Here is a 121896-nt window from a genome sequence, read left to right as displayed (position 1 = left end):
AAGTGCACTCATGAACCAATCCTGATTTCAAGGGACTTGCTATTTGGGGAGCAGCATGGCCCATTTTGAAAACTCATATACTATTATGAAATTCACATGTAAGTTTAAAATCTATCATTTGGTGAATAACAATGCAATGCATGGGAAGCAGAGAGAATCACTTTTGGAAATTGGTCACTGACAAGTGAACACAGGTGAAAAATTAGTCAACTTCTTTTGACATTTAATGTTTTTATTTTCCATTTATTATAAAAATTGAATTCTTAATTTACACAAAAGGTACTTTAAAAACAGTAAAGCTTACCAAAAACTACTGAATCTCAGGCAAAGGGATTTACCACCAAAAAACAGATTTACATGGTAAACCTGAGGGCCAAGAACATGAAAGTCACAACAGAATCTTATGTTTTCTAAGCATTAGTTACCAGAAGCAAAAGATTATGTACATGGTTCAAAATAGGTGACAAAATAACAGATTCTAGCCTGTACTGTGAAATTAACAAAAGAAAATGTCTCTACTTCAAATTGGCCCATTATTTCACTGAGAGTAAAACTTGGAAGCGTTTAAAAATATTTAAACAAATATTAGGGTTTATATACAACACATATATGCACAAACACATCTATTCTGACTCTATGCCCCTTTGTATTTTTAAAATTACACCATCTCTGTTAGAGATAATATATAACATGCAGAAGGCATTCATATTGTTTTTTCTCAGCAGTAGTGTATTATACAAGTCAAATGCAAAACTTAAATATGAATTAAGTTCACCTGGAAGCCATCTCGTATCAGTGCTTTCGCTCATATCATCTATGTTAATGCTTTAGTGTTGTGAAATTGTTTCATATAAAAATAAAAAAGTTGAAGAGAATGTAGTCCTTGACAGAAGGTACTTATAATAGATAGTTTCCAGTGGATGCAGAAGTGATGGACCAGAAACAGGAAGAACCCAATTAAATAAGACTGCAGTAATTTCACTGCTTCAGCTTTCATATCCAGCAGAAGAAACAGTTATATCCAGGGCACTTTGCAACAGTTACTATTTTATATCATTTCATGTATATGTCTTCATAACACAAACCAGGATGCAAAATAATTCCTCCCCATCCGCCTTTTCTTGTTTCCAGAAAGAAATAAACAGAGATTCTGATGCAATGTACAGTTATTGAAAACAAAATGGATTTACTTAAATTTGCATGCTTTTGGTAAGGATGAGGAATCACTGTTCCATTCAAAATACCATCGGGATGGGGATGGGTAAAATAGAACTACTCAATTACAGGGTCTGGCGTCACACCCACCCACCCCCTGCCATCCAAGCTCAAGTTTCACTGCACTTTCTCTAGCACAAGTATATTCTGTTACTATACGTTTGCTGATCAAATTTAAGGACATGGGTGAATGGAGAGGAAAAGCAAAACATTTATGTGAGTAGGGTGATACTGAGAGAATGGAAAGATGGAAAGAACACTTTATCAAAAACATATAAGGAAATAAAACTATAAATCCACAGAATAATTGTTTGATTATTTTAATAGTTTCTGAACCCATCAATATTATATAGTATTTTAATTAAATATACAAAATTTGCATCATGAGACACCTGATGAACAGAAACACACATTTTCAGTCTCACACAATGTTATGAAAATAAGTAACTGAAGCTCACGAGAGCACATAAGTCAGAGCTATGTCCCAGCGCTGAGATCTGAGCACCTCTGGATACCCTGTTTAACACAATCGTTGGTTAAGTGACAGTGAAATATGGTGACATCCAAGGAAGGAAGTTAAAATTGAGAATGGAGACACCATATGTATGCACACCTAGATCTACCTGACATAGGTTAGGGAAGGAACACTACACCTTATCGGAAATGCTCAAAACCAGTCAGGTCCTCAGGCTGAGATCGAGCACTCAGATTTCTTTTAAACATTATAACTAAAAGAACAGAACTACTAAGAGAACAGAAGTAATGAACATAAAAGGACATCTCAACATTCGCCTACAACTGCAACTTTGGAAAAAATAGAAAACATCAAAAACTAGTAACATTTTGCTTATAGGGGGGTGTGTGTGCGCGCGCATGTAAATCAAATGAACCAATGCCATTGCTAACACAAGCTATCACCTTTGTTTCAAATAACATCCACAATTATTTTTTGGAAAATGAACTACATATTCTTGAAAATCAAATGCCAACTAGTCTCAGAATTGTAACTAAACAAGCTTCATTTTCTTCATTTCAAGCTCCCCAAATGAATATGAACCTTTGCAAAATGAAGAACCGCTCCAACAATACAGGTGGCATCAATACCACATTGTGCATGTCAGGTGGTGGTCTCTGAGTTGACTGTTATCAGTGCAACACCATTTCAAGTGCTACCTAAACACTGATGTGTCAGATCAAAATAAAAAATGAAATCTAGAAATTATGGCATCAAGAACAATTCCTTGCAACAGGAAATATATTTATATATATATCCTAGGGGTAGGAAAGCAGTTTGCAATGTTCATGGTGGATCCTGATCGTGAGCTGTTTTCAGAACTCTAGCGAGGTGATAAGGAATATTTAGTCAATCATTTTGACACGTTGATGGAACCAGTGACTAGCCATGGAGAAGTTCTTGTTTGGGGAGGGGATGGTCACAACCCTGAAATTTGCCTTGAAAACTTTATGGAAGTTTTCTTTATGGAAAACTTTATTGAAGAGGGTTGGATATCTCGTACAAAATTATGGCTAATTATGTGGCCAAGACCACTTATACACCTCTTCACATATTGTATTCATGTTTCCAGAAGGAGTGCACGTGAGAGTTCTAGTGGGAAATGTTAAAATGACGACTCACATGAAAAAGCACAACTCCAAATCCCTGCAGATAGTCAGAATCTGTTTTCTCAAGTCTTAGAAGAAAGTTTCATTAAGTATACCTGGGTCCCTGAGAACTTGAAAGTTCTGACTAAAGGCAAGTTTGGGTAAGAATTACATTTTTACACTGTTCCGTCTCATTCAGAACCAACAATAATGTGTTAGGCAGTTTTTGGTATTTTATATATTTGTAGCTAATACAATTCAAATTCCATTTGAAATCAACAATTCTTTTCTCTGAGTTTCAGTGCAAGGGTGTGAGGAAAATACATTTACTATAATTTGAAGACTCAATTTTGTCTTTCTGGAGTGACAAAGCAAGAAAAGACATAGCACACATCACAATTCCATGTTTACAGTACTCTTTATCCATAGTGTTTTCCAGTTTTGCCTACGTGCAGTTAATAGATCACTTCATAGTTACAGCCAAAATGAGATGGCATCATCATGCCTAGACCCATTAGAGAAAAACACATTAAAAATGTACATTTCCCCAAAATGAGTCAATTTTATTCATTCTACAATATGCATGATAATAAAAGGCCAAACACAAAGCTCTTTATAAAAACAGAGCAAAATGTATTCCAGCAAAGTTAGACAATGGCATGAGATGAATTTCAGTTAGATGGATCTATTTCTTTGTGAGCTTTGAGAACTCATCTTAAGCACTGGATGGAGGCTGAGTGTTTTACATTATCATCACATCTAACTAGATCATGCAGATGGAGCAAAAAAGGTATTTTGCTTGAACTCTTAGTGAATTTCTACAAAGTGTTTCAAAATCAATTTTAAAGATTCAAATCTGTACCTCTCCCCTCGATCACAGTTTTTGAATGAAGAATTGTACCCGTACAATAGCACAGCAACCAGGGAAGAGAGAGGTAAATAACTTGGCCATCCTCTTCTAAGGAAACCCCCCAAATATTTAAGGGCATGAAACACAAGGCTTTTGTTATCTAAAAGTAATTAGTGGCAGAGTCTGAGACATTTTGGAGAAATGCACATAGAGAATCATCAACAACCCAAACTAAGTAAATTCTTAAAGAAGTATGTCCTCTGTGCCTTATAAAAATTCTCACAGATTTTTGAATCCAAGGTTATATATTAGAAAATAGTCATATGTTTTACATTTAATACAAAATAGCAAATAAAAAGACTTTGATGAGACTCAAGAAGATATTTTAGAGAATTCATTAATTTTCAGGAAGCCCCGAGGAAGACATGTCCTATGTGTCCTGCTCCGTCTATGCAAAGGTCAAAGGCAGGCACTTTCTCAGGGTTCATCATAGTTGTTAAGAGAAAACCAGATTAAGGAAGACTTGCACAAAATAGGAAAGGAAGTAAAAATTCAGCCAAGAAGGAATTCTGCCAAGCACAATGCACCCTGACTAAAAATATCTAAGAACATAAATCAAAGACAGTGCTGAGTATACATCAAGGAAATTTACATGATGAGTTTATGGTCGGGATGATAAATATCAAAACAGGAAGTCAGTTAAATCAAGTGTGCAAATAAGTATTGGGGGCTGGGGGAGGGAGAGGAAAAAGTATATAATCTTTAAAGTAAAAAAAAAAACTTGCAAAGTACAAATTCAGTAATTTCACATCCCTCATTACACTCTTGAAGTGTAAGTCTTACATCTCAATTCATTAAAGATCAGCTATGCACAAAACTTTAGTTCACTGTTAACACTTGTCACCTGTTTAATTTAGGGTTAGCTATGAGTTGCTTTAACAAGACATTTGGTTATAGTCAGAATTAATTATTATCCATTTTTCATCTTTATAACTTGGGAAATCTTAATTCTCAATTAATGCCCTGGGGTATACATTTAAAAATTATTTTCTCTTTCAGTCAACATTTATCTAAGCATGTCTGCAAACGCTCTGTTACAGGGAGAGGAAGAGTATTAAGTAAATTCTCTTCGACAACCAGGCAGCTCCGTTTTAGGGACTGACAGCCTTCAAGTTCAGGAGGAAGTGTTTCCAGGTAATTACCAATGAGCTCCAGATGAGTGAGGTTTGACAACTCACCCACGTGAGGGGATAAACTCGTCAGGCTATTTTTCCCCAAAAGTAAACACTGCAGCTTTTTGCACTGAAACAGCCCTTCTGGAAGCATCTCAATCTGGAAAGGGAAAAAACAAAGCCTGTAAAATAGGTTGGTGATGATCTGTGCTAATAACACATTTTCTATGTGGTAAGAATACGTTTTCCCAACAACGTTTCTGAAGGCTTACAGGGATACATATAACCATGATCACAGATTCGCAGTAGGTTGAAAAGATAAAGGAAAAAATAAGAATAACTTGACCAGAAGTGAGGATTGAGGCTCCCAGGAACTTTTACATCATTGTTATCTATATAGAGAGGGCAACAAATTGGACTCTAAACATCCTAACCAGCAATCAAAGAAAACCTAACCAGTTACATGCTCATTGTTCCTAAGATAAAAAACAAAGCAGTAACTCTGGAGTCATAATTATTCTTGAGTCCTAGTTCAGAAATAAATTGCTCTCAAGAGTCCTCATAGACTTCACTGTGTAATGTAATTAGCAACATCCTCAAAAACATCCTGGGAACAGAAACTGGCTATTTCTTAGTGTCTTGCCGTATTCTGTTAAAACAATAAGTTGATTGAAGCAGAAACAGGAAGAGGTGCTGACACACATGGGCACACATCATTGTCCTCATGTGCACCCCCATAACTATGAGCCCTTCTCCCTGTTCTCTGGCAGTTGCATTTAAATCCTATCACACAAAGAAATAATTTCCAAAATGACAAGAAGCTCTTAAGAGGTTAATTCCTAGAGCTGCCCAACCGCTCTGCTCCCCTGTCTGGTGGGCGGGGTGCATGTGAATGTCTAAGGGAGCCAAGGTGCAGGCATGATGTGGAGCTTATTGAGTGAGGAAAGCCTTGCAGAGAAATCCAAGCATGCTCAATGCCCTCAACTCTCATCACCACTGAGGAGTGAGCTTGACCAGGCAGAGCTGGCCTGCACACCTGCCCTCTACTATACAGGTCAGGGATGGGGGAGCTATTCAACTATGAAACAACGCAGGCTCCTTGGTTCAGGAAGTATCTCTGAAAGAAACAGGAATGAAAGAGGTGTGCTGTGAATGGGCCTGCTCTGTTGGGCTGACATTACAGCCCCACTGAACCAGCTCTCTGCTAGTTTCCAGAACTCTCCGAACTCCAACTCTCCAAACATTTTCTGTGCATTCAATTATAGGAGGAATATAGGAAACTGAACCAAGGGTCAGGAAAAAGACAAAACCTGCAAGCTGACATAGATCTGAGGCATCCAGAAGGGGGGGCGGGAGGGAGAGGGGTCAAAACAAGGGAGGGAAGAGCACAAGGAACTGTGGTGATGGATCATGGGTGCCGTGGTGGTGGGAGGACTGTACTGGGGGGAGAAATCAAAATAATTTCAGAATGTGTCAAACTGACTCAAAATGCATAAAAATAAGCAATGATGTAAGAAAATAAAAAACAAAAACATTCTCTATACAAACAGATATATAGTCAATGGCATCCCAAAATGCTCATTATGTTGGAAACTCCCTCTCCTCATCATCCACACATACATTCAGTACTGGAGAGACCTGAAAGTAAATCTAATAATCACAGTGGCTAAGGCTGACATTCAATATATTTTTGGTGCACCAAAATACTAGGTATAAGCAAAGAGAAAAATGTTCTGTTTATTTCATCCCTTTCTCAAGAATGCAGATGTCAAAACAAAGATTTGTGCATTTCAATACAGAAAGACAGTAGAGAAATGAGAAGAACGTAACCTCTTCTAAAGAGTCATCTGCGGCTCAGAAGCAGAGCAGGTGACTTAAAAGTGGAAGAAACAATCGGTGCAGAGCAAGGCGCTCAGGGTGAGCCGGCTGCTAGCAGGAACCAGCAAATCCGCTGCAAAGACGGAAGGCTTGGCACATGTGTGGTCAGTCAGCTTGTGCAGAGAGCTTTCTGATGGGCCAGGCTCTGAGCTAGGACTTAAGAGAAAGTGCCGAGCAAGCAGATGGGACTCAGCACCTCAGTCTGACGGGGATGCTTGACCTTGGCACTGTGACATTTTGGGTGGGATAATTCTTTCTTTGGGTAACAGTTGTGTGAATTATAGGATGTTCAGCATCCTACATCTCCCCACTAGATGCTAGTGCCATCCTTAGCACTGACAACCAAAATGTCTCCCTACAAATAACTCCTAGCGGGGCAAAATCACCCCCAATTAAGAAGCACGGATCTTACGGAAGAGAGGAATATCAAACAATGACTAACTAGTCTGCAGAGAGTGTTATGACAAGAGTGCCCTAAGCAGAGCTGCCACAGGGGACCCCACATCCTCCCTCTTCAGTCAACTTCCGGTGCCCAACAGGTCTGGCTCAGCAGGACTGACCGCCAACAGGGTGCACATCCAGAAGCCACTGCCCTCATGCTCCTGTCTGGTCATATTCTCAGCAGCTTTCTTTAAAATCTCTGAATTTATGTTATTAGAGATTTCTCAGCACTCAGTGCTGAGAAGGATTGCACTTGGCAATAGGAACAACCCTCTGGGATCAGACCTGAGGACAGAGAGTTTAGGCCCCCTCCACTGTGGGTCTGCTGTGGAAAGTGGGTCCAGGGCCGGGTGAGAGGCACCACGTCCAGGGCTTCAAGTGTCCATCTCAGCGTCCACCCTCAGCTAAGACAAGAGACTGTAATCCACTCGCTCAGATTCAATTTTGCTAAAGAAGGCTGTTGGAGATTTGAGACTTTCTTTCAACTCAGCAATTTTGTCCTGAAAAAGCTATCTACACATTTAAAAATAGTTCGTCTCGAAGCTTGACAGAACACCACACACATTTTGCCTGGACCAGTACTTTCTATAAAAATGTTCAGATTGCATTTATTTATACTGAATTCACTGATCAGGTTCTTTCTTAGATTGTACAATACATAGGCCAGAAAGGAAAAAGGTGAACTTTAGTTAACTATTGATTTCTCCTCAAAGGTCAAAAGAAATGTTTACAGACTATCAGGAAAGCGATAAACTTTAGAAGGGGCTTATGGAATAAATTAAAAGCACATGCATAACTAATACCTTAGAAAGTAATAGAAAATACAATAATATATATATTAAAAAAACCTAATTGATGCCCACTGCCCCTAACCATAATGTGAGGTTTTCTTTTCTTTTAGGGGGTGGGAGGTAGAGGGCGGCACTATAACATGCTGTCTCAACTTCAAAAAGTCATGGCCAGGAACCAAACTGAATATTTCCATTTCTCACAGGTGCAGCTAGCAGTGAGCAGCTTGCCCCTAAAACACACCAAGCTATAGCCACAAAAGGGATCGTAAGAAGGAATTTCTATATCACTTATCTCTGGCTAGAAGTCTTTGAGTTCAACAAATGTACTAAGTACACAAATGTCAAAGTAAGTACAAATTAGAGTGATTTTTATCATTTGACTGGAGTTATTAAGTCCTCCTATTAGCTTGTGATTTCCCCATTACATTCCATACAATCTATGCTCCAATCCCAGTTTGACACTGGGCTAGGTACGATGGAAGGTGCTCTCCCACCACACCCCCCATGAATCATCTGGATTGATGCTCGTCTGAAAGAGCACTGGGAAAGGGGTCACCATCCAGGTAGCATCAGACCTCAGACAAATACTCAATCTCATTTTTATTATCACTAAAATGAGAGCAATAGAGTAGTAGCAGAAGTTCACAAAGTTTTTCTCTAAAGCACTGGGACAATAAATAGGTTAGACTTTGTGGGTTAAGACGCAAAACTGAAAATATCATGTAGGTATTTACATACAGAGAGAAAAATGTCCTCAATGGATGAGGTTCAAAATAGAAGACCAACCAATGAGTACGATATTTTTTCATACAGGCACACTAGTAAGAACAATGGAATATATTCAAGGATGCTGAAATTTGAATTTCATATCATTTTCATGTGTCAAAAAATATTATTCTTCTTTCAATTTTTTCCCCAGCCACTTGAAAACTAAAAAACATTCTTAGCTCAGGCTGTGGGTAGACTTGGCTGCCAGGCTGTAGTCAGCTGACTGTGCACTAGATGGTCATACTGTTCCTTTTAGATATATGAGACTTTGTCTCTTGTTTTATGAGTCTTTTCTCTTACCCTTGGTTTTCATAATTCTAAATAGCCCTTTCAAGCTCCAGTGTCACCACAGCCACTATCCAATGAATCAAACATGAACTTGACTGGCAGATTTCAAGGCATTCTCCATTCTGCCCCATCTTGCTGAATGTTCGCATCTCTTATTTGGTCTGCGCATGCCTGTTGCAACCCTTTGTACTTGACCTCTATCTTTTTCCATTTCCCCAATCCAGTATTCTCAGGGTATGTTCCATGTAACACTCTGCACAAGGGTTACAATGAAAAAGAGAACCTTGCTCGAGTACCTTTGGTAAATGTTGCATACCGTATGTCTCTCTTGGTGATATGTTTATATATTAAAAGCCTCTGAGAAATCCTGCAGCAAACATGATTTAAAAATGTTGAATGCTTTTTGTGATAACACCTATTACTCTGCAGTAGGAAAACTCTGGAGTGCCTTGGCAATAAATAAATGTCCTTTGGGGGACTCACCAGCATCTTCAGTGCCTAGAGAACTCCCTAACTTACCTTGGGGCACTAGGAGGGCAGCAGAGCCCTTCCCACTAGAGGAACTGAGAACAGCACGCTCGTGAGTCCCCAGCTCACTCAGAGCTAGAGTGTGGGCATTCATAAGCTCTGTCAACTAGGGGCTCAGAGCTGGATTTTAATGGGTGCCAGACCCAGACACAAAGAAGCAGAAACCATGAAGAACTTATTCTGGGGGATATCAAGGGCTGCAAGAGCAGAAGTGAGTTTTTAATTGGCAGGGTCACCAAGTCCCAGGTATCTTTACCATTTTGATTTTGTGCCATGATTTGGGCTGTGGTCCTTATAGCTTTTTATTTGTGCTTAATTGTTTCTGAAGCGTGATTCTGTAGCCTTTGCAACAGGAGATATACTATATCCTTTCAATCGACGCCTTTTATACTTAAACCCAGAGTTAGTACTTCTTGCCTTCATCTACAAATCAGATACACTGCCCAAATCTTAGAAGGGTCTTTAAAACCTCTTCCCTCAAGAATCTTTGCCAATCTCCATTTCATATGGACAAATCAATTAAAATTTCTGAGTATATGCATGTATAAATGCATGTGCACCCAATTTGATATTTTATTTTCTAATTTTCACAAGTAATTTGGTCTACTTCCTAGAATTCATAAGATTCTCAAAGTGAGAAGAAACCTTGAAATTAGCTAAACCCCTATATGAAACAGGAGTCCCAGATTCCCATTAACTAGATATCTATTGAAGCTGACAATTTATGTCTATATATTGTTTCAATAGCAAGAAAATAAATTCTCATTTCTCAGTTCACATTGAGTCTTTGGACAGCTTTTTTTTTGAAAGACAAGAAATATTCTCCTTCCTCTCCAAGCTTGAATATGTATAGTTATTCCCAATAAGTCCTTCAAATATTTAAAGACCAACATGCTGGAATAAAGGCTCTTCCTTCCCTCCCAATATGTCTCATCATTGGCTAAACTGTCCATCATAGAGGAACTTTCCATCTGTCTAGTCACTGTCTTCTGAATGAGTTCCAGTTTCTCCATGACCTGGTTAAATCTTTTCATAGTTCTGAGGAGAACAGTTTGTCCATTCAGAAGCATTATGTTCAGCTCAGTGATTGCTGGTAAGCAGACCTCTGAGGCAACCCAGCTGGCCAGAAAGTACCTTCCACATAAGACTTTCCATGCATTGTCAAGTTGCCTCCCTTACTAAAGATGTGTCTTCACCTAGTCTCTCTTCCAGACGGTCAAGAGGTCAGCAAATGATGTAAGAAGTACCAATGACCTTAAGATTTTATTCCACTGAAGTGGGGAAAAATATTAACATGACCATACACTAAAATAATTCATGATCAGCTAACAATTTAGTCAGATACAACTTTCAAAAATTCATGTATTAGTTAGCTTTTACTATAACTTAGTAGAACAAATGTCTTTTAAAATAATTATTTGTACTTTATATATAATATAGATTTAACAGTGCAAATGTAATGAAAATATGAATATTAACTGGCTGCATAATTGTCACTAATGAAAAACCTTTAGTGTGGTCACCAGACTAGCAGCATCAGCTTCACCTGGGACTTTTTTTTCCACCTAGACCTTTTTGAAACAGCAACCTCTGGGGTCCTTCATCAGACCTAATCAATCAGAAACCTGGGTGTGAGGCCCAGCAGTCTTTTTTAACTAGTCCTGGTACGCATTGCTAACCTAGGTCAATCCTCCAGGGTTTTAAAACCTAGGACTTCTTTATGATCTGAAGATTTATGATCTTCTTTATGATCTTTATGATCAATCAGATCATAACTTCTTTATGATCTGAAGATTTCTCATTCATGTCAGCATGGATGCTCTCCTCTTCCATGTGAGTGAAGTTTCAGAGTTTTAAAAATCAGCATGAATTTTGCTCTCCTTCCCCAACTTCACTGGTTCTTCTCTAACAACTCACAGTTCTCGAAAAATAACGTCTAGTGATTAATGTGTTTGTTAGCCAACACCATGCTCATCGCTATATTTAGCATGAAATATGAATTACAAAAAAATCTAGGAGTGAATACATTTTGGGGTGTGGTAGAAGAAAACAGTTCCCACTTTCAAATAGAGGAAGATCAGTTTCATCTTTTGGCAGACCTGATTCCTGACAGGCTGTTTTATTCTTCCCATGTGGACATTCCCACCACTCTCTTGTGCCTTCGTCTAGCATGAAAATTTTCTTTTTCTCCTTCCTTCACATTGTAACCTAGGAACCTACTCATTTATTTTGTTTTTCCTTGTTTCAGTGAAGTTAAGTTTTCCTTAACTTGGCCTTACTGTTGCAAATTATGGTTCACTTTTTAAGCATGGATGCTGGCAAAAGCTTCTCAGAAGCCCTACTGTTGCATTATAGAACCAGGCCTTTCATTTTGAATTGCCTTTTTAGAGATGCATGTACATTTCAAGTCTTTCTTACTACATCACAAAAAGTTTATGAATAATTCATGATCCCAGCATTTTTAACAGAAAGTTCTCCCGTGACAAATTTGGAAAGCTGCAAAGTTTTATGAAACTTTTTAAGTATGTAAGACCTTTCTAAAATGGAAAATAAGCTCCGTCATAACTAATCACTTTAAATACTTTAACTGTGAAGTTTATGTAAAAAATGGGGAAAGGGACTAAAGAGAATATTGTTGAGCAACTGCCACAAACCAGGAACTGCACCAAATACTTATGTATTTTTTCATAAAATCTCCATGACAACTTGTAACTTAGATCAAAAACTGATGCCTAGTGTTGGTGATTTGTCCAGGGTCCCGTGTCTAATAAGTGGTAGTCAGGTAGGCTCAAGGGGTGCTTACTTAGCGTGACTTAGAGGCCATTTTCTTTATATACATTACATACTTGCAGCATTAAACGTTCAAAGACTGGCTGAATAGAGGGAGGAACAGATTTACTTACATTGTTGTTGGTCACAGCAAAGTACTGCAAATTACTCAGATACTGGATTTCTTCTGGAATGAAGGTCAGGTGGTTATAGCTTAGATCCAAATAATATAGTTTGGTGCATAGGAAAAGCTGCAGGGGCAGATTCTCAAGATTATTATGGTCCAAAGACAGCTGCTCTAGATTAGATAAAGCCCCGATCTGGGCAGGAATATAAGCGATGTTATTGTGCCACAACTTCAAGCAGGAAAGATTCTGGAGATGCTGAAAGCTAATGATTTCTTCCACAGTTTTAAGGTTGTTTTCCTTTAGATCTAACTCATGCAAATTGTTCAAGCTGAAGATGGAGTGTGGAATGCGTTCTAGGTCACAGCTGATTAGCTCTAGGCTTTTCAGATTGACCATCTTTTTCAAGTTGTTCAATACAACCAGTTTGCTTCCCTCGTTATCGAGGGACAGCTTCTGCAGGGACGGCAGGAGGTCTGTGATGACCTGTGGGATCCGGGAGAGGCTGCTCTTCAAGTAAAGGGTCCTCAGGTTTTTTAAGTCCTGAAATCCCTCTGGCTGCATGGTACTCAGCTGCTCGGGCAGAACACAACCCGAAAGATAAAGTTCCTTAAGATTCTTCAGGTGAAAGACCCAGCGTGGGATCTTCCCCATTTCAGTAAATTTCAGACGGAGGATTTTCAAATTCTCCTCTAGAAAGGCCAGCGCGGGATGGTCTATCACCAATGACGAATGGTACACATGAAGCTCCTTGAGGTTGATGAGCTGGGAGACGGATGAGGGCAGCTTGACCTCAGGGATAAGCTCCAGGCTCAGCACTTCAATTTCAGTCAGCTCAAAGACATTGTCTGGAAGACCATTTAGCATAAAAAGATGCAGTTCTACCTTGTCCTGGGAATTCTTCACAAGCTTACTTTTCAGTTTCTCCACCGTCCACTCGTTATTGAGGTTGATCTGTTTCAGTTTGTTCTCGCTGACCTCCGACAGGAATATGGAGAAGCGTTTGGAGTAGAGGGGGTCGTACTGGTCAGCCAGGTGGAGGATGAAGGCAAAGTCGTTCTTGACATCGGGGATATCACTGTAGTTGCTTTTTTCTCTCAATGCCTCAAAGGAATATTGCTTCAGAGAACTCCTCAGCATCCACCACAAACTGTAGGAGGAGGTGAGACCATAAAGTATAACTAAAATGACATAAAACGAAGCCAGGACTTTAAATATTTCTGCCAAGGAGTAGACACATTGGTAGCGCTTGTATCCTGTAAAAGCTTGCACATCCACAGAACAGTCAATTTCAAGAGTGATGTAGGTTAAAAAGTACGGAACGTAAGTTATGATCAGGAGAAACAGAATGACCTTGGCGATTATCTGCTTCAGATAGACCCTGTAAATGATGTCCTTCTGCTCCACGTGCTGACGGAACCTTTTCACCTTCTCGAAGATGGCCTTGGCCTGCTCACCCTCCTTCTTGTCCAAGACACTGGAAGTCGGGCTTTCTATGCTCCCAGATTCCAAGCCAGGCTGTGGGTAGGTCAGCGACTGCTTGTTGGAATCGACATCTGCGGAACACCCCGAGGACGAAAGCAAAACCTTGGCCTTGGAGAGGGTCAGGGGCCTCACGGACTGCTCGGCCACAGTCTCTGACAGGGCGCGGGTGGTCCACGGCGAATCGAAGCACTTGTGGAGGATGGTCACGAAATGCTCGAGCCTAGAACTGGTACTGGGGTAGTGAAGCCAAAAGTTGCTGCAGGCCGCAAAGATGAGTGTGTGCAAGAGCACCAGGTAGGGGAAAAACTTTGCGAACCAGTGAAGCTGTTTCTCATAGCAGACGGCGTCGATGTAGGAGTATTGCTGGCGGTGAAGGTCGTTCTGTATTCGGAGGGGGAGGGGAAGCGGCGTCCCTGAATCCGAGGACGCGTTGGTGCTGGCTTTCAGGATGTCCCAAGGCACGGCACAGTGATTGTCAAACTCCACCTTGCACGGAAGACAGCACAGAACTCTGCTCTGCGTCAGCTGCAGGGCCCCAGCCAGCACGGCCACCAGCAGCATGATTAGGGTGAGGTAATACCAGAAGACGTCCCACCACGGCTTTAGGATGTGATAAGATGACTGCGCATCTGCTAAACACTTGAGCTCTGTGAGTGTAATCATGACTTTCCTTGGAGGAGTACAGAAACTGGAAGAGGAAAATAAAAGAAAAAGCACTGAAGCAAGGATCCAAACGAAGCACTGACTTTATACCTCTACTCCAGTAGGATTCAGCTCAGGAGCAAGGTGGGGAAGGCAGGGGTGATCAAGGGGTACAAAAAGTCTTCTGATTACATTTGAAACTTTAGGCCATCCACACTAGGCACCAGGAAGTCCCTCAGATGAGAGACTATTTGGTGAGACTGTTCCTCCTGGATCTTGACTGCATGCTAAGCTATTAAAAAGCAGAAGCCAGATTTTCTTCAATCAACATCAGGAAAACTTATTCTTTGCTACTAATATTTGACAGTCACAGTTTAGACCTTCCAAAGGGTCCCAGTAAGCTCTAGTCCACATTTAGCCACCAGGCATGGAGCATGTTTTATAATCTAAGAGTTGTGTGTCAGCCACTGTAGGGACCCTCTTTTAAGCAAGCACTGCTTTATAAAATTATTCCTTAGGATTAGCAGGATCTACCAATTCTGTGTTCAAATCCAACTGAGTTGGAAGTTCATGTCCAACTTAGCATACCTAAAAGTTAACAAATAACAGTAAAGGCTTAAAAAGGGTGAGGGGAAAAATAGTTTGAACATTCTACTGTGCGGCAGAATAGACTTTGATGCTTTGATAGCAAGATACTAATAAGATAAATGATTAAAGACATAACCACTAGCCTAGGTTTGCCTTCAGAGAGCAAGGTGGATTCTGCATTGTCATATTAAAAGTATTCAGACAATGCTCTTTTACCAGATGGTTTAGGTAATGTTCAGTCTTTCATAAATCATTTTAAAAATTTGCCAGTTACCAAAATCCAGACCACCTATGAGATGCCCAAGAGTAAGGCAGATAAAAGAAAACATTTAGATTTAATAATATATCTGGTTAGAAAAACAATAAAATCACAGTAGTATGGCCACCTTTAGCTGGTGGTTCAGCTCCAACCAATATCCAAGGACTTCACTCTCAAACTCTCTTGGGTTTGAATTATATCATATCCCTGGATCTCAGTTTCTCTCTCTAGATACCTTACTGGTAGCACCCCCAAGAGAGCCTTTTTTGCTCTCACCAGTCCTCTTTCTAGAAACTGGTAGTCTACCTTGAACCCTAGAATCCCATTACAGAGGCGCTGCGATCTGTTAATAAGAATCTTCTCTTTTGCTGGCCAGTGTCAACATATTTGTGACCACCTGGTCCTGAACCCTAAACCTTCATGTCCTCCCATTTGTTAGGCCCTCCCAGGACCCTTGGTTTTAACTGCTGAACTGGAGTGTTACTTTCTGTCTCCATCCTCTCTGGGCATCATACCATCTTCTATGGGTTCAACTTCCTCTTAGGACCTGCAACTTGATTATATAACTCTCCAGGGCTTCCCTCCTTGACTCTGGTTTAGTGGGTCTATTTCTAACTCTCAACTCCTCCCATTCTGCCTCACCCCAGTGCAGTTAACCATAATTGTGTGTCAAGACCAGACTAAAACCAAAACAAGAGGATTTTGAGACAAAAAGAAAGTACTGGACTTGGACTCCAAATTACCGTAAACGTGACTGAAGGGGGAATGGCAGAAAACTGCCGCATGAACATGTGAAAAATACCAAGGGATTTGACTGGATGTAGATGTACACTTAAAACTAATCATGTGGTAGCTATTGTGCTAAATTTAGCTCTGCACTATATTCATGCTAAATATATTATGCTAAATATACCTTTGTGCTATATTTATGATAAATAAATTATGCTCAATATAACTATGACTATAATCTGTGCCCATCGTAGCAGATGACCCCAGCTAAATGACAACAGTTCCTTGCCTGCCTGATGAGCTCACCCCCAGAACCCAAAGCTCAGTCAGGCTAAAGACAAGTGGGCAACAAAATAATCAGGAGCTCCCTGTCTACAAACTGTTTGGTATGGAGGAATGTAGTAATTGATGCTATGTGGCTGGGATAAAAGATGATAGGGGAGCCTGATAACTTATGTTTACATTTTTGTATGACTACTTATTGGATGAAAGAGTAAGTGGATTTGTTTCAGAGGCCAGATGAGATGGGTGATCATGTTAGAAAGATCTAGTTTGACTCAATTTGAGGTAGAACACCCACGGAACTGATCAGTCTGAGAAATAACTCAACCCCTTCTCCTTGACAGAGTCTATGAATAAGATGACCATTCTTTAGGGATATTATAAAGGATTTTCTTGTGATAGATAAAGAGACTGAACCAGATTACTCTAATACTTGGCCAACGCAATGGTCTTGCGGTAAATTCATTTAAGATATGCACATAGAATTGCAGGAAAATGCAAATACAAACAGCTCTAATGATGATGAGGGCATTTGACAAAAAGTGACTATTTACTTAACAAAGAATACAAGCTAGGATTGTCCAAGGTAATGTACTTTCAATATTTTTACTTACTATAATAAAAAAAAATGAACCCAGTAAGTTGACTGTGCTTCAATCAGGAGGCCTACACCTTTTGAAATTTCTTAGACACACCATCTCTGTGTTTGTCTTCATTCTGTGAGAAAGCATAGATATCTTGAAATAATTGCAGTCAAACAAACAAATCAACAAACAAAATTAGAGATACTGTCTTTAGAGAGCTTCTCTGCCTTAAGACATGATAGGGCAAATAGATTTTCATAGGTCAGTTTACTTTTTTACATAAGGAGATATTGTGACAAATATCTTCACCCATATATTTCTCCATACTCAGCCCTGAATTCCCTTAAATTACATGAAAGTATTTACTGAAATTTATACATATTTTAAAATACTGTATCTATAACACTTCGATTAACACTCAGCCTTTTCCAGTCTACATATGTTAATTTCTCTCATTCAGTACTGACACGTTGTTGGTCTTATTTGCATTTATCAGATGGCCTGTTTGCGTATAATGTCTGCATCCTAATTTATTTATTTAATATTTATTTTATTTATGCATTTAAGAACTGGGGTCTAGACCAGAGGTGTGGGGGGTAAGAGGATTCACCAGAGACAGAGTGGGGAGCAGAAATATACTGCTAAGGGGTGCAGGAGAGATCTGCTTTGCCATGTGGGTTAACTCCCTGGCCAGGGATTGTACTCAGGCCACAGAGGTGACAGATTGAGACTTAATCCCTGTGCCACCAGCAAGGTCCCTGCATTCTAATTTAAAACTATATATCAATCCAAATAAGACAGTGCTCTTAAAATTTAGCTAACTGATTTCTTTGGAGATAGTCACAAGTTCATATTTTTAAGACAGAGCTCAAAAATATGGCTAAAATTCTTTGAAATGATGTTATTATTAGATGTAGATACTCCTTTACATTCATTTTCTTACTTTGTGGGTTGATAAAAGACATTCTTAGCACCTACTTCAGTCATTCAATAGTTTAAATTACACATACATTAATCAGTTTGAAATGTAAAAATATTCTAAGCCATACAATTTTTTTAAAAAAAGAGTATGAAAATTGTATTTTTATGGCCTCTATAATTTCTGGAAAGTTGCCGGGCAGGTTTATAGATTTGCCCTGAAGATACAATCCTTTATTGGTTTATTCAGTATTCAAAATCAAGCTCAGAGAATTGACCGCAAATATTTGCATTTAAGTATTTAAGATATTTTTAGCAATATTCTTGTGACCTTGTCATTCCCCAAAATAAAAAAAGTTGGGCGTGTCTAAAATTTACTTGGGATTTTCCAACCCTAGTGCAAAGCCTGTTTTGTAATTACGATGCAATATCAGATTATTCTGCAGGCCAGAAAGCATAGTTAGTGTGTTAACAACATAGCTATATACTAATTCACATTTACATAGCATCCCTGGAGTATGAGTGTCTCATTTACAATTCATGTTTAAAAGGTTTACAACATATGACACACAATTGCCTTTATGTGCAGCAAGCATGATAAAGACATTTGATGTGGGCCTCCCCTGGTGGTGCAGCGGTTGAGCGCTGGGCTGCGAGGCTGCCCGCAGCCTCTGCAGCGGCGGTTCATTCCCTGGCTACCGGGGAGGGTCCCACAAAAAAAAAAAAAAAAAAAGACATTTGATGTGTGAAAGAGTTTACATATACTTCCATTGCATTGCATCTGAAATGTGCCAGGAAAGAATTTATTGCATAATTCCAGAATGTTGCTCAGACATCATGATGCTTCTTGTACAATGCAGTTTCTTTTAAATATTGCAAATACATTTTCAACTTTAAACACAGAATTTTTATCAAAGGAGAGAATCATGATCCTCCAACTAAATAGTAATATTTTAAAATAATTATGAGAAACTACTATAACTAATCTGCAGGAAAACCACAACTGACTACAGATTATTTTTTCTAATTGAAAATTATTTGTAAAGAACTTTTCCTTTGTGTCTTTTTAAGGTAGAAACTTCTCCTCTATTCACCCGATTTCAGTTTCCTTCAATGTGTTCCTTAGCAATAAAAGAGCAAATAAAAAATCTATTATGATGAAAAATCTAGTATCAGCTTTCCTACTTTCAAAACACTTGCATTATATTAATTTGTTTCATATTTACAAGCTATTACTTATTCCAGTTTCCTTATTCATATTTTATAATTATGGGAAATAAGGCAAGCTCAATGAAGTTACCTGGTCTCAAGATGATATTACCAGCAAGAAAAATAATTATAACTGGAACCTATATCCTCATACCCAAATCTCTACCCTGTCTATACTGTCTCAATCAATCCAATTAACTATGCCAGTCACAGTTCTTTGAAAAAGCTGAATATTTAACTTTCTTCTCCAGCTGCAATGGAGTAACTGTTTGTGTCCCAAGACATATGTTGAAACTTAGCTTGCAATGTGATTGTATTAGGAGGTGAGATGTTTGGGAGGTAATTAGGTCATGAGGGTGAAGCCCTTATGAATGTGATTTAGTGCTCTCATAAAATGGACCCCCTGGAGCTCTCTTGTCTGTTCTGTTATGCAAGGACAACCTGGGAAGATGGTTGTCCAGGACTAGGAAGAGAACTCTTCAGACACTGAACATGCCCTAATCTTGGACTTCCTGGTCCTAAGAACTTTACTAAATAATTATTATTTGTTAAGTCACCCAGTCTGAGGCAGTTTGTTAGATCAGCGTTAAAGGACTAAAACCTCAAGTTACCCCAACATCTGCATTATAACTGCTTTCTATTATAATCTTTCGAAAAACAAGGCTGCAAACGTACACTTCTCAGCAATATGTCTAGCGGCATATTATATAATCTTCTTTCTAAACTAAACATTTTTCTACTGAACATTTCCCACTGAACTAACTATGCATAGCATCTGGATTTAATGGTGTATGAAAAGTCTCAAGCATCCTTATATATTACATGATGCAAATTTTTCTAATTGAAATATTTAACTGGAGAGCTAGAGCTAGGCTGTCCTTTGTCAATATAGAATTTAATATTATTTGTGCATCTAGGAAATTTTTTCCAGACCATGTTTTAGCAAATAATGAGGATTCAATCCAAATCAGATCTCTATTTCTAATATACAAGTGCATTAAACAGCTCAAAGAAAATTTTAAGCATAAAGGATTTTATGGTCCTAATCCCATTTTTTTCGCTTTTAAATCTCATTTAAAATATCATATAAACTTTTCAAAGCTCATGCATTCATTTGATAATCTCATTCCACGGTCCCAAAGATTGGGACAACAATGCTCAAGTTAGGCATCTTTACTTCCCATTAATCCTTTAAAGTTTACTTTGAAAGCATTTCCAAAATACCCAGTAAAAAAATAAACAAATGACGATCAGATGGTATTTGGAATCATTTTATGCTCTCTGCTGAAAACTGGGCACGCCTTCAAAGATCTCTGTCACTGACCCCAGGCAGGGATATAACAATTCAAAATGGGATTTCTCTACACTATTTGCAATGAAAACTGATTTTAAAATCACTTCACATCCCTTCAAACGTTAACTAATCCCTCTCATCAAGATGTTTCTTGGGTCTATCAAGCATCTAAATGAAATTTAAATTTCTCTTTTTGAGTTCTCATTCTGGGAAATAAGCAGCATCATTCCTGACTGATTTGCTCCTTTTCTTTATACTAAATAACCCCTTGAACCGTGCTTCAGAGATCTGATGACAAGCATTTAGCATTTCTCGAGTGCACATTACCACTAGTGAGGTGACTGGCATGTCCATTTATGACCTGTCAGTGGTCTCAAATTTTGCCAGTATAGTGACTTTCAAATAACTAATACCCTCCCCAGATTTAGTTGGGGTTCTTTTGAAGGTTTAAAAATAATTTATATATGATACTCTTTTTCAAGTCCAAAAGGACTTGGAAAGGAAACTAAGATTTTTCTAGTAAAATGTTTTCTAAGAGTAATGCTAATAAAGTCACCAGAGAGCTTATTAAAACACAAGTGATCGGTCCCACTCAGTTTCTGCTTCATTAGGTCTGATAGGTCCCAAGAACGTGCATGTCTAAGGCTGTGTGGAGTTTCCCCAGAACACACAAATGGAGCTACCATATAATCCAGTGATTCCACTCCTGGGAATCTACCCAAAGAACACAACAACACTAATTTGAAAGAAAACCTGCACTCCTATCTTTATTTTTATTTACAATAGCCAAGATAGGAAAACAATCCAAATGCCCCAAACCAAAACAGACAAATGGATCAAAAAGCTGTGGTATATTTACATGATGGAATATTACTCAGTGACCAAAAAAGACACTCATGCCATTTGCAGCAACACAGATAGAGCTGGAAGGGATTTGCTCAGTAAAATAAGTCAGAAGGAAAAAGAAAAGTATCAGATGGTTTCACTTACAGGAGGAATTATAGAGAAACCAAACAAAAGGTCAAGAAACAGAGAAAAATTGCAAGCTAACCATAGATCTAAGGCATACAACAGGGGAGGAGGGAGCAGGGGGGTCAGTAAAGGGGAGGCAAGAACACAAGGAAATATGGTGATGGTCCATGGTTGATATGGTGGCAACAGAACTATGGGGTCTACAAAAATGAACAATGATGTAAGAAAAAAAAAAAGATTGGAATCTAGAAGCAATTAAGTGTCAGGAAAAATACATTTTCAAGTTTAAAAAAAAGAGTATGCATTCCTAACAGTTTCCTAGTTGATATCAATGCTGTTGGTGCAGAGATCATTTTTTAAGAATTGTTAATCTGAGACAGTGGTTCCCATCTGGGGCAGTTTTACAAGAAACTTAAATCCAGGTCTCACTCACACAGAAAAGTTCAGTTGGTCTAAGTGAAACAGAATTTTTTTCCCTAAGTCTCCCCAGGAAGGGAAATCTCACACAATACACTGGCAATACAATATCTGGGAAAAGCATCTACCTTTTAAGTCTTCTTGGAAGTTTCACTCAATGTAGGAGGTCCCCTCTCCACAGACTGCAAATGTAACAGCTGCGGGGTCTCCTCCACCAGCCCCCTGAGACTCAGCTATGGGAACAGTAGTAGAACAGTGGGGGGGAACTATAGAGATTTGTAGGATGTACTTAAGAGGGATTAGAAACAAGGGTGTCAGTCGAAAGGCTGCTTCAATCATGTTGGCTAGAAATAATAAGGGATAATTTTGCTATACATTTGAAAAGAAGAATTTTCACTAAATGAGACTCAACACTGCTTAGCAAATTTCAAGCAAGTTCCATGGCAAAGCAAGAGTCAACAGTTTAGATTTTGATCCTATGGCATTATAGCATCTCCCACAGTTTCTAGTACATGTGTATGATAAATATTCATACAATAAATAATTGAATGTAAAAATATGCATAAGGCAGAGCAAATTTGTTCAGATGATAGGCAGGGAGTAGTTAAGGTGATAGAGTCTTAGTTGGGGAAGGCAAGAACTCAGTAGCATAGAAATGGGAGGGGGTTCTGGCTAACTATTCTGCATATTCCAAACTGTAATGGCTAAAATATAAACAGTACAGCTTTATTTCTTGTGATTCTGTGAGTGGTTCTTTTAGTTCATGGTGCTGCCTGGTACAAAGACGGCTGCCACATGGACAGCTGCCAAGTCTGAAATGTCCTCATTCATCAGGGTGATGGTTGGTGCTCACTGCATGTCTGAAATGCGTAGCTATTTGTGTGCCCTCACATAGCATGGTAAGGTGGTGAATTCTGAGTACAGACGTGAAAACTGTAATTCCTTTATGGTACAGCTCTCAAAACTATATGTCATCTCCATTACATACCATCAGTCACAGGAGTCACATGGCCAGCCCAGATTCAAGAGGACACCAAGAAAATGTGCAGCCATTTAATTCATCAGACTATTCTTTGCCCACAAATGATTTATATCCTTCCAACATGCGAAATACACTCACCCTGCCCCAAGTCTCCCAAAACTTTCATCCCACTAAGTCCTCAAGGTAAGGCTTGAAGTCCAGGATCTTATCACCTAAATCTAAAGGGAGCTATGGGACACCACCATAAAATTCTCAGAAGCCCTTCTAGCTAGCTGAGAACACTGAGGAGGGACAGCTTTAAATCTTTTTGATGTCTTAAGACAGGGCCCTGCAGCTGTGCCCTGACTTTTATTTGTTCCTTGAGACCAGATTTCATTGGCAGGAGTGTTCTGGATCTTATATTTCAACCTGAGACTATTTCTTACTTTGAGCAGCTTTTGCTGTGTAGAGGAGCTGTGAAATTGAAATCCTAGAAAATTCTGGGTTGGAAGCATTCTTTAAAGTCTACTTAAAATCTGAATAGTTCCTTCTTTAATTCATCTCTTTCTTGAAATACTTTGGTCATAACTGGTTTTAAAAAAGATTAACTGGCACTACAATGTTCTGCAGGAACATCTATCTCCTAAGCTAGATCCACAAATCTGTTAGGTCCATGTTCTCTCTTCTGTGTTACTGACAGACCTGTCAGTCCTGTCACTTTTTCTGTCCCTATAAAACAATAGTATCATTTTATATGCTCTAATAGCAGTTTGTTCATGGTTCTTTCAGCTACCTTTAAAAGTCTTCTTACTTCTCTTCAGGCCATCATTGCCACCGGGTCTCAAAGTAAATTCCAGATGTTTTGATAGGGCAGCCTCCACTTCTAAGTACTAATTTTTGCTTGGTTCTTTATTGCTATGTAACAAACCATGCCCAAACTTGGCAGCCGAAACCACCATTCATCATTTCTCATGATTCTGAGGGATGATGAGACAGTTCTGGTTCACGTGGTGCTGGCTGGAACATGGGGTGGCTGGAAGGTTCAAAATGCCTCAATCACAGGGCAGGCACTTGGGTTGGCTGCTGTCCGGAAGCTCAGTGTAGGCTAATGACCAGGGTCCTTGCCATTCCTCCACAAGGCTCTTCAAGCCTCCTCACAGCAAGGTGGCTGAGAAGGAATATTGCAAGCACACAAAAGCAGAAGCTACAGATCTAAGGTCCATCCTTAGAAATTACTCCATACCATTTCTGCCACACATTTGATAGAATCTCTCCTGAGATACAACAAAAGAGGAAAAACTATCAGACAAGGAAGAGTGCAGCGAGGCAGAGAAGCAGGGTCAATGAGGTGAAGGAGAAGCAGTGTTTCCATAGCACAGAAATTACCGAGTTTCAAGGAAAGCATCTGACATCATAGCCAATAACAGAGAAACCGAAGGATAACAAAACATGTAACCGCTGCTCTGTGGTTTCTGTTCCAAAGCTGAAGAGTGGTAATGGTTCTGTGAACAATCATCAGCAATATTCTAAATATTAGGAAAATTACCCTAATCAACTGAAGCCCCAGGAGAAAGTTACTGAATACGACAATTAAAACCGTAGGAGCGATTCTAGAAATCCTAATTAAATCTGAATTGTTCTGAATGCTAAGAAACTTTCCCTAGTTTTGGATGGTTATGGAATACAACATATATTTAATTTAGATGGTAATTTTCTTTTTAAGGAAAAGACCTTTCAGTTCTTTGATACTTTTACTAAGTTACCAAATTATCTAGAATACATTTAAGATAAAAGATGTGGCAGCCACAGTATTATTATATTAACACCAGAGCATACACCACCACTGGCTATATAATTCTTAGAATGTGTATGCAGAAGGCAAACTATCAATAAAATAAGTTAACTACTGAAAAAAAGGAGACTTAGAGAAATGATGGAATATTTCTTTATTTTAAAAAAGGTGACCTCAAACCCTTCTCTGCCATTTTCATGGTTTATGAAAGTGTGTGTTCCTGTCCTCCTCCCATCACCCCATAGTAAGGAGCACAGCAGAACCCAGTCCCCGTGCAGTCTCTTTCAAAAGACTGGCTGATGGCAGAAATCATCATTCGATTTGTTTCTCCTAATTTGATCTTTCACAAAATCATATGGAGTACTTCATCCAGGAAGAAACTATAGTGATCAGAGTTTAACTCTTTACAAGCAAGGAAACTAAAGTTCTGAGGTGCTCTAGGGTCCTAGGGTAGTAGAGCATCGGGGTGATGGCTAAGTTTCCTATTTGAAAAGAACTGGGAGTTTGGTAGCATTGATTCTGGCCATGTAGCCTACTTAATACTAGGTGGTCTTAATAAAATAAACAAGGTTTTATAAACTGAGTTACAAATTTAGTCCAGAACATTTCTGTGTTAGAATAGAGATATAATTCGAGTTATGGGGGCCTCCCTGGTGGCGCAAGGGGTTGAGATGCAACCTATGAGGCTGTCTGCAGCCACTGCAGCACGAGTTCGATCCCCGGCCAGGGAAATACCCTCATGGTGAAGCAGAGCTCTCCTGTCTCACCTGCTGCTCCCATCAGCAGTGTATTTCAGTCAATCTGCCTGTTCTGTTTCCCACTCTGTCTCTGGCGAATCCTCTCACTCGCCATACCTCTGGCCTGTACCCCAGTTCTTGTATGCATAAATAAATAAATGTTGAAAAAAAAATAAATTGAGTTAGTCAGGCAAAGATATTAGGGAAGATTGTTCTAGGCCAGGGAACACGAAGCTTAGTATATGTGAGCATCAGAAAGGAGGCCGCCCTGCTGGAATATTCAGGGCTTGGGGAAAGTTGAAGAGTAACAGCAGGCCTGCAGCCAAGAGAGTTTACATATTAAGTAGTCCAGGAGTAATGGAAAAGTCAATGAAGAGTCTTAAGTGGAGGAGTAGCTGATTTGTTACTAGCTTTAAAAAAAATCATATTCAACTCAATGAATTGGTAGGAATATGTGGACATACTGAAGAATTCAAAGGATCAACACCTTCATCTATAAGGGTGTCAAAGATATAGTAGGGGACAGATCCACTGTCCTCTCTACTATTTCATGTGGACTGTACGTGTGTCACACTTCCACAACATACCTCGTATTCATGACACTAGAAAGTCATGCTACTTAACATAATGTCCATATTAATCATTCATGGTATCAAAGTCAAAAGCTCTGCTACAGAGGTAATTTAGGCTAAATCTTCCACGATTATAAAAGATGAATGATGTCTTCAGGAGGCAACCTAGTATAAGGGTTTGTTTATTTCTGACTTATGCACTCGAGGAAAGCAGGGTCATCTTTTATTTATGGAACTCTGGCAAACTGATTCTATGCATTAAAAATGCCACCTTCATCAAAAATTAGAAAAACATAGAGGATCATGGAGTCTTAAGTCTCTCACAGATATTGATCATATGCTTTAGATCTTCGATGTTAAGAAAATGACAAATATCAAACATATATACACATATAAGTTTCTATATACAAAATCAAGAAAATACAGGAAGATGACATTTTACTGAAATGTATAGACTTAATTTTCTGTTTACTAACTAGTTTAAAAACATCAAAAGGATTTCATTCAAAATGTCTATAAAATAGCAATCTCTTTTACATACTAAGTATTCAATATTTATTTGCCCCAAGCTACCAATGTAATAGTAATTATCTTTACCATGTGTTCACAATTCAAAATGTTAATCTTACCCTATGAATGCTGGTCCACTGGAAACGCTGCAATTAGTTTCTATTTGAAAAAATCCTAAAGGGAAATCATAAACATATTGTTATATTTTATGCATCACAGGACTGCAAGACAATTCATCCACTTATGTGATTCTAAAGTTTCCAACATCTGTAATAACTTTATGAAACATGCAAAAGATAACTTTTTTAAAAATGTGTTGTTAAACATCATCTGCTGACGATTCACAAAATGTGTCCACTCATACCCAAGGATAGAAACAAATCAGTCACAATTTATACATTTAATCTCATCGCCACAGCCATTCACAAGGCATAACATACTCAACTTTTAATGAAAAGTGCAATAAGCGTTATATCTGAGCAATCACTCATTTTATAAATGATGTAATATGGGAAATATGGGGGATGAGGACTAAATATTTGGGATAGTTTTCTTCTGGTTTCTTTGTTTTTTTTAATTTTTATTCATTGCTGCTAGTTATACACAAGTATGTTATTGTCAAATTCAATGACACAACTTTTTTGACCTCTTATTATTTAACAGGATTTCTCTATGACATAGTGTTCCTAAGTAACATTTTTGATGATATTTACATATATCACACATGGATATGTCATAGTTTACAAAATAATTTCCCTACTGAATCTTAAATTTTCCCTTTTTATTACTATTAGTGCTATAAACATCTCTGTATTCTTTTTTTTTTTTTTAAGATTTATTTATTTATTTATACAAGCACTGGGTACAGTCAGAAGTGCGGGAGGGTGAGAGAATTCACCAGAGCTAGAGGGGAGAGAAAAGCAGGCAGACTGACGAAGTACACCACTGAGGGGAGCAGCGGGCCCCAGGAGAGGTCTGTGCGCCATGTGGGACCCTCACCCAGCATCCGGGGATTGAACCGGTGCTTCAGAGGCTGTGGGCAGCTTCGCAAACCCAGTGCTCAACTGCTGCACCACCGGGGAGGCCCCAACATCTCTGTATTCTTCAAATGATTTTCCTTTGCATAGACTTCCAAAGGTGAGAGTAATGGGTCAAAGAACATGAGTTTCAAGGCATCAAATTGTTTCCTAAAAAGGTTATATGAATTTTCTTTCCTATAAACAATATATGACTAGCACTCCCACCAGATGTAAGAATCATCATCAAATATCTCTGCTAATTCCATACCTGAAAAAATGATCTATTCTTGCATTATTTTTTTGAGTTGGGGTGCATGCAGCTTCATTCCTCTATTCTACTTAACATTTATCTAAACCAGAGGAATATTTGCTGAAAAGATATAAATGTAGAACTTAATGAAAGCTCTCTGTTAATGACAACTTGTCATGTCAGAGGGAAGCCATTGCTGTCAAGTTAAATAAAAACAACAAAATGTAGCTCAGTTTCTTTAGCCAAGCTAAAACTAAATCCTTCAAACTAATTTTAGAAATTATAGAAAAAAAAGTTTTTGCCTTTCTTCCTCCGCAGCAGCAAACAAAAGTACAAGTTGGAGAATGAAATGTGAAAATTCTAAATGGCAATGTTTCTTAGAATAGAATAAATAGTCCATATTAGGCAGGATAAAATCAGGACTGGATTGTCACAGCAATTCTGACAGGCCCAGCTGCTGTGCCGGGCTGCTGGCATCAGGGGTTCTCCAGCTTGCTATGCTAATGAGTATTATAAAACTGGCATTACTATCCCCTCAAAAACATTTTCTCTCCTCAGTGGCAAGACTGAGTGATTCTTGCCCTGTCTGACCTGCAAAATGAGATCTAGTGACTCGGGAGAGATTCTTGGCGTGACATACATTTTAACTTAAAAAATTGACTCCAAGATAACCTAAAAAATGTAATTCTGGATGACTTGGAGATGACAAGCCTACACTGAGCATTCCCTTTTGCAAATAAGAGCTGCATTCACAATACTCCCAAAGAGGAGTATTGAGGAACACTCCCTAGTGACTGTGGATAAGGAACAATAGAGAACAATCAGCTTTCAGAGAAAAAAGCAAAAGCCCCCAACATTTTTACTTGAAAACTGAGAAATCAAGATGCTCTTATTTCCTTAGCAGAGATAGTGGAGACTGACAAAACAAAGCCCTCTGTAATAAAGCAGAGAACTACTATAAAAATTTAGAAACTCTAACTTACTTTCTATTTGGGGGAATTTGTCTTTTAGGAATGATTAAATAGAATCCTTAAATTTCCTTTTCATATTTCAGAAGAAGTCAAGAATTTGCATGCTCATTTGATCTCATTTTATAGGTCAGATAGGGGAAGAATCCCTACAATACCATCTTGCCTTGTACAGTTCTGTAAACTTAAGGCTTTAGGTTATATAAAATCAGTGTATCCTATTTTCATCCATTTGAAAAGGTCAAACTATGAATTCCAGATGTACCTAAAAGAGGGACACTTTACCATCTATCCCACCCTGATGTCACCAACATGAATCACTTCTGTAAAACACCCTGCCCTCAACAGTTTAAATCCACTGTTCTTCCTGTTCTTCCTTCCATCTGTGTTCCTACAACACTTTGCTAATAGTTCTCTCCCAGGGTTTCACAGTGTATATATTAAGCTACTGCCTCTTTGAGGCACTTGAGGACTGGGGCTGTATCCTATTTATCTATATCCCCTGGATCAATCACACCGCCTCTTTCTAGGGCTAGATTAAGAACCTGGCTATTAAGGCAGCTTCCAAATACTGATTTAACAATGTGGTGTTTAAAACATCTTTGGAAGCTTAATGAGATTAAATGAAAATAGTATCTACCAGAACTTTTCTCAGGGAGAGTACAGAATGTGGTTGGAAGACAGATAAGGAGTCTGCTGTTTTTTTTCTGTGCAGCTGAGATCCTGGGAATTGGCAGCCTGGACTAGAGGGGTTATTTGGTTACCACCTTCTCTCTCATGCAGAACTCAGATTCTCAAAAATGTCATGAGCAAATATTGAAAGAGTAATACTCTGAAGTTGCACCAAAGCGTAGTGTACCAAGGCTTGCAAATTACTGACCCACCTGGATGCCTCCTTGTCTCAGTTTTATCCCTTTCCCCACCATAAATATACAGGAAGTAATTACTGAGCGAATGATTAACACCAATTCACCACTGGTTAGGAAACAAGGGTATGGAGGAAAATGAGACTGGAAGAGTGACAAAGCAAAGCAACAGGGTCAGAGCTTATGATGTTTCCATCAACCCATGACAGGTATAGAGTTTTAGAAGCAAAGGCTATGTCTTCAGCCCTCAGAAAAAGAGGAGGAAAATTCACACTTGCCAATTTACCCACCAAACATGACACTTCACAAACTTGGTCGGAGAACTGCTGTCAAATTCAGCAAGACTGGCATTATAATGACGATGAGTCATTTTGAATTAGGGTTGGATGACTGGATAAATGTGACAGCATTCCCAAAGGGCCTTAATATCTTATCAAAGGATGATTTCACAATTACTCTTATTTCACAAGTTAGAAAACAGTATAACACATCAGGAATACACTGGGACCAGTGGAATATCAGGCTGCCATCCCAACAGGAGAGTATCACGCTCTCTGTGCCCATGCCTGCCCTATCTACCCTCTCCAAGACCATGGATTCTGAAAAGGCAAGGATGTTTCTTGTCTCCTCAGGTTTTGACACATCTTAGGTACTCCATAAATATTATAATTCACAAGCCTGTGAACTACGATCCAACCGACAATACGGCATGCTCTCAGATGATTTCAGTCTCACAGAACCAGTTCCTTTCTGATAGGGAACACTGTAAAGAATGCTACATCTTCTGACCATAAAATACAAAGGTTTAAAGTTCACCAGACACAAGATGACCATGAAACACAGAAGATATTTAAAATGAACACTGCTACTCACTCACCCCCAAACAAGGACTCACTCCATACTTCATGCTTCCTCAGCATCCACAGGGCGCTAGCTGTCCCATCACACTGTCATTAACAGGCATTGCAGATAGTGGGTTAAATGTTCTTGCCTCTCTCTTTGAGCTCTTGGCAGACTCCAGTGTATAATAAAGGACCTATACTACAAGAACATCTCAATAACTCTGTTGAATGGGAAACGGTGGTGGGAGGTGGAAAGGGGAAGGCTACCATTAACTGTGTACTTGGTGAGGTTGGTATTATGATCTCAGCTCTCAAGGTGAGAAAGCTGGGGTAGGAGAGACTAGGAAACTTGTCCAAGCTCACAAAGTAAACCCAGAATCCACACCAGCTCTGACTAAGAGCCATCTGCTTCTCCGCCTCGTCAATGAGCTATATAAGGAGTTTTATATAGAAAATGGTATCTCTCTTCTAAAAAAAAATCTACGCTCCTTTAGAGAAAGTAAAAGAGACGATCTAAAAATCAGATCTACATAGTTTTTCTAGCTCATTACTCAGTATTCCATATAGTGAGACAGAACCAACAAGTGCTCCCTTCACCCTGCCTGCCTCTATTATGTAATTAAGATTGACATGGTAGATAGCCAGGCAAGGTGCATACTCCTGGCACAACCACTTACAGAGAAACATCTCCTTACCAATTTAATAACAAGAGGAATAACTGAAATTTAATCTGCATTTCAACAGTATTTTATGTGGGTTCCCCCGTCATAGCCTTCCAATCAAAATGTGGTTAAAATAAATATCATATCTCTTACATATTACCTTCCTGAGTGATTTTATAAAGGAATATCATATGCCTTCAGTATTTTAGTTACTTTCAATATGTCAATTGATTTGAGTCCTATTTCTTATCTCCTAAAACTCTTAAGAATATTTACGAGAACTGGATGGGAGTGTACAGAATAGATAAGATCAGATTGGGTTCTGACTTTATCATTTACTGCCTACTTCATCTTAGCTAACCTATCCAAGTATCAATTTTCTCATCTGTGAAACAGGGAAAAAGGACTTGTCAATAAGTAATAAGAATTAAAGGACTTTGCTACAAATCAAATGCTTAGTACAGCAACAGGTACAAGGTAAGCACTCAGAAGTGGTAATTTAACAAAGCATCGCTTTATCTGAAATTAACCCATTAAAGGCTAACTTCCAAATATTATTCTCAAAGAAAAACCAGATTGGATGTTATAGGTTTGTTATTAAGGTAATGATTTACATGCCAGATTTTGTAGTATATCACATGACTCCGGTTACTAGAAAGTGTTGTTAAATATAAATACAACTCACCTCAATTATTTAATGTACGGCAAAGACAAAGTATTTTGAAGCCCAAAAAATACATGGTGATGCAACATTTTAAGAAGTTAACCTGGGCAAGTAACCTCCACTTTTTGATGCAATGTCTATTTTCCTAATCAAGATTCATGTTGCAGACAAGTTCCATACACCAAGCTCAACCAGAAAAGGCCACATTCTAAATCTCTAATTATAGTTGTATAGTTGTATAGCAGTGTGAATGTACTGGATGCCATAGAATTGAACACTGCAAAGTGGTTAAAGTGATAACTTTGTTACATATATACCACTACAAAAACTGTTCTACTTTAAAATGAACATAAATGGATAAAATACAAAGTGGCTTGATGTACCAGGAAACATATCAACATAAAAAAGATAATTTTACTGTGTCAGTTAGCTTTGTCTATAATTCATAGGTCATTGTGATAAATGCTAAATATTTAATTATCAGTTTTGTTACCTTGAATTTGAAGGAATTACCATTGCACTAATTTGCCCAGAGAAGGTCTAAGGTGTAGGTCATCTGTTATATTAGATAAATAGCCACATAGAAAGTGAGCACTTTCAGAACTCTTCCTGTGACAATATAGGTAAGCATGTACTGAGATTTTAATTTTCTTTCTTAAAATAACCTTTGAAACACCCATGCACTTAAAAAAGCACTAATAGCTTCAGATGGATTTGCAAAGTATTTGATCCTCTTGTTAATTTTCTTTTTTAAGTGGTTGATCTAGCAGAAGACATCAAAGGCTGATTAATAGGGTGTGGGGATGCTGAAGAGAGGGTGTTCACAGTGGGCTGGAGGACAGGGTTGGGAGTGGGGGTAAGGTGAGAGGGTAGAAAATGTGAAGAGATTCTGCGTGTATGTGTGTATGTGCAGGAGTGTGTGTGAGAGACAGAGACAGAGATGTGTGTTGGGAAGTGGTTATTAAAGGAGAGTGATTATAATCCTCTACCTTTGTGATAGCAGATATACTCATTGAGCACTTAGACTAATAAATCAATCTCTGAGACTTGAGAATCTCATCTTTGTAGGATTGCCTATTACTTCTTTGGCCTCTGGATACATAGGGCACACATGTCCATTCAAGGCCTGCATGGATAAAGGCAGTGATTCATTTAGAATGAGAGCTGCTCTGTCTTTCTATAGGGCTATATTAAAGGAGCATGAGGCCAATGCAATGAGTTTGGATATTTCACTGACAGGAACAGTGAAGGGAGCAGGGAATGGGCACAGGGAAGCATCAAGACCACGAGATCCATTTTCTCCTCCCTACTTTCCATCCAAGTGACAGTATAATGTCAGGCAAGTCACTTCACCTCACTTGACCTGGCATTCCTCACTTGTTATGTTGGAGATAGAGCCAAAAGATCAATAGGTCCTCCCTCCCCTTCCAGCATTCCACTAGCCTATGAGTTGATTAGTTGCAGCTGGAGCTAGGGGATACCTAATCTGACAAGTTTCCTCTGGAGAGGTGAGAACTCAATGGGGTTTTAAAAGAGAAAAATGATAGCACCAGGAAAAGCATTAGCTTGAAGATGAATGGTGTATGTGTTCTTAGAAAGAGCTCACTGAATGGCCTATAACTGGCGACTAATAAATCAGTCCTGCTGAATAGAGAAAAACAGTAGGTCATAGCAAGAAAAGAAGGTCATCAGGTTACACATATAATGAAAGCAGTGATTTAAACTGAGGGTAAGAAGGTAACTGGGAAGCAAGGCAGGGTCCTAAAACAATCCGCGCCTTATGCACTGGGGTTCACCAACATTCAGTTCTTGGTGAGTAGTTTCTCTACTCATGGGTGACTTCCTTTTAAGTATCATCCACCACCTCTGTGTAGATGTTTCCCAAAACCACATGGTGAGTCCAGTTCCCCAGAATCATCTCCCTAACATCTTTCTGTCTACTAAGCTGTGTGGAAGCAACTCAGTTTCAGCAAGTCCCAAACTGAATCCTCCATTTCAATCCTTACGCATACACCAAACCTACTTCTTCCGAGACCCTAAAGTTGACAGAACCATCAAGACTGACAGATGGCAGAGATTGAAGGTTGAGAGCAACATCAGAGGTGCAGGCACTTAACCTACAAATCTTCTTCTCTATCTCCTGAAACCAATCAGTTCCTTTCTAAGCAAGATCTGTCTTCTGCATCCCTGCTACAACTTTCTTTGTTTGACCCTCCTCCTCTTTGAGAGGCTCACTGAAATCTCCTCCTCTCTTGCCCCCACCTCTGAGACCTGTTTCCACATTGCAACCAGAGAGTCCTTTCTAAAACTGATCAACACCTAATTTGTTTTCTTGTTATTATAAACACAACATAATGTCTCAGGGAGGAGTAGGGGAAACAGTGATTGAAATGAGAGCTACCTAGCTGCTCTCTGGCTTTACTGGCTCTTTACTATTCCTTTCCAGGAATGCACAAAAGGGTGGGCAGACTGCGTCACATCCTCTATGATCATCACTCACTTCCGAATGGCTGGAATAGGAAAATATGCTTTGCCCTGTATGGGGTTTCACTATGGCTCACACGTTAGGCGGTGGCCCTGTAGCTTCAGCTCACACTGCCTATGTCATGTACTTGAGTACGTTTGGACTACCGCTGGGGGCAGGGGGTTGGGGGTTGAGGGAGGATGTTTAAAGCCGATAGCTGTGTTTGTACAAGTTACTGGTGCCCCTGCGCTCAGAAACCAGGCATTGTTACAGATGTTTTCTCCTACTTCCTGGTCAGTGGCTGTCATTGCTATGAGTCACTTTTGGGAACAGAGAGAGTTTGTTCGCCTGTGTCCACGTGTTGCCCTGTAAGTGTCCTGCAACTGCTTTTGGTAAGTATAAACTGCTACACTTTTCTTTATTTGTTTTTATGTATCTTGTTCCAATCCTAGGGGCCTCATTGCTGATGGAGCGAAGCCTCTCTTTTTCTTTTTTCTTTTTTTAAAGATTTACTTACTTATGCATAGAAGAGCTGGGATACATGCCAGAGGTGTGGGAGAGAGGATTCACCAGAGACAGATTGGGGAACAGAACAGGTGAATTGACTGAAATACACTGCTGAGGGGAGCAGTGGGCGAGTCAGGAGAGGTCTGCTGTGCCATGTGGGTACCTCCCTGGCCGGGGATAGAACTCATGTTGCAGTGGCTGTGGATTGCTTCATAGGTTGCGTCTTAAACCTTGCACCTCCAGGGAGGCCCCGAAGACTCTCTTTTTCATATGATCCCATGTGTGAGCGTGAGAGGCAGGGGCTGCTTTTCCTTGGTCACAGAGTACACTGGGATGAGTCTCAGATCAACCTCTATCTCTCTCTGTACGAACCTAAGAAAAATCACACCCAGTCCAGGCCTCCATGTCCTTGACTTTAAAGTATGGACAATCACACCAGCCCCAACAATTGATATCAGTGGTAAAACAAATATTGTAGAAGTACGTTGAAATCATTAAAGTGGCGTATAAATGTAAAAGGGGAACTCTTAAAAAGAAAGCCAATTCTTTTGCTGGTGAAGTAATTTTCAAAGAGAATGCCATTGGCCTTAGAACATTATCTTAAATTGAAACAAAACAACCCATGAAATGAGCTTTATTTATACCACTTTGGTTCCAAGGAAACAAAACAGCAAGAGTTGCAAGGTCATTGATATTCCTAACATTTAAGTCCTACTACAAAGCCAAAAAGGTCCAAGGCAGAAATATGTAACCCAAACACAGAACTGTAGTTGCTTTTGTACCCAACATGGACTTTGAGAAGGCAACTTGAGTACAAAATTCTTTTCCAAATCTACTCTACTATAAAGGACTCAAATGGGTCATTTACATTGTGAAGTGGGAATAGAAAGAAAGGAAGGGAAGAAGAAAAAAAACAACAGCCACAACTCTGGCTTATAGTGTTCATTAAATGCTGTGGAGTCTCCTGCCTTACTCAGAGGTCTAGAAGGTTCCAGGCACACAGCACTGCTTATCTCTTCTACTCCTAAGCTCCTCATTTCCCTGGAAGGAGGTATGGGAAGTGAAGCATTAGGTAAGAGGATTAAGAGGTAAAAGGTCAGTTTCTAAAGAACAAGCCCCTATGCAATCTCTGTTTCAGGCAAAAAGTTCACTTTCACCTTGCTGATAAAATCAGAGCTTCATGCTTGCAACTTGGTAAATAGCTCCTGGTGGTCAAAATCACTGGTTTTCATATGTGCCTCTGATGTAGCAGGAAATGTCTGATTTACATTTCGGATAAAATAATTAAGATGTCTTTTTTTTTTTTTTTTTTTTGATGCCACTTTCTCTACCACCACTGCCTGCCCACAAAGCACTCTGATACCTACATAGAATCAGGGGAGACTCCATAGGTGTAAGGACTTAACCCATTAAGACTGCCTGCCATCAGATCCCAGCCACAAATCTCAGACTACCCACACTTCTGTTTCACTATATTACAAATTTAGGGATTCCTACAACCCTCTCTTTAAATCTGATAATTCACCAGAATGACTCAGGAACTCAAAAATATAATTTACTGGTATATTGCAAATATACAACTTATGGCCAACCCAATGGAAGGGATGTAAGGGACAAGTGTTTGGTGGTGGTTGTGAGCGGACAAGGTGGTGGTGGTTGCAGAGCTTTGACGCCATCTTTGAGTATGCTACCCTCCCTGCACCAACCTGGACTGTTCAGTGGAGTTTATGGAAATTTCATTATATAGGCATGGTCACATCAGTCACTGGTTAAGACTCCAACCCTTGTTCCCTCCCCATGGGTACACAGAAAGTTCCAATCCTCTAGTTACATGGTTGGTTTCTCTGGTCTCCATTTCCCATCATGGAGGCCACCTAAGGCCACCCAGTGTCACCTCACTAGGTTAAGTTCAATTATGGCTGGAAAAGTTTCCTTAAGGTAACACTAGGTGCTCCAAGATCAGGAAATTCCAAGAAATTTCAGGAACTTTTTTTTTTTTAGATTTATTTATGCATACAAGAACTTGGGGTACAGGCCAGAGGTGTGTGGGGGGGAGTGAGAGGACACACCAGAGTTATAGTGGGGAACAGAACAGGAAGACTGACGAAATATACTGTTGAGGGGAGCAGCGGGCGAGACAGGAGAGGTCTGCTGTGCCATGTGGGTAGCTCCCTGGCCGGGGGGGGGCTGGTTCAAACTCGTGCTGCATTGACTTTGAATAACTTTACAGTGCTGTGTTTAGCCCCTTGCATGACCAGGGAGGCCCAATTTCAGGAACTTTGTGCAAGGAACTGAAACAAGACCAAATACTTATATTCCTTCTTATGACATTGGTAGCATGGAACTGCCTAAGAACAACCTCACACAAGGACTAATTCTTGGTCAAAATAGTTGCTACTTGAAAATGCCAAGCAGTTCACGTAGAAGATCTAGTTCACTTACAAGTCCCAAACAGGGCAGTCATTTAAGGCATCCTGAGTGAGTGGCTTTTTAAGAGTTCCTGTTTTAGGGAAGCCTTCTCTGGCCATCCTGACCAGGCTGCTCTCAACCTGCTCTTCTAGTTCTCTCGAAAGCCCTCGTTTTCATAGCACTGATCACATACCTTCAATAATTGTTTATTTAAAAGCTTATCTTTCTCTCACTACACTATAAACAAGAAGATTTGGTCAATTGCACCATGCTTATTGTTATATCCTTGGTATTTAGTAGGAAAAAGCTACTATTAATTATTAAATGGGGCCTCCCAGGTGGCACAAGGGGTTAAGACACAGCCTATGAAGCTATACACAGCAACTGCAGCATGAGTTCAATCCCCAGCCAGGGAGCTACCCACATGGCACAGCAGACCTCTCCTGTCTCGCCTACTGCTCCCCTCAGCAGTGTATTTCAATCAATCTGCCTGTCCCGTTTTCTGTTCTGTCTCTGGTGAATCCTCTCACCCCCCAACACCTCTGGCCTGTACCCTAGTTCTTGTATGCATAAATAAATCTTTAAAAAATATTAAATGAACAAATAATTAAAATTAGGCCCCCTTGCTTGGACCACAAAAACTTCTTATAATTACCACCACCCTATTACGTTGGTCTTCAATTCACCAAATTTCACAAGACACACAAAACTTCCTGAATCAGTTAGCAGGTAAGGACCTCATCTGACCCCTAGCAGTAGTAAAGAGAGATAACCCGCAGTCATGACATTCAGAATAATTCGAGTTAGCTCAGGGTATACGGAAGAGACATGGTACATGAGGCTTCTAAAAGAAGCCCAAATCTCTACTAGGAATCAGTATGTCCTCATTCCAAAGAAAATGACAGGTAGGGTTTCTGCACATTGAGTTGGTTTTGTGCTTGAGAGCTCAGTAGGAGTCTGCAGTTTCTCTCCATATTAGCAAGGGGAAAGGTCATGTTCTCTGAGAATTTGAGAGTTGATGGCTTCCCAGGAGACAAGAGCCATTTTCCCCATCTGGAACTTTAACACATGACTTCTAAATCAGGGTGGGGCTTTGTCTAGCTGAGTGACAAATTCAGCTGCATGACATACATAAGCTCTGGTTAGTGATACAAGTTTCCCCTTTGCCCACAGCTAGTGATACTAGGGTTATTTCTCAGTAACCAAACTTGAAAGGCAGAAAGACAGCGCCAAGGAGGCTAATGGTGCGTTTTCTTCTCTATCTCTTCTTTTTCTCTCTTGCCATACACAAGAAGAAATATTTTTCTTTTTATATTTGGCGATGTCATCTATTTTTACTATGGGTCTTAGTCATTCGATGAAAGCAACAACTTAGCTGCTACTGGTTGCACAGACTTGCATCAGTATGTATGTACTCCCAGTTTTATCATGGCCAGAGTTGGGCCCCCAGAGAAGCTATAAGAGGAGTGTCATGCCTTTTATTCACTCTGACATTACAGCAACAATTATGACCTAGCATGTGCTAAAGGCAAAGCTATGTCCCAGATACTGAAAGGGATAGAAAGGTGTCAAATTCATATCTGACTTTTAAAAGGAGTTCATATTACGGTGAAATAATGCCTGAATACAAGAAAGCTCAGACAAGTTATATAATTGTGTCTTAATTTATACCAAAGAAGTTGCAGCAAAAGAGATGCATAGGTTTACATGAGTACATGAAGAGATAAGAGGCAGAAGGCAGGAGGACTAATATTAGGCACATAATATTTATGTGGTGGAAGGAGACACAAAGCAAGAAAGTAGGAGGAAGCCAAGGTGATTTTTTTTTTTTAAGATTTATTTATTTATTTATACAAGCGCTGGGTACAGTCAGAAGTGTGGGAGGCTTAGACAATTCACCAGAGCCAGAGGGGAGAGCAGAGCAGGCAGACTGATGAAGTACACTGCTGAGGGGAGCAGCGGGTGGCAAGAGAGGTCTGTGCGCCACGTGGGACCCTCGCCCGGAGGCCGGGGATCCAGCCGGCGCTGCAGAGGCTGCGGGCAGCCTCGCAGCCCAGCACTCAACCGCTGCGCCACCAGGGGAGGCCCCAAAGCCAAGGTGATTTTAAGGAGTTATTGAGAAACATGTGGATAGAGTGGAACTTTAGAGAGAAATAATGGAGATAAAAGTAGAAAGAGGATTAGAGTCATATATTAAAGAAAGTCTCAAATGTCAGGCTAAGAAATTTTCAAGACAGAGCTTAGGCCTTAGCACATAATAAGCACCTCAGATATGATAGTTTTGTAGCAAAAATACCCTTTTTAGAATTAATAGTCAAATACTTTTATGAGAGCACATTGGACGTTAGATTTGATTGTCTAAGCAGTAGGGAATCCTTGATGGTAATGAGCAAGCAGGGGAATGATGGGAAAGACATTTCAGGTCCTATCTGTGCATATTTGGAAAATTAATTTGAAAACATCAGACAAATTCATTGGAGAGGGTTTGAGAACAAGAAGAGGAGCAATAATTCTGTGTTAGGGTAAATGTCAGATCATCTTGGAAGGTAAAACATAAGTGGATTATGTTTTAAAATTGAAATCTCAAGTAGAAAAAGAGTTATGTTATGCTTAGAAAAATTGAATTTTCAGATTAGCCAGTAAAATGATGCAACTGAACAAATGAATTAGGTTTTCAGGGAGCAGACTTTTCCTGGAAATCTAAATTGAGGTTTTCAAAAGAAAAATGCATTTGATTAGTTTTTTAAATTTATTTTACTCTACATGGTTCTTTGGTGAATATTTTGGTGAAATTAGATGCCTTGGGGTAAAAGTATCACTTTAAAATTAATATTCAAATATTTCACACAGTGCCAGAATACAAAAGAACTGTCATTTAAAATACACACACAAAAATGATCTACTAGTGGCTGCATTAAACACATAATAAACACGCCATCAGCTTAGTACATTGGCCCTTCTTTTGGAAAAAAAGAAAAATCTTTGGGCATTATGTCACTCACCATGCATTCAAACCTCTGTTTAAAATCAAGCTACAATTACTTTAATTATGGGCCAACAATTCATTTGTTTCACAACTGGTGCCTAATCAGACAGATCTATCAATGACTTAACCACAAGGTAACTTAATTAACTTCAGTGCCAAAGAGGGATCTTTTTCCTTTCTTTTTTCGGAGAAGTTTTCTTTAAACAACTGATTTCACAGTTCGGGCATCAGAAACCATATTTCTTTAAAAATTTCTGTATGAACTAAATCGAAAACTGAAAGGCTTTCATCCATCCTAAGACAATGTTCTTTTCTCACAAACACTTTATTTAAATATTTCCCAGCTACAGTCTTGTGTGGCCAAACCAGGAAGTGAAACCAAATATGATCACATTGTGAAAGCCCCGAAAAATGAAAGAATACATTTGGAATTAGCCGAGGCACTATTAAAATTTCATTTAAAAACCCATTTTCTTAGAAATATCAATTTAATTAAAGCAGTGTTAAGAGAAATCTCAAAAGCACAAGTCTTCATTTTGTTGTTTGGCAATTTCCCCAATCTTCTATGCAAAAATGTCTTTTCCTGCAGCAAGGCTGGCTCATCTGAAATGTGATCACTGGCCCCACAGCCTGGTGAACAGGGTTCAGCTATCATTTTCATGCTAGCAAATCTACCCTGAAACAGAACAATTGCAACTTTTGTGACTTGCATTGGAGAAATGTATCTTTTGTTTCTACCAAGCAAATCCCATTTCTTTGAATTGTTTTGCTGGGGTTACTGCCATTCCCTTTATCCTACTGTACATTATAAACTCCCTGAAAACAGGAACTGTATTTTACTGTTTAGTTTGTTTTTTTAACTGAGTACTAAGATTCAATGATGCAGACACAGGAAGAGGTCTAAGTACCTAATGATTATTCGTGTTATCCAAGGGTAGTGTTATCAAACAAAACTTGTTACTGTATATATATATATATATATATATATATATATATATATATATATACACACAAGAGCTGGGGTACAGGCCAGAGGTATGGGGGGTGAGAGGACTCACCAGAGACAGAGTGAGGAACGGAACAGGCAGATTGACTAAAACATACTGCTGAGAGGAGAAGCAGGTGAGTCAGGAGCAGTCTGCTGCACCATGTGGGTAGCTCCCCGGGTGGGTATCGAACCTCATGCTGCAGCGGCTGCAGATAGCTTCACAGGTTGTGCCTTAACCCCTTGTGCCACCAGGGAGGCCCTGTTACAGTTTATATTTTCCTTCTAAGATGGATACTAAGCAGAATGTAAATTCCTGTACTTCACTCCCAAATTCTTTATTCCTAGGACACTGGCTGTGGGAGAGGGGCTGGAGGGTACCAGTGCAAAAATAAAATGAACTCTAAGACTGACCCTTGAAAGCAGACTGTAGATCTGAGACACTCAGGAGGGGAGGGTATGGGAGAAGGTGAGGGTAGAGAAGAGGGATGGGAAAAGAGCAGGATGGACTGTGGTGAAGACTGTGGGCACTTTGGTGGTGGAAATACTATGATGACTGTGCCTGAGGGGAGAAATCCTATATTGTGAAAAAATAAACAAGTGTATTTAAATATGAATTAAAATCTCTCGCTCATTTTCATTCTTTGTTATTTTTTATTTTAAGCAGGATTTTTTATTAAGTGTAATATTATAAATAATGCATCGCTCTTGTGGACATTTCTTAGCAACCTAAATAAATAAGACGCTGAATTATCTATACTTCAGCAGCTGATGTGGAACCCCAGTCAGACACTGTACAAGCACAATGCAAACACAAATGTTATTGCCACACTGAGGAGAAAGCAGACAGTCTGCTGCTACAAAGGAGATTGAAATTTAAAAGTAAAAAAAAAAAAGCTATGAACATAAGCAGTGAGACACAAATCCATTGGCAGGTATAGGTGTGTATATAAACATTGTGAATGTGTGTGTGTGGGTAACAGTATGAAAATGATGTGGGTAGTGAATTCAATAGACATCTGAGAGCCTCCTTTGTGCAAGAATTGGGTTAGTCCTAAGAAAGTGGACACTTCTAGTGTCACTGTGTAAAAAGGCTGAAGAAATTGCTTAGGGGTCTAATCCTAAACCCATGAAAGAAGTCACTCTTGAGGCTCACCAGTCCCTCGGTCAGTGTCTTTCTCTCTGGTTATCTTGTTTTCTTGCTTCTTCTCTCTCACTCCTTGCATCCAATACTATGCTCTCGCTAGAGCACCGGACACTATACTTGTAGTCACTAAATTCTCTTTAAAGGGGAAAATTGAACATTTTTTCTGGTGTGGACTGAAGAAGAAAGAATAATCAGTAAATGAGAATTCATTTTATTTTTATATCTCATATTAATCCTTTAAAAAAGCAAAAAATTTAGGAAGATGGAAAATATACACAAAGGGGTTAAGGGACAGAAAATATGTAATCAAGGATTAGACAGTATAGTTGAAACAGTGATGAACTTCATCAGCACAGTGCTTCAAACCCTATGAAGCTTTTCCCCCCATATTATTTAAGTCACGTACTTGACTTTCTGGTAATGATCCTGGCTCAGAGAGGAGAAATAAGCTGCCTAAGTCACATGTTTAGCAAACAAGAACTCCATGCCACAACTGACACCAACATCGTGTTCTTCCCACCATTTGAAGCTGCCTCTTTCAAAGGTCAAAAGTTATAGTTCAGGGGATGGAGAGAACAGCCTGTGATGTGCAGCTGAGCCTTTAGGGATATGCAGGAACTGGACCAGAAGGCCAGCGGGGGAAGGACAAGAGCAGAGGACTGTAAGGATGAAGCAGTTTTCATGGAAGAGTCAATCTCCATAGCTAGAGGGTGATGGCTTGACAAATATGTGAGGTAGTGAGAACAATTAGTTCTTAACATTCCAGAATGATGACTAGGGCGTGTCATGACTCACAAAAGGGAACCGGGAGATTCTAAACAGAACGGAAATGTTTTAGTAAAACGAACCTGGTGAGGAATGGGAGACCCACCAGGATGGCAGGGGAGAGACAGAAGGAAGGCAGGGGAACCAGGGAGACGGCCACTGCAGTAACGCAATGATGCGGTGAGACCAGCAGTAGGGGACGGCTAATGACGTGATCAGGAAAAAAGGTATTTAAGCATTACAGAGAGGGATGATCTGACAAATATTGACTGATGGTGTTATAGAGCAACCCCGATATTAAACGGGTTCCTGGCTGTGGGTCCTCACCCGCATGCTTTAAAGGGACTTATGAATACTACAGACACACACAAAAGGTTAATAAAAGGTTTATTTACAAGAGAAAAGGAAACAAGGAAAATGTACAACTCAGGGAGAAAATAGGGAAATAAAGTCTTTAATGCGTCCTACCCTATCCGATGACCTGGAAACCCAAAGTCACTCTCAGAGCTGGCTGGACGCTGCAAGCTGGCGGAGAGCCAAAAATGGGGGACCCCAAAGCCCACGTGTCTGCCTTTTATATCCACCTGGCTGCTTAACCCCACCCTCAGGTCCCAGCCACCTTCCCTTTGGTGGTGATGGGATTTGGAGTTCCCAGTGTCTTTGGCTTTGACCTGGGGTGGGGGTGGAGTCCACAAAGCCTGTATGGAATTAGCTTTGGGACATCCTTTTCCCCCTAACAATTGGAGAGATGGGAAAGGAAAGAGGAATAGAGTTGAGCTGGTAAAAGACTTTACCATAAAGTGCAAGTTAATATTCCAATATTCACTAGAAGAGCAATGAGCAATCTGGTGAATTTTGCTTTCATTTGAAATCAAGGATAATTTATTAACACAATTGAGGTTTTCTTTATTAGGAAGCTGGCATAGTTAAATTTTGGCATAGTTAAATATTGGCTAGTTAAATATTGCTCTAGAGAGTGAAACCAATGGGAAAGCTGAGAAGGTGATGAAAGGAGAGTTAGTCAGATCCTAAAGAGACACGGGTTCCATGCTCTGGAATCAGCAACCGTTTTATGCAAGGAAGTGATATGATCTGGTCGGTGTCAAATTTAGAAATTTAGAATTTGCCTTTGGTACTAGCCTGCAGGATTCATTAGAAGGGGGAAATGTATAACAGAGGAAGGAGACCAGAGCAGCAGTCCAGGGATAAACAAGGAAGGACTGGAATAAGATGTGACTGGAGTGAGAACAAGGGGGAGAGGTGCTTTTAGGTACCATAACTTTTAGCACTTTCAAGTGGGGACTCTGTTAAATAATTTTGCAGAATTCTAGGGTTACTCATATATTGAAGGACCTGGTGGTTGACTAAATGATGAGTGACCAGCCAGGTTTTGGTTACAAGGTCAATGTTGAAAATTGGTCAGTGAAAGAAAAGGTGTGTGTGGTTTTAAGAGCTGATTTTGCAGAACCTGTGGGTCACCTGGGTGATAAGGTCCAGCAGGTGGCTGGAAGCAAACACTGGCATCCTGGGGAGAGGTGAGCACATGAAGGAGTTTGATGGATTCCTTATGTCTGCTGCTGACCCTGGACAAGGTAGGGCTTGAAGGCCTGCACTTGGTAATTTGGGGAAAAATATATTATTTAAAATAAAAAATTAAATATAGGCTGAGTTAATCTTTTATATAAAGGAATTCACTCAATACCTTCCTTTCCACTGATATTTCCACTGATTTTTCTGAAGGCAACTGTGTTGACTAATAGTTTGTGTATTATCTCACACACACACACACACACACACACACACACACGGCCTCTCTGTGACTGGCTTCTATTTGTCTACCCAACCAAAGGTAAATATGATTAGAACTAATGACATTTTGTTTTCAAATGACTTCAGCGTGTGGGTGCCAACTGCACTCCTGGCCATGGAACTATCAACCCTCTAACAAAATACGTAAGGGCATATTCTTCATTTTACTCCAGTGTAAAAAAGCAGCTATCTTTCCCATTTTTCTTCAAATTTGTGTTCTAAATTTATTGGTCATAGAAATAGTGAATATGTATTTAGCTTATGAAGAGAGTTAATAGAAACATGAAGGAATGTCAGATGTGATATGCTTTGTATTTTTGTAAGTATCAATATTTTCTATGGTGGCTTTGACAGAGTTAGAAAATATATTCCAGGGGAATGGAATCCTGAGAATTCTTCCTGTTCTGCTATTTTTCCATAAACTTTATCTCTATTTACTGTACTATATAATTAGTTAGCCTATTGTCTGTATCTACCCACTAGGCAGTAAGCTTTGAGAGCACACAGGGCTTTTATCTGAAGGGTTCACTAATCTATCTCTTCCACTTAACCCAGATAGAAGGAGCTCAATAGGTAACTCAGTGACTAAACCACAGTCCTGTGATTCCTGTGTGAATTTAACATCTGTTTTTCCTTAGCAATCATGTCTCAATCTCCATGCTCCAACTTAGTCTTGTACCATGATTTCAACTTTTATATTCCAAATAAATTTTTGTCGGATGTATATATTGTAGCGGGTCCCTGTGGAGCACTGAAGAATATTGGTTTGAAGGAATTAACATGTGAAAAACTGAAGCCAAGTGTCAAAACCTCCCAGGTTCTCCTACCCATCCTACTCTGACTTCTGGTTTTATAATTTCAATTCCTGTTTTTAGCATCTGTTTCAGCCTAGACTTCCTTTTGGTATTCTGACCCTAGGTTACCTGAGTTTGACATCTGTTGTTTTCATTGCTTGATGCTTTGATTTTTGTTTTTGGTTAAAAATAGAGAGTGATCTAAGTCTGTATTTCTACCAGAACAAAGACTCACATAACTTAAAATTACAAGACAGATATTAAAGACTATTTCCCGCCCAAGGTTCGTATTGTCCTTCCCTGTCCCCATTACAAAACCTAATGATTTCCTCACCTGTTTGATGGGATAATCACAGTGACCATTTGCATTCCTTAACATACAATTTTTTTCTGGTCAGGCTTTACTTAGTAGAAGTTAATAAATCAAAGAGAAGAAGAGACCATTACCATACTCCAAATTCATATTAGAAATGAAAATTTAAAAACTTCAAACTTAAAAAAAATGTATTCTAAATAATTTATGCTACAAAGTTTCCCTTTGATCTAGATATATGTTCAAAAAAATACTATGCTTGTACAATCTGTGAAATGCAGTCAGTGTATAACTTAGGCTGTGGCTTTTTCAGTCACTGAATTGGGTTTAATTTAATTCACAGGCCAGTAATGCCAAACACAACAATTGTATCAGCAAGACAATGTTTAGGAAGGCCCTTGATAGCATGCCTTTATTGGGCCAGGTTTCAAATCCGCTCAACTGAAAGTAAATCTGAAGGGCTCACAGCTGTCATATAGCCCGAAGTAGCCCCTTGAGTAATAACTTGATTCATTTCCCCCTATTTGTACCACTGGTTCTCCAACAGGATTGTAATCCCACAAATGCATTTCCTCCCACTGCAAAGAGAGTTTTTCAGTGTCCTAGGGAGGGCTCTATTGAATTCCTTGGCCCGTAGGGCTATGGCAAACTGAACAGAGTGATTTCTTGATTTTATTTAACAAGAAGCATGTTGAAACTCAATGATCCATGTGAACCAGTTACAAATAAGGGCTATAAAATTAGAGAATATTTTATTAAAAAAATGTTAGCCTCAAAGTTTGTGGGATAGACAGGCACCAGAGTCAATTTCTATCTATGTCTACTGGGTATAGTCAACTTTTATTTTCATTAAAACATTCCTTGATTATTGTTTTTTATATTTTATTATAGAAAATTTAAAACATATACAAAAATAGAGTGATATAATAAGGCCCATGTGCCCCTCTGACATATCACAATATAAACCTCCAGTGGACTATTTGAAATAAATTCTAAATATTATATTTTAGTATGAATCTCTAAAAGGTAAAATGGCTTTAATAAATACAGACACAATATCATACCCAGTGGTATGATGGTAGCTATTTAAACCAGTTCTCTGGAGGTGGAAGAGGAGATTCCCTGACAGGTAGTCTTTGCCTATTTCCATGGCATAAATATTCCCTCATGGCAATGCCAAGTCACCAACTTGATGCCATTGAAAGTGGGTTTGAGAAGAAATGTGCAGTACACTTCTATGCAGATACATTCGACATGCTACCCTTATGAGCATGGATAATAGCAAATTATAGTAAAATAATTAGGGTGTGAGATATTGTATTACTTTTACTATCAACACACCCATTTTGTATAATTTAACTTTTTAATGACTGTGTTTAACAAATGTCTTGTACAATTTCTGGAAATATAACAATTAGCTCGCATCAGCTCTAGCATCCCACTGAATCACATCCAAATAATTAACCATTGCTTAATATTATCCACTGTCCAAATTTTTCTGACAAACCTCTTCCCTCTTTTAACTCTGCAACAGAGAAACATTTTAAGCAGGAAGGAAGAGAGAGCATGGCTTCAGAAATCAAAGTTTTAGGCTTTCCAAATGTTTTAGTGTTACTTGCGGAGTAGAACTCCGTCTGCTGTTAAAGTCAGTTCCCCGGAGGTTCAATTAGCTGCTGACATGCACGTGTACTGGGGAATGATAGTAATGTTTTTATTTCACTCCTAATGCCCATTTTCAGGTCCACAGGAGAAAGAATTTGAAGGGGAGTAGGTGAGGGACTTGGAAGAAGGAAAAACAAGTTTATTCCAGGTAGATAACCACAGGTTGTTGGCATGTTCAAAGAGGAAGAAGATTCCTAAGAAGATGTGAGATACTCCTCTGCATCTAATATGTGCCACCATTATTAGCTATAAAAATCCCTCTTTGTTCCTTCCAGAACTGAACCTGGCACGTCGGATGTGGTAGAACCTGAGCAGGGATTGCTGGCCATCCCACTGTAACTCCACCTGGAGCACACACAGTCCTGACTCTGCTCAGGACTCATGAACCTGGTAGACTCCCCCAGAAGCTACAGCGTACATTCACAAATGCCTCCCACCACCAAATCTGTTCCCAAATTGCTTTCCCAGCACCATTTGCCATTCACTCTGCCATAGACCCTACCCACTGTCCAGAAAATACAATACATACCACTTTATATTTTAAACTCTTCAATATGAAACACCCCTAACACATGTAAAAGTATCAGTAGTAAAAGAAGCCCCATGTATCCTTTACCCAGTTTCAATAATCATCAACTCACATCACAAACATGCCCAGGATTATGTTGGAGCAAATCCTGGAGAGAGTTGATGCCCAATGACTTCAATATTGCATATATTCTTCTGACATATCTTTTTTTTTTTTTAAAGATTTATTTATTTATTTATACAAGCACTGAGTACAGTCAGAAGCCAGGGAGGGTGAGAGAATTCACCAGAGCCACAGTGGGGAGCAGAACAGGCAGACAGACGAAGTACACTGCTGAGGGGAGCAGTGGGCGGCAGGAGAGGTCTGTGTGCCATGTGGGGCGCTGCAGAGGCTGCAGGCAGCTTCGCAACCCAGCACTCAACTGCTGCGCCACCATGGAGGCCCTCTTCTGACATACCTTTGCTGAGACATCTCCCTCCCCATCTCTCTCACACCCCCCTCATCTTTCCAAATTGGATCTCATCCTGCAAGGCTCAGCTTAGGTCTCACCCCTACATTGTTCCTGATGAACTTTAGTCACATGTCTCCTTGTACATCTCAGTTGCTTTCCTGCTGTTCCCGACCTCTCGAATTCTACACTCACAATGCCACTGGCCTTGAAAGCAGGGAGCTTCTCTCATTGTGTACGCAGTGCAACAGTAAATGTTTAGGAGGAAAAGAGCTAAATAATAATTTGATTTTGGGGAATTTATTAAAATTTGACACAGCCATTTTATGCAGAATATTCACCAAATTCTTTATAGGGGAATTCTTCATGGGGTGGCATAAGACAAGGGTATGGTGCCTCAGTATCACAGGACAGAAAGAAACTGGACATGGAGTTAAAAGGCCTGGCTTCTTGTCCTGGCCCTTTTGTGTGTGTGTGTGATTTGGGGTAGATGGAGTGACTTCTTGGAGATGACCTGTCAAATAAGAATTAACTGTAATGGGCCTCCCTGGGGCGCAAGGGTTTAAGACACAGCCTATGAAGCTATCCGCAGCCTCTGCAACACAAGTTTGATCCCCAGCCAGGTAGCTACCCACATGGTGCAGCAGACCTCTCCTGACTTGCCCGCTGCTCCCCTCAGCAGTGTATTTCAGTCACTCTGCCTGTTCTGTTCCCCACTCTGTCTCTGGTGAATCCTCTCACCCCCCCACACCTCTGGCCTGTACCCCTGTTCTTGTATGCATAAATAAAAAATCTATAAAAAAAAAAAAAAGAATTAACTGTAGTCATTGTTCTTGTTTCTCTCATTGGATTGTCAGAATCAAATGTGATTACATATAAAGATGATTTTGTCCAGGAGGAGAAAAACAGATACCAGATGACTTCACTCCTATGTGGAATATAGAGAAACAAAACAAAGAAACAGACAAAACTAAATCAAAACAAGTCCTAGGAATGTGACTGAAGAATTGAGGCTACAAGAGGGGGAGGGTAGAGGGAGTAGAACCAACTGGGAGGGGACAAAGGACACTTCTGGAGGGCTGGGGGTGCTTTGGTGGTGGGGGTTGGTGTGGTGACATGCCTCTGAAGAGGTAGGAACCTATTCCCCTAAATACACACAGTGTAACCAATGTTACCTCAATGAAAAGATAATTCTAATAGAGTGTGTTGTTGACACATATCATTACCTGGAAATGCAGAAATGATAGGCTATAGCACTTGACAATTTGTAAACTTAATATTTGAAAACATTGCTTTGGATTCTGAATGTATGAAGATGCTAAATCTAAGCTCTCAACAGGGAAAATAGGAAAATGATAGACGTTATTGAGACCAGGTTGCATTCAGAACCAGCAAAATGAACCCTAGGAGGAATATAAGCACCTACCTAGTTTCTTTCTGTGGTCTCAAAAGCTACTGCCTAATAATTAAAACATTTAAACTGAAGGATCCCTAAAAAGAAGTTGCAAAAGAAGCAAGATAACGAACGTCATCTAAGAACATTCCTGTTACATTAAATAATTAAAAGGCAAAATTCAACATCACATTCCTTTCTTCAAATAAAACAGCAGGATTATTCAATAAAATTGTCATAATTCTATGACAATACTCTCAGAGGACATGTTCAGTCTTTGGCTTCTCAATTTTGCATTCTGCTTTGCCAAAGAACCATTAATAACTTAATATACTAAATACTGCTCAAATGACAATGGAATTGAGGTGTCATTCCCCCACAGAAAAGAGAATAGACAGCTTTATCAAGAAAATACTGTTGTGCAAATACACTTTGAGCTTCACTGGGTATCTTGTGAGAGACAGGGTCAGCCTATAGAGGACATTTACTGGACTATTGACATTTTAAATTTTATTGCAAGTAAATCAAAATTATAAGGATTTGGGGATAGACTGAAATTATACATAGGCCAACACAGAAAAAAGAGCTTTTCGACTTTGGAAAAATACAATTTATCAATAGTCAGTAAAACAACAGCTGCTACACCTGGTAAATTCAATGAGATTAGTAGGTGAAAATCATAGAAATACAGAGAACATTTCAAAATTCCCTGACAACAAACCCAAACGTGGAATCTCATTAGGGAAGGAAACATTTTGCATGCAGAGAATTTTTTTTATAAGACATTACCATGTGTAACATCTCTAAGGACCTTACTGGAGAGGAACAAAAGCAGAATCACAAGGATACAATACAGAATAATTTCCTGCTATTACCTTTCTCCTTTCATCAATTCCCACCGCACACAGCAGAAAAATCTGTGTCCTTAAATTCTGTTCCACACACACACATACAGATTTTTCATTCATGATTTGTTTCTAAAAAATGAGATTAGAGGGCCTCCCCTGGTGGTGCAGCGGTTGAGCGCTGGGCTGCAAAGCTGCCCACAACCTCTGCAGCGCCGGTTCCATCCCCGGCCGCTGGTGAAGGTCCTAAATGGCACTACAGACCTCTCCTGCCGCGCCTGCTGCTCCCCTCAGCAGTGTATTTCATCACTCTGCCTGTTCTGTTCCCCACTCTGGCTCTGGTGAATTCTCTCACCCTCCCGCGCTTCTGACTGTACCTAGTGCTTGTATAAATAAATAAATAAATCTTTTTAAAAAAATGAGATTATTAGAATGAACTTACTCTTCAGAGATCACTTTAAGGAAACTACCAGTCACTGCAGCTACTTTCATGCATAACTGGAAAAGAAACTAAGCCGTTCTGACACACAGAAATTAGAATTTTATACCATCAAGACATGTTACCTTTGAGTACTACACTCAACTAGCATGTTAGCAGATGTTTTCAAGGTTAACATCTACATATCTCAAAATATGCACTAAAAAATGTGAAGGACCACAGCTTTTTGTCCACTCACTGAACCACTCAAGGTTGAACTCAGGGACTATGAAACTTAAACACTTAAAAAAACTATAATTTCTTCTGATTTCCCTGTACAGTTTCTATTCCATCAAAAAGCATACAAGCCTAATTTTTCACAATTAAGTAATTTGACTCTTTTTAAAAATCAGGAAGAAAGTGCACTTAAGCCTAGTTAACTGGAATGACAAATTATAAATCAGCAAAAGGCAAATCAAATGGTGCTTGCTCTCCTAGTTCTTTCCAAGTAGAACAAACAAGTAGAGGGTCTCCCAGGTGGTGCAAGGTGTTAAGACCCAACTTATGAAGCTATTCACAGCCACTGCAGCACAAGTTCGGTCCCTGGCCAGAAAGCAACCCACATGGTGCAGCAGACCTCTCCTGTCTCGCCCGCTGCTCCCCTCAGCAGTGTATTTCAGTCGATCTGCCTGTTCTGTTCCCCACTGTTTCTGGTGAATCCTCTCACCCCCCCACACCTCTGGCCTGTACCCCAGTTTTGTATGCATAAATAAATCTTATTAAAAAAAAAGAAAAAAACAAGTAGATAAAACAAGACACACAAGCTCTAATAAATAGCTGATATGAGGTGGAAAAAGTCAAGTATTTTCATGTAACATTCACAGAAGTAGGCATCCGTTACAAGATATCCAAACATTAAACATTCTTCTAAGTTCTTGCTATCAATTAACCTATTTAATGTTCTCAACAGCTGCATAAGGTTAGTTTCACTTCACAGATGAGTCAACTGAGACAGTCTTATCACCCAAGTCTACACAACTAGGAAACACATAATAGTAAAACTGGCATAACTAGGAATCACCCACAAATGGATCTTTGAGGGGAATAAAACATAGCTTAGCTCAAGGGAACTAACAGCAAACCACGTGAGCATTCTTTCACTCATTCAATCAGTGTTATCACCTATTGCGTGGCAGGCCCCATGGGAGGCACTGTAGAGCCAACGAGGGGAGACAAAGCCAATGAGGTCCCCTAACCAATGTCGCCACCGCCTTTTAGAATTTACAGAGTGGTAATAGAAACAAAGTTAATCAAGTAGTTGCTCAATTATTTCAATACAATCATAAATGTCATGGTGCCTTTCTATGTAGGTGATACTGATCTGGAACTAGATAAATGTGGGTGAGTCATGTCAACGAAGTAGGGCAGATATGGGGCCTGTCCTGAAAACCTTGAAGCCCACGGGGCTACAAAGGAAATTCGGGTGGGCTACTGTGAGGCCTGGCCTGAGTGAAGTTTGCTCCGACAGCTTTCTAGCCCCTCATGTAAAGATGGGTATAGGTTTGAGAAATTAAAAACAATCAGAAAGTCATGAAAGCAAGTAATGTTCAGGATCAGGAGGCCTTCGTCTAGTCCATGACCACCATCTTGGTGGTCCATGAGGCTAGCCTAGAGTTTGTTTGTTTGCTTATTTATTTATGTTTAGAAAAAGTTTATTGAGGAGAAAAGGAACAGAAATAAAGTGGGACTCCCAAGCTGGTGGAACCAGGCCAGGGAAGGGCAAGGAAGCCCTAGAGTTTATTTTTAAGTTTCAAATGCTCCCAGAATTTTAGGGCTAAATCACATTTAAAATTTTAAAACCAAAAATATAATTTATAAAATTGTTACTACTATGAGAGTAGTTGGGAAAATGATGAGGAAACTTTGATTCTTCTTTTTTGTCTAAAAGTTTATCATGTTAGCCTCATGGGGCAGTGGTAAAAGTCAGCAGAACAACTGAGGCATCTCAACAATTTGCCTGTCTTCCATCCACCTTAGCTTTAACCAGACTTCACAATCTCTTAGAATGCCAGCTTCTTAATTGTGAAAAGAGAAATAATCCCGCCTGGCCTACTTTCTACTTTCCCATTGATGATAACATCAAAAGAAATAGAATCTACCTCCACCCAGGAGGATCAGAGAACAATTGCCAGAGAAGGAGTAAACTCCTTATAAAGAGAAGCTCTGTTCTCCCCAGGCCACAAAACCTACTCCATGTGCCCACGGTTTTCACGTCTTCTGGATGAGTTGTCCTGCATGGAGCAATTATCTGCTTTCAGCAGCCCTCTCCTATACAGAAAGAGTGCCTTACTCTTCCTATGGAACAAACACTACTTTTCTCAAGTCTTTTCTCATTTCTAGCAGGAGACATTCATGTTTCGAAGCTGTCTTAGTCTGTATGGACTACCATGACAAGCTACTACAGGCTGGATAGCTTAACCAACAGCATTTCTTGCTCACATTTCTGGAGGCTGGGAAGTCCAAGATCAAGGTGACAGAAGATTCAGGGGCCAGTGAAGGCTGACTTCCAAGTTCATTGGTGACTTCCTCTTGCTGTATCCTCACATGGTTGGAGGGGCAAGGGAGCTCTCCAGAGTCTTTCTATTAAGGGCACTAATCTCACTCATGAGGGTTTTGCTCACAACCTAATTACCTTCCAAAGGCTCCACCAACTAAGCCATCACCTTGGGAGTTAATTTCAATATATGAGTTTTGAGGGAACTCAAATATCCAACCCATAATTATGATATTTGGTGTTAATATCATGTGCAGTAATGTCTCATATAATGGTACTTGGTCAAACATGGACTACATATATGGCAGTGGTCCCCACTGGCTGTAGAGTATAGCCTAGGCCTAGGGCATACCTAGGGTATGCCCTGCACACACCTAGTATACCTACACACACCTAGGTTTATGCAATTACACTCTGACAGTGACTACAATGAAATTGCCCAATACAGTTCTCAGTATCCCCATCGTTAAGCAACACATGACTATATATTCACTGGTAATCTCAAATTTGAAGATTTGGGGAACCAGATAAATATTCAGGTAAGAAAATATTTCATTCTTTCTATAAAAAGCAATTTTAACTTCAGTAAGCAGAGCTTGACTTAATTACCAAAAGCTCCTTGTGATAAAAGGAACAGGGAATATTTAATCCTATGAATTCTTTCTCAGATTTCTTTCCTATTATCTCCTCTGCTCCATTCTCAATGCCCTACTTGTTCTCTCATCATGATCTCGCTCATGTCCAATGCATCCTCCATCTGCCAGCATTACTTCTCCAAACAAATCCTGAATTACCTTCTGCTTCTAGCCTTTCTTTGTGACTCCTGGGCTCTTCCTGATGAAGTTGTGTGCCATTATAGGATTAAAGGTGGTTTCCAACCCACCTGGCAGAGGCTGGGCCAAAGTCAGCAAGGGGTCTTTCACCTCCCACTCCTGTGTTCTCTTGATTCTTGCCACAAAGGGGAAACACTAACTTTGGTGGAGAGGGGTACACTGTATTTAAGGAACTAATAAAATGTGGGGTTGATCCCAAGCTTATTTTCACATCAATGTTGAGTAATGCTACATCACAAAATTGACAAAATGTGGGATCATCGGGTATAAGAAAGGAGTCACATGATCAAAGAAATAAGAACTCAGAGCTTGAAGGAACTTCAGGGTCTTGTGCCACAATAAACAGGCACCATGGAATATTCAACTTTGTTAGCTTCAAAAATTTGAATTTTCTACTGCACATGCCCCTTAAACATAAAAATATAAGCAAAGCAAATCTTAGTGACAATAAATTTAAAAACTACTTTTCCAGAAGATGGAATTCAATAACTAGAATATTTTATTTAATTTGGGGCAATTCATTAGGGGCATCTAATGATATAATACACAAAGATATACTATATGAAAGAATGAATGTGTATGTACATGGTTTAAAATTACCTTGTAATTTAACTCCCAGATCTTATGGAAAACACCAATTTTCATATTATCTGGAAAATATTCAATTGCAATTCTAAAACAAGCTCAAAATAATTGCATGTTAGTTGTCTACTCAGTCACTAAAAGATTCAACAGAAAGGAGGAAATACTGCAGGAGATTTATAATAGACAGATCGTCATTTAAATTTTAAAAATCTTATACAGGCTAGTACCTTGAAGGGAAGAAAACCTAAACTGGCAAATCTTCTCTATTTGAAAGGTTAAATTGAACAATGCAAAATTAAGCAATAGGGTGAATGCCTGGCAAGCCTTAAAATCAACCAAAATTCTCTCCCATGAGCTGGATTATTTCTTTGACATTGATTTCTGTTCCACGTCCTCTGAGCTCCCTGTTGGTTTTCCTTTATAGTTTCATGACTTCTGGGTAGAGAAAAATCTGTGAAGTGCAGACTAGTGGAAATAGATTGGCTCAAATCATCCTGTGAGTCGAGCACTCCATCCCAGTTGGGTTGATCCAGGTCTGTCACCACGGTACAAGCCATACCTGAAAATCCTAGAACCTTCCTAGCGTTGTAAACCACGTAGGAGATGCCTATTACATCTGCTTTGTTCTCTATTTCTATGGTGCCCATCACCATAGTAACAAGGCACACAGATGGAAAAGTAGGCTACAAATACCCCAAATTGAAGGTGGGATGGCAATGGGGGGGAGGGCCTCTTGCTGATTAAGAAATGGTTAAAATTTCTTCTATTTGGAGTGTGTTATGACATTTAAGGGACAATAATATAACTGGGGGGGAAAAAAGGTTTTCTTGGCCTTGAAGAGAGCAACAATAGAAAATAGCCTAAGAGTGCAGTAAGTATCAATGTTTATAGGAGGCTTGTAAGGCTTCTAAAGTTTTAAGGCCAGATGTATTTTATCAGAAAATTTTTGTGCATAAATCAAGCTTATAAATAGCATCCAATTTTGGAAATCTTGTATTCATTCCACAGTTATAGATGATTACTACCTAAACTTTTTGGCTACTTTGTAGTACTAAAAGTTGAGACAGCTGTAAAGGAAGTATGGTTAGGAAGATAAGTTGATACAATGAATATTTTCCTGAATGTGACAATTTTATCTTCCAAGTTTTGTATAAAATGTCCTAAGAGGAAATCACTGGGCAGGGTGTGGGGGCTGCTGTTGTTTCACCCTAGGGAATCCCCAACCCTGTTGAAACTGGGACAAGGCCCTTCTCATCTCCTGCCCCTATGCTGTCCACACCTTCAGTGACCTTCAAAGGCGCTTCAGTCCGAGTCCATTTTTAAAGCCATGACATGTCAAAGGCTCATCTGTAAGAAAAGAGAAATCTTCCTACTCCAGGATCTTTTTTTTTTTTTTTTTTTTTTTGGTTTTTTCCTTTCTTTCACCAGCCTGTGTGTTCTTTGCTCATCATTTTCCAAGACATTTGGATTACTCAGGATGCTGTATTACTGGTCAAAAAATATGATAAGGAGACACATTAGCCTGTCATGCTACCACGGGAAGTTTATGTGAATAAATAGAGCACATACAACAAACAAACAAAGCCAGAGACACTTTATAGATTACAAGTATTTTAGAGATTTTAACAGTCTATTTACTTACAGATTTTAGTGGAGAAAACAATGGACAATTATGTGGAACTTTTAGATGCTTGATTCAGCCACTAATTAATTGTGACACAGTGAACATTTACATTGACTGCTCAGTCTTATCAGTAAAAATAAAAGACTGAAATAAAAAAAGGGCATGAACTATAGGAAATCTAAGCATGATTTCAAAGCATATTAGTGTATTATGCATGTGGTATTATTGTGGGTATTATTCTGACATACTCTCAAGAATAGCTACGACAGTTAAAAATCAATAGATAACTCTCTAAAAAATCTCTTCCGCACAATTCTAGAGTGCCATGATGAATCAATTAACCCAAATACACTCAAGACTTTGAGCCAGATTCTGAGTGAGTGTAACAGTCAGGTTTTCTCAAAAGTCCCTACCCAAGGGGTTCTGTCCTTGGCCACCAACAACCTTTCTCCAGCCCTTTCCCCTACTTTATTTTCCTTCTCAGCATTTACTACATGACATTATATCTTGCATTTATTTACTCTCTATGTCCCCCCTGTAGGATGTATGCCCAGTAAAGAAGTTTGTTTTTTTTTTTTTCCTCTTTGTTTTATTCATTGTTGGATTTATTCCTAGTACCTGGCACAATGCCTGGGAAATATTAAGTACTCAGAAACTATCTATTGAAGGAATTAATTTTTTAAATCCATAAAATGAACTATGGAAGAAAACTCACATTATTTTTCATTTTTAAAATTCTAAGAGCCATGCACTCTACTGAGCACTTTATGAGCATATTTATTATCTAACTTAATTTTCATATGATCACTTTAAGACAAGTTTTCCAACCCTTAGAGCCTGTAATAAAATGATAGCTCTAAGAAAAGGAGCCAGGTTATATCTTGTAGAAAAAGACACTTCATCAGGTGCCAGATCAGCTACTGACTTGTTGGGATTACTTACACAGCTCAGATCCCCTTACAGACTTGGTTTCCATTCTTGTATTATGGGAATAACACTTGCCCCTTCTCCTGAACATAAATGCTTTAGTATAAAAGAAGTTATGTACAAACATATACTACAGTAAATAATGGGGCAGGGGGTTCCTAAAGATGTTTCAGGAGAGATTTGGTATAAGTTGTTGGCAGAGGGCAGAAAGCAAGGGACATACATAGTGTCATTTCACACCATGCAACAGAATCTAGGATGGGGGAGCACCCTATGGATGGGGAGCATCATCCCTATGCAGTGGGAGGATGATCAGGCTCAACTCCTCTCCCTTCAAATGGCATTACTCCATAAAGGAATATAAGCCCCAAACCTAGCCTGGGACCAAACCTGTTGCATGCTTTAAATTCACAAACTCCCCCTAGGAAGAACTTAGCATTCTTTTTTTTTTTTTTTTTTAAGATTTATTAATTTATGCATACAAGAGCTGGGGTACAGGCCAGAGATGTGGGAGGTGAGAGGATTCACCAAAGACAGAGTGGGGAACAGAACAGGCAGAATGACTGAAGCACACTGCTGAGGGGAGCAGCAGGCGAGTCAGGAGAGATCTGAGGCACCATGTGGGTTGCTCCCTGGCCAGCTGGGGGATCAAACTCATGCTGCAGAGGCTGCAGATAACTCCATAAGTTGTGTCTTAATCCCCTGAGCCACTAAGGAGGCCCAGAACTTACCATTCTTTTCAGTGGGATTAAGACTTTTTTTAGAAACCAGTCACCCAGAGACCCATTTGACTATTGATTCCAGGGTCTGGTGAGTTTTACCAGTGTTATTTTTGTATCCACCCTACAAATGAGTCTAAAAATTATGCATAATTTCTCACTGTCCTAGGAAAGTTGAAGTTTTCTTAAAATGGATGATGGTGGTTAAATGAGCATCCATGTGGGTGTATTTAAGAGTGATAAATTCTAATCATGTTGTTCTCCTAGTGAATATTCATGACCACCCAGAGGAAATCTTTCCATTCACTGATAAGGGCCCTTTTCCCATACTTAGAAGTAAAAAGTTTTCTTTAGGACACAAACCAGCTGATCTTCAAATAGGGGTGTGCGGTTTGGGGAACAGCTTTTTGGAAGAAGGGGTTCTAGGATGGAATTTGCTCCCAGATTATCTATTAACACTTGTCTAGACGTAACTGCTTCAAAACACCTGATGTCCTCCTGGTTCTTTCTAGCTATTGCCTTTTTTCCTTTTGCACATTTGTCCATTCCCTACATCAAAAAAAAGGGCAACCCTGCTCTGGCTCTGGTGAATTCTCTCACCCTCCCGCGCTTCTGACTGTACCCAGTGCATGTATAAACGAAACAAACGAACAAATAAATAAATAAATAAAAACATGCCTCTATAAAAAAAAAAGTTTAAGAAAAAAAAAAAAAAAAAGGGCAAACATCTCATTTTTCAGAAGTCTGTTTATGGTGTATTGCCTGGGGGAGTAAAAATATCCAGGGCCCTAAGCAGAAGGCCATTTTGCAATGCCTCTGGTGTTACAGACATTAAGAAAGCAAACGACTTTCATGACTAAGAAACAGATTCTTTTGGGAGTCAGGGGTAAGTTTCCATGTGTTTGCTTCCAACTGCATTGAAGGAAAAGCTATTTAAACTGTTAGGCAATAAAAAAAAAAAAAAACAGAAAATCATTTTTGTGATCAATCACTAGATAACTTTTGGAATATAACACAGGAGTTCCAAAAATAGTGGGCAATTATTCTGCCTTCAATCCCATATACAAGCATAAGCAAGATTTCTTAAGCATATTTAAAAAGAAGCACTGGGCTTAATAATGAGGTCTCCCTTATTCTAAAAATAAGTATTATTTACTTATATGTAAAACTAAGTTGACGCTCCATGCATCCCACTGAGATAATTTTCCAAAAAAATTTTACTATGCTTAATAATGATTATCAAATTCTAATATACTTACTGTTCTGACCAATAGTGTATTAGTAAAAATCATAAATCAATCCAAAAGAAATTTTATTTAAAAGAGCATTGTCACAAAAACTTAAAAAATAGATAGTGCGTATATGTGTGTCACCAGAACATGATAAGATAATCAACGAAAGATTTTCAAATATAAGAATGTTATATTAGGATTGAGTTTTAACAAAAACAGGAATGAAATGAATTCCACAGAGAAACTACTATATAAAATTCCCAACTGTGTTCAGACATGATCGTGTGTTATTTAAATGGATGACATAGTAGATATGAAATCACTCAGATATTTAACTTCCACTGGCTACATTAAAGTGTTGTTTTTTTTTTTTAATGTATAACATCAGGAATGTCATCTTTTACAACTATTTAAATCATAATGAAAAATTTTAGATGTTAGCTTTTTTAAGATATAAGAACACAGTGATTACAAAAAACTATGGAAAACAGTACAGAGGTTCCTCAAAATATTAAAGAGATCTACCATCTGATCCAGCAATTCCGCACCTAGGTGCGCACTCAAAGAATGCAAAAACACTGAAGGTACATTCTCCTATGTTCACTGCAGCACTGTTTACAACAGTCAAGCTATGGGGGCAACCTAAGTGCTCGACAGGTGACACGTAAGTGGATTAAGATGTGGTCTATATGGACAATGGAATCCTATTAAGTTATTAAAACAAAGGATGAATCTTGCCATTTGTAACATGGATAGAACTGAAAAGGAGTATGCTGAGTGAAATAAGTCAGATGAGAAATAGATAAGTAATGGTTTCCCGCATATGTTGAATATAAAAAAAAATAAAGCAAAGAAACAAACAAAACTAAATGACAACAAACCATAGAAATCTGCAGAATTGAGACTACTGAGGGGGAGGGGAGAGTTTGTAGCACCAAGTGGGGATGGGGCCAGATGGAATATGGTGGAGGATTATGTGTGCTTTGGTGGTAAGTATTGTATGGCAACATACATTTGAAGTGGTGTGAACCTGTTCCCTTAAATCATATACAGTGATACAATGTTATAAATCAACATTACCTCAATTAAAAATGATACAATTTTAAAACATTTTTTGAAATTATTTATCACAGTCATATTAAAAACACCAAAGACCTTTGCAGGGGTATTGGAAGAAAAATATTTAGACATTGCAAACTGCCAAATCCAGAACTGCGAACAGGGTAAAATTTTTGATTTATTCATTGACAGAATATGTTGGCCATTCAACATTCAAAGTGGTATCTATAGTGGCATATACAATGTACCTTCTTACTTCTAACCTTCAAGGAAATTTTCAAATTTTAGTCAAATACAGTCAAATGTATGTTATTGAAACAAAATCATGGACTAGGTAAAAACTATGCTAAATTTTAGTCCCTAATTCTCTCCTAGATCTCTCTATTGAGTGCCCACAACATGACAGATACGATGTCCGACCTGGAGTGCTCAGGAAATGAACAAAACATTCTTTATGATGAAGGAATGCCTAGGAGGAGGCAGACTGTTCTCTGGCACAGGGATTATGAGAGGTGCTCAAGGCTCAGACGCCAGACAGGAGAGAATGAGTGGCTCTTAGGAGTGATGAGTAGAGGGAACATGTCTGGAATGGTCTTTCAGAATAGATATGCTTGCACTGACCCTGGAAAAATGAGCAGGTTTCTGACAAGGGTCTAGGAGCAGACCAGATAGAAGGAAAGAACAAAACCACGGAGTAAGCCTCTGACAACCTTGCACTTTCCTCTCTGTACTACAAACAGCTCAGGACGGCCGGAATATGGTGCTGTGGCTGTGCACGCGCGTCCATGATGCATGCACTGGTGATTTAGAAATGACAGGGTGGCAAAGGGTGACACTGGAGATTTGCAGAAGTCAGATAAAGGAAGACTTTATCTGGCTCACTAAAGCCTTTGGACTCGATCCTGTGTCAAATCTAGCCATTAAAAGGTTATTAAACTGAGCAATGATGATATGAGATTTGCTTTTCAGAAAGATTATTTTCCTGCAGTGTGGACCACAAATTGGGTGGGGGCGGGGTGGAAGATTACAAACTGAATTATCATTTGGAAGACAATCATTGTTCAGCAGCAATCCTGGAAAAGAGTTGAGGTAGAAAAGGGGCTATAGGGAGGGTGGTGCTGGGAGGAACCTGAAGGATATGGTCTCTACACAAACTGATAATCAACCATATTAGGAGTTTGAGGGGGAAGAAACAATGAGAAACCCAGAATGAGTTTTAGGTTTCTTCGGCTTATGTGGCTGGGTAAATACTATTGTTCTTTGTAAAAATATGGGATCTAAAGATGAACGGCAAGTTTGAAGGAAAAGAAAACATCTTAGTCCACTAATTCCACACCCTTGTTTGTTCTCTGAGTCAAGGAGCACCATATTATCAGCCCATTATATGCCAAAGGAGTAAAATTATTTGCCTAGTATCACAAACGGCAGTTTGGGAAATTTGCTATGTACCAGGCTTAAGAACGAGTAAACAAGAGACAAGGTGTGTGCTTCACAGAACGTATGTTCTGGTGGGAGTGAGAAGGTAAACAAGCAAACATTAAGGCCTGAATAATTCTCATGGGGGCAGGTAAGGATGGACACCTGTGTTTCCCTGGAGGTGGTGGGGGAGGTATCTCTGAGGTCACTTGAAGCTGACCCTTCCTTCATTGAAGAGACAGAAGCAGTTGCGCAAGTTCATAGGGGAAAACATTCCAGGCAGTCAAGTCCCTGGGGTAGGAACAAGGTGGTGTGTGGCTGAGGAGGAAGTGCAGGGAGTGAGAGAAAGCCCCAAGTCCCCAAGAAAGCCGGCAACCAGCCCATCTCTTTACAACTGAGCCGGAGAAACTGCATCATGACTCACACACGCTTCTGGAGGACAAGTCATTGCTCAGTTGAGAAGTGCCGAAATCAGCACAGAAATACAGCCAGGAACAAACTCGTTTAGTTTGCCTAGAGAGATGAACTTTAAAATCTTTAGAATTCATCTTAAATGTATCTTGTGGGAGCAAGAAACAACCTGCAGTCCCACGGCAGGCAGCACTGCTCCTGGGCTCGGCCATGCCTCCGTGCCACACTTAACAGAAACAGGAGCCTCCCTGGAGGTTCTATAAGGGATTAGAGAGGGCAGGGCCAGGAAAAGTGGCACTGCCCGCCAGTGCACCATACCCGCACACTGAGCAGAGCCAGGGGCTGTGCAAACTCAAAAGCTTTGGAAGAACTGGAGGTAGGAGTTGCTCATGGGTCCTGACACCGTTGGCACAGGCACAGCAGTCAGACCCCTCCTGGAAATGAAGCCTGTGACTTTCATCCTTTGCCCTCTCCCCACTGCCACATTAGGGGCGACCTAGTCTTCCATTACCAGGCTCTCATGTGGCCCCCGATCAGCCACATGGCTTCACATTCCACTAGCTAAGGGCGACACAGAGCAACCCTCTGGCCCTCTCTGAAAAGATCCTATTTTCTAGCCAACTTTCTCAGATACATCTGTTTGCTGTACCAAAAAAGTATCTGTATTTAGTTTGCCACATACTATGAATAAATTGTAAAAGAAGTAAAATTATTCCTGAATTATGTAAAACCTTTCAGAACATCATCTTGATAATTTACAGCTGACCCTTAAACAACTTGGGGGCCAGAGGCACGCCCACAACACAAGTTGAAAATCTGTATGTTAAGTCCTGACTTCCTCAAAACTTAATTGCAGAAGCTTCTCCCCCATGCCCTGAGGATACAAAAATCCATGGAGGTGCAAGTTCCTTCACATTTGTGGGTTCTGCATCCCCAGATTCAACCAACCAACACCCAAGGTTGGATGAATACATCAATGCAGAAGTGGGTCTGGCAGTTCAAACCCAGTTTGTTCACGGGTCAACTGTTTTATGTACACATATTTCAGAGATGGCTTCAGACATTATGAAATGCTTTCTCTGCAGTGGTGGTGGAAATCCATGGCACATTCTAATCCCTGCCTAGGGGCAGGTTCATCTCATGTCTGAGCTCATTTCAAACCACAGAGTCCTATCCCATTTCACTACTTTAGCTCACTGGCCAAGTTTCTCCCCACTATGGTCACACCAACCTCCAGCCATAAGACATTTACACAAGCTTTCAGAACACTTGTGTCTCCTTCTACCAACTTTCATACTGGCAATTTTCCACTTATTTGTAGTGACTGATTTGCTTGTCATTCCCAGAAACCTAGAGACCATGTGCATTTTTGCTTCCACTGCAGCCACAGAGTCTAGCACACAGTAGGTTCTTAATAAATAGCTGCTAAAAATACTGTGAAGTAAACTAATGGTGGAAATGTTGCAGCTTCTGAGAGTGGATCATCCAAAAATCAAATCAAGGCTGAGGAAGATGAAGGCTGAATACTTGTGTTTTTGATAGAAAAATACAAGACTTTGTTGCTGTTGGGGCTCAAACTGATTTTGAAGACAATTCTCAAAATGTTTGATGAACAGTTTAACAGCATTCATTTGGATCTATAGAGAGATGACCAATTTTAAAACTTTGGTTTTAAAGGAGTAAGAGTTCATATTCAGAGAGGTTCACTCAAATTAGGGCAAATTAAGAAGGATAAGTTACCACTTCGTCTATCAGGTACAATATTAAACATCCTATATACATTTTTTTTTCATTTAATTCTCCTATCTGACTGTGTCTTCCAGTTTACAGGTAAGGAAATTTCGAGTGTGAGAGGCTATTACGCAGAATCACTGAACAGCAGAGCCAGGACTCACATATAGATCAACTTGATTCCAGGAACAATGCCCTTAATTAAAACACATTTTATATTAAAGAAATAGATGCTGACATTGAATAATAGGTGGTGCTTCCTCCCATGAAAAGATACAAAATTATAGTCTGGAACCACCAACTGAGGCAAAAGTGCAAGTATTTCAAATAGGACTTGGAGTCCAATGATATGAGAACAGAGGAACTAGATCATTCATGACAGAGGAATATGGACTAATATTTACTGAAAGCTAGTTTATGCTAGATTTTGTATTGGATGCTTTAATGTATGTTTTTAAATTTTACTTAAAATTTTTTTATCGATAACAAGCATTATTAATTTTTTTCTTCCCTCAGGTGTGGTCACCGCAATTTTTCCACAACCAAAGCGCCCATACATAGTCCTCTACCATAACCTATGTTATATTCTCATCCCTGCACCCCCTATGTTTTCTCCCTATTGGTTTTTTTTTTTAATCTTTGAGAGCAGTACTATTAAAAACAACAATGTGCAGAATAAGTGCAATATTTGGCTACCTCAGTGTTCATTCCCTTCTCTCCTGCTTAGGATGTGAAATCCCCACATTTTAGCTGGGAATGTGAATGCAGGGAATAAGGACAACAACATCTCTATTCCAGTTAGGTGAGCTCACATAGTAATGTGAGTAATGTGAGTAAACCCCTGGCCACTGGGATTTAATAAGTGTATAACAGCCTCCGGGAAATTTCCTAAAGAGACCACAGGCTCTTGCCTTTCCCCATCTTTTTCCCTTTCTTCTTCACTCCTTTCTACCACCTGGAACTTAGATGTACATAGCTCCACCTAGGACTATGAGATTGAGGACCTCATCTGCTGTATTAATCTAACAGATAAAACCAACCAGATATCAGAAAATTGTAAAATCCACCTGCTCTGGATTGATTCTTTGAAAGCTTTCTTCTTCTTTTTTTTTTTAATGTGAAGGAAAACAAACATCACTTTGTTTAGGCCATTTCTCTTTGCAAGTCTGTGCAACTGGCAGGTCATCTTAACTAATACAGCAACTCATCCAAAGCAATGGTGTAAGATTCAAAAGCATCAGTCTACAGAGTTCATGGTCTTAGGTAGCAGCCTGAAGAAATCCTGTTCATAATTTGCAATAGATTTGGGGGAGCAGATGAGTGAAAAGTCTGAAAAAGAATTTTACAGGAAAAAAAATAATTGGTTTGACTGTGCGCTCAAATCTGCATACCTGAGAAACAATCAGAAGGGATATGCTACTTAACAGTAAAGATAGTCTCCACCAGAGCAGGGCAGAGGAAGATCTCAGTCACCTACAGGTATCTGGAAACAGAAGAGAAGAGAGAAGAGAAACAGAAGCTGTGCAGATGGTGGCCTCTGTGAAAGAGGCTGTAGGCTGAGGAGTAGGCATTGTAGAATGGAGCCCTGGAGATGGCCACAGGATAAGACAGACAAGGAGAATTACAAAGGATTCAGACTGAAGAAGCAGGAGATGAAGTTCAAAGATACAGAGTCTGGAAAGGGACAAACAGAATCATATGACCCATATCAAAGAGCATAAAGGTCAAAGAGGCAAAAGGAAAAGGGCAAGGTTAAAGCTCTGACAACTCATTTTTATTCATTCTCTTTACCAGGCTTCACAACAGCACTGAAGAAATGAATTTCGATTATGTTGCAATTGAGTAGAATCCTAAATGAAAGGAAGTCATAGAACAGAGAGTTTACTATTACCCTTTGTTCGATTTCTTAATGAACAGAGAGATAAGAACTTAGCAGAGAGATTCAGTGATTGCAGTTAGGCCTAATTTTATTTAAGATCAACCTTAATGATCCAGAAAAGGAAAAATAAGTCATTTCTGCCAACGGCATTATTTTAAACACCAGCAAAAGTTAGCTAAGTGATAATAAAACTATGTATGAAGCTTAAAAATACAGATGGGAAATAAAGTGAAAATAGGTAATAGCAATAACTGAAAAGGCAGCAATATGAAAACAAATGTGACTACAAATGAGAATGCATTTTACAAAGGAGTAAATAAATTCTACCCTATTATTGGGCCTCACGAATTCCTTCTGGGTGGCCACAGGTCTAAACTGTTTGCTGTACCATCCAGTGCCATGGAGTCAGGCCACAGTGAAGAGCATGTTTCCTGCACACAAGGCAACATAGCAGACCCACCAGGACTGGGGTACATCACAGCTTCAGGCCACCAGGTCCAAACTGTTTGCTGTACCATCCAGTGCCATGGAGTCAGGCCACAGTGAAGAGCATGTTTCCTGCACACAAGGCAACATAGCAGACACAGCTTCAGCACCATTTGTTTCTGATAATTCTAGTGACTGCTGTAAACAAAATTTGAAATTCAACTTGAGAGACACCAAATGAAAATGGGGGAGCAGATTAAACAGGCTATTTTTGTATGGGTGGTAACAAAAATCAATAAGGAACATAAAAATACTCAGCTACTATATTTGAAAATTAAGAAAACTGGTTTACAAATAAAACCTTTGACTATAGCAATCATATTTGAAATATGGAAATATTCAGAGCTTCAGAAAACAAATTAAATTCCAGGTCACAGCAGGAAAATACCCACATCATCTAAAAAAACTCAGAGGAGTAACAGAATATTATTTGGAGATTTAAAAAAAAGAACTATTAAATCAGGAAAAGACATAGAGGAAACTTAAATGTAAAAGCTAAACACAGTAAGTCAATTCAAAAAAGCTATACACTATGATTCCAACTAGATGACATTCTGGACAAGGCAAAACTATGGAGACAGCATAAGTATTGATGTTTCACAAGAGTTAGTGGGGAGAAAGGGTTGAGTTGTTGGAAAATTTTAGGGCAGGGATACCATGCTATAGTATCATACTCTAATAAATTCTAGACACATGTTATATAATTTAGCCAAACCCACAGAAAATGTACAACACAAAGCATGAACTCAAAAGTAGACTATGGACTTTGGATGAGGATTATTAATGTAGGTTTGGCAATTGCAACCAATGTATCAGGTTGGTCGAGATGCTGATAATGGGGCAAGCTGTGCATGAGTGGGGAGTACATGTGAACTCTCTGCCCTTTACTCTCTGTTTTGCTGTGAACTCAAAGCTGCTCTAAAAAATAAAGTTGATTTTAAAAAAATGGAGGCCTTGGTATCCTTTTCCAATTATATTTATCAGAGCATTTTACATTTTAATGAATGTCAGTACTTTCATTCTGAGGATTCTGAAGAATGAAATAGCAATGGGGAATGGTTTTTAACAAGCACATTTAAACAACTAGTTAAATAATATCATTCCAAATGTGAACATATTCATGTTAGGATGGACATGTTAGAACAGCTTTCCAACTGAAGAAAAACAGAACAAGTGTCCAAGGGCCGTAAATTTAGTTTTAACTTGTACAGTCGTATTTATTTGTTGCTGTAATTCTAAAAGACGGGGGACAGCATGAGAAAAGTGTCATGACTCAGTTGTACACTCCATGACAACTTTACCCCCTTTCTCTACCAGAGCTGAGAGTAATAGCTGACATGTTAGGGCTTATATTCTTAAATCACACAGGCCCAGTTACTTGAAGGCTTAGCTGTCGATTTATAATCTCTTCAATATAAAATGGAGCTCCTGACTAGAAAAGCCCGAGGCAAAAGAACCTCACATAGGCACCCATAACTCAAAGAGCAATTTGGGTTCTCAGGAAGTGCAACCTGAACATATGGAGGGCATTGGAATTGCTAAATAATACTGCAGTTCGACTTTTGCGTGTGTTTACAAAAGGAGACAGAACAGTGATAAAAAAACACATACTATTTAATCTCCTCTTAGAAAGCAGTAAACAAATTGACTATTTTAAGCTGGCTTGCCCATTCACATTTTAAATTTTTCATACTGACATTTCAGGTAGTTTTGAAAAGTTTCTAGGCAAGGCGAATTTATTCAAGGAACTTCACGTGCTGGCTTTTGCTTTTAAATTTAGATTTGTCCTTTTCTTGGGGGTGGGGGGGGCAGATAAGGGGGGCTGTGAGCGAATCTTTCGACCACAACGAAGTCTTCCATAAATGTCATCTGACCCAAGGCAACCTATGGACTTTTGGGAGTCAATTGAGGACACAGAGTAATAAGCCAGCACCGAGCCTCCACCCTCCTGACCTCCCAGCACCTGCTCGACTGCAGCCGAAAAGAAGAAAACTCTGAGCTTCTCTCTCTAAATGGGTATCGGCTGCCCTCTCCTCCTGCAAACAAGCGACATCACCATCAATTTGCAGACGAACGAGTATCCAAGCAGCAGCAAAATGTTTGTCAACACACAGAGCCAGGGTAGGGGGCCAACAACGAAGCCCGAGCGCACGCGAGGACAGAAGGCACACGTCCTGGCAGCGGCTGCTCACCTAGAGAGCGCGAGACCCCGGCGGGCAGCGCCGAGCCCGGCTCCCGCACCGCCCCAAGGGCGCACGCTCTCGCCGCAGCCCCGGGAGCGCAGGTTCCAGCGCGGCCCGCCTCGCCGCGGCCGCCCACGGCTGTTGCCCCGAATGACCCCAGCACCCAGGAGAGGTCCCCTCGGGGGGGATCGCTCCCGCTCCGCCCGAGAAAAGGCGCCGCGATGCCGCGCCCCACCTCTGGGGCCGAGCCACCTGCCCGCAGGCCCGGCTCGCAGGTGAGGCGCGCACAGGTAACCGCACCTGCCCGGCCAACCCCACCTGCTGCGTCCCCTCGCCCGGTCATCCGCCTCCACCTCGGAGGTCGGCTGCGCGCCTCTCGGAGACCCGGGGCCGTCCGGCGCCGACCTACCTGCGGGACTCCAGCCCTGGGCGCCGGCGCTCCCCGCGGCGTGCGCCCCGCGCCGCTCGGGGCGCGCCGGCGGCGGCCCCCGCGCCCGCACTTTCCCCGGCTGACGGCTGCAGCGGGCTCAGCGGGAAGCCCCAGCGCTGCCCGGCTCGCCGCCCCCGAACGGCTCCATTGTGACGCGGCGCGTTCCGCCGGCCAATCGGGGCGCGGCGGCGCGAACCGCTGACTTAGTTCGCGGGTGGAGGAGGAGGGGACTGGGCGGAGGCTGCAGGCGGGGGCCGCGGGGTGGCGGTGGCAGAGCAGGAGGAAGAGGAGCTGGAGGCTGCGGCTGTTCGGGGAGCTGCTGCTGCTGCTGCTGCTGCTGCTCGTTTTGCAGCGGCCTTGGCCCGCGCGTTTGCCCAGCTTGGGGGCTGCGGGGGCCGGTGACTCACCCCTCGCTGGTGGAGACAAAGCGCAGCTGCCATCACCCGGGAGCGCGCCATGTGGCCGCCCCAGCCGGCGCGCCTTAGCCTGCGGTCCGCAGGCAGCCGCGCGCAGCTCCAACGCGGGTGGGGGGCGGCTGGAAAGAGCGGGGGTTGCTTTGAAGAGACTGGAGAGAGAGAGACAGAGAGAGAGAGAGGCTCAGGTTTGTCCACCAAGCACGCCATGCAAAGGACTTTGGAAGCACAGTATTTGTGTGTCCGCCCTCCATCCTCTGCCTCCCTCCAGTGCACCCCTGAGTAACTTGTTATTTACATAACATGCGCTGGGCCCTAAGGAAACACTGGGGCCAAGCACGCGGGAGCCTGGCTCTTGCTCTCACAAGTACCTTGACCTTTCTGTGCAAGCACACTCAGAAAGGCTGCAGGGCCGGCCCCTGTGTGGGAGAGTTGACAGTTGTATCAAAGCAAGCCGCTGAAGTTAGGATTCTGGGCCTCCAGTCGCATGCATCTCTCTCACATGGCCTTATGTTCAGATGGACAGGAGACAACATGGTAGACAGCGGCGGGGCCGGCCTCTACTCATGGCTGGTGTTCTGTTGCTGGTAAACTGCAGGTTTATTCATGCCATCTACTGCTTCCTCGCTCATCTCCCCCTTCCGTAAAGTCATCATGGGTTTGAAAAGTAGCAGTGTCCTTACAAAACAAACACAAAATTAATTCAAACCCACGAAGGCAGGTGACTTCTCATTCACCTCCTAGTCTCATCCTCAGCCCACGTTTAACTCAGTTTTTGCGCAATCATGTCCAACACAATGATTCAACGAAGCAACATTTATATCTCAGAGTTGCTATGGCGATTACATTCCCATTTAAAAAAAAAATGTTTGTATAGGGACCTCTCAAAGGAATACAACGAAGACTATACAAATCTACCCACTTGGGGCATGGGATAAATTTGTGTAAATGGGAGTAAAGACAATGTAAGGACAGAGTTCTACAGATTGAGTTATGTCCCACAGAGACTGTGCAGAGTAGGACTACAATTTAATGCTGAAAAGAGTCTGGAAGAACATTACTTCGTTCGATCATTCATAGGATTTTTATTGTGCACGTGTGTGTGAGAGACACTGTATGTACAGATCTGAGATTTGGTTTGGTCCTCAAACTGCTTACCACTTGGCAAGGAAGATAGAAAATTAATTCTCCCATCACAGTAATATCACTACCTATGTGACTTAGGGTAGTGTCTTTTTTTTTTTTTTTCTTGATGCAAATAAATTTATTTCTGTTAGGTGGGGAAGTAGACTGCTTAGTGCATTCCAATGTTAAACAGTCTTCTATGGTAGTTACTTAACCTCCTTGGGGAGCCAATATTTTCATGTATAAAATAAGAGGTGATAAGCTGAATGAGCTGCAAATTTCCAATTCCAATGATGGAATCATAAAAAAACCCAGAACAAACACAACTTTGTGGCATCAAAGTTTGGCAACCTAAGATTAGCAGGAAGTTAAAATGATCAATTAGCTGTGGTTAATCTCAGAATTGTAGCTTAGAAACATGTTTCTTTTATTCCAGTTCTCATGAACAAAATCACCTGCCAGGGTGACCACATTTATTACTGACACAGGAAAAAGTGGCCTTTTGAATTTGTGATATTGCATTCAGGAATTCTCTGAAAAATCAATTTTCTCTTGTTTCTTCTTCCTTCTACGAGGCTTCAGATAAGCTCCTGCTTGCACTGCAGTGAATAGAAAGATGAACAACTTCAAAGGCTGTTCTAGAAGAACTTTAATATTATGCATATGATACAGGCCCATTAAAAAAGAGAGAGACTATTTAATAACTAGAAATTATTGGCATCCCAAGGCAGGCCTTCTCATGAAAAATATAAATACTGCTTGACTTCTTATTCCTGTATCCTGTTTCTAGTGTTTTAATCTCTTTGATTATAATGGAGTCTTGGAATATGTTCGGTCCTTACAGGAGTAGCTGAAATTCTCTAAGGGATCCCCTGATTAATTTATTTTGGTAAGAGAAAATTCTTAAAGATTCAATCACTATTTCCACAGTCAAATTCATCAGCCTGAAGTAGTGATAAAAAAATTCCATCATGTATGGAAACAACCCAGATTAATGGATCAAAAAGTTATGATATATTTATACAATGGAGTATTACTCAGTGATCAAAAAAGAAAAACTCATGCCATTTTTGGCAACATGGATGGAACTAGAGGGGGTTATGCTAGCTGAAATTAATCCAAAGGAAAAAGATAAATACTGGATGGTCTCACTTCTATGAGGAATATAGAGACACCAGACAAAAGGTCAAAAATGTCAAAGTAGCAAGGTGACCATAGAACTAAAGCATACAGCAAAGGAGGGGCAGGGAAGGAGAGGTAAAACAGTGGAAGGATGAATACAAAGGAATATGGTGATGGTTCACAGGTGATCTTGTGATGGGAGAACTATGGGCACTGTGATGTAAGAAAAAAATTTAATTAAAAAATTTCATCACAGATATTAAGCATGTATTATGTGCCTATTATAATAAGTGTGCAAATCACCATGGGTGATCCCCACAAACATCAGACTTGGTCACTGACCTTAGCAGCTTAGCGCTTAGATGAACACATAGAAAACAATCATGTGCTACTTACACGCAAATGATCAGATGTAACAATGCAGATGGTAATAGAGAAAGCATTCTGATGGGAACTAGTGAAAGAGTAACAGAATAGAAAAAGTAAATGCTATACTTTGTTTTATCTCCCCCAAATTTTTTCTTAACCCATGTCCCATCCACCCTCAGGATTCAATTTCTTCCTAGTAAACTGAGAATTTCTAGAAGAAGCAGGAGTAAAAATATTCTGCTTTCTGGGACTCCCTGGTGGCGCAGCGGGTTGAGCACAGTGCTGTGAAGCTGTCCGCAGTGCGGGTTCCATTCCCCACCAGCCAGGGAGATAGCCACATGGCACCACAGACCTCTCCTGTCTCACCCACTGCTCCCCTAAGCAGTGTCTTTGGTCCATCTACCTGCTCTGTGCCCCACTCTGTCTCTGGTGAATCCTCTCACCCTCCCACGCCTTTGGCATGCACCCCAGTTCTTGTATAAATAAAAATAAATCTTTAAAAAAATTCTACTTTCTACAAGATTCCATTGAGTGGAATAGTTAATGGTGGGATCTTCATGGTTACATGTCAAAGGGAATGGCTATGAAGAGCAAAAGTGGTCAGTTTCCCTAGCTGATAATAAATAATTGTATAAATAATAGAACTGAAAGGGTCACTACAATTGGGTCATCTGGTTACTGAAGTCTCCACTTCAGAGACCTACATGAAGTAATCAGCTAACTCCTGGGTTTGACAGGTTCCTTGAGCTGATTCCTTAGGGAAAAAAAAAAATTCTGAACAACATCAGCATTAAGCTGTGCTCCATGACTGTCTTGATAAGAATTAGTTTTCTGTATGTCCTAACAACATTTTTATGATTGTGAAATCAGAATATTAGCCAATATTAGCAGTTATTTTTCAATTCAGTATTCTAAAAATGATTTATGATAATTAAAATTTTTTCATTTAAATGAATTAAACATTAAATGTCTACAATATATAAAAGAAAGCACTAGAGGTCTGACAGAAGTGAGGGAGAATTCCAAGATAAATATAATTTCACTGCTAAAAGATATGTACTTTAGTGGAGAAGCTGCATTCAGATAACATACAGACTCAGTGGGGAGGGGAGGTAGGTGGGTGACGTGGAGTTGAAGGAGAATCATATTGAACATGGAACTGGGTAGATTGGCTAGCTTTAAGGTTCTAACTTGGAATATTACTTTTAAAATTATCTCAGCATCATGATTCAAGCTTGTGAGTTCTACCGAAATGTCAGGTCAAAATAAAAGAACAAAAGTTTAAAGTCACTCACAGTTTCACATCTCGGAAAGTTTGCCAGAATCTGGCTGGTTCAACTGTGTGTTATTAAGCACACTGTCATTAATAAAGAATTTTTATTTCATTTTGGATAAACATTCTACTATGTTTTTCTGACCTTTTCAATCTCCTGGTTGCAGAGGTTTAGCATGAATTTTCCTTGGGTGTGGAGAAATGTTAAGAATGACCACTAAGAATGATCTCAGTGGTGAGAATTCTGAGGACAGGATGAATAAGACATTGCACAAGTGTTTGGAATAAGGTAACTTGACCTAGAATTCCAAACTGTAATTGTGCAAGGCTGGCTGTGCACTTCTGTGTGAGATGATCCCTTATCATGGTCCCCGGCTGAAATATTCATGGCAAATTATTCTGTGTTCTCACCACCCACTCTGCAGATTGCCCCCTCAGCCTGAACCATACATTGCCCCTTCCTCACAAGACAGGTGTTTTGAAGGTGATCCTCAGCCTCTTCTCTGAAGGAAAAACACCGATTCCTGCCCAGGAGTCCTGACACCCCCAGTCAATCTGTATTCTGGGAAGATATCCAAATATTTCTTTGAAAGTTTCCCACGTATCCCAATTAAAGAGTATTTGCTGTCATCTGGATCACATCTTGGAATCCACCAGACAGCAGCCAGCCAGTTATTGACGCTTGTCCCTTTCCTAGCCACAAAAAGATGGTGACTTCTAAAAAAACATTTGCAAGCAAAGCCAGGCTGAAAGCCCAGAATTAAAGCAGAGCTGGTGCTCCTTCGCTCCTGCAAAGTGGTCTAAAAAAAGCTCTGATGAGTTCTGCTGGTGGCTGAGACAGTGCTCACTGGGATCATCGCTGTGAATGTTCAGTTTGCGTTCCACAAGTCATGTTGAAATCTGGGCCGGTTTCCTGGTGCTGTAAATAAGTGACTGGTTTTTGAGATTCTGCACAGTAAGTTTGGAATAACCCAGATCTAACACCAGCCAGACCTCGACTCTACCACCTCCATCTTTCTCTTCCCCTCAGTGGCTGTGTATCAGTGTGTTTCTTGGTCTAGTACAAGCTCATCTGCTAATTATAATACACATTGAACAATGAACTTCGATTCTCTAAGAGTGGGAGTTGATATATCTCTGAGATTTATTAAGAATTTTTTAAAAAGCAAATTAAGTTGTACAAAAAACAAGGTTCAGATCATTCTGATATCGTCCAGAAAGAGCACCAGACCTGGAATCTTTGGTTCCACTGCTGTCTCTTCTTGTTGTGGGTCCTAGGGTAAGCCACAAACAGTCTAAGCAGGAGGTTCTGTTTTTCAGCGTGGTTGATGTAGCTACTCTGGGTTATATAAGAAAAGACAATGGGAGTAACTGATGCATCAGAAGTCCCTAATTTCATCTCATTTCACTCATTTATTTATCATCAAACAAGTATTTATTCTATGTCTGCTATATCCAAAACGGTACTGATTTCTGGGGATATACTGGCCCAGGTAATGGATATGGCCTTTGCCCTCCAGGGGGCCAGAATCTACCAACATTCTCCAGAGAATTTTAGGCCAGACAGGCTAACCCAATGAGGAGTAAATAACCAAACTCCAGCTTGTCCTCAAAACGCCATCCACTTTGGCTTTGTTTCCCGAATCTTACAAACTCAGATATACCTTTTAATTATCCACTTATTCCTCACTAACTTACCTCTGCAAACTTCTTTACATCCAATTCATTCTCTCCCTACCAATTTGTGTTTTTTTTGAGAGCATGTAAAAGAAAAGGACACTTGACTCCAAAAAGCTCTGTTTTTAAAACTTAAAAATATAAGCAAGTATAAGCCCCATTGGTAAACAAATAAGGGACCCTGTAGAATTTCCCAGCACAGGAAATATTAATGTGGCTCAGAGCCAGAGATTCAAGTATGCTTTTATCATAGTTGACTATAACCTTGTTGCTTTATTTAAAAGGGAAGTAAGGTAATAACCAGGTGTTCTTTATCTTCTTATGAAATTGAAGGGCAAAGGTAGCCTGGTCTTACATTGCTAGAGGAGAGAATGGGTTAAATTGGACACTTCTCAGAAAAATTGAGACCTGATCAGTGAATTAAAGAACTTAGGGCTTCAAAGGAAGCTTGTTGTTTTAGTGAGAACAGCTTTTAGTGGCAAACAAAGTTCTCAGTGCAGGGGCGAGAGTTACAGTTTGCTTACAAGTAAACGTGAGGGGGAAGCACACAGAAGGATGAACACAGATATGTGGGTGGCTGGAAATTTTACAATTTTATCTTTATCTGTGTGCATTTCATTATCAAATAAAATGTGGGGATTTCATTGATTTACTTCCAATTCAATAAACAATTAAAAGATTTTGTTCTTCGGGGTCCTCTAAAGGAAAAAGGATATTTGCATTCTGACAAATGTAAACATAATGTTAATCATTTCTGTTTCTACATTACTTTACAGTTCACTCAAATCACTCAAATAATGTATTATAGCCATTTCTAAACAATATGCTCTTACCTCTGTAGTCTGCCCAGCCAGGAGTGATAGCATTTGTTCACAGTCCCTAGCCTTGCTGAGTCACTGTTAAACTTCCTGCAGCTCAGACTCATCCAGAGGCCCAGTAGGTTGAAAGATGACAGTTGCTTAAATGCTGCTCCCTGGCATCCTTTGCAGAACTGCTTTGAGTGTGGGGACTGCAAAGGGACACAGGTGACACTCATCCAATAATCAGTGCATCTCCAGAAATCAGGACAGTATTTTGCACATAGTAAACACAAAACAAATATTTTGTGGATAATGAATTGAATAAGTGAAATAAAATGAAGGCTATGACTTCCGAAATGTACATCTTCTCTTATGATGTATAGTCCAGGGTCATCTCAGGATTTAACCCCTCAGTTCTCATAGCTTAATATGTATTTCTGGAGTTCTTAGTGGAGGAATCAGCAAATTTAATAGACTGGAATGTAAAGTATATGGGGGAGACAGGGCATAATATACAAGTGGCAATATGTCAAAGTTAACTAAGAAATTCCTTATTACAAGATTATTTATTACATATCTCATGATTATGGATATCTTCATCTCTTCCTCTGGAAACATAAACTTTAGCATTGGCTGTTTTTTCCAAATTAAGTGTCTTGTGACTTTGAAGTGCCTTATCCTGAGATTTCTTTGATAATTATTTTTTAAAAGACTTTTAAAAATGATTTTATGTATATATGTTTGTGAAGAAGAACTGGGGTGTAGGTCAGAGGTACAGGGGTTGAGAGGATGCACCAGAGACAGAGTGGGGAGCAGAGCAAGCGGATTCACTGAAATATACTGGTAAAGGGAGCAGCAGGCAAGAGAGGAGAGGTCTGCTGCACCATATGCAGGCTAGTTCTCTGGCCAGGGACTGAACTCAGGCCATTGTGTTGGGCTTACATGGTGCTAGCACTGAGACTTAACCCTTAGGCCACCTGGGAGGCCCATTCTTTGATAGTTCTTGACCAGAGGATTGACTCTGGAGATGCTGGAAACCATGATGACTACCATAAATTAGCAAGCCAATGTAACGGGCATGGGTGAGAAAATCATGGCGACCTTTAGGAATAGCTCCGTCACTCTGCTATAGTGGGTAGAAGCCTGCATGACGGAGTCAGACTCATTTATTTATTTGAGTACAAAAACTTGGCTTTGCTCTTATGAGTTGTTTGACATTTATCATCACTTAATTTCTCTACCCTAGTTTTCTATTTGAAAAAATGGGCTGTCATGAGGATTATATGAATTACATGGGTAGTTCTAGCCACCTATTTCTAGCTACCAAGTAAGTCCCACAGTATCTTAGCTCTTACCATTATCTTGAGTAAGTGAGTCTCTGACTCTGGGTTTAGAATTTCCTGCATAAAATGAGAGGCTTAACTAGAATATCTTGAAAGCCCTCTGTTTTTAAACTTACTGTTTTTGAACAAGCAGTTAGTGTGTGTGTGTGTGAGAGAGAGAGAGAGAGAGAGACTAGAGATAGGAAAGTGTATGGTTAGTTAAAGTTTTTCTTGACTGATGGAAGAAGCGACTATGGGGAAACTGAGGCAAGCTTCTTTACTAGATTCTAAATTCCTTGAGGATAAGAAGTGTATCTTTTCCTCTTCAGTATCCCAAGGCCTAGTATGGTGCCCAGAGCTAGCAGGAGCTCAATAAACTATTAGTGAATGTGGAACAAATGCCCTTGTGGTTTCTGTTCCCAGGAAAAGGGTGGTAATGGCTTCTGAATCCTTTCCTAGCTTTCAAGGTACTGACACAAAATATTCAAAAAACATTAGTGCTCTCTACTGGAGATATTCATAGTGCAACAATTCCTAGTTAATTTTGTTGTTGAAGGCAGATACTGATTTGAGTTCAGGTGTCCTGGATTTTAGAAGTAGGATATAACTATTAGAGATATTTTGCTATGTTGCAAATAAAGATTTGATGCTATGGCATTGAGGATAACATTATCTGCATTCAAATGCCAAGTCTCATTTGTATGCTTTGTATTTCTGACCTTCAGAGCATTTGTGTCTACACATTTGTAAAAACTTTGAGTTTTTTTCTCATTTATTTTAAATAAAAAGAGGACAGCATTAATTAAATATTAATGTTGGAAAGTGGAAAGGTAATCCATAGGAATTTAGAAAACATTTGCAAATCATATATCTGATAAGGACTTATATCTAGAATATATATAAACACAATTCAACAATAAAAAGAGAAATAACCTAAAATTAAAATGGGGAGGGTATTTAAATCAATGTTTCTTTAAAAAAAAGGCATACACAGGGATAATAAGCTCATGAAAGCTACCTGACATCATTAGCATAGGGGAAATAAAAAATTAAAACCACAAGGTGATACTGCTTTCAAAACTCATTAGGTGATTAACATAAAAAGACTATGACTAGTCTCAGTGAGAATGTGGACATATTAGAAACCTTATAGCTGGTGGGATTGTAAATAGTATAATCACTTTGGAAAACAGGCAATTTCTCAAAATGTTGAATGAATGTAACCCAGAAATTCTATTCCTAAGAATATAATCAAGAGAATTGAAAACATATGGCTGCACAAAGCCTGTACATTAATGTTCATGGCAGCTTCATTATAACCCAAGGGTAGAAACAGTCCATTGCCAATCATAGATGAATGGATAAACGAGCTGTGGGATACCCATAAACTGTTGGTGGTAATACAGACTGATCAAACCCTTATTGGAAATAGTGTGGAAGTTTTCCAAGATATTAAAAATAGACTTCTCACATTATCCAGGAGTTCCACTTCTAGGTAGCCATCTCAGGAATATAAAGACACTAACTTAAAGATGCATATGTATACTCCTATTCATTGCAGCACTGTTTGCAATAGCTAAGTTATGGAAACAACCTAAGTGCCCAATCACACATGAGTGGGTAAAGAAGCTGCGATGAAGATTATATACGTATATAATGGAATACTGCTCAACTATGAAAAAAGATGAAATCTTGCCATTTGCAATCAGAAGGATGGAGCTGGAGGGTATTACGCTAAGCAAAATAAGTCAGAAGGAAAAAGACAAATACTGAATGATTTCACTCATATCAATATATGGAATACAAAGGAACAAGGCAAAACACGGACCCTATTTGGGCCAATCAGCAGGATAACTGAGGCCCAAAACTTGCCACAAGTCTAAAGCACCTTCTGGTAGGGAACCAGAGGAAAGGGGTAGAAGGGGCCAGGCAAGTCTGGAAGGAAAAGAGCAAAATTAAAATCAACCCAGCCTCCCCATGGGTCTCTCACCTACTTCTCTGTCTCCTTCAAGTGTCTCCTTCTGTTGTAGAGCAACCCCGATACAAAACGGGGTGCCTGACTGGGTCCTCACCCGCGTGCTTAAAAGGACTTATCAATGCTCTACTGCAGGCACACGTGAAAGGTTAATAAAAGGTTTATTTACAAGGGAAGGGGAAATGAGGAAATGTACAGCTCAGGGAGAAAAGTGGGAGACAAAGTTTTAAATGAGTCCTACCCGATCCGCCGATCAGGAATCCCAAAATGGCACTCCGAGAGCTGGCCGCCAGCCAGGAGCCATGAAGCCAGGAGGCGAGCGATAGCGAGCCAGAGGCCCCAAGGCCCACGTGTTTGGTTTTTATATCCAACCTGGCTGCCCAACTCCACCCTCAAGTCCCAGCCACCCTCCCTTGGTGGTGATGGGATTTGTCTTTCCCAATGTCTTGATGGCTTTAGTCTGGAGTGGGGGTGGGGTCCACAAAGCCTGTATGGGATTATCTCAGGACATCCTTTCCCCCTAACACTTCCATGTCCCCCAAGTCTCTGGTATAAGTCCAAGAGTGAGAAGCAAGCACAGCTTCTTCTTCACTTTCACATGTCTCTGATCCACGTGCCTCTTCCAGGTTTTCTGTTGCTCAATCTGTTTCCTTCCCTTTCCCCAGTCTTTGCTAGCTTCTCTGAGTTGCTCAGCTCCACCCTTCCTTGGGAGGGTGGAACCCGGGAGGGAACCTGGAACTTCCCCTCTCTATAGATAACACATTGTTGCTGTCAGTGCAAGGTAGAACCTGTGTCCCAGTGGGGGGTTGGTGATTCCCCACCTCTTGACTGGACTTGCCTGGAAATGCCTGGGGATAGCTTGAGAAATGGTATTGTCTTATCCCTCCCAGGAAGATAGCCCTCCAACTGGGAGCTGTGGAGGCTGGAGTGGAGTTCCCATCTCACTGAGCTGGGAGTAGGGAGGAGGAATGTGGGTCTTTGTTCAAATACCACAGGCTACTACAGATTTTTTCCTTTTTTTTAGTTTTAGTAAATATTCTTGAGCATATGTTTCCTCATTTTCTGTATGCTCATAGATCCACTTCCATTTCTATATGCCCACTGGTGACGGTTAAAAAAAATAATTTTCCTCTGTTTTGTTGAGGAATGATTCTTAATTGTACACTGTGAAGCCAGAAGTGGAACCGGGAAGATTTTTCAAAGGCACAAAACTGGTTCTTATAATTTTATTTGAAAATTTACAATCTGGCATCTCATTTATGAATTAAATATCTGTTGTATCTTCCTGCATGATAGAAATATTTCCAATCTGACATCCTCTATATAAACATAATGTTCCAGTCAAAAAAATCTCAATTCTTTATGGTTAGGATAGTTTTAAATGGAAATATAAAGTCATTTAACTAGTACATAGAATTATCAAAATGACAAAATTTCTATTTCATGCACTTTATATTCACATCTATTTAATTTTTACCAAAGATTAGAAACAATGCACAGAAATAACTGCTGTTTTATTTCACTTCTCATTGTGATCATGGTCTATGACCATTCTCTACCTTCAGCTTATTGGTGGCCAAGAATGGACTAAAAAGAAAAGAAACTAGAGTTTGTCCATCCCCTTTCCTTCTCTGTCATCATTTTCAGAGTTATGTGTCTGGCCAATAAAGAAAAGTCTTGTTTTTTTAGAATACATTGAGTTTTCTAGAATACATTTGATGCAAGTTCCCACTGGAATGAAAACGCTTGTCCTCTAAGGCTGTGAAAGGCAGGCCAGTTGGGGGAGCAGACAGCACATACGCAGCCCTTGGATCTCCCCAACTTTGGCACCCTGGACACAGGAGATCCTAAGCCTCAATAACATGAACTCGCTCTTCCTTCCCAGCATCAGACACTTAAGGACTGCAGGGATGGAGGTGACCTGAATAGGCACCTACCTGGGAGTAAGGGGCCTGTTGGCTTTTGCTCCCCTCCCACCCTGACCTCAGTCACTCTTTTAGGTCTCCCCTTTCCACAGACAGGGAGCCGAAACCTCTAAACTCACACAACCACAGTCCCTGACATTCCCAGTGCCACCCTCAGCCATGTCAGGTCAGGCATCCTGATCCTGCCTTCTCCGAGTCTCACAACTCCTCGGGGTCGCGCTGGACTGGCACGACCCCAGCTCCCACAGCTTGGGAAAATGTTCCCGGAATATGACCTCCACGCACCACAGTCAAGAACTGGTTGCAAATGAAGTAAGGGATGAACAGGGATGCCCTGGGTCCAGAGGAATCTCAGAGGACAGTGGAGAAGGCCCAGAAGAAAGTGCACTTCCCAGAGCGAGCCCAACCCGAAGGAGGTAGGAACCTGCACTGCCAGGAACGCAAAGGGGAGGGTCGTGCGGTGGGGAGCCCACAGATGTGTTACACCTGAGGCCACCTCCAGGGCTCCGCGACTCCTTGTCTCCTCTTCCAGCAGCAAAGGGCCTGGAAAAGCTCACTTTTCAGTCCTGACGTCAAGGTACAGTAGCGGGGGTGGTGGCTGGGGCGTTGACGCCTCCGTGTGTGCCAAACCAGGATCTGCTCCAGCAGGCCTTTGACTGGACAGAGCTGGCCCGGGCCTGTTGGCAAGAGGACAGTTGGTGCAGTTCCTTGAGGCGCCCCCTGTCTAGAAGGCCTGGTGCCCTGGGGGCATAGGCAGTCTCCAGGAGCTCTAGGAGTTGACCCAGGCCTGCCAAGGCCCCGAACCTCAGCAAGAGGAATGTAAACTTCCTTAGCAAAATCAGACTGAGGGGGCTGGAGAATAGATGATTTGAAAGGGAAGCTTTCTCAGCCCTTATGCTCTAGCCCTGGCCACTCTCTGTCTCCCCTTGCCACCGACCAGGGAAGCCGCCCTCCAGATATCACCTGCCCTTCCTAAGGTGGCACAAACCACAGACCCTGCTGCCCAGTGCTTTCCTGGGCCGTGGCAGGTCAGGCACCTGGGCCCTGCTGTCTCTGAGGCCTACACTGGTCAGGATCTATAGGGACTTGGTGGGAACTCAGGTCCTGTCCTTGGGAAAAGGCTTCTTGAGTATGGTTTCCACATGCCACAGGAGGATCTACCTGGAGAAGACAAGGGTATGGAAAGGAATGCTCCAGAGAGAGCATTGCTCCAGCTGAGAGAACTGAGGAAACAGACCAAAATGAAACTGACCCTCTCTTTTCCACTGATAGAGCACCACTATCACAGCTGTTACCACTTTGCTTTTGAATTGATTGGATTTTAAGCTCCAGTACAATGAAGACATTTGAATAAGGTTTACCTGTGGATAAAGGTCCTTGGGTATATTTTCTTGGGTGAGGTAACTCAAGTATAGTTCCTCTTGGGCTGTACATTTGTGAACTAAAGAGACAATGATCTGTCCCTCTCCAAAAACCCAGTAAACAGTGACAGGAGAGGTACAGGGTACCTGCTAGAGATGTTTCTGAACAAAAAAAAAAAACTAAACTAAACAAAAATGGGGGAAATGCAGTGACTGTTCCGAGCAGTTATGATTCAGTCAGTATGTGTTACAAACTTTTTGACTAGGTCTCTAGGCCTGGGAATAATTCTTCATAGTTCTCCATGCCTTTCTCTGAATAATCCTTTTTTTTTTTTTTTTTGCCATGAAAGATAGCAAGTATTTTAACTTCATGGATTTATATATTTAGTTTCTTCTCCAGATTTGGGGAATTTTCCTCTATTATTTCATTGCAGCTGAGTAGTTTTTTTCAGCCTGCTTCTTTATAGTACAATTTTTAGAGCAAAGGTCACTTTTCATTTTGTACTGTTTCTGTCTCTTCAGGCCAAGGTGGTAATGTTTCTGAATGTATAATTCTTTAGAAAATATTGCTGATTTTCTGTGAATCTAGTTGAGTTTTATCATTACATAAAAGCCACATTACAAAGCTTTTCAATGGAATCTTATTTCTACTTTGGGTTTTTGCTGAGAAAGCTGAGGGATTATACCCTCAAGATTCTCATAAGTGCTATTGTTGGAGAACATCTGGATACATGTAAATTCCCTCACAGAACCTTTTACTGGCTAGGTTTGACGCAGCCAACTTTGAGTTTGTGAGTTTTAATGCACGACTTCTCAGTCTACCCTTGGTTTCATATTTGGCCCATTCTGACCCCGTCCCCCAGCAATGTTCTTTGGTTGGAAGCTGTTCTTTAATTTTATCATCACTTTATCATCACTGCTTTTGTTGAGCAGTTCCTCCTGTAGGCTTTCCTACCCCAGGACAGGCTGCCTTTGCCAAGCCCAGGCTCTCTGTCCTGCAGGACGGAGAGGTGACACTCAGCGATCCCACTCAGCATGCAGCTAGCAGTTAGGACTGTGCCATCTCTGCAAACGCTTCACTCCCCTGGGTCTCACCGAATGCTCAGAACCGCCACACCAGACGTGGGGTCTCATTTCCCCCCATTTTACAAATAAAGAAGTTAGTCTCAGGGAGGTTTCAGAGGCGTCCAAGACTCATAGCAAGCAGGTGGGATAGCAGGGTTCAAACTCAAATCATTGATTCCAAAACTCATGCTAAGAACTACATGCCCTATATATCCTCTCGGGAGTTAGGCTGTCACATGACTTGACCTATGAGGTCAAAGGAGGAAGGACACGCTGTTGTGCTTTTTTATATGTAGTACGTGTCACATACTGAGTAATATTCTACCCTGACTCGTGCCTCTCCTTTGTCCAGGGAGAAGCGTGGGGTGTGTGTGCTGGGGGAGAGGGGTGAGGAGTAAATGTGAACACCTCCAGCCCATGCTTCCTGCATCTCCTATATATACTCCTTCTCGACCTATGTAGCTCATCCTATCACCTTGAAGCCTGCACTAGACATTACCTGTGGCCCTTGCAATGTGTTTCATGCACACACACTTTCGTGCTCTTCCTCCAGGTAGCCGACACTGAATATCGTGACTGCACGCACACACCACACTCCGGTACTTACCCAGGCATATCCCATGTGCTGCTCTACACAGAGGGGAACACACAATGTGATTGCAGTTCTGTGTTCTGCAGGACGTAGCACTTGATGCAGACCCTGGGTTTACACCCTACCCTCAAAACCCCATCTGCAGTACATTCCTGGGCTCCCTCTCCCTGGTCAGTCCTTTCTCCTTACCCCCATGCCAATGTCCTGAGGAAGCTCAATGCATCTTACAGTGCTGTGAAACCCCAAAGGTCAGCCAGTGGATGTCCTGAGAGTAAAAGAAGGAAGGAAAAGAATATGGCAGATAGGTGCTCTGGGGAAGAACACTGCTTCCTCCAAGCAGCCCTCACGCCTTACTGTTGGGGGCTGATGGACATCAGCTCACACTTTCTAGAAATGCTATAGATCGATTCGATGGCTGCACCCCAAGCCCTACCCAGAGAACATTATTTAGGGGTCATCAGCCACCATTAAGTACTCCGTTGCAAGAGCTGTGTGACCCCTGGTATGGGATAGGATGGGGGGAAATAAAAAATTACACTGTCATCTCAGCATAGCACCCCTCCCCCAACTCCTGGGATAGGCCCCAGAGGTCCCCAGCCTCCTCTCTGCTGTCTTTCTCTCCTTTGGATTGCTTTGACACTCCCCCTGGTACAGCCATGACTGTTCCTCACTGCATGGAACCTGCAGCTATTCTGTCTTAGGGGTGTTGGATGGTCCCTCAGGAGGCCTGGGAGGGAGTCATGGGAGGGCCGGGGTAGTGCCAGAGAGGAATGCATCTCTCCTCCACACTTAGCTCATGAATCCAGTTTCTGAGAAGCTCCTGGGTGTTGGAGTCCAAAGAAGAGGAGAATCAGGGTGGAGACACAGTCCTAAGTTCCAGAGCCCCTGGGTTGAGTATGTCCCTTGGATAAATATAGACAAGTGCTGATAAAGGTCACTTTAGGGAGAATGAACCGTCCTCACCCCAAGACAGACACTTTTCCTTTCAAAGGCAGGGATCTGCAGTTGGGGAGAAATGAGGAGGAAATGGGGAGTGAATGTGCTAGAATGGTGATTCTCAATGGAGGGCAATTTTCCCTCTTCAGAGGACATTTGGCAATGTCTGGAAACTTTCAGGCTTTCACAACTGGGCCAGGGGTTAGAAGGGGGGATGCTGCTGATGATCTTATAATGCACAGGACAGTTCCCTTTCTGCCCTTCCCCAAGTCACCCACCCTAAACAGTAATGGTGCCCGGATGGCAAAACCCTGCACTAGAACACAGGCTGGCCTGCAGGGCAGAATGACCTGTGCTTACAAAGTGGTTGACCGTGTGGAGAAGTCCTGCTCCCCATGTGTGGAGGAAGGGATTGGGGCTCTGAATGAAATAGGGTAATGCTGACTTCCCCCATGCCATCTGCCCAGGGACAGGGTCTCCAGATTGGGGCTAGAGAGAGGCTTCCTGCCTTCTCAGAGGAGGGGAATGTCCAAGGTGTCTGCAGGAGGTGGGCACCCTAAGGGGCTGAGTGCCTTGTTGGCTGTCAAGGTTGGACCCAGGCCTTCCCAATGTGCTGTTGATGCACACATCTATGTCTTTTCTTCTAAGCCCCCACCAGAGCTGAATGAGCTTGCCCCATCAGGCCCCCCACCTCTAGCTGGTGTTGCAGTTGTCTGTTTGCTTTGGACTGCTTCTGGATGGCTGGGTTTTAGTCATTTTTGTGTCCCCAGCACTTGGCTTTGTCTAGTGAACACCTTTGCTGGAATGCACAAAGCTGATTTCAGTAGATAAATAAATCTGCAGCTAACACATTTTTGTCTAGGCAGCCATCTTCCCTGGGCATCACCTTTCCCCCATCTTTATGGCCCAACAGGGCTCATAGGTTTGGGTCCAATTCAAGATCTTCTGTGAGCCGGAGAGAGGGTTACTGTCATTTCTACCAGTGTCACAAGGATATAGGTTTGGGGCTGTTAGTCTTCTTGGTGGAGACAGCCTACCCGGGAATAAGGCCACACATCCCAAGGGAAGCTGAACTGAAACTACTGGATCCAACTGTGCCTGAAGTCAGCCATGGCTTTGGGTTCTCCAGCTTTTACTTTGAGTTGGGATTCTGTCACTTACCACTGGTTGACACAGTCAGTCCCCAATTGTTAGTTCAACTAACAACTTTTTGATTTTGGATGGGATAAAAGTGATACACATTCAGTAAAACCCTGCTTTGAATTTTGAAATTCCATCTTTTCTGGGGCTAGGGATCGGTGGTGCAGTCCTCTCTTGGGGTGCTGGATGGTGTGAGGGAGCACAGCTCACTGTCAGCCACACCAGGACATCCAATAAATGACAGGAGCCATTCAGCACTTTATTATAAAATAGGCATTGTGGTAGGTGACTTTTTCTAGCTGTAGGATCTTGTGTTTTGAGCAGTTTCAGGTAGGTGAGGCTAAGCTAGGATGTTGGGAGTTGAGGTGCAATAAATGCATTTCCCACTCAGGGTATTTTCTTTTCTTTCTTTCTTTTTTTTTTTTTAATTTCTGTTTTTCACTTATTTTTTTTTTCTTTATTGAGATAGTATTGCTCTGCAGCACTGCTTATGGTTTAGGGGAATAAACTCACATCCCTCCAAAGTATGTTTCTACCCTACCTCACCATCAAAGCACCGATAGTAATTTTTTTTTTTTTATAGAGGCATGTTATTTATTTATTTGTTTGTTTGTTTTGTTTATACATGCACTGCGTACAGTCAGAAGCGAGGGAGGGTGAGAGAATTCACCAGAGCCAGAGCGGGGAGCAGAGCAGGCAGAAGGACCGAAGTACACTGCTGAGGGGAGCAGCGGGCGGCAGGAGAGGTCTGCGCGCCATGTGGGACCCTCCTCCGGTGGCCGGGGAGCAGCCGGGGATCGAACTGGCACCGCAGAGATCGCGGGCAGCTTCGCAACCCAGTGCTCAACTGCTGCGCCACCGGGGAGGCCCAGCACCGATAGTAATTTAGCCTAGACCTTGGGCCTCCTCTCTCCTCATCTGACCCCCACCCTTCCCATCACTCTAGTAGTCCAGGATTTGCTGTAATTCCCATGTTCCTTCCATCTTCTCAGAAGGGTATTTTCAATTGACAATGGGGTGATTGGGGTATAAGTGGAGAAAGATCCGGATAGTGATGCAGCCTGGGGGCAGAAGCCAGTCCATGTTCTTCTCCATGTCTCCCCCCACCGCACCCCCTCCCTGTCTCCTGCAGGATAGATGTTCACGTGATTGACTGAGTCAATGGAGCAGATTCCTTCTGTCTGGGGTGGCTCCTGCCTTGGAATAAGATCTGCCCGTATTTGGCTGAGATAACAGTGTGGTAAGGGATTGTCCAGGGAGTGACAAATGAAAATGGAAAAAAAAAATGGGATAGTAGACCGAGAGGAAAAGTAGCTTCCAGCTACCCAGGGTGGAGTGGGCTGTTATTCTGTCACTTCCTTGACTTCTCTCAGCCTCAGTTTGCATCGTCTGGATGAGCAGTTGGGAAATTCAAACAAGGTCAATTAATGCGGGTGAAAGGGCTTTGTGAAAGCATAAGGAGGAGGAGATCATTTTTGCTTCCAGTGGAATAGGGTTCAGAGGGTGAAGGGGACCACTGGAAGGTGAGCAGGGAGGGGAGTGCTCTAGGAGGGTGGCCTCCCCCATGAGCACCAACGCTGGGTGGGGAGGGGCTCAAGGAGATTTGATTCTGTGGGACCTGCTGTGGAGCTGGTCAAGGTGCCAGCTGGTTACCCCACCTCCATGCCCCTGTAACTGAGCATCCAGGTAAGGATTCCTGCTTCATCTCTGGCAGGATGGATCCTGGGTGGGGTGTTTGAGGTGGTACAGGTGACTTTCATCTGTGCTTCCTTCCTCTGGGACCTGTTTGCCCAGGGAGATCCCACTGCTTTAGCTGCTTTATTAGCTTGCGTGCTGGGAGGGTGGAACGCGAACTGGATCCTGTTAGTCCGCAACAGGTTGAGCTTCAGGGCCCAGAGCATGTCTAGCTGACTTGGGGACCAGAGTCCTCCTTCAGTCCTCACCGCTGACAGCAACGACAGTGTGCTGGGTGCTGGGCGGGGTGCCTATCACAACCATCCTATGCATCGCGTTGTACCCATTTCAGAGGAGGAAATTGAGGTTTCAAGGTTTGGTGAAGAGCTTAGACTTAGCTAGAAAGGGAAGTTGAGCTTCAGAGCCCAGAGTGTGTCTAGCTGACTTGGGGATCAGAGTCCTCCTTCAGTCCTCACCGCTGACAGCAACAACAGTGTGCCCAGTGCTGGACGGGGTGCCTATCACAACCATCCTTTGACATCGTGTTGTACCCATTTGAGAGGAGGAAACTGAGGTTTCAAGGTTTGGTGAAGAGCTTAGACTTAGCTAGAAAGGGAAGTAGCAGGAGCTTTAAGTGATTTTTTTTAAGACCATGTCCCTTTAGTAGTAGTTTGCCATTATTACTAAGTGCTGGACCCTTGTCTAGCAGTTTGCGTATATAATTTTTGTTAGTCTTTCCAAATAACCCTGTAAAGTAGGTATTTTTACTCCTGTGTAACAAGTGGGACTCGGAAGGTGAAGGGATCTGTGGAAATCTCCCAAGGAGAAAAGGGTGGAGCTGGGCTCCGAATGGAGGCTGGCCCTTCCCAGGGCAGGTCTTCGGAATCTTCCTCCCAGAAATCAGCCAATTCCAGGGCCCTCTTTTAGGTGCCCCTGCCAGGGTCCAGGACTAAGCATCTCTTCGGTCTGTGGCTGCTGAGATCTTCACCACACCTGCCCAGGCTGCGCAGGAAGATTCCAGGGGAAAGGCTGCCACCTCGTGGTCAGCGGCGGCCCCGCACCTAGCAGCAGGACGCAGGGGGGCAGGGAAGGCGGGGTTTGGGCACAGGTGAAGGCAGTGCGGGGAAGACGCGGTGCTGTACAGCCTGGCTCTTGGAGGGCGGCCCCACAGCCCCACAACTAGCGTGCCCGCTCTGGGCTTAGGAGGGAGCACTTGGCTGCCGGCTACCTCAGGACTGAAGGTGGGTCTCGACCGTGGGCCTGGTCCATCAGAACTCCCTGGATAGTCCTGGCTGGGACGCCCCAGAGATGCCTGAAGGTGGGCTCAGTTAGACTTCTCAAACCCTTCTCCTGCGGCGTCCTGTCCCTTCACCTGAGTGAGTTGAAGGTATGTTGGTGGGCCTGAGGCTTCCCCTGGAGGGAGACCCCTGAAGCTGCCTGGGGACAGATCCTGTCCTAGTGTCCTACCCACCCTGTAAAGGCCCAGCTCCCAGCTCTGAGAGTGTTCCAGAAGCTCCTCCTCACTCTCCAAGTCTAATCCTGCCTGGGAGCTTTCCTTCCATCCCTATGCCCTCACCTGGGCTGTTCCAGTCTTTCTGCCGGTTTTTTCTCCACTTTGCAAGTTGAGGGATTTCCTAATCTTGAAGAACCCTGCCGAGGCCCTTCTCTACCTGCAGGAGAAGGCCCCACTTAGCCTGGTGTCCATTTCTGCCTCATCTCCCACAGACCTCAGCTCAGGCTGCCCAACCCCCTTCAGGCACCATGCAGTGCTTCAGGCTTCAGCTTCCAACCGCCCCGTGGCCCCGTGATTCTGCTTTGATTACCCCGGGCAGCAGGTCCTGGGTGTGTTTAACACACTCCCTGTATGATTCTACTATGTCAGAACGGTGCTCAATGCAGTTGCTGCTCCAGCCTTTTTGGCCTCTCCTGCGGCCTGTGTTCTCTGAGTGCCAAGTGCCCTCAGCCACCTTTTCTATCTGGCTTCCCTTAACTGAGAGCCGAGATCTCCGGGCCCTCTGCTCTGGGCTTATGTGCTCGGGTGGTGCTCCTATGTCACTTTGAGCCACTGTGTCCAGGCTTGTGACTTCCTCCTTATAACTTGGAGGTGGATTTTGGATTGTCTTATTGATCTGTGTCTTACCAGCTTCTGAAAATGCCAGGAACAACATCGTGCTCAGGGATGGTGAGTGGCAATAGCTCTCCAGTGGCTGGGCCGAGTGGCCAGTCTCCCAGAACCTCCACACACTAAATGTCACCCTTTGGAAAAGTCCCGAGAAGTGGGGCTCTCACACTGACAGCAGAAACCGTTCCCCGTCCCTGGGGGTGAGAGTGGGGTTCACTGCCATAGGATTTTAGAGAAGGCCCTCCCCTAACTTCCCCAACTCTTATATGAAAATCCCTGTGTGTGTGATGAATAGGTGATGCCTCAGTTTCCACTCTCACCACCTTAAGCCTGTGTTTGGAACAATAATTTTAAAATAATAAAAATAAACATTTGCTGGACTCAGACACATAAGTACTCGCCATGTGTCTGAAAATGCAGTGTCTCATTTAATCATCACAGCAGCCCTGTAGGTGAGGAAACTGAGGCTCACAGATGCGAGTTAAATGGCAAAAGCTGCTTGGTCTCACCAATATCAGTCTCCCCTTCTTCCTGGATTCTTAACCAGACTACATTTTCTAGTCTCTTTTGAAGTAGGTGGAAAGAGAGGGTAGGTGAGCGATATCATTTCCAGGTGTGGCCACTAGTTACACATGTGATCTGAGAGCTCTTTGTCCATCACCCAGATACATGGAGAGGACTTCTGAGGACCGAGAAAAAGGCTGAGCTACAAGACTGAGGGAGCTGGGATGTCCAGTGACTGTGGAGGACGGAGCCACGCCCACACCTGACCGACAGTGGATGCTGAGTGAGAATTCAACTTTTTTGTGTTGACTTATATGGGATTTCTCTCCTAAAGCAGTGAGTGCTATTGATTTGAATTAATACATGGACCGTCTCAAGTTCCCATGTGGAGTGAGTGGTCCAGTTAGGATTTGCTCCCAGGCAGATTGACTTCAGACTTCATTTTCTTCCCTGTCCTTCCAGATTTCTCTATCAATGTGCAGCTACTTCTGAGAGAGATCAAACATTTCACTGGTCATTTTGGGACTTGCCTGGGGAAAGGCAGTAGAGAATTTTTACTTAAGCTTATCTCCTGTTCCCATATTATGGGATGTTGTGTATTACAGGCTGGCCTGAGTGTAATAGGAAACTCATGGGTGACTCAAAAATGGTTGACTCAAGAGAGGAGAGTTTCAGGTCCTAGTAAATTCCGGTGATGTGATTTCCCGTGTGCCACACTATGTACTCACCCAGGGGTACATCTGCCATGCTCTGAGCATGCTCCTCAGTGGCGTCTTGCGTGAGATCAGCTCCCTGTCTTCTTGGCCCCACTAGCTGCATCTTCCCCAGAGAGACACCACAGATGAGTGAATCCCTGACAGCTTCCAAAATCCAGGACTCAGTTGGCCTCAGGGCCAGCTGGAGATACGGTGTAAGTCTTTATCCGCAGGGTGCTGACACCAGCAGAATTAAAGCAGGGAGGTAGACCAAAATCACACCAGAGGAGGATTTGCTGCCTGCTTATCCCCCTTTTGGAGGGAAACAGGTCAAATTTACTGCACTTGGGGTGGGGGAGGGGAAAACAAGGGTGTTCACAGGTGCATCCGAGAAGGAAGCTCTTGAAGGTTTTTTTCTGTTTGCTTTACTAAATTAGAGCTCCTTCTGTTGGTCATGTCAATAGCACTCAGGAGGGCTGATGCCTGGGTTAAAACAGGCCAGCCCTGCTTTTCTCTCCCTTGCCTTCCACCTTGGGAACCGCCCCTGCCAGGTCGGCTGGTGGGGAAGACGGGTAATGCAGGGCACACGAGGGTCCCTGGGTGACACCACGCAGGCTTCCTGGCTTCCTGGAGGTGGTTTGAAATCAGCCCTCTCTGGGTTTGAACCTGTTTCTAATACTAATGGCTGCTTGATAATTGGCCTCACCTGAAGTTACTGCTACCAGGAGTTCATCCTTGTCATCTATCCACTCAAGTTGCTTCCATTTTCTCCTCTGTAGTTCAAAGTAGCTTCATCTCAGGTTGCTGCTCATCCATCTGTTCTTTCAGCTCCTGCACACGACCACATCAACCCCCCACTGTTCACACTGCATCCCTAGCCCTTGCTTATGAAATTTTAACAATACCCTCATTTTTAATGTAAAAAAAGATAAACATTGCTAGCCTTCAGTCTGTGTGCTCTATCCTCTTCTGAGCTTTGTTCCAGTTTACCAGTCTTTCCACAGTGCCTTTGCACACACTGTTGCCTAGACTGGAATGCACTTCCTTCTCTTCACCTGTTTAACTGCTACTTAACTTTCAGTATCAGCAATGTTTGTGACATTCTTAGTCTAGGTCCCAGCCCAAATGTGTGTTTGCATGACTTCATACATGCATCAGTCTTGGCATTTAAACCACTGTCATTTTCACTATTTGAACCACATGGGTCGACTTACATGTGAGTTTTTTTCTGTTCACAATTTCCACATTCATGGATTCAACCAACTGCGATGCAGAACCTGACTATAAGTTACTCAGATTTTCAACGTGCAGGGGTCAATGCCCCTAACTGCGTTGTTTCAGGATCAGCTGTAATTATTGGGTTTATTGTCCTATCTGTTCCTCTGACTATGTTTTATGAGGCAGAGGCCCATGTTTGTGGTTACTTCCTTTACCCTCAGAACTTAGCACAGGACCAAGCACCCAAAAAGCTTTCAGTGAAATGTTGACTGAATAAAGGATGAGGATTAAAATAAAACATTGGGTGCAGAGCACTTACCGCTTTTCCTAGCACATGCTAAGCACCAATGAGTATTACTTATTAATAATCATACTTTTATTCAGACTGTAGAATTACAGTTTTTACAGTTAGAATAGAGGAAAGAAAACACAAAAATTCATCCAAATAATAAATCTTCTTATTTAGGTTGTTGCAAGTGTGTAAGTTTTGGGGTAAATTGAGCTAGTCTGGAAGAAAATCTACATACACCCATACACAGGTCTCCCGGGATGGGGGCTGTTCTGCCAGCAGCTCCCAGAGGGAGAATGTGGCAGCAGAGAGAAGCCTGGCTGTGCCAGGAGACCTGGAAGGGAACTATTCATGCATGGATGGCCAGCGGGTGCCACCCCCCCACCCCATCCCAGCCCAGTCTCTCCTTCCACTGCTGCCAGAGAGAGGGGTGCCATTGTGAGTAGGGGTGACATGGGAATTTGAGCAGTTTGGAGTACAGGGTAATACGTCTAAGAAAAGCACCTCTAAAAGCTCAACTACCCCCTGGGCCTGTGAGTCTTGGCAGCGCCCCTCTCTCCAGCCACACTTGCTTTTCCTCACCTCAAAGCATTTCCACAGAAGACCAGTGTCCACAGGAGTTTTAGAGACTTTATTTATGTATAAACAATTTAAACACTTTGCCATAAATTATCTTTGCCTGTCCCTAGTCTTTGCTTAGCAGCAAATTAAAATTAATATAAAAACTCGATGAACAATTCATACATGTATATTACAAAAAAGTTCCTGTACCAAAGTTCTTATTAGACATTTTTTTTTTGTTTTTTTTTTTGTTTGTTTTTTTGTTTTTTTTTCTTTTTCTTTTTCTTTATTTTCTCTCCTCATGGTGACTGTCATGTGATTGTCTCAGTTTCTGGACCAAACAAACACACTAATAATTTAAAATCTGAAACAGTGATTGTGCCTTGAGGCTTATGTATGTACAGGGTGATCTGAAGTGGTGCCCGTTAGCAAGAGTGTCACAATGCCACACCTCTACTGCAACTGATACCCACGAACTACGGAATCTAAACGGACTACACCCTGTAACTGCGTATTACTGTCCACAATGGAATCTTCAAAGACAAAAGAGTATGAAATTTATCAGTAGTGATTATAGCCACCATTTTGAATTAAATTTTACACTCTGCGCTCAAATAAATTAGCTCAGGCCAGACTAAGTTGGGACCTGAAAGTTAAGTGCTGAACGGTATTATTTCGCTTTGATTTTTGATATGAATTGCGTTTTTTTTCTTGTGTTTTATTTTTTTTTCTTTAAAAAGTATTTCCAGTGCTCACTCTTTCACTTTGATACCCCCCCTCCCCAGTCGCTACACACAAATCACCCCCAAAGTTTTAAATGCACCTGTATTTGTTTAAACGAAAAACGTCTAAAGTATTTGTCCGGCAAGTCTGGGTCGCCTTCCTCGCTGGTCTGTGACGCGGCCCTCGGTGTCTCTGCGTCGTCGCTCACCTGTCAGTGAGTGAGGTAATGGAGTCGGAGGCCTCCCGTCTTCAGGTCTTTGTTTTCCGGGTCGGTCGGTGTGTTTGCTTTGCTGTTTTGTTTTGTTTCGGGTTTTTTTGTTTTGTTTTGTTTTGTTTTGCTGTGTTCTTTTTGTTCCTTTTGGACATTTCGCATTCTTTTTCTTTTTTTTTTTCTTTTTTTTTTTGTCTCTCTTTCCGTGTAAGACCCAGAACAAGTGGGTCATATTTTAGGGGAACTTGGAACATTTTTGTGTGTTTGTTCATTCATTTGTTTTGTTTTCCTTGGAATTTTCAGCCAGGCTTTAGTCTACTTCAGGATGTGGGACTTCTTGCTTGGACAGTAGCATTTGAACTCAAAAAATGTGAGCTTTCTTGCCACTGGCTATCCTAAAGCAGCCGGCCGCAGTGCCCCGTTAGGTCTTCATCTCCTTAGGAGAGGAGATCACAGTTTACGCCTGCTGAGCCATCCAGACAAGGAATGGCAGCAGATTATTTTGTTACCTCTTTCCCATCTCGTTCTGTCTTAAAAACTGGATGTTGCTGCTACTGTCTGCTAGCTCTGGGTATTGCTCTACAGGAAGCACGTAGTACCCCTCATAACCTTGCACCCGTCCTGTGCCCAGAAGCTGCTGTTTCTCGCCCTCAGTCCACAGGCGGCTCCCCTCTCTCCCGTCCCTGGCTTTCTGCTGCTCCTTGGCCCAGGCGGTGCCCAGGGCCCTCTGCCTCGCCTGGTCCAGAACTCGGGCCTTCTCTTCGTCTAGGGTGTCAGGGGTGAGGCCGTAGCGGATGCTGAGCAGCAGCGTGGAGTACTGGAACTCAATGTTGGTGAACCTTCGAGTCCTGCCATTGACCAGCAGTGTGGGCTGGGACACGGTCACGTTCACCCCACTTTCCAGCACCTTGCGGCCGGTGGTGGTGCCCAGCGTGACTAGGTCGCTGTCGGCTGAGCCGATCTTCACAAAGTAGTGGGTGTCCTTGCCCTCGATGCTGTAGTGCATCTTGTCCAGGTAGTAGGCATTGTTCAGCACGGAAGCCACCTTGCGGCTGTCCTCGCTGGCGATGCTCGACACGCCAGTGGTCACCCGTCCTTCTTTGATGGCAAACATGATGCCTTTGCCAATGATGGGTGTGGTGGTGGCAAACCAGTGGCCGGCTTTCTCTCGGATGTTGGCGTGCAACTTTTTAGAAATAACCTGCCCTTCGAGAGCCATGAAGGCCTGGTTATGCCTCTCTGTTGTCTGCTGGACGCCTGTAATGAGCTGTGGGCAGAAGAAAATGCAGAAAAGTGAGGAGAGTGGTTGGGGATATAGGTGGGGGGGGGGGTTCATGACAGAGAGGGCCAGAAAGAGAAACACTTGGACTCCCCTGCAAGACCGAGTCTTGTATCTGTATCATGTGAGCAAACAGAGCCCTACCTTTTGGAACCGGGACAGGCTGGGTGGTTTCCAGGGCTCTGAAGGCATGGCCTTTCCATCTATAACTATGCCTCTGACTAGTTTCTCCACCTCACTGGCCTCTGCACCCAGGCCTTCCCCCTTACCATGTCTTGCCATTGTTAGAGAATCATGCCACACCAACATTTGGGCAGCTACCTGGCATGCTTCAGGCCCAAGAACCTCCTGACCTGAAGGGCAGACTGTTTCAGCAGCTGTGAACCCCACTGCTGGCTGTGACTTAGATTTCTTTGAGGCTGACGCCCTGGATATTCATTAACTTCCTTGTGCTAAGAAGACTCTCAGCCCAAGACTTTACTAAGAAAACTCTTACTCTACAGGGTTTTGCTAGGAGCAGAGGGATCACTGGGAATCTACTGGCCCTGGTAAAGAAAGCAGAATCTTAGGCACATTCCAGGCCTCCTGAGTCTGAAGCTGCATCTTAACAAGCCACCCAGAGGGGGCTGTGTGCATATTAATGCTTGAGAAGCACCAAATTAAGATGTCTGGCTTTAAGGACCAGAGGCACTATCCTCAGGCTTGGAGTCACTGCCTTTGGATCCCAGTCCTGGTCATGAGGAACGGAATCACTATTCTCTCTTTGGCCTTGAGTTCTCCACTCACAAATTATAACTCTTCTCAATGGGTGGCTGGGGGACAGCCTGGGATAAGGGAAGAGGCTGTGTTTGGGGGGTAACAGCACTTTGATAAATGAGAGAAATGATAGCTATTCATCCACTAAGTGGGTCCCAAGGGGCAGGACTGAGTGATGGTCCTTCTCAATTACCCAGTAGCTCCTCCTGGCCTCTCTCTAGTTACACAATTTGGACAATTATTCAGAGCAGCTGAGACTTTTCAGAGGTTTATAGTGCTGAGCGTGGGCTCTGTAGCAAGGGTGACCTGAACACCCCTCCTGTGCCACTGGGGTGGGGGTCTCAGCTGTACCCAAACTGAAACCAATCACCTTTTGGTAATCACTGAAAGGCTCGAACACAAATTCACATATTATGTTCTGAAAACTCAATCTGTATACATTTGGGCCATAAAGCACTGAGGTTTTATGTCAGACATAAAAATGTTCTTTAATGGGACAGAAACTGCAAACCGCAGTTTATTACATCCCATAAAAGCCAAAAGGGTTGTGATCTTATGGGCAGTACAGATGGTAGGTTGCTACTAGATTTCTCAGTGCTGATGCTAATCAAGGAGAGACTCAAGGGTAGTAGACTGAGCAGATAATGATGCCACAACTAAGGTTGTAATTGAGGCTGGGAAGAAGTATGTGCTGTACCCCAAAACAGGGACAACATTGGCATTCACGTTCCCAGGAAGCCACCACATTTCTTGCACCTTTTATACCCAGCCCTGATGTTTTCTTCCTCTTCCGACATGACTTTGGCTCCTAGGTGCTTTCTGTTTGCAAAAGGGAATAATGACAATCACTTGGATTCTTGGCAGGAACCTCCACTTACCTGTCCATTCTCACTTGCTTGACTCTCTGACAATTCATAGGGAGGAGGCACGAAATACATTTTGGCTCTTGGGAAACCAGGAATTATGTTGCTAAGCTGAAATCCAAACATCACAAGCCAGCTTTTCACATCTATGGTGGAAACAGACATAAAGATTTCTGAAATCATGATGGATGGAAATGGGTAGAGGATCTTGGAGAGAGAACAAAACCGTTTGGGTGGTGGGGCATGGGATCCAACAGGAGAAAGGGAGGCAAAAGCTTATGAAGGTCCCCAGGGACAAACCCAGAGCTTTGTTACAGGGTTCACGGAAATGTAGACATCCTTGCAAACTGTCACCTGACAGCCAGCTGCCTTGTGGTGATTCAGAAGGCTGGAGTAGTATGTCTCTGGCTTCTGATCCCCTCACTGTGTGGCTCTGGGCAACCCTAGCCCTCTCTCCACCTCAGTTCCTTGGATGTTAATTGGATAACTGTACTAATCTCACTGGGTTGTTGTGTGACTTGAAGGAGAAAATTCACATAAAGGACTTATCACAGTGCTGGCACCCAGACTGCTCTGTATTATGAGCTGCTTCATTTGGCAACTGTTTAAGGTCAGTCACTGTATTAGAAGCTGGAGTGATGATGACCACTGTGCAGGACATCTGGGCGGGGTGTTGCACTGAGGTTGGCTCAGTATGGACAGGGGGTTCTGAGGAATGCACGGTCTTGGCTCCAGGTGTCTACTTTTCATAGAAAGACCAAAAATAAGTCTGCTCAGAATTAGTCTGTCCCAGCGCCCAGGGGTCCAGATTGAGTGCTTTGCTTTGGGAATTGTACCCCAGACCCATGGGTTCTCCCCTCCACAGAGCGGTCCACAGGCTCTCAGAGTAGACTCTTTCCCCCAGACTACCTTGCCCCTTCCACAGAGAGTGGATAGAGCATTCCCGACGTTCATCCACAACACACAGCCTCACCCACACCACTGGCAGGGAGTCCAGTAGGTCTCACCTCATTATATGTAGTATCCTTGTTTATCTTAGGGTGGCACCCTAACATCACGTTCAGGTTCCCTTTCCCACTGCACCTACTCTTCTCCCCAACTCCAGAAACAGCTCCATTGAATCCTCTGGAATTCACACCGGTCATCAGCAAAGCCCCCATGTCTCCCACCTCTTCCCTTCTGAGTCTAAATGAAATCCTCTCTCCCTCATGGTCACTGGTCTCCTTGCTGCTGCTACAGTGCTGGGACTCCCTGTTGCTGTCCTTACTGACCCCTGGGCCTCTCGCCTGCATTGGTCTAAGATTTTGGCTTCTGTTCCGCTTTCATGCTATCTCTGTCCCTGAATTAATTCCTAGTGATTTCAGTACACAGACAGTCCTTCCAGTCTCCTGGCTTCTTAGTCCTTGACCTTCTTCTATCCCACTCACTCACACTCATCCTCTGGGCCTTGTCACCACCAGCAGTTCTGTTCCCTCCATTATCTCAATTTCATAACATCGCTCTTTGCCTCACCTTTTTAGCTCACTCCTCGTACTTCATACCTATTCCTCTGATCCCGTCCTCTCTCTAGACCTTCAATCCATCCTAAACTTCTTTTCTCTGTCCTTCAGCAACTTAGTCTCTCTCTTGCTGGCCTGGCACACTCTCTGCGCCAATTATTTACAATCTCTCCCTGGTGTAGATTCTCAGATCCATTCTCACTTCATCACTCTTGCTCGGTGAAACCATACGTTTGGTTAAATCCAGGCCTTTGCCATTCCATGTTGGTGCCTGTCCAGCTGACCGTGGCTGGAGAAAAGAACAGAACCCCGCTCACTGGTGTCACTTTAAGTTCCTGACTGTGAACCTCAATCATGCCTTCCTGCTGCCTGGCCACTGGACTACGTCTCTTTCTTCCATTCAGCCGCTCTCCGAGTCACCTGGTGACTTCACATCTCTTCTAAAACCTCCGACACCTGCTTGCCCTGCTTCGCCCTGGCAGCTGACCTTGCTTCCTATTCTCTGGACAAAAATTCTGTGCCAAGAGGGAGCTTCCCCAAACCTTCATTGCATTTATCAGCATCTGTACATATTCCCCATCTTCCTCTTGTTATTACAGGTGAGCTGGTGGGTACTAGGTCACATCTTTTGTTGCCCACTCATGAATGCCACTCCCGCCACGCTCTCCCCATGTCCTTAATTTATTTCCAATTCCACTCAGCATCCAAACTTGCCATTAAATCTTGACCTTAGCTTTATTCTCTCTTGCCTATTTCTGCTTTAGCTACCATCCATTTCTCGCCCCCTTTTACAAAAAATTCTCAAACTCAAAAAATCCTCCAGATTCACTGTCTCCCATTGTCCTTCTCCCTTCCCCTTTGAATCAGGCCTTAGCTCCCTGACTATTCCAGTAAAACAAGTTTTGCCAAGGTGGGGAATGAGCTCGGTGTTGCTAGGCCCAGTGTGGAAAGTGCTCCTCATCTTTGCTCTGTCAGAGCAGTGGACAAATGGAACGCTATTAAAGTCTTTCTTTTTTCTTGACAAAAACCTTACTTCCCTTTGACTACACTTGAATAGCTTCTCCTCATCCTTTTTTTTTTTTTTTTTGATTGCTCCTCATCTTCCTGGTCTTTCAAACCCATGAACAAGTTCTACACTATATCTATCACAAACGTGACGGGTTGACCCAGCCTCAGGCCCTAAATACCATCTACATGCTGATGCTGACTCCAAAACTTCCATCTCCATCTTGCGTCTCACCTTGAGCCCTAAGTTACTGTTTCTAACTACATTTCAAATTTACATAGCCAAATGTGCTCCTGACCGTCCCTCCTACGCCTGCTCCCCCCACGGTCTTTACCTCGGGTGATGGCAACTGCATTCTTCTCCAGCTGCTATCCTTGGCCTCTTTTTCTCACTCCCCATATCTAATTCACTGCTAAATCCTTTATTTTTTTTAATTGAGGTAAGATATATATAAGTTCACCATTTTAACCATTTTAAAGTGCAGAATTCGGTGATTCCTAGTATATTCACAGTGCTGTACAGCTATCAACACCATCTAATTGCAGAACTTTCACATCACCCAAAAAGAAACCTTCCACCCATCCGCGGTCACTCTGCATTCTCTTCTCCCCTCAGGCCCTGAAAACCACTACTTTCCTTTTTCTTCATGGATTTGCCTATTCTGGACTCTTCATATAATTGCAACCAGACAGCGGTCACTCGTGTCTGACTTCTTTTACTGAGATAATGTTTAAAAGGTTCATCCATGTCATCACACAGATCAGTACTTAATTCCTTTTTTATGGCTGAATAATATTCTATTGTTTGGCTAGACCACATTTTGTTTAGGTATCCATCTGTTAATGGATATTTACGTTGGCTTGTTAACTTTTTTCCTATTATGATTAATGTTGCTGTGAACACTTGTATACAGAATTTTCTTTGAAAACCTGTTTTTAATTCCCTTGCGTATATAATCAGGTGTCGCTTAGTGACATTTTGGTTGATGACACGCTGCATGCACAGTGCTGGTTTCAATAGGCTAGCTCGTGCAGCCTAGGTGTGTGGCAGGCGCTCTGTCTCATTTTGTGTAATTACACTCTGACAACACTGCTGATTGACACATTTCTCAGAACATAGCCCCATCGCTAAGTGGTGCATGACTGCAGAACTCAATATGGATTTGCTGGGTCATTTGGTTAAATCCTTTTAATTTAAAAATAGATCCAGAATCTGTGTCCCTTCCTCACCATTTCTACCACCTCAGCCTGGCCCTGTCATCACTCACCAAGTTGCTCAGGGGCCTTCTTCCTCCACCTCTGTGCCCAACACTCCTCAGCAGCACAGCAGCCAGAACATATCTTTAAACATGCAGACCATGCCATTTCTCTGCTCAGGACACTCCAGGACCCCCACTGCTCCCCAGCATCCTTCTGATGGTCTGTGAGGATGCTCGCCCACTATCCCCCGACCTCATCTTCTCCTGGTCTCTCTTTTGCTCATTCAGCTCCAGCCTCTCTACTATTTTTTGAGATGCCAGGTGCACGCTCATCTCAATCCCTCTGCTGGAGTATGCTTCTGTAAAACTATCTTCTGCTTCTCTAAATTTCTCTCTGAAGTCTTGTTCAGATGTTGTTGAACCACTAAGGGTAACCTAACCATCGCATTTAAAAGCCATCCACCCATCCCCAATGCTTATCCCGAGTCCCTCACTCTGCTTGTCCCCACCTTCTTCCCTAAACAGAAACCACAATCTAACATTTGGTGTCATTTGTGAATCTATTCTATTTACTGTTTGTCTTTGTCTCTCTCAAAATATAAGTTCCCCCAGGTCAGGGTGTTAAAAAAAACAAAACTTTTTTTCATCTTCCTATGCCCTATAACGATGCCTAGAACAAAATCATGGCTTAATAAGTGTGTGGAATGAATGAATGAACACTGAAAATAAGTGACAAAAACTATGTGACTTAAGTGTGACAGAACTGTCTACCTGCCTGAGAACGTGCTTCTGAAGTGGTGGTGTGTGGCTGTAAATGCAGATATAATTATATACAGGTACCACTGCCTCCTGCCCTGGGCTGTTGTATGGGCTGTGATGTGGACTCTGACTTGGCAACTGCACATATTAGCAGTAGCCCATTTAGGAGTCACTGAAGGTTATGGGTTTGAAATTACCTTAAACATGTGGGCATCACATGGAGAGAGGCCTGACTTTGGTCCAACTGTGACCCCATATTTATAGAACATCTTTTTGTGCAGGAGAGGTGCTGGGTGCCAGCAAGAGCCGACTCCCCAACTTTGGGTGTTACTTTGGGTCACTTTGTCATCCAGTCAGTGTTTTGTCATTTTCAGGTAACCCTGGCATCAGTATCTCTTTTCAAAAATAAATTAGTCTTTTCCATTCAAGTAAAAGAAACTGTGTCACTATTATAAAGGGGGAAGCATACCCACTCAAAGCTAACTGAAAATAACTGTAAACTTAAAACTAGAAGAAACAAAGCAATGCAATTAGATGAGAGCAGGCTTTTGTTACCTGAAACTGAGGAAGTCCTAGACCTTCTCTCTCCCTTAAAAAAAAAGGAGATTAGAAGTGTTAATGAGGTGCTAAATACACACCAGCACCAAGTGGAGACTTTCTCCTCTACTGAATATTTGGGAGAATAAAAAGAGCAGAGAGAATGAATTTCCCTGGCTGTGTTTGCCTGTTGCCCAGACCTCCTCTGGACCCCACCTTACATCATACCAGCTACACCAGGAGCCTGTAGGCTGGGAAGGGAACTCCCAGAAGGCAGGAGAGCTCTTGGCCCTAAGAAGATGCCCCTGGTTCTGACCTCTTCTCTCCAAGGACCCTTCCTTGGGCCTCCTGGAGAGGGTGTGTTAAGGATCCTCTGCCTTTGAGACCCGGGACAGTAACACCCACTCCTGTGACCAGCAGCTGTGCATGGCAGCTACCTCTGCTCACTCTCCTCCAGGTTTCTCACATGCCTTGGTTTCTGTGTCTAGACTATTGTGAAATGTTTATTCAAACTGCTTGTCTCCTCCCTTCTGGAGAAGGCACTTCTTGTAGTGCATAAACACCCTCCTTCTTTGGATGTCATCAGTGTCACCTGGCAACAGGCTCCCTAAACAATCTGTTGAGAGGCAGGAGCTGGTGGGGTGCCCCCCACCCCACATCTTTCGCCTCTTCTCACATTCTTTACTGCGGTTTTGGTTTCGTTATGTTGCTACCTCCCAGGCACACGTTCTGCCTGCAGATGCCGTCAGCACAGTGTCTTAGGTGTTAAGTGTAGACATGAGTGGGGGTAGAACCTGAGAAGGAGATTGTACCTTCCTTCTCGCAGAAATTACACCTCATGAGAATGATCTGCCAGGATGCTCAAGTAGGCCTGGAGTCCAACCCCAAACACCCAGCAGGGTAAGGGGGTTGAGCAAATCTGAGTCATGATAGGTGAATTTTAAGGGGTTCGTTTGTCTCAAAATTTTGGGGTTTCAAGTTTGCCAGAGCAGGACCACTCCGAGCAGCATTTCTGTTTTAGGGTGGATCTGGGCAGCCCTCCCCACTCGACCCCCTCCCCACTTTGCCTAGGAAATGATGACAAGGTGGCATCTCTGCTCTTCATCTGCAAACCCTCCATCTCCACAGCTGCTTATAAATAACAAACACGTTCTACCATTTGTCAGCCTGCATGCTGTGCTAGGCACTTTATATATCACCATTCATTTACTTTTCACAACCCCATGGGGTGAGTGATGATATTATCACCATTTTGCTGATGAAGAAACGACAGCACAGAGAGGTTAAGACACTGTCCATGTCACAAAGCCAGTGATGGGCGAGGCCAGAGAGGGTGTCTGGAGATGGACTCAGTTCCTTTGAAACAGCCCTGAGGGACAGGTCTGGGTTTGTCTAGGACTGAGGAATGTCCTGGAAAGCTACATTTGGAAAAACACTGAGCACTGCTGGTTGTTGGGCTGGGGAGGAGACTGTCTCTCCATCTGTCTTTTACCTTTCCTCTACGATCTTTTCAGTACAGACATTATAAATCATCAATACATCACCTTAAAAGAAAAAAAAGAAACATTGTAAAGGGCGCTGCTTTGCAGGGAGCCCGTAAGTTGGGAAGGAACTGCTTCTAGTTCCCTTCACCCCCATGCAGCTTCACCTCTGTTCTAGTCTGGCGCCTGTGAGCTCCTGATGGGCGGTCCAGCTGCTGGCCTCTGTGCCAGCACGACTGCGAGGGGACAGAATTCCCCACAGCCTCAGGAGCTGCCTCCTGCATTCAGAGAGCATTGTCTCCAAACAGCAAGGATTCTTTTGAGCCCGGGAGAGAGAAGGTTCTGTTGTCTGTGTTCCTCCCCACTACGTCTTAATTACTTCTTCCGCTTAAATTGTGAGCGGCAAGTTCAACCACTCTGCTTGGCTCCTAAGTGGCAAATTAAGACTAATTTAGATGGGGTTTGCGGATTAGCCAACATTCCAGTAGCAGAGGATGACTCGGTGTTCTCTGATGGGCTCCCCTCCCCAGGGGTCAGCTCATCTCCAGCGGGTGTGGCTTGCGCCTGGCCTGGCTCTCTTCTCTATGCAGGTCCCCCTGCTCCCAGCTTCACTGCAGACATCAGCCCTGTGCATGCTGCTGCTCTAACACTACCTTTTATTTTAGACTCTTTCAAATGGTTTTTGGATTCAATTTTGTTGGACTTAGTTCAACTTGATTTGATTCCCATTTATTGAGTCTCCATGAAGCACTGGCAGGAGGAAAGCCATCTTGCTATTCGGAAAACTCTGCTTTTTTTTTCTCCCGGCCTTTTCAGGAAAACCAGGAAAGTAGCTGAGGGGGTCAGGGAGGTTGACTGTGTTCTGTGAATGATTCTTTTTGGGCCTTGGCAGCTGTGGGTGCCTGCTGAGCCCCATCCAAGGGTTTTCTTTTTAGTTGTCTCTGGTCAATTCAGCCCTAAAGAAATGCATGCCAAGCCGGGATTTGGGATGATCATCTGGGGGAGGTGGGCTTCTATAGCTACATGTAGTCTATCCCTGTGTTTCCTCTGTCTGAAACACTTCCTCTCTCTCCCACTTCTACTCAAATGCCACTTCCTCAGAGAGGCCTCTGGGAGCACCCTAGTAAAGGAAACAGTTTCCATTGCTCTCTGTCTTACTCCTTATTTGCTTTTATTTTCACAGTACTTAGCATTATCTGAAACTATATACCTTTATAGGTATGTACAGGTTTTCTTGAAAGGTACTTTAATTTGAATCTGCATTGAACTGGGGGCCAATAGTCAGGCCAAGGTAAGAGATGACGCCTGGGCAGAGGAGAATGGCAGGGCCCTATGAGGTACAGGAGGAGGAGCGCAGGAGGGCCCTTGCTTGACCATAGCTCCTAGCCTTAGAAGGTACTGGCTGCTTCTCTTGTAGGCAGATGCTGGGTGCAACTCTAGAGGGTCTGCAACTTGTCTCTGAGGCGCTGCATGGCCACAAGGTCACCTGTAAGGTCGCCTATGGCTCTCTGCAGTGTGGGACATAAAGGGCAGCACCATGTTCCTGGTAACTGCTACTGCCTGGCCTGTCTTTGGAGGGACACATGAGCTCTGGTCACCTGAGGATCTGAAAGATTTGAGCTTGATGCCTCTCTGGGCCATGACCAAGACTAGAACTTGGGGTCCTTGGGTTTAGGGTCCCCAATGTTGTTCCTCCACAGTGCATGGAAAGGTAAGATGGCCTGGCTTCCATGCTGGGATTTGGTATCCTTGCACTGATCTACCTATCTATGCTTTTTTCTTTGCTTACTTCTCTGGAGACAGGGACTTTATCTTGCTCCTACCTCCACACTGCATTTCCAGTACTTAGTATAGGTAATGAAAATATTTGTTGAATACTAGTGAATGGATGAATGGATGTATGGATGGACACAAGGATAGATATTTGTGGATGGATGGATAGGGGCCCTATAACTCCAATTTCTCACTTATTATGGGGAAGGAGAGGATGTACTCTCATTGGTCCTGTCTGTATCCCTCTGCAAGCTTCCTTGGTCCTTCTGACTTTTGCTTATAGTCTTTCTTTATATCCCAGCACCTCATTACTGCCGACCCAGATCCTCTTTATCCTTTTGGCCCAATTTGATATGAGGCCTTTCTGCACTGTGTCAAATCTGAATTCATACACACACATAAACATGCATGTGCCTTTGAGAGAAGGTTGTTTGTCTTGTTCACCATTTTATCTCCAGAATCCAGTGTGGTGCCACTTTATAAATGCTTGTTGAATAAATAACAGCAGGCACCTATAAGGTAGCACACACTTAATTCTGCTTTGCGTTATCATTATTTATTTATATTTCACCAGCCTGGTAGGGGCGTCAGGAAGTCATCATGGTACCTACACTACTCATCACTTCACCAATAATGATGATAACAACACAGTGGGCACCATTTTTGTGAACATACACTAAGTGCCAGGCACTAGACTCTACCTACATAAGTTCATTTACTTCTCATGATCACTCTCTGGGATGGTTTTATTAGTACCCTTTCACACAGATGGACATGGCAGCTCAGAGAGATTGGATAACTTGCCCCAAGGTCCTTGGGCTTACAAATGGAAGAGAATAGGAACCAGGTATTGCTGACATGAGAGGCTCATGAGTTTCTCCTTCATGAGGTTGCTTCCCTCTATTGGGGTAGGAAGGGCTATTGTAAAATTTGTTTCAACTGAGTGGACTTGAAAATAGTCAGGACATCTCCAGATAGCCCTGGTGACTGCTCTTTGCTGCTGTCACAAATGGCATCTGTTCTAGATATGGTACTACTAAATACTATGGTATCTATAGCTTTTAAGCTGTAAACTTTTGAAGTTGCTGACAGTCTCCCAGGACAACCACCCCACAGGGAACCACTGCCCAATGGAGGCGGCAAAGTCCTCACCTGTCACATAGTTCTTCAAGTCCAGCTCGTTGCTGAGAGGATTGTTGCTCTTGAACATGTACAAGTTGAAGGGAGCTGGCTCCTTGCCCACGTTTTTCCACATGGTATAGTCTGGAGAGGTCCATCGTCCTGCCAGTACATCATAATCCCGTTGAGTGAAGTGGACCAGCTTGGTCAGGGGGTCATAGAGTCCCCCATGGAAGCCAATGACCATTTGGAAGTCAGGGTTGGAGTCATAATAAATCTCCCCATAGGCTGTGTACTGCAGCTGTTTGATCATGAGACCATTGATGCTGAACACAGCCAGGGGGGTCCCGGTGTTATCTGAGGCAACGTAGTACTCCTCCCCACTGCTGCTTTCCATGGCAAAGAGGTGGCCTTGGAGGTCATAGTACAGTGAGGTTATCTCTGAGTTGGAGTGATTGTAGACATGGGTGATGCGAGTCGGGTTGTGAAGGTCAGAGTAGAAATACTGCAGGTGGTGGCCCAGGGTGGTCTTGTAGGAAGCCCGCCGCCCCACGCCATCGTAGCGGTACTGGACACTCCAACCACTGGCCTTATTGTAGGCTCTCGTTAGGAGGCCCTTGGAGTTATATTCAAAGATATCAGACCCTCGCTGGCACAGATAACCATCATCGTCAATTTTGTACTGCACATCACCGAGTCTGGTGATCCGGTCCCGGAGGTCGTAGCGCAAGGGCATGAGGCGCACGCTGTTGCCAGGGTTCAGCAAATGGAGGTTCCCGTTGAGGTCATAGCTGTAGCGCCATGTTGGGCGGTCATTGACGGCCACGCTCTGGAGCTGCCCGTCCCCATCATAGTCATAGGTGTACTTCGTGGTGTTGGCATAGGGCCCCAGTTTCAGCTCCCTCTTGATCACCCTTCCCATGCTGTCATACTGCACTGTCATCCAGTACATGAGGGAGCGGAACATCTCGTACTGGACTTCCTTGATCCGCCCGTGGGTGTCAAAGTGTTTGCTGAGGGTCATTACGGCAGTGGTGATGATCTGGTTGATGTCATAATAGATGACCCCAAACTTGCCAAAGTGCTCCACCTTGCCGGAAATCTCGTCATAGCGGTAGAGGTCCACTGGAAGGGGGGTTTCACTGATGACAGGCTTGATGCTGGCAATCCGGAAGCTGTTGTCATGATAGGTGTAGTCAAACCTGGCGTTGACCATGCCTTCTTCAGAGAACCTGTAGATCTGCTTGTCCACAAGTGGGCCAATCTTCCGGTACCTGATGGTGCAGGAGAAACCCCCACTTTGGAGGTTGACCATCTTCAAAACACCGGTAGTCTCATCATACCCAAAAGTGACAGCGGTACTATCATAGACAATCTCTGATAACTTGGACAGCTTCCCATACTTGTAGAAGACCTGGCGCCCGGTGCCCAGAAAGGACGTCTTTAGGATGCGCCCGTCGTCACTATAGTCAAAGATGACGGAAGCATTGCTTTCGGGTGGGTTGTAAATGTTGCGGATGTAGCCGATGGAGGTATGTGTGGACATGCTGTGCCGGGCGACACTGGGCATGGTGACGGCGTGGAGACGGTCAGAGGAGTCGTACTCAAATATGTACTGACGCTGACTCTGAAGCAGGAGGACCATGGACTGGAGGAAGGAAAGGGGGAGGGGACACATGCGTTGATTTTTAGGATCAAATACTCAAATGGCCAGAATTTATTCCATTTCCTCAAATAGCAATTCAAAAATCACAGAGGAGGGGCAAATTCAGACCAGAGATGGCATGGAGATTGTGTTCACCAGGCATGCAAACGCTGATGAATCCTGGTGGCTGCCAGAGTTGTTTCCACAGTTTAATGCAAAATACCTTGGGGTCACATTAAAGGCAGCTTGTGAATCTGCAGTTTTTTTGGGGGGGGGAAGACTGAGCACCTGCTTTTGTGACAAGCTCCAAGGTGATGCCAATGTCGCTTGGAACCATGTTTTGAGGAGTGAGGATGTGGAGGGCTGTGGTGAGAGACATTTAGTTTGCCTAAATTTAGGTTTAATAACAAGGAATCCTGAGACTTTAGAAATGACCACCAATGACCCAGCAGGGGACAGACAAGAATATGCACTGTTTGATCACCATCCCCACCCTGATTCAATCTAAAGAGAGCACATTCTCCATTTAGAAGCTGTTGAAAAGATGAACTAACCCAGAATCATTGATTCTTTGGGGGAAGAAAAAATGGCCTTAAACTTGAGGTGATGGGAGGTTCGTGCTGTCCCTGGCCAACCATTCTAGTATTTTATGGTATAATGAGGACAGTGTTCAGGAGAGACCAAAGGGTAGGCAGCTCCTCACTCACAGAGGTGGGAACAGCTCTGTCTGCAAGTCACTGCTGTAATTAGGCCATGAGAAAGAAGGACGTGAAAATGGACCCGGTCTAGGGCAGTCCCGGTGAGAGGCTCAGGCTGAGCAGGCCCCGTATAATGATGAGGTGACCAGGACAGCCTTGAAAAATCATGACTTGTGCCCCAGAGGGACTGATTTTTACCATTGCTTTGCCTGACCTCTTCCAGCACAGAGCCCTGGACCTGGCACTTTCAGACATGGAGAATTATGTAGAGAGAATCCGATGGCTGTTTCGGCCAAGAGGCCAAGTAGAAGGGCATTGCTCTGTGTGCTCGGGTTTTAGGCAAAATTCCCTACCTTGATGGCTTAATTTTAGGCCAGGCAAAAATGAATCACTGCAATTCCAATTTGTAAGAATGATCAGCTGTGGTGCCAGTGGGACAATTTTATCCTTTTCAACAGCACTTTTTTTTTTTTTTTGGACTAAAATCAGACATTCCGTCCTATTTGCCATTATTGAGTGTCTAGCACTTTCTTTTTCTTTTTCTTCTAATGGTAATAGTGCTGAGCTATGAATAACATTTTCCTTCAGATTTCTTCCCTCCCAGGGAGGGTAGGAGTATGAGGGGAGCCCTTGTTGAGTCAAAGGAAAGATGTTAAAATGTCTAATGGCAACGTGTATCAGGTCAGCTCAAAAGGAGCAGTGTGGCTTAGAGAGCACCCCAGTTGAGTCAGAGCAGCACATTCACGCACCTTGTCCAGATAGGAGTAGCTCCACACTTTTCCATCAGCAAACATGCGAGACACAATCCGACCTTGCTTGTCGATGTCTGTCCTCTCGCTCATGGCGCCACGTTGAAGGCCAGCCAAGCGCCCATTGAAGAAGTAGGAGACATTGACGGCTGCCAGCCCGCTGCTGGGGAGCCAGAGGAAGGGGCGGCCCACCTGGTCATAAATGATCCTCAGGGTAAACTTCCGGTGATCATCATAGATCTTCTCTGTCCGAATATTCCGGTCATAGTCAATGGACAAGAGATTTCTTCCATGGACCTAGGAAAACACAATGGGTGTGGTTTGAAAGATATCCCCCGCATGTTGGCTCAGACTTCTATGCAGGACATGGCAGACATGGTCCAAACATAGGTAGGCACTGGAGAAGTAAATGACCCTAAAGTTCTTTAGAGTAGTGCTTTCTTAACTTCTTTATATGATGGTACATATAGAGTATGGTACTATTTGTAGAGTGCAATGAAACACAGAAGTTGATAGAAGCCCTTGATGCTTTGAATACGGTGCTTACCACTTCACTTACCTAAATCCAGATTAATTCTCACAACATAGGCAGAAATTATTTTATATGTGGGCAACTAAGCTCAGAGGAATCACATAGCTGGACAAGTGACAGAAGCAGGATTTGAACCCAGGACTGTTTGATTCCCCAAACCAGTGCTGTTTCCATGGAGTCAGTTCTGAGAGAAGACAGAACACTTGAGACCATTTAGAAAAGAGAATGGCTCAAAGTATGGAGACAGTAATGATGGTGGTGAGTTTTTGGGATTATAAGGAGGCCCAACTTTGGAAGATCCATATTGTGAAACTTGTAGCAATTAGAAAGACTAGTCAAAAAGGCAATGGGTGAGCAGCAGGGATTTTTGATAGGCCCCAAAGTGAATGCTGTTAGAATTATTAGGGACCTTGATCCCAATTTAGGGTCATTATTATCAGAGCAAAAAGTATAAGATAGAGTCAGAAAGATCACTTCCTCTGGAAACAGAAGTTTGGCCCTATTGGGTTACTTCATTCGGGACAACTGCAAAAGGCCACCAAGTTTTTTTTTTTAAAGATTCATTATTTATTCATACAAGAGCTGGGGCACAGGCCAGAGATGGTGGGGGGTGAGAGGACTCACAAGAGACAGAACGGAGAACAGAACAGGCAAGACTGACTGAAATACACTGCTGAGGGGAGCAGCAGGCGAGTCAGGAGAGGTCTGCTGTGCCATGTGGGTTGCTCCCTGGTCTTGTGCTGCAGAGGCTGCAGACAGCTTCATAGATTACATCTTAACCCCTTGCACCACAAGGGAGGCCCTAAGTGCACTCTTGACGCTGTCCCTGATTTATCTTATTTCATCCTCACAATGCTCCTGGCTAGACTATGATTATCCCCACAGAGATTGAGAAGAACAGACAGCATGGCATGTACCATGCTCAAACTCACACAAACAGTAAAGGGTGGAGCAGGGACCCCAACCCAAAGTGCACTGCTTTGCCTGTAGATTGTACCAACTCTCTGAAAACAACTATCCAATAGACATGCAATCATTGAGATGCTCTCTCTGGGCACCACTGCTCAGCAGACTCCACAGTTGACCCCAGGGAATAGGGGCTGGGTGATTGGTATATGCTCTTGGCAAAAATATAGTTAGTCTGAGATATGTTCTTGTCTTCAGTTATCCAAGGGAGTCCAACAGGTAAATCAGCTACACACACACACACACACACACACACACACACACATGTATATATACACAACTATCTGCATACCTATGCACACAAAAATATTGTGTCTATGTATACACTGTAACATGTAACTATGGGAAAGACCAACATTTCCATCACATATAAGCATGACCATCATAACAAATGTATTGCTATGTGAGACTGCTAAGATCACACAAACAGCTGAATAGAAAGCAAGCACCCATTTGGGTTTGGTATCTATTGCTTAGAGCAGATCAGATCTCTGACCCCCCACCTTGATGAAGCAGTAGGTGCCAACCATTAACTACTGGTAACTCAGAGTGACATTTTCTCCCTAAAGTCACCATGTCCCTGGGGGTGGAATTTTGTTATATAGCTGGTTCAAGTTAATTTTTTTAAAATGTGGTATATCACATTGATTTATGAACCATCTTTGCATCGTTGGAATAAATCTCACTTTTTCATGGAATATGATCCTTTTAATGTATTGCTAAACTCAGCTTGTGATATTTTGTTGGGGATTTTTTTGCATCTGTGTTCATCAAGGATACTGATCTGTAATTTTCTTGTGTCCTTGTCTGGTTGCGGCATGAGGGTAATGCTGACCTCATAAAATAAATTTGAAAGTGTTCCCTTCTATATTTTGGAAGAGTTTGAAACACATTGGTAATAATTCTTCTTTGAATGTTTGGTAAAATTAACCAGTGGTGCTTTCTGGCCTGGACTTTGTTGGAAGGTTTTGACTATTGATTCAATCTCCTACATAGTTACTAGTCCATACAGATTTTCTATTTTTGAATGATTCAGTCTGTTAGGCTCTGTGTTTCTAGGAATTTATTTATTTCTTCTATGTTGTTCATTTGTTGGTATGGAATTGTTCATAGCTGCCTCTTAGGAGCTTTCATTCCCGTGGTATCAGTAGTAACAGCTCCTATTTCATTCTGATTTTGAGTTCTCTCAAATGATGATTTTGAGAAATCATCTCTCTCAAGATGATTCTAGCTAAAGGTTTGTCAATTTTGTTTTTCTTGTCAAAGAACCAGTTCTTATAGAGTTTTCTTTTTAGTCTCCCTTTATTTCTGTTCTGATCTCCTACCTTAGGATTTTGTTTTTTTTTCTTCTCGCTTCTTGAGGGTATAAAGTGAAATTGAGATTTTGCTTATTTCTTGATGTAGACACTTATTGCTATGAATTCCCACTTAGGAATGTCTTTTCTATATGTGTGTTTTGCTACATTGTATTTCCATTTTTATTTGTCTCAAGATATTTTTTATTTCTTTTTTGACTCATTGGTTGCTCCATCAAATATTGTTTAATCTTCATATGTATGTGACTTTTCTAATTTTCTTCTTGTAGTTGATTTCTAGTTTACTATCATTGTATTTAGAAAAGCTGCTTGATAGGATTTCAATCTTTACAAATTAGGCAGACTTGTTTTGTGTTCTAATGCCTGGTCTATCCTGGAGAAAGTTCCATGTGCACTTGAGAAGAATGTATACTCTGTTGGTTTTGTATAGTAAGTTCTGTGTATGTCCTGTATGTATCTGTTAAGTCCATCTGCTCTAGCATGTCGTTCCAGGTCAGTGTTTCCTTACTGATTTCTTATCTGATTGCTCTGCCCACTGATCTAAGTGGGGTGTTACATACAATCGTAATATACTATTACTGTACTGCTGTCTCTCTCTCCACTTAGGTCTCCTAATATTTGCACTACATACTCAGGCGCTCCTATGTTGGCTGCCAGAAATACTTACAAAGGTTATACCCTCAAGTTGTACTGACCCCTTTTATCATGATGTCAATGCTCTTATTTGTCTCTCATTACGGTCTTTGTTTTAGTCTATTTTGCCTAAGTGTATCCATTCTAGATTTCATTTGGTTTTCATTTGCATGGAATGTCTATCTTTTTCAATGCCTTCATTTTCAGTCTGTGTGGGTCCTTCTGTCCGAAGTGAATCTCTGCACATATAGAAGATATATAGGTAATATATAGATGGGTCTCATTTTTATAAAAAAACTCCATTCACTTTTTTTTCCCTTTAATTGATGCAACGTTGGTTTACATTGTGATTCAGAGGTATCGGATCACACTTTTTCAGATGTATGTCACCATACCACACCCACCACCAAGGCACCCATAGTCCTCTACCACAGTTCATTGGGCCCCTCCATCCTTTGCTTTCTACCCTTCCCCACCCCTGATAGTCTTAATTCTACAGATTTCTAGGAATCGTTATTGGTTTGGTTTTAACTAACCCTATGTTTTGCTTCTTATATTCCTCATATAAATGAAACCACCCAATTTGTCTTTCTCTTGCTGAACTGTTGTGCCTAGCATTATTTCCTCCAGTTCTAGCCATATTGTCACAAATGACAAGAGTTCCTTCATCTTTTAATTAGTGAGTAGTATTCTATTACACACACACACACACACACACACACACACACACACATCTTAATCCACTCATCTGTCCTTGGGCACTTGGGTTGTTTCCATCACCTGGATATTGTAAATAGTGCCTCAATGAACATAGAGTGCACATATCTTCTAGTCTTTTTGCATTCTTTGGGAAGACACTATGTGTCTTGTGATTGGAGAATTTACTCCATTTTCATTTAAAGTAACCATTGATAGGTATGTCCATATTGCCCTTTGTTAATTGTTTTCTGGCTGTTTTAAAATTCTTCTCATCTCCTTTCTTGTTTTCTTGTTTTCTTTGTGGTTTGATGACTTTTAGTAACACTTATATTACTTTATCTTTACCTTTTGTGTGTCTAATAAAGGTTTTGGCTTTGTGGTTATCATGAGACGGAGATAACAACTTACAAAAGTGTTTCAAGTTCAACTTCAGTTTGTATGCATTCTAAAGCTCTACATTTTTGCTCTACGCCCCCCCATGTTTTGCTTTTGATGTCACATTTTACATTTTCATCTTGTATAACCCTTAACCAATCATTGTAGTTATATAGTATGAAAGTTAAAAGAAAAAGGTAATAAATATGTGATTAATTATCTTTCCTACATATTTACCTTTACCAATAATAGTTATACTTTCTTACATTTTCTTGTTACTAACTAGCACGCTTGCTTTACAGCTTAAAGTTCTAACATTTCAGGTAAGGCCTACTTAGTTGTGAACTCCTTTAGCTTTTGCTTCTCTGGAAAACTCATTATCTCTCAGTTCTGAATGATAACTTTGACAGGCAGTGTACTCTTGGCTGAAAGGTTTTTTTCTCAGCACGCTATATTGTGCCACTTCCTTCTGGCCTGCAAAATAAAGTATATGATGAAAAAATCTGCTGATACTCTTATGTAGATTTCTTTGTATGCAAAAGTTGTTTTTCTCTTCATTTTAAGATGTTCTTTTTGTTTTTAATTTTTGACTGTTTAAATATGATGTCTCTTGATATGGGTCTTTTTGGTTCCTCTACCTGGGTCTGGATGCTGCTTCCTTCCTCAGAAGAGGGAAGTTTATAGTCACTATTGCTTAACGTAAGTTTCTCTCCCTTTTTCTCTCTTCTTTCTGGGATTCTTACAATGCAAATGTTCGTGCATTTGATGTTGTCCCGTAAGTCTTTTAAGCTATCTTCATTTTTAAAATTCTTTTTGTCTTTTTTCCACTGTCTTGTCTTCAGGTTCATGGATCCATTCTTCTGTTTCATCTAATCTTCTTTGAAACCCTCTATTGTATTTTCCAGCCTAGTTATTGTATTCTTCACTGCTGAGACTTCTATTTAGTACTTATATTTTCTTTCTCTTTGTCAACATTCTTACTATGTTCAGCCATTCTTCTGAGATCGGTATCTTTATGGCCATTCCTTGGAACTCTTTATTAGGTAAATTGCTTATTTTCATTTTGTAAAGGTGTTTTTCTCTATGGTTTTACCTTGTTCTTTCATTTGGACCATATCCCACTGTTTCATTTTGCTTGACTCTGCTGCTTTCTGAGCAACAGACAGTGGCGATAGCCACCTTGTGTAGGAGATGAGCCATATGGTTGATTCCTGCCCTAGCTCCTGGTTGTATCTCAAACCTTTGTGATTGTCCAAGCAGTCTATTTAATTTTTAATAGCTTCCAGTAGTTGAGGGTGTTCCAGGACCTGTCAGTGTTGTAAAGGGGAGGATCTGAGTCAAGCATCTAGATTCAGGCTAATTGGAAGCCAGACCCTCATGCAGCAGCTTTTAAAGTATGCAAATGTATACAGTTCTGTGGGAATGAAAGCATAAGTCCTACTGATGACCAGAGGAAGGCAATCTGTAGGTGTCCCCTGGGTGGCAGTTGCAAAAATTGGGGATCCAGGAGAGTATAATAAGCACCTTTCTCAGATATATTGGTGAGCTGTAGTGAGACAAAGGCAGCATGCAAAGACGGCATCCCCCAGCCTGCCTCCCTTGAGAGCAGCTCCCCACTGCGCCTAGATGTGTGCCAAACCAGACCCTGCTCCTTAGGCCTAAATTCCAGGACATGCAAACAGTCCTCTTTCACAGGACTGTTTCAGTAAACTGTACAGTGCCCTAGGGGTGACTGCATGCCGAGAACTGCCTCTCAGATGGTTATAATCCTGAGTCCCAGCATCTCAACTCCTTCTGATCAAGAAGTGCCTGCAAAATCCAGGGAGCCAGATTTATGTAAAAGTGCCCCACCAGGAGATACCAGCACTCTGGATCATGGCAGAGGGAGAGCACAAGGATGGCCCACTGGCTGGAGTGAGGGGGGACCATGTAAAGAGGGCAGCTGTCAGCTTCATCCCTGGAGAGTATCACAGCAGGCCCTAGATGTGTGCTGCCCTAGAATATGAGGCCTGTCCCTCGGGCTGACAGTGGATAAAATAATGAGCCTCTTTCACAGAAAGTCTGGGCATTACCCAAAGGTCTGCTCCTGCTCTGTGTCTTGGGTAAGTCAGTGTGTGAACCCTTTAAGAGCTGTTTCTCAGTCCAGCCTCCTGGGTCTCATGGGCATGGGCCTGTGGGTTTTCTCAGCTAGTTGCTCCGGTGTTTTGGCTTTCAGGTGTATGTCTTAAAAGTTGGTGTCTGATGTGGGGTTAAAATTCTTCACTCTTCAGGGAGAAGTTCTGGGTTTTGAGTTCCTTCCCAGTTGGGGGTCACCATGCCAGGGATGAGGGGGTTTCTGGTGGGTTTGTATCTCAGTCTCTCCTATAGCTTCAATGTGGATTGTTCGCATTTGCCTGGTATGTAGGAGTTGATGGGCTAGTTTTTAGGTTTTCTTCCAAGGATATTGTTCCATATGTAGCTGCAGATCTGGTATGTCTGTGGGAGGAGGTGACTTGAGGATCTTGCTGTGTTGCCATCTTGAACTGGAATCTTGAGTTAACTTGTGAAATTTCTATAAAAACAAGCGCAATCCTTCTAATAATTAAATATGATATATTATTCAAGGACTGCTGAGTCAAGGAGTTCAGGCCAATTATGTAACCTAATCAAATATCTTTAATTAGGAGGGTAGTGTTCCTGTGGAGGAGGTACCTCTGCTGTGGGAGGTGAGATGTTGGGGGTCCAAGAGGCAGGCTCAGCCCATTGTGGGCACCTACCCCCCAGTTTCTGTGTGTGCCGGAGTTTTAATTTAGCTACACCGTTCTCTTATTCTGAACTCTTATTCTGAATTAAATTACCCATCTAACAATATTTAAATTAACCTTGAGGCTTCCTGGAGAACATAAAAGTTATTTTGAATTATTTTCATTGCCAGGATCAGCACAATTCCCTTCCCAGCCGGCTCGGTAGGTATGCAGCGATAGAGAAACCAATTTTTAAATTAATACAACTTCGTATTTGTAAGGAAGCCATTATTTTTAATTATCGGGCATTTTCCTCAGCCTGGCTTCCCCAGTTAATAAAACTCAGCTATTTAGCATGGTTTTTATTTTTGCAGAGAGCAGACTTGGGGAGTTAGTTCCCCCTGTGGAATCTCCCCCCAGAATGTTTTGATCTCACTATGCATGTACCTGTCATGAGGAGGCTCATAAAATACCCCAAGAAAAGGAAACGGTGTCATCCAAATGGCCCAGCTGGGCCTATAACTGGTGACTCTAATATAACGTGGGGGGCAATGAGGGGAGCTGGGGATCTGAGAAACAAGAAGGAGGAAATGAACACTGAGCTGGGTCCTCTCCAGGGAAACTGCACTGTAGCGCAGCAGGAGAGATTTCAGTTAGACTCACAGAAGAACACTCACTCCTCATCATGCTTGGAGGGTGGGAAACTGAAAACAGATGTGTGAGGGAGGGCGTGAGCTGCTCCATGATTGGTGCTGTTTAAAAGCAGGGTCCTGTCTCAGAGAATTTAATTATTCACCTACCCACAGGGAAAGGCTGGCCTAGATGACATCTTCATTTCTTTTCTGGGCCGATCCTTGGGGATTTAAAAGGCGGCTCTCCCCCACTTCCATACAAGACTCACTGCTACATTGAGATCAGTGCTTGTGCAGACATAACAACTTGCTATAAATTTAATATTAGCTTAAATAATGCATAATTGGGAGGGTAAGACTCTGCAAACACATTAAATAATGTATTCCCTGAGTAAACATTATTTTTGGATGACTTGCTGTATTGGATGGTGGTGAGGTGGAAAGACCTGAATTTGAGTTATAGTTTTGATGCTAATTAGATTTGTCATTCCAAGGCAGTACTTTTGCTGTTCATGCCTCAGTTTCCTGATCTGTAACTGCTGATAGGCTTCTGGTGGGCAGGTAAACTACTACCTTATCTTTCTCTTTGTGTCTTCATCATTTTGGAAAATACAGATACTGTGACTAAGGAGGTAGAATTAGACAGATTAAGAACCCAGGCCACTCTGATGATCCAAGTCCTATCAAGGAAAACTGAGAAGAGAAAATGTGACCAACACATCTGTGATTTCCAAACATCTGCAAGGCTTCATTCCCAAGAGCAGTCAGAGCCACCCTGGGAGTCCTCCCAGAGATGGGGTTACTAGACAGAGGTTGTAGGATGTGTATTTTCATGTTGTCAACATAAAATCCCATTCATTCATTCATGAACTACTTCCTGAGCCCCTACTATGCTCCTTATTGTGACTTAGAGCAAGACAGGTATGGCCTATGCCCTTGCAGGTCAGTGGGGGATACAGACGTGTGAAAAACACTAACCTGGTAATAAGAGAAAACAAAGAGAAGGAGCTATAGGAATGGAGGAGGGACACTTAGCCAGAAGTAGGCTGACAGGGATGGTTTCCCAGAGGAAGTACTGCCTCCTTAGGACCCAGAGTGTGGGTGAGGCTGGAAGATGAGTCTGGGGAAATGTGCCAGGTCAGATGGTTGGCAAGTGAAAGCTAGATGTGGTAAGCAAGGAGCCTATGTGGGCAGAGAATGTAGTTTCAGGTCCTGGAGGAGGGTATTAGTGATGGAGGATGTGGCAGTGAAGGGAGACAGTGGCCAAGGCTTGCCCATGTGACCTGAATGCATTTGTAGTTGTCATCCTTCAACCTGAACTTCCAAAAGTCAAGTATGTCGTTTGTGTCCTAGCTTCAAAGAAGTAAGATATAGTCAAGCTGACAGCTGAATGCTCCTTTACACTCACCAGGGGGTAAATCTGTGGAGGGCTTTAGTATCTCTAAAGATCCTTAGGCCCCTTCCTCTTGATCTAACCTGCTGCTAGTTTGTTCCTGCCACACTAGCTCTGCATCTGCTCAGAATATAAGTAGCAGTCTCGTCTGCCTCAGGGCCTTTGCACATGCTGGTATTCTACCATAGAAGGCTTTCTTCCCTTCCCATGCTTAGAAAATTCATACTCTTCATTCAGTTCTCAGCTCAAACATCATTCTCAGACCTTAACCAAAATAATTTCCTATTATTCCCCATGCTGTGTTTTCCTCCACAGCACCCATTATATTATTTGTGTATTTATTTATTTTTCCTCTTGCTATGGTATAAATCCCATGAGGGTCTTTTCACTGTACTGTCCCAAATAGCAAGCCATCCAAAAGTAATGTTTGCTTGGGAAATACATTGTGTAATGTGTTTGCAGAGACTTGTACTTCTAATTATGTATTATTTAAGCTAATATTTGTCACAAGTTATGTCCATACAAGCACAGCTCACAGTATAAGCTTGCATCTGTTTAGGTTACCAGTACATACTCAGTACTTAGAACAGTGGCCAGACATGTAGTAGCTGTTTGAAAAAGTCAGTCAGGATGGACACATGTTAGCCAGAAGAACTGCTAATATGCAGGCTTTCATGATGGTTCTATGTTAACAGGTTGGCCTGAGTGGTCTCCATGCAGACCTGAGTCCATGAGTGCGTTGCACATGTACACATTGGCATTTGCCTCCTACCTCCCTCCTACGTCACTGTCATTTGCCACAAAACTAGAAGTACCACAATCCAACACGTAATTGCTATGTCATATTAATTATATGGAAACCAAAACAAAATGACTAACTCCCACTTCTTGGAATACTAATAACACTAATACCAATATCATGATGGAAGATTATCTTAGAAGCAATTTTTCTGTTCTGCTACCCACATAAGTGACTGTTACTTGCTTTTGCAATCACTGTAAATCATGACCAGGAAGAACTATCCCAGAGTTGGTTTTATACTTGCTTTCAGGAGAGACTCATGCACTAAATCTAAAATATAAGTTTTACATCTTTAAAGGGAGAGGGGGGTTTCTGTTCTTTTCTTTAAAAGCCTAGGTAGAGGAGGGCTTGCTGGGAGTAGGGGCATTAATATGCTAATAGATGGTCAGGACCAGGAGTGTGGCTTAAGGTGAGGCTTTGGAGGGATGGAGGATGCTGCATCCCTCTGGTGGGTGAGTGTGTTCTTATTATCCCTTCTTTCTTTGGGTGCAACATCCCTGTCTATGCAGTTTTACTAAAATTTTAAAAATGTCCACATGACCCAGCCCTGACCAATCGTAGACACCCCCCCCCCATCACCCTGTGATTGGCCCAGGGATGTAACGCCCTCTGTGCCATGCCAACCAGAGTTCATCCTGGGGATTAAAACAAGTGTAAATCCTGAGAGCAAGTCTCTTCCCTTTTTCTCTGGATTTGCTGAACTAATGTCAGCCAGAACTCAACTTTGGCCAAGTCTACCTGACATCTCTCCGCTTCCCTGCCACCTGCAGGAGGAACAGTTCTGAAAGGGAAAGGAGCTGTAAGAGAGAGAAAAAGTGGGAGCTGTCAACCTGAGGACATTATAGGGAGGCAAAAATGTGCCACCCCAAAATATGTGTTTTTGGCAAAATTTGATTCATGGGAGGTGGAGGAGGTTGCTTTTGTAAAAAATATTTATAGGTAACTTTTTTCTCTGAAGCTCTCTCCCAGGAAGATTTAATATCTTCTCTTTCATCAGAGAAGGCAGAACTTTATCTGGGCTACTTTTACCTACTGTGCCTTACCTAGTAACCTCCCTGACCTTCCTTTTCTTCCCCTTACCTCCCTTGTCTTATGGAAGCTATTTAAGATGGCATCTGAGGTCACAGGGGCGAGTTCCTCAGTCATGCTGGGGCTCGCCCATGTAGACAGGAGGTACACGATGTCATTACACTTCTCGAAGGCTTTTCTCCCAGCAATCTGTCTGATGCTTGTTTGCCAGCCTAGAGGAACCCAGAGGGTATGGGGTTATTTCCTCTGTGTCCTGACAGCATCACTTGGGCTTGTGGAGTCAGGAAAGTGGGCTCCTCTCTTGTAGAAATCTGTTAGGCAAGGCAATGTCTGCCTTTTTTAAAAATACTTTTTTGAGTATGTTCCCTGTCTTCTGTAGTATAAAGATTCCTCGTAGACAGAAGGGCAATCTGTGTGTGAACTCAGGCCTGCTTTAAGTGGGTGGGAACCTGTCTTGGGGACATGGTCATCACATCTGTCTTTGTCATCTGTTGTCTGAGCGTCTGCTACATGGGTCTTGTCACTAAGGATACAGGGGTGAGATGGTCCCTGTGCTTATGGAGCTTCCAGATGCCCTGATTCAACTGCTTTGTGTGTTTTTGAAAGGAAGGAGAAAGGAGTGGGTGGTGAAGGGATGATGTGCTCAAATGAGAATTCTTGAGAATTGCTTGTAAGGCATAATGAAAATCTTCCTTACACTGAGTTTGCATTGAGGGATGAAGTGACTAACAATCTGAATTTTGCCAAAGCATCATAAAACTTTTGGTGGAAGGATGTGGTCATTGGCCATCCACCATCACCTTACATCTCACAGCTAAAAGATACCCCTGGTTGGATTTCTGGAATAAGTAGTACTGAGGTAGGTTAGAATTTCGCTGGCCACTGCCTCCTGGTGGTTTCACTGGGATTTTCATCTTTTCTGATCTCCAAGGATGCTCTGAGCCTTGCCTCCTCACACTAGTCCCCTGTTGGCCAGACTCCCAGGAATGGTGTAGTCCTTAGGAGAGGCCAGACTAGTTGCTTTATTACATGATGTCCTCAGTTGCTGTACCACAGGCTCTCCCCCAATTCCCTGCTATCCATGAAGGAGCAACAATTACATTACAATGATTAGATGTTGTACTTGACAGTTCCTTCAAGTCAACATAGT

General features: G+C 42.1%; 3 protein-coding genes and 1 long non-coding RNA gene across 11 annotated transcripts in view; 1 reads left to right on the top strand and 3 right to left on the bottom strand.

Moving 5' to 3' along the window:
• Nucleotides 1–224: 224 nt before the first annotated feature.
• On the bottom strand, nucleotides 225–14575 carry LRRC8B (leucine rich repeat containing 8 VRAC subunit B). The gene is made up of 2 exons (XM_037500472.2): nucleotides 12437–14575; nucleotides 225–4999 (listed from the first exon to the last, which is right to left on the bottom strand). The coding sequence occupies exons 1-2, from the start codon at nucleotides 14573–14575 to the stop codon at nucleotides 4727–4729; spliced, it is 2412 nt and encodes an 803-aa protein (XP_037356369.1). The 3' UTR covers nucleotides 225–4726.
• A 2490-nt stretch (nucleotides 14576–17065) lies between these two features.
• On the bottom strand, nucleotides 17066–69215 carry LOC119236562 (uncharacterized). Of its 2 annotated transcripts, none has more exons than XM_054691462.1 (3): nucleotides 69172–69215; nucleotides 26498–26552; nucleotides 17066–17129 (listed from the first exon to the last, which is right to left on the bottom strand). In XM_054691462.1, the coding sequence occupies exon 3, from the start codon at nucleotides 17126–17128 to the stop codon at nucleotides 17066–17068; it is 63 nt and encodes a 20-aa protein (XP_054547437.1). In that variant the 5' UTR covers nucleotide 17129; nucleotides 26498–26552; nucleotides 69172–69215. The 2 variants fall into 2 exon arrangements, with proteins under 2 accessions (XP_054547437.1, XP_054547436.1); XM_054691461.1 differs by lacking the exon at nucleotides 69172–69215 and adding an exon at nucleotides 68543–68744.
• A 12476-nt stretch (nucleotides 69216–81691) lies between these two features.
• The window catches only part of LOC119236695 (uncharacterized), a 44833-nt gene continuing 4628 nt past the window's right edge, over nucleotides 81692–121896 (top strand). Inside the window, exons 1-2 of the long non-coding RNA XR_005123148.2 lie at nucleotides 81692–81770; nucleotides 90749–90870. This is a non-coding gene — a long non-coding RNA (uncharacterized LOC119236695). The remainder of the gene's footprint in view (nucleotides 81771–90748; nucleotides 90871–121896) is intronic.
• Nucleotides 93457–121896, bottom strand: part of TENM2 (teneurin transmembrane protein 2) — a 3493894-nt gene continuing 3465454 nt past the window's right edge. For all 7 annotated transcript variants that reach the window (XM_054691588.1, XM_054691585.1, XM_054691584.1 and 4 more), the window contains 4 exons: nucleotides 109647–109943; nucleotides 106588–108202; nucleotides 97198–97328; nucleotides 93457–95551 (listed from right to left, as the gene is read on the bottom strand). In XM_054691588.1, the coding sequence (XP_054547563.1) occupies nucleotides 94790–95551; nucleotides 97198–97328; nucleotides 106588–108202; nucleotides 109647–109943 (2805 nt within the window). In that variant the 3' untranslated portion in view covers nucleotides 93457–94789. The remainder of the gene's footprint in view (nucleotides 95552–97197; nucleotides 97329–106587; nucleotides 108203–109646; nucleotides 109944–121896) is intronic.

The sequence above is a fragment of the Talpa occidentalis genome, unplaced genomic scaffold (assembly GCF_014898055.3).
Source record: "Talpa occidentalis isolate TD23 unplaced genomic scaffold, MPIMG_talOcc4v2.1 talOcc4.9, whole genome shotgun sequence".
Taxonomy (NCBI): Eukaryota; Metazoa; Chordata; class Mammalia; order Eulipotyphla; family Talpidae; genus Talpa; species Talpa occidentalis.
The sequence above is the reverse complement of the archived record's forward strand: the minus strand, read 5'-3'. Positions and strand labels throughout refer to the sequence as shown.

Excerpts from the sequence above, each read along its gene's own strand:
- LRRC8B (XM_037500472.2), bottom strand. The coding sequence starts at position 14,575 with ATGATTACACTCACAGAGCTCAAGTGTTTAGCAGATGCGCAGTCATCT. Across the intron at positions 5,000-12,436 it reads TTGCTGTGACCAACAACAAT|ATTGAGATGCTTCCAGAAGG; the intron begins GTAAGTAAATCT and ends TTCCCTTTCCAG.